We start from the raw sequence: 144,179 nt of genomic DNA, 5'->3' as shown, positions 1-144,179 counted from the left end.
AAGTAGAGGCTGCATTTAGGGTGTTTGATAACTGGGATGAAGCTGAGGATGAAAAGGAAGACAAGAGGATGAAAAGGCAAGCCGCCCTCCTAGCTGCCGGCCTCCAGTCTACTCAAGGTAACCTGAGGAAGAGAAGGAATATGCCACGGGTGAGCGACCCCAGCCCCCACTGAGGGACCAGAAGGCCACCAACAAAGTTGGGGGTTAATCGGTGTGCGTACTGCAAACAGGAAGGGCCTTGGCAGCAGGATTGTCCAAATTGTCCCCAGAGAGGGAAGAGATTGAACAAGACCAAGCTGTGGCAACTTCCCTTGGCTACAGATGAGATGTGATGGGGCTGTGAGGCTCTCCAATTGGCTCCAGGATCCCCAGATGACCTTGGCAGTAGGAAGAGAGCATGTTGAATTCTCCCTCAATAGTGGAGCCACATTCTCCACGTTGAATGCCAAAAGTAGACAAAAACCTTTCTAAAGGAAAGTGTGACATAAAAGAGGTATCAGGAAAAGAGAGACCAAAAGATTTCTGGAGTCCTTGACCCGTGAAATAGGATTGTCGACACAAATAATCCATAACCAATCTATAAATCAAAACTGGAATGAGTTTATTATGAGCCAAATGTGAGGACCATAAAGCCTGGGGCCTTTCTTCCCCCACAGAGGACGAGCACCAAAGAAGTGGGGGTGTACAGAGCAGTTATATACCCTTAAAGAGCATGTTTCACATATGATTGAAATGTCCCTTTTACAATAGTCACAAGACTGCTCTGTCAGCACAGCAATTGATGGACACAGCAGGGTAGCAGGTCTGTTGTCTCGAGCTGGGTAGTCACAGGCAAGCACAGCAACCAGTTCCTAGCCTAGGGAGAGATGCTTATCCTTAAGGAAATGCCAATGTGGGGGAAGTTGCATCTTTGTCTTGAGACCATTTGTTCTTGTCTTTGGAACATAGCAAATGCTTAAAGTAGATATACAATGCATGTTCAATGGCCATGTCAGGCCCTTTTGGAAAAACAAGCTCAAGCCAAATTAGGTTTACACCAAATGGCTTCTTCATATATGCCAATATATCCTGTTGCTTGCCATTTTTATCAGAATCAAAAATGCTGAAGCATTCTTTTCTGCATGTACCAGAATGCCCTGTTCCCCTTCTAGGGAGAGACATGCTATCTAAGTTAGGGGCCTCAATAGGCTGGGAACAAAATAAAATAGAGATCCAAGTCCCCAAAAGTCGGGGAGGGGAGCTGATGGCCCTATTACAGGATACAGCAGCACCTGAGAAGGAGGAGATTCCCCTAAACGTTTTAAGCTGAGCTAACTTGGAATTATGAGCACAAAGACTGGTGGGGCGAGCAGCTGGTGCCACACCAGTAAACATCAAATTGAAGCAGGTGGATCACTGGCCCCGTGTAAAACAATACCCCTTGAAGCCAGAAGCCATAAAGAGGAATCTTTCCTGTAATCAACAGGTTTTTAGAATAGGGGAATATAGATTTGTTCGAGACCTTAGTGCTGTCAATGCTGTAGAGTACTGGATTTGTAATAGTATCTTCATTTTGTTTCTGGCACAGAGCTCTTAAAACTCTTGTAAATTTCCCATATAAGAGCCATAGGGGCATCTTTGTTATAATAATTACTTTAGTCTTCAGTTCCTGAAATAACTCCAGAGCAATAAAGGTGAAATAGGTGTCTTTCATTATTCTTAACAAGCCGCTTTCAACCACACCTGAATTTATGTTAATAAGGTGACTTTTAGAAAGCCCCAAAGGGTGGGGGCTGGTTGCCAGGGAAACCAATTTTGTGATTTGGGGGTTGGAACTTTCAGCCCCGTCCCCCTCCACACACCTCCAGGGTGGGGAGAGGGGCTGGAGATTGAGTTCAATTGCCAAAAGCCAATGGTCTAATTAACTATGCCTGTGTAATGAAGTCTCCATTAAAACCAAAAGATTGGGATTCATAGAGCTTCTGGGTTGGTAAATACCTGGAGATTCCAGGAGAGTGGCATGCCCTGAGAGAATCTGAGAGCTCCATGTTGCTTCCACACATATCTTGCTCTATGCATCTCTTCCAGCTGGCTGTTAAGTAAAATGTTTTCCTGAGTCCTGTGAGCCACTCTATCAAATTAATCAAACCCAAGGAGGGGGTTGTGGGAGCCTCTGGTCTGCGTCTGGTTGGTCAGAAGCATACGTAACAACCTGGACCTGCAATTGAAACTACAGGGGCCAGAAATGGACCCCTTTGAATGGGATAAGCTATGTGACCAAGCTTTCAAAAAGCTTAAAGCTTGCTAATGGAAGCCCCTGCAGTGGTCTTACAAGACCTGAGCAAAATGTTTGATCTATATGTTCGCAAAAGACAGAATAGCTAGAGCAGTGCTAATCCAAATGTTGGGACCCCTAAAAGGAGTGGTAGCCTACTTCTCAAAGTAGCTAGTGTAGGGGAAAAGGCATTTCCTCTACCTTCTCTGGGTTCGTCTGGCCGGAGAACGAATTAAATTCACATGAGACAGAATAGCAGGAGAAAATTAAACAAAGCTTTATGAGGACCATGGCCCAGGACCTTTCTTCCCGAAGGAAGAAAGGGCACCGAAGAAGTGGGGTGCACAGAGTGGTTATATACCCCCAAACAGGATGTTTCACATATGATTGAAATGTCCCTCCCACAGTAGTCACAAGATTGCCCTGTCGGCACAGCGCTTGATGGACACAGCAGATAGTGCGTCTGCTATCTTGGTGGGCTTAGCAGGAGGCAAGTCTCTTGTCTCAAGCTGGGTGGTCACAGGTGAGCACAGCAATCAGTTCCTAGCCTAAGGAAAGATGCTTAATCCTTAAAGAAACGCCAACGTTGGGAGGGGGAGGGAAGTCACCTTTATCTCAAGGGCCTTTCTTCTTGCCATAGGGAATATCTAAAGCAGACATACAATGCATGCTCAACAGCCTGGGTCAGGCCCTTTTGGAAAGACAAGGTCAAGCCACATTAGGTTTACACCAAATGGCTACCTCATGTTCTCCAACACATCCCACGGCTTGCCATCTTTACCCGTCAATGCACACATGGGAGAGGCCCAGGCAAGCCGAGCAACCCACCAAAATGGCTGAAACCACCACCCCAACCATCACATCCAGCTAAAGATAAAGGAGGACGCTGGGGGTGGGGGGAACCAGCCACAGGAGGCCACCAGACAAGCACAACAAACATGCAGATTTAAGTCCTTGCCTTTGGCATTGATTAAGAGTTTCTAGAGATAAGGTCATCTCCCCTTCTTCCTGGTAGAGAAGTAGATACCTTTACAGATGGAGAGTTCCTTTACAATGTAAATGTCTCTTACAGAGGGTAAGTAAATTCAACTTTTCAGTTGCTTTCCTGTCTGCAAAGAAACCAGCCTCAAATAATCCTCATGCCGAAGAGACATATCTTGGCGTGGCCAAGACCAGTCCCCCACACTAGAGACCATGGTGAAAGGATGGCTCTCATGCTTGAGAGCTGTAGCTGCCACCTGCCTCTTAATCAAGAAAGCAGAACAACTGACTATGGGCCAACCTCTGATGGTCTGGACCCCCCAACAAGGCTCTAGCCTACTAGAAGCTAGAGGACATCTATGCCCATCCCAGAATAGAATACTACAATATCAAGCTATGCTGCTAGATTTTCCTCAGATTTCTTTAAAACTCCATCATACCTTAAACCCAGTTTCCCTCCTCCCTGATTCCAATGGGCCTGTTACCCACGCTTGCCCAGAAGTGATTGCCAGCCACAGACGTCTCCAGAAGCAAACCATTAATTCCTGTTCTACCCTTCTAAGAATTTACACTAGTCTATTCTCCTGGTGGCATAAGGGAAGCCACTACACATGGTTGCCAGTGGTCCCCAATGATGCGGGCTCAGTGAGTCGAGAGTCGAAAGAAAGATTTCTCGGACTCTCAAGGTCTGGCAGTAGTGCTCTTTTATTTAGAGAATAGCATGGAGTAGCATGGAGACAGGACCCATGGGCAGTAAGAGCTGCAGGCTTGGGGACAGGACCCATGGGCAGTAAAGAGCTGCTGGCATGGGGACAGGACCCACAGGCAGGAAGAGATGCAATGTGTTGAGGGTTAGAGCTAAATTTATAAGGCATAGATATGTGAGTTATTTCTTTACAAGACAAAGGAAAGATCATGAAAAAAATCGTTAAAATGGTAGCAGTCTAGGTGGGGGTCTGGTTATTGGGTGGTCCTACAACTTTAAATAAGAAATCAGATCGGATTAAGTCAGGGCGTCCTATGCTTCCCGGAAGATGATATTGATCAGTATGTAGGGCACGGCACCGTGGGTTTCTCTCCCTGGGGCAGCCTTGATCCTCATCACCCCCAATAGTCAAGGGCTGGATGATAAACCATCAAGGGAAGATTCAAGTCCCCAAACGAACAGCTTAGGGACTCCTTAAGAATGCTCATGCTATCTTAAAACTTGGAAAATTGGTTTGTCCCAAGATCAGCTAAATCCTATTTGGGTACGGCCGGGCTTGGTGTTACTAATCACTTACTCTTCTCTAAAATTAGAAGGAGTCACCCCTCTATGCATCACACAAGGATGAGAAAGGCTCCCACGTGTGAACAAGAGAGATCATCAAAAACAATTGGTGACTCCAAGTTTTCCTGCAAACCACTCTGATTTGAAACTCTTGTTTCGGTGACACTGTACAGATACGTAAATCCCAATGACTTGTCAACCTTTGAGTGGCTGGCTATCCACCCCAGGCTCTGCCCTGGATCCACACCAACCCCGTATCGTTTAGGCACGGTATGCTTTCAAGAAGCTTGCATTTTCCTAGGCAGCAAGACTAGATCCATCAGAGAAGGTTGGACAACCCACTATGTAGACTATAAAAAAGCTGGTGGAATCTAGAGAGAGGGGGCAAGTATGCCCAGATCCCAAACGTACTAAATGCATTGAGGCTATAAAATTACAGGCAGTTGTTACGAACAACTCAGGGCTATGCCTGAGGTGACCCACAAACCTATTTGAGATTAGCTGGAAATTCTGCTCCTCTACTGGTCCCTATGACAATACCCATGCTCAGCAGGAAGCAAGTACACAAGATGGACCTTTGACCTGTGCCCCTCGAGAATGAGGAGCAGGGCAAAAACTGGAGGAGGGATTTTGTCACTGACTAGTTACCCCAAGGAACTCAAGGGTGGTTTTGGATATTTTAACTGTTTTTCCAAATTGTTCTTTTTCCTTTTGTTATGTTAAGGAGATGCAATCACCAACCCCCCTGAAACAGACCAAGCCTCACCACAGAACTATCCCTATGACCTTGCCTTATTTTTAATGCTAGATCTCTCCAGGAGGAGCTTAGGCCTTATTACCATAACCTGCAGTGTGTGTGGATGTATGTTTTCCAACTGAGCCTGTGCAAATGAATTCCCACCTCTCCCTTTTGAATATTCATTCCCCATCCGAAATAAATGTCCCTGCTTCCCTTTGTTCAGCGACACCATGACTCTGGAAATGGTTCCTCATGGTCTCCTATCTGCTGCAAATATACCTTACTTTGTGAGACAACTACTTCTGGTGGAGAGTCTGATTTAACTCACCAGGAGGGAACCCACTTTGGTTTCGGTAACATTCTGAACCCGGTCTTATTCTGTTGGCGCGAGCAGCTCCGGGCAAATGGATCCACAAGTAGGTCACCGGTCCCTTAGGTCTCGGTAAAAGCCATGCTGCTGCACCCCCAGAAGTGGTTGGAGGAAGCCCAGAGCCACTATCCCCCCTGATCCTGCTGAAGAGATGCTGCTGCTTCCAGACCACGTCACATTATATAATGATCCTGAACAGTTAGCCATAAGGTGTCCCTTTTGGATGTAAAGACTTTAGATGCCTGAAACCATGAAAGCAGCCTCTGGACAACCCTGGGTCTATACCAGAATTTGTACAGCTACCTCCAGCACCTGTGCTCACCAGTCCCCCTCATCCAGAACTCATCTACCCACCTCCCAACCCCATTCCATGCTTACACACACATGACGTGGCACGGTGTGGGAATGCAGAGTCCCGACGAAGGAGCGTGGAACCAAACTGGGTCCATGCAGAAAGCAACAGGGAGCCAAAAGAAGACATCCCAGGACTTAGAACAACAAAGAAACACAGCAGTTTTTTGAAACCCTTAAGTTTGAACTGAGAGGAAACTACATATCAGGTGTACAACCTTGGACAATTTACTTAATCTCTCTGAGCTTCAGTCTCCTCATGGATAAATTCAGAATGTTAATAGTTAACTATTTTTTAAGCTGGTTGGAGGATTAAATGAAATAATCCTTTGAAAATACATAGAACGGTGTGATTTGCATTCAAGATATTTTTGAGTAGCTCTCAAGCAATGAGGTCAGGGGAAGAATTCTTACCTAGGGTTATTTTAACTTGTTAACTGGTTGGTTATATGAGGGTTAGATGGAAGATAGAACAAAACTTTTGAGATATGTTCACTGCCATCTGCTGGCAGAAAAAAGTTTGACCATTAACTTTAAAAGGGCCACTGTAGGCTAAACAGATGAATGGAGGCCTCAAGGACTCTGCCCCCTCCTCTTGGTTAGGGTCTTTGCTTGTTTTTTGTTTTGTTTTGTTTTTTGAGGAAGATTAGCCCTGAGCTAACTACTACCAATCCTCCTCTTTTTGCTGAGGACGCCTGGCCCTGAGCTAACATCCGTGCCCATCTTCCTCTACTTTATATGTGGGATGCCTACCATAGCATGGTGTGCCAAGCAGTGCCGTGTCCAAACGGGGGAACCGAACCGGCAAACCCTGGGCCACTGAAGCAGAACGTGAGCACTTAACCGCTGCGCCACCGGGTCGGCCCCTATGGTCTTTGTTTGAATTGACTGATTGCTTTGCTCTCTCTAGTTGGGAGTCAAGCTAAGAAGAAAGACAATAGAAAAGTGACCAGGGTGCCAAGGTGAGGCAAGACTCCTGAACCTCCTTGATGTTGGCAAAGCCTCTTGTTCTGGGTGTGGCCATGTGATTGTAAGTAGGACCAGAGTTAAAACCAGACCCTGGAATCTGGGCAGTCTCCTGCCTTTCTGCTTTGCACAGAAGACTGAGCCTGCTAGCCCCAAAATGTAGCTCAGATGGATTTCTCATTTAAGTATCTATCTCCACTTCTTCCTGAAAACCCACGGAAATGACAGGAAAAGAATAAAAGGCAAGGAATTAATAAAAGTGCTGAAACAGGATGGGAGATGTCAGAAGACTAAAACTTCTGATGAATTTCAGGAGCGGGAGGGTAGATGGAGTCATATTGACAAATAAACAGACTAAGGGGATCACAGCCCAGGGGACAGCAGAGAGAAGACTGGAATGGAATCCATCAGTTTTTCACAGCAGAGCCCACCGGGGTCAGCAGAATGGGAGCCAGGAGGGAAGAAAGGAAGAAATTGAGGTGTTACATATAAGAACTATCTGCAGAACCATGGCATGGCCTATCCACTGTATCACTGAGAGAATCTTTGAAGCGAATGTAAAATAATACCGCCCAAAGTACCCAGGAGGACACCAGGAGGAGTTGGCTTCCCAGAGTGAGGACCAGACCACCAGAGTAAATCCCCTCCCATTTTAGCTCAGAGGGGTAGGGGTTGCCCAGCCCACTAGTCTGTTCACACTCTTCAGGTACCATCTGACAATCGATGTGCCCCACCTACTGACAGACAGCCACTCAATCAGCCTTTTTCATCCAGGAGAGCATCAGGGAACCCCCCCATCCAAGTACTAATTCAATCACGCCCACTCCTTCATTTATACCTATGAATGGAAAATCTAGGATCACCTAGCAATTGAGGGAAATGAGCAATACAAATGGGAAGGAGCAAGATTGATAGAATCATTGACTTTGGAGAAAAAAGTGATTCATGTAAGAGGACAGAATTTTTAAAAAGCCAATTTATCTTTAGAGAGATTAGACAAGACATGGATCTATGAATTCAAAAACAGTTTGCTATGAAAAGAAGGCAAGGAAAAGATAAATAAGAAGTCATAGGAATTAAAAATATAATTGCCAAGTTAAAAATTCAATAGAAGACACGGGGAAAAGAAGAAAAAGTTGAGGTCTTAACGACAGGGATACATTCTGAAAAACGCGTCATTAAGCGATTTCATCATTGTGTGAACATCACAGAGTGTACTTACACAAATCTAGATGGTACAGCCTCCTACACTAGGCTATATGGGACCAATCTTATGGGATCACCGTTGTGTATGCCTTTAATTGTTGATCAAAATATCATTATGTGGCGCATGACTGTAATCGAGGAAATAACAGAAGACAATTTCCCAGAGTTGAAGAAAAATATTTGTAATGAAAAGCTGATGTTCCTGACTGTCTTTCCTTTTCTTCAAGCCTATAATTTGGATATGACGGCTAGATATTCAGCTGCCATTTTGGACCATGAATTGATCTTGAGAATGATAGAAGCCTTGATTCTTTATGGCACCCTAGAGCTCCATTTTAGCCTTGAAATGCCTACCTCCAGAGTATTTTTCTGTAAAAGAGAAATAAACTTCCATCTCAAGTAGGTCACTGTTTGCAGTTTTTCTGTTACACGCAATGAATCAAATTCTTAATTCTATGCTGTCCAATGTGGCAGTCACTAGCCACATACGGTTATTTAAGTGTAAATTTAAATTAAATTAAAAATTAAAGTCCTCAGTCACACTAGCCATATAATAAATTCTCAATTGCTACATGTAGCTAGTGGCTGCTATAGTGGACAGGGCAGATGGAGAACATTTCCATCATCATGAAAAGTTCTCTTGGACAGCACTGTCCTAAAGAGACAAAGAAAAAATGCAGACAGAGATTGTAATGTTCTGATAGAGGACATAAAAACTATCTCTGGGAGCCGGCCCGGTGGTTAAGTTTGCATGCTCCACTTTGGTGGGCAGGGTTTGCCCGTTGGGATCTCAGTGCAGACCTATGCACCACTGGTCAAACCATGCTGTGGTAGGCATCCCATGTATAAAATAGAGGAAGATGGGCATGGGTGTTAGCTCAGGGCCAGTCTTCCTCAGCAAAAAGAGGAGGATTGGGAGTGGATGTTAGCTCAGGGCTAGTCTTCCTCATAAAAAACCTCTGTCTTACCTACCTGGCAGAATGTGCACCACAGTGAGGTGTGACTGTGGAGTCACGGAGGAAGAGGCATTTGAGATGTGCTTGAAGGCTCACACAGATGTTGAGAGGTTGTTCCCAGCAGATTGAACAGCTTAAACAAAACCTGGAAGCAGAAAAGCACAAGTCGTGTTCAGAGCAGTCTCATTTTATTGATGTGTAGGATGATTGGAAGATTAGCCAATATTTTGGAGATCATTTAAGGTAAGGGTGAGGACTGGGTACCTAATGAGGCAAGCACTGGGGGCTTTTGAAGGTTTCTGAATAGTAGGAGTGACGCTAGCAAAGCAGCACTTTGGGAGGTTGTGGGGGGGTCAGCAGAGGAAGAGACTGGAAGTAGTTTAGATGTTACTCAAATTCCAAACTTAGGGGCCGGCCTGGTGGCACAGTGCTTAAGTTCACCCATTCCGCTTCTCAGCGGCCTGGGGTTCACCAGTTCGGATCCCAGGTACAGACATGCCACCGCTTGGCAAAAGCCATGCTGTGGTAGGCATCCCACGTATAAAGTAGAGGAAGGTGGGCATGGATGTTAGCTCAGGGCCAGTCTTCCTCAGCAAAAAGAGGAGGATTCACAGCAGTTAGTGCAGGGCTAATCTTCTTCAAAAAAAAAAAAAATCCAAACTTAAAGGTAACAAGACTGGCCCAGTTTGTGGCCGTGGGGATGGGAAGAGGAATTAAGGCATAAGACATTTCGGCTGCAGATCCTACAGGGTTTTCCAACTGATCCTATAGAGATGTCAAGGGAGAGAAAGGAGCCTGAGAGAATCCAAGGTCTTTGGACTTAGGGACACGGGAAATGGTTCCACCAATGTAGGGGAGGCGGGAAGAGGAGCTTATAAGGCAAAGATTAAGATTCCTAGATTCCTTGTGTGCATTTTCCTAAAACACCAAGCAGAAGCTTAGAAGAGAAGTTAAGGCTGGAGATAAAGGATGTGGGAATCGTATGCCTAGAGAGAGTCAAAATCATACAATTTGATGAGACAACTGAGAGAAAAATTACAAGATAAAAGGAAAAATTCTAAAGATACAATCTCAAGGCAAGCCTAAGTGTGGGAGATGAGAGAGATCAAAGAGCCAGAGAAGGTAAGGATGTTTGCACCAGAAAGTGGTCCAGAACAGGACAGGGAGTGTTTTGGAAGCTAAGGAAGTCTTAAGAAGCAGACAAGAATTTAAAATATTGTGGAGACAAAGAGGGTAGAGACAGAAAGGTGTTTGGAATTGGTGAATGGTAGGTCAGTAGGGTGGGGAGGGTTGATGCCACGTTGTCATGGGCCCAGTGGTCCTCGGGTAGAAAGGAACAGTAGGCAAGCAGTTTAGTGGTAAAGAGAAGGAGACAAAAATAGAGAACCAGCTTGAAAAGCTGTCAGGTTTCTGTTGGGAGATCCTAAGGATGCTTTTACACACTTCTGCTGTCATACTTCATTGCTTCTAATTACGTGATTGTGCCCCAGATTCTGCTGATTTGACTGAGGCATTCTCTAGTGTAAAGCAAGGATGCACATAAGGGGTCAAGTCTGCCTTATTTATGCATCAACTCACAAGAATCTTAATATACTCTACTTAAAATGCATATTACTGGTAAGGGCAAAAGCCAATACGTGGAAAACATGCAGTCAAGTCTTTTCTTTAGAACTAGACTTAAAAGTCTTAAAAAGTTCATTTGTTCTCCAGGTAGAGTAGTGATGAAAAAAGAAAAAAAAAGGAAGAAGGGCGGATTGAAGAAGAAGGGAGGAGACAGACACAGAGCAAGTTGTGATCTGAAAGATAACAGGAAAAGAACATAAGAATTAGCACTCAATCTAGGCCAAAAACTCTGAACGTACTCTTCTTGAACATTGAGAGAAAAACCAACATAATGTAGGAAGAGAGTAGCAGTAACTGGCAAACTAGAATCTGAGTCCCTTTTTGTAAAGCTTGGTAGTTGATTGGGTAGAGATCCTTCCTTTAGAGTGACTTCCTGTCCTCTCCACCCACTGCACACCCAGTCCAGGCCCTCAGGCCTGCACCTTGTCTGACTGCAACAGCCTGCCTCCCACCTCTCCTGGCATTAACTCAAATTTGCCATCAAACTAATGTACAGGCACAGATTTTATTGGATCATGGCCATGTATTTTAAAAGAAAGAAAAACTTCCAATGGCTCCTTAGTTCCTATAAAACAAGCATAAGATAGAGTCTTCTCCTTGGTTTTCAAGACCCATATAATCCTCTCTCTATAATTTCTGGTACACTTTAGTGATTTTCTACTCTTGCCCCAACACATACCATTGGCTCTAGTTAGGCTATTTCACCACTAATGAGCATCAGCTTTTACCCAAGTACTTTCCCATCCCATGTTCACTTTTCTTCCATAACTGTGCAAATCCAACCCATTCCTGGAGGATTTATATAACGTGCTCATGCTTTAATCTCCCTTGATTTTACTAGTTCTAATATTTCCTCTCTCAAATTTTACACAACAGTGATTCTCAATGGGGAAGAAGGAAAGAGCCAAATATATCCTAATCACCTTAGAAGCGTTTTCAAACTCATCCCCTCATCCCAAAACTCTGCTATGGCGCCCCTCAACCACCTGTGAGTATCAGTGCTACTGCCAAGGGAATGCGCCATATCCCTCATTCTGTACAGCTATAATAAGCTACATACTACTCTAATTCTGACACCAATTACTACGTGTGTGTGTTTTTCACACACTACCAACTAATTCTCTGACACCAGCTGGGTGTCCCACGATTCAACTCAATTCCGACACTGCCTACCTGGAGTTAGCATCAGATCTCACAGGGTAAGGGCTTAGTCCTACAGACTTCCCTGTCCCCATTCAGACGCCAATCACAAGTCCAGTTTCACCTGTGCTTCTGAGCCACTGGCTATAGATGAGAGGTTGCCATGACCCCTCCTTGGATTTGATTAATTGTGCCAGAAAGGCTCACAGGACTCAGAGAAACATTTTACTTACTAGATTATTGGTTTATTCTAAAAGGATATAACTCAGGAACAGCCAGATGGAAGAGATGCATATGGCAATGTATGGAGAAGGGGCATGGAGCTTCAGTGCTCTCTGAGCACACCGCTCTCCCAGAATCTCCACGTGTTCACCAACCTGGAAGCTCTCTGCAGGCTGTCCTTCTGGGCTTTTATGCAGGTTTCATTACATAGGCATAATTGATTAAATAGTTAGTCGTGAGTGATTTAACTCAACCTCCAGCCCTCTATCCTCTGTGAAGATGGGGATGGGAGGACAAGAGATGTGATGGGAAGTTCCAACCCTCTACTCATGTGGTTGGTTTCTCTGGTGACCAGCTCCCATCCTTAGGTGATTCCAAATCCTTTAGGGGCATTCTGAAAGTCACATCATTAACATAACAAAAGACACATTTATAGCTCTCATCACTTAGAAAATTCCAAGGGTTTGAGGAGCTCTGTGCCAGGAATGGGGACAAAGACCAAATATATATTTCTTATTATGCATCACAATATTACACCATGCCACACAAGTTTGTTTTTAATTACGTGGAGCGTACTTTCCCACACATACGATTATTATAATGGTTCTTGGCCTGTTAGCTCCTTGAGGACAGAGACACTGAACGGCCACACTCTTGGCATCATGCTGAGCATGCGGTAAGTGCTATTCTCCAACGTGCAGTTTGCCTCCTCCCAGGTGCATGGTAGGATTGATTCCCCAGCTCACTTTGATGTTATATCATGGAATTTATTTTGACAATGGAAATGTGAGTGGAAATAGAAACTCACATGCAAGTACATGTCAGGATGGGGCTTCCATCATCCTGGATTCTTGAGTAATTACAATATGACTCCTTGCTAATTTGTGCTGAGCATGTAACATAATGGGAAAATGAATGTTTGTTATGTTAAGTCACTGAGACTTGGGAGCTGTTTGTTTCTACAGGATAACATTGGTTTTCAAAATGCTGCCCCTGGACCATCAACATCTGGGAGCTTGTTAAAAATGCAAACTCGCAGCTCCTACTCCAGATCCAACAGATCTAAATCCACATTTTAACAAGCTCTCCTCATGTTTCCTATGGCTATTCAAGTTCGAGAAGCACTGGCCTAGATTATCCTGACGAGTACAGAAATTGTTACTTAAAAATGACTGGATCAAGGGGCTGGCCCCGTGGCCGAGTGGTTAAGTTCGTGCGCTCCGCTGCAGGCGGCCCAGAGTTTCGTTGGTTCGAATCCTGGGCGCAGACATGACACTGCTCATCAAACCACGCTGAGGCAGCGTCCCACATGCCACAACTAGAAGGACCCACAATGAAGAATATACAACTTTGTACTAGGGAGCTTTGGGGAGAAAAAGGAAAAAAAAAATAAAATCTTAAAAAAAAAAAAAATGACTGGATCAAATCCTAAAATGGGTGTACAGAGAGCAAGGAAGAATGGTAATGCTTGTTATGTGGTGGAAAAAAAGACAGCTTGACTGATGTATAATATATACAATTGTACGAGGAAAGGCTAGAAAACATGACATCAATACTCTGTGTCGGTTTCTGTTGTCTCCATTTAATGAGATACTACAAGAAAGAGATGAGCTAAGGAAAGAATTAACTGAATGCAAGCAAGAGTAAAAGGAATTCGAGGTGGTGGCCCAACGATGTGAATGCACTTAATGCCACTGAACTGGAGACTTAAAAATTGTTAAGGTGGAAAATTTTATGTTATATATATTTTACCACAATTTTATAAGTAAATAAATAAATAAATAGGATTCTTTAGTGATACATTTGAAACTACCATAAAAAAAGTTTTTTTTAAAGATTCAAGAAAATCCAGAGTCAGGGACTTCAGAGTGGGAAGAGACAGCTCTTCTCAATCCAATAAGTAAAAGACAAAATTAAGAAAGTTGAACAACATAGACCAATTAAAACTCAGATCAGACACTAGGATCAAATCAAGGGAACAGCTTTCACCACCATCAAAAATCCCCTGAGTGGATTAAGGAAGCCATCTCAGAGTAAAGTCCAATAAGGATGGATCAAAAGGATCCAGTGAATCCTTTCAACTGGACAAAATGGCTCAGAGAAAAGAAACTAAGAGCATGACTCTCCCTCAAAGCCTGATAGACTCAAAGCATACATAATTAAGATGAGAGCAAGAAAGAGTCCTTGGGGCAAAAAAGGAGGAACATGCAGCAAGCCTGGGAAATAGATCTGGATTTGCACTGTCCAATATGGTAGCAGTAGCTGGTGAGCCCTGGAACTGTAATACCATGGATCCTATTCTTCCTCTTCTGGAGTGGGAGTGTCTGTGTGTAGTCCCTTTTTCCATCATTGTCCATTGACTTGGAGGACAGTATCAGATAAGTTGTCCTTTTAGTCTATTGGTTTCCAAATCAAGAGGAGTCACATCTGGACCTGATGTAGAGACTACCTACCTTTTCAAAATTATACTCTCACCCCAAAACTCTGATACACCCTGCATCTACCAGTGAGAATTGCCACTACAACCATGGGAGAGTATCACAGCCCTCATTTTACAACACGTATAGTCTGAGCCTCAAAAATCCACATTTATTTATATGTAGCATCTTGAATTGTGGACAATGTTTCCATGTAACTTGAAACATTCAAGACTTGAAATAATTCATGCCCCACCAGTCCTTCGATAGCAGAGAGTCTCTAACAGCCACTGCTTCTTGCCCCACACTGAGTACTGATAGGTGACATCTTCAAAATGCTTACATTTTTACTAACAGACAGACTTTTGGGCAGTGTATAATGTCAAGTGTAGAATTTTATTTTATTTTCAGGAGTTAAATAATTTTGAACTGAGAAATGGCCATCCTACAGGTGATAAATACTGTCAAGGATACTTCACCATAATTGACCAATGAATATACCTTCTCATTTTGCAGCAGCTGCTGACAAATTGGTAAGAAGACCAAAAACATTCTGAATATCACACATCAGAAAAACCAGTTCATGTGGGTGGTCTGGTCCTTGCATTTTATTAATCATTTATTTGAACACATATTTTTACATCAAATAAAGTTCCTACAGAAACAGAATGAGTTAATATAAAATGCCATACAACAGTGAAATGGATATTTTGATTAGGGGACTTTGTGTTGGGATTCCAAGGGCTAGTTCATTTGCAGATATTTACCAAGTCACTATGTACATGTATTCCTTCCAAATGAAGACACATCTGAACACTTGGGTTATTTCTGCACTAATTATATGGAGATTAAAAGACATCTGAGCATTTCCTTAAAGACTTTTATAGAAAGGTCAGACCTTGTCTGAAGTCATGAAACACCCAGAGCAGAGAGTGAGCCTAATGGGAAGTGAGTTCCCAGATGGAACCAGTGTAAACCACAAGGGCCAAAATTTGATTCCACCCATAAGATCTGCACTCTGGTGAGCTCAGGTAGCACTCAGTGAGTGCTACTTGGCAATCTGTTCTTGGGCAGCAGATTAAATACACATTTGCTTAGCAACAATAACAAACATCAGCTGAGTGCCTGCTTTGTACCAGAAACTGCTGCAGGCAACAGGGCCACAGAGATAAGCAGGAAAGTCAAGCGGCTACCTTTCACAGAACCTAGGTTCCTAAGATGTCCCATGTAAAAACAGACAGCGGTTTCCCATTATCATTACATGAAGATCCCTTACATTCATGGATACACTCATGACCATTCACTAAAAGAAACAGGACCCATTTGAAGGTCTGGCTGCATCTTCTAACCTCAGTTGTCAATTTGCCATTTTCCAAAGATTTGGATGTCTTATCCACTTTCCTGCTCATGCCAGGATCATTATTTTCTGGACTCCGAACTGCCAAAGGTGAGAGGTCATGTCTATAAGTTATTTTTGTGTACTACACCCACCCAGGAAGTTCCTTTGCCCCAACAGGCTTCAACAGCTCATCATTGTGCGGCCCTAACGGTCCACTGCTTTATTCACACTTTGTCCTTCATTGGGAACAGTCTAGACATGAATATCCAAAAGAAAAGAGAAGATATTAACACCAAAAATAATCAAATGGAATATAAGAGCTGTAAGGACCAAGCCTTGCCGGCAGATAAGAACACTGGGACGGAGAGGTTAGAGACATACCAAAGGTCACACAGTTGCTGTGTGGCAAAACAGGCCTCCTGGTTTCCCAGCCACTGCTCTGATCACTGCCCTCTGCATTCTCACCTAGTATTTATCCCACTGCAACACTTCTTGAAAACAAATAGCCAATCCCTGTGGTTCTTTACAAGTTTTCAAGGTGTTCTCACATTTTCTCCTGTAGTTCTCATGACCATCCTGTGAGGTCAACACAGATGTGGAACCTGAAATGAGATGACTAAGGAGACATCACCTGTTAATGGCAGAGTCAGGACCTGAACTCAGATTTTCTCACTCCATTCTACTTTGGAGAAGGCAGCACTCCCTGGGTTAGAGAAGGCACCTGACCTTCTCTGGCTGCTGGAGTCAGACTGAGGGGCGATGTGCAAAGTATACAGCAACAGGGTTTGAGACTCCAAGACAGACTTGCCCCTGAGAAGATCAAAGATAGCTTGGTTATAGGCATGTGCTGCACACAGCACAGGGGTGCCTGGAGCCCCTGACATGCCCTCAAACGCTCATTTGGAAACCCTGGAGTGAGTCAGAATAGGACAGTAAGAAAGAGTCGAGAGTCTTTCACACCACATGAGGCAAGGTTTGGAACATGAAGGTTTATATCTGGGTAAGTGCAAAAACATGATTGACTAGAGGGTAATTAAGGAAATTCCATCCTTGGACAATTATGAACACAAGCCATAAAACTAGAAGTTCAGGAAAAGAGAGCTGTAGAGACGTCCTATAACAAATGAACAGGAAATGTCAAATAGAAAGAATTCGACCCCTCTATTCTGCCTCCCAAAGCATGCACAACTCCAGGAGCATCAAGCAAGGTTATGGCACTACTTCTGGGGAGAGAAAGCAGTCAGAAATGATGTAGATGTTCACAGACTTCTTTCCATTACTGTCAGCTCTTCATCACGCTTAGAGTTGCACCCAGGAGGTTTTACCTTCCCTGAGCACGCACTTAATAGATGGAGGATGGACAAGGCCCCCAGAAATGGGTGGGAGCAGGAGAAAAAGGAGAAGGAAAACAGGACAGCAAGAAATTGTCACAGACCATTAGCAAAATGGATAAGTGGCATGCACTTGTCTGACCCAACAACTGCCACAGGAAGGAAAAAAAGGGTGCATCTTAAGCACAAATTCGAGATGGAAAGAAGATAAGGGGAATGCACGGTTTTGATTTCTAGTTTTCCTGCTTTGCCTTGCCGTACCTGACTTTGCCATAAGGCAAAGGAAGGAGAAAAGAGAGCTGCAGGAGGAGAACTTCCTGTTTAATACCTGCTAGGGAACCTGCAGGCCATTCTGAAGCCATGGCAACAAATAAGCTCCTTAAAGGTCTTCCGCATCTCTTGGCTGCGGAAGGCATATATCAGAGGATCGATCACAGAATTACACATGATGAGTATGAGGTACATATTGAAGTGAGACATAAAGCAAGAACAGTAGAGGTTCCTAGGGCAAGAAATCATCAAAGTAAGATGGAGAAAGAATGGAGCCCAGCACACGATGAAAACACCCAGCAGCATGGTCAGGGTGACAGCACCTTTCATGCTGGTCCTTTGCTGCACAGAACTGTATCCAGACAGAGCTGCTATCCTCTTGACATGAGTCTGTGCCAGGAGGAACATGTGTATATACAGAGACACAATGAGGAACAACATGGTGAAGAACATGGAGATGAGGCAAATGACGACATAAGTGGATTCATAGTAAATGATGAAAACAATACTGCAGCCTGTGCAAAAGGTCCAGATGCACGCAATGATCACCCTGGAACGCTTCACTGTCATGATGTGGTGGTAGCGCAGGGCATAGAAGATGGTGATGTACCTGTCCACTGCAATGGCCAGCAAACTGCACATGGAGGCCACCACGGAAATGCAGATCATGGAGTCAAACACATTGTCAATGTGACGCACAAAGGTTTCTGCTATCACCAGATGCTTATTATTTATTAAGTATATGGTGATGGTCTCCCAGGCATTGGACATGCTCACCAGCATGTCAGCTACTGCTAAACTGCACACAAAGAAATACATGGGAGAGTGCAGGTTCTTGTTCTTCACTATGGCACCTATGACCAAGATGTTCTCCAAGAGGCTGATGAGACCCAGAGTCAGAAACACCTCCACAGTGATGCCCATCTCTTCACATGGCAAAAACTTGCTCTTGTCATTTGGCCCCGAAAGGTTGCCTTCTGTGGCATTCAGGTTGAGATCCAAGAAATGAAGATGAAATGAAGTATTCATTGCTCCTCTTCTGGCAGCAAATTTACTGTAAAACAGGTTTTAATTCATGACCCAGAGAGGTTAACACTCTACCGAAAAAGTACAGTAGCGTGCTAAAAGCAAGTACAGCCTAAGAACAGGGCAGCATGGACTCAATGCACAGGGCGAGGCCAGCGTGCCCCGTCTGCCTTGTATCCCTGACTCCTGGAAGAGTGTCTCTCCCACAGGCAGGCTCAGAATCTCCACCAGCCTCCTCTGCCCTCCTTCCTTTAAGCTCCATTCTTTTACATACCTCTTCACGGAGTGACCACACATCTCAGTGTGCCCAGGACAGCTTCACTTTTTATGCTTGTTGGCCTGGGGCCCAAGTTCACTCTCAAAAGTGTCCCCAACTCACAACCTACAAAATCCCTCCCAGTCTCCTGATTTTCACATTCCTAAGGCTCCTGCACTGCATTTGCTCACGTGAGCTCAGATTTCTGAAGGATATATGGGCCCATATTCTCTTAAGAGAGACAGTTGCATTCTTAACATTTGTTCTCACACTTCTAAAATCCACTAGAATTCAGTCTCTGTTTTGTAACTAAGATTGTAACCAAGTTGACCCGTTAACTTGAGCATAACCACATATAAAAGTTACTGTCTTCAATTCATAAATTTAGCTTGCACATTCATGTTAAAATTGAGCCACACAGGATGCTGTTTTCCCCTCAAGAAATGTTTTCTCTGAATTCTGCATTTGAAATTCCACAAAGTCTGACTGGTAGCTTTCTAAGTTCCACATATGTCTGGCATGAAGAAACAAGGGATTGAAATTTACCAAGTTCGAGAGCAAGATAGTCCCTCCTTTGCTGCCTAATTTTTCTCCCATGATTTATATTCAAAAAGCCTTTGCTCTCCAAACTCAGAGCACATCTAGGGAAAGAGTTAAAATTTCTGTCACCATTCTCATCATCAATAATAAGTATTTATTAAACTGTAATCATTTGTTAATTAGGTCTAGTTATCAGAGTATATCAGAGATAGCAACCAATTATATTATTATATTAAACATCATATCAAGCTGTTTAAATATTCAACTAGCTCTCTTCTACAAGTAGATTTGGCATGATTTTGCATTCCTTTCAAGGCAATTTTAAGTGAATAGAAAGTCTGGCTATTTACCAGTGCTCTCCTTCGCGCCTCTTCTCTTGCACGGCAGCCCTTGGGCCCCTGGCTTGGGACACTGGCTCAGCCTGGGCACCTGGCATCCACGGCTGTGACAGCATCAGGGGCTAAATGCCATCACCCCCGGACAGGGACTCCTCTGAACTGAGGCAAAGGCAGCTTGAGCCTCCGTGGCCACTCCCTTGCCTTTATGCTGCCTACAGGCCCGCCTCCCTGTCGCCGCCCCCTCCCACCCAGAGTCTGTCCCCCCATCCCACAGCTTGCTCTTTTCCGGGCCACCCGCCTGAGGTACCACCTAGTGGTCAGAGCCATAGAGCATGACCCTGCCGCTCCCAAGGGGTCACTGCTCTGTCAGCCTTTGGAGCTCATGGTGACACCTGCATAGAACAACATTCTTCTCCTCTTTGTGGAAAATCCTTCCCCAAAAGTGAGTTCAAATGTTTTTTTCTAGTTGGTTATTCTTTTTGACTGTTTCTTTTCTCTTCCTCTTATGCTCTGATTAAGTTAAGCCCGTGGCTGGGTCTGCCATGCAAGATCTAACACTACAAACACGCTTTGTTACTTGAGCAAAAAGACCCCTGGCCAGATATCCTGGCTGTTGGCAATAGTTTCTGGACCTCCTGTTTTTCTGATCCCTAAAACTCTGACCTGCAGTCCCCAGGGATCTTTATTACACAGCACGAGTGAGAGATGCACAGTGACTTCTGGGACAAGCCCAGGGCGGAAATGCGCAACTTTACTCTTAGAGATGGGATCGGGGCTTCACATATACCCAAACAACCCTTCCAACACGTGCAAGCATACCGGGCCACAGACAGAGTGGTCCAATGCCACGGGTGTCCTAGTGCCCTGCTGAGAGCTGCAGGATAGAATTTTGTGAAGAGATTTCTTAGGTTGAGAATACTGCTATGTGTACACAAAAGGAAAAGCTGACAAAACGTAAGAAGATTCCAACATTCCCTATTTGATTCCAGATCAGCGAAGGCTCTGCAAAAAGTCCTGGTTTCCCAATAAAGTGGTAAAAGTAGAGACTTCTGTCTGTTAAAGAGAATTGTCCAGACTACACGGCATGGCTGCCTTTGATGCTGCTCAAATGGCATGTGTCTCTAGGCCCTATTTGCAGATACTACTGTGAGTGCTGTATAAGACTGACCTTCTTAATCTTTACAGAAGCCCTAGGAAGTGGGTTCTATCATAATTCCCGTTTCACAAAGGAGGAAACCAACACTTAGAGAGGTTACATAGCAAACCCAAGGTCCCATCACTGGGAAGCATGGTTAGTGCTTGAACCCTGGCAGCCTCACTCAGAGCCCAAGCCCTTTCTGGGCACAGCGCTGCCTCTCCAAGGAGCCCTGGTGGTCATCGAACTTATTCTTTTAAAATGCTGCTGGATTTGCTTTGCAGTTTTCTTGTCTTCATACTGTCTTTAGTATTTAGGTTATCCTGGATTTGTTAAATAAATTGAGGAAAGATCTCAATTATTTTTCTGATCTGAAATGAGTTTAAGTGGGGTGGGAATTATCTGTTTCTTACAGGAAAACAATTCAGTTGAGGTCAATAGAGCTAAGAGATTATGGATGAAGCTCTTCAACTCTCCCTGCCATTGGAAATCTTCTGCCTCCTAAACACCATCTTAATAACAATGCTGAACACACATAACACCGTGGTATTCCATGAGCCGCTGAATTCCACATGGTGGATACTCCCTTCTCAGTGAAAAGGCAGAGTAGCCACACCACAAACCCTGTGTTTTACTTTGTTTTGTGCCTTAAGCAATGACAACAGAGATGATCCTAAATTCAAATGCACGGAGAAAAGACGTGCAGTCATGTCTACGATGGCTTCCAAGGGTGAATGAAATCTATTGCACACTCTGTGTCACAGGCTGGGTTCTCTGGGATGCAGACTCTGAGAGGAGTTTACTATGCAGGGTGCCATTAGGAAGCACCCTAGGGATCAGCAGCTGTGCAAGGGAGGGAGAGGGAGGCAGAGCCCTGGGTGGGCCCAACAGCCTCAGCCTCCCCTATCTGGAGCTTCGAGAGGTAAAAACAGCTTGTCAGTTGCCCCATATCAACAAGTTGTCCCACGACGGTCAAAATGGCTAGGCCTTTATACCTGCCTGGCTCAGTCACCAGAAGCAAGCTGCCTCTGGGAAGGTGTGAGGTCTGGCAGGATGCACCCAAGGCCGACCCTGAGAGAGCTGACAGCTGGAGGCTGCTGCTGACCACTGCCAGAAGCTGGGCAGCAAGTCCTTCTTTGAAAAGGCCTGGCACATCTCCACGTCCATTGCTCACAACATCAATAAACCCTTTTTTTCTTTTTCCAGTTTTATTTAAGTATGATTGACATATAACATATGTAAATTTAAGATGCGCAGTATGATTTGATACACGTATATACTGCAAAATGATTACACACTGAGATTAGTTAACACCTCCCTCCCCTCACATGATTACCTTTTTTTTATATAGTGATAACATTCAAGATCTACTCTCTTAACAACTTTCAAGTGTATAATACAGTGCTGTTAACCATAGTGACCCTGCTGTGCCTTAGAGCCCCAGAACTTACTCTTCTTATACCTAGAAGTATGTACTCTAGGACCAACATCTCTCCATATGCCCCAACCAAGCCCCGGGCAACCACCATTCTAGTCTCTGTTTCTGTGAGTTCAGCTCATTTAGCTTCCACATAGAAGTGAGATTATATAGTATTTGTCTTTGTCTTTCTGACTTATTTCACTTAGCATTATGTCCTCAGGGTCCATCCATGTTATCATAAAAGGTAGGATTTCCCTCTTTTTATGGCTGAATAATATTCCAGTGCGTGTGCATGTGTGTGTGTGTGTGTGTATCACATTTTCTTTATTCATTGATCTATCGATGGACACTTAAGTTGTGTGCACTGTCTTGGCAATTGTGAATAATACTGTAATGAACATGGGGTGCATATATCGCTTCAAGATCCTGATTTCATTTCCTTTGGATAATACCAGAAGTGAGATTGCTGGATCATATGGTAGTTCTATTTTTAATTTTTTGAGGAACTTCCATACTGTTTTTATGGTGGCTGCACCAATGGACATTCCCAGCAACAGTGCACAAGAGGTGCCTTTTCTCCACATCCTCGCCAACACCTGTTGTTGCTCATCTTTTTGATAATAGCCATTTTAACAAGTGTGAGGTGATATCTCATTGTGGTTTTGATTTTCAGCAAATTCTTTTTGAATGTCATTTCTGTGCTGAAGCCCATGTTTAATGCCATCATGGGTCCAGCCAAGAGGACTTTGAGGCCTACTGCTGAGGCAAAGCTTACCTGGATGAAACATTGAGAGAACAACACACAACTCCAAAAAGTTAGATTACAATTTTTTTTAACTCCAAGGTTTATAAAACATTTTCATATATTAACTCATTTGATCCTCATAGCAACCCTGGGAAGTATTAAAGTTATTGCCATCTTCATAGATGTGGACTTTGAGGATCAGAGAAGCTGAATGGATTCTTTTGACACCACTTGGTTAATAAGCAGTGGCATCAGCTGTTGAACCCAGATCTCATTCCCAGGCCCACGTTTATATATACACACATGCCCACGTACGTATGAACATTAGACAGTGGAGTCTTAAATACGCACCAAGTTTCCTATGAACATTTATTGAGAGCTACAATGCCTGATACTGTAGTCTCGTGTGTTCAGATTCTCAGAAAATTCTCCCAGCAACCCTATAAAGTCAATATTCTTAGCACCATCTTATGGATGAGGAAACTGAAAGTAGTCATGTGACTTCCCAACTGGTGATGAAACCAGGATCTGAATCGAGGCTTCAATCAACATCTATGCTTCATACAGAGACTAATGTATTAAATCTTGTGACTGGGTCACATTGCCATAAAGGCAGAAACTCAGGGTGCTACAGGACCCTAGAGGCTGGCAGGAGAAGAGCGGAGGGAAGACTTGAAACAAAGGGAGGGAGTCAAACAAGCAGAGAGACAAGTCGGGGGGAACATGAGGAGGGAAGCTGAGGCCTGAGGGGGTGCAGCAGGTAACCAGAGGTGGGAGCTGTGTGGGAGAGCACTCCAGCAGGGGTGCTGAGATCAGACGAGCTGGTTTCCTTGAGGAAAGGAAAGAATCCAGGGAACTGGAGCTTCCTGCAGCCTGAGGTGTCAGGGCGGGGGCAGGGCCAGATCACGCAATGCTTTGTATACTGTGGTAAAGCTTTGGGGCCTCATTCTAAGAGCAATGGGAAGGCTTGCAAGGTTTTAAGCAGAAGATCAACGCAGCCATGGCAAGGAGATGGAATCAGCAGGGCTCAAGAGTGAAGAAGATTGCAAGTCGATGGCAGTGCCTCACAATGAGACAAATAGATCCTGGGCTGAATCTCTTTATTCACCCAGTACCCAGTGATCTGGCTGATTCTTGCTCAGACCAAACTGTACCGTAGCAGCAAAATCATAAAGTAGTCCTCCCTGACACACCAGAATATCAAGACTGAAAACCAAAAATGGCCCTGAGCAAACAGGTACTAGACACTGGATAGTCTGACACTTGTCCCCACAGCAACACTGATGTCTTCCTTCCTCAAGGAGAAAAGGGACGACTTGGAGTTTGAGGGTTTGGTGTGGGGTTTTCTGGGGTTTAAATTTTTTTGTTTATTTGTTTGTTTTTAATGTTTTCAGGTTTGTTTTGTTTTGTTTTGTTTTGACCGCCAAAAAGATACGGTCTCTGTAACACCATCTGATATCCAGCTATGTAAGTCAAGATTCTGTAAATCCTTGGGGAGGTTTATTTTCAAAATCTTATGCACCTCTCATCTTTGAACAGGATTCAGTAAGCGTCCTTGGTACTTGGTACAAAGCTAAGAATCTTAGAGAAAAGGCTGAATAGAGAGTCTTTTCCTTCTAGAAGTGTATAAATCCTAATAAGCAAACTGAACTCACTGTGTTCCTTTTGAAAGGTGTTAGATCACCCACTGGAGGGCACTGTGAGATTTCTTAGCCCAACATCCCCATAATCATTGGGAAGTTAGCCACAAGATCTGGAGAGGAAGGTCTGTCAGTTTTTAAATCTTTCCTCATAGTTCTTGTGGGTACCTTGCCAATTTTTATTTCAGAAGGTTCTTCTATACTGGTTGTTACTTCAGGCTTCCCAATAAAACTGCTTTTTTATAACATGATGTTCTCTCTACCCCAATTCTTTTCTTCTCTCCTTCTCCCGTGTCCACTAAAGTCTGATTCATTCTTTTAGATGTAGGCCAGCACCCCTCGCTGGGAATCTTTGGGAGGACATCCCTACACCAGCCATGAGTGTCTGCTCCCTTCTGATCTCAGTGCATTACAATTGTCTGTCTGACACCTCCCCCAGGGGACTGTGGACTTCCTGAGCACAGGACTCACCATAGTGGCCCTGGTGACCAGCACTGGCCCGACCCTTCCCCTTCCTTTTCCCATTAAGTGTTGCCTTACTCAACCAGCGCTTCCTAGTCCATTGGTCACAAGGATTAGTTTGAGGGTGAGCATGGGATCCAATTCAGGCAAATGGGATGAAAGCAGACATTTCTCAGGGACTTCTGGGAAGAAATTTTATTTTTCTTTGGTGATCGCTACTATAAAAGGTGTGCTCTCTCTCCCCTACTAAGAGTGATTTAAGCCCTATAAACCCTATAGTCCTAGTTGCTGCCAACCATTAACTTTCACCCCAAGGACAGCCAGACTTAGGATGTACCAACACTGTGAAAATGGAGCCTAATAGTGGGAACCAAACCAGGATCTGATTGATGTTGACCCACCAGGTCCAGCCCTTCTTCAAGCCTGACCTTTTCCAGATTTTTCAGTTACATGAATTAATATATTCCCTTCATCATTTAAACAAGTTTGATTTGGCTTTCTTATATTTGCAGCTAAAAGGATCCTACAGTCCCTAAAATTCTACTGCACACTCTCTTTTCTCTTACTATCCTATCACACCTCACCCTCAAAGAACATCTGAATCCTCACATACCAGCAGGTGGATTGCGCTGTTTTGACATTTCATAAAGAGCATAAACACTCTGAGTGGTTCACCAGAAAAGTGATGCAAACTCTTTCACAGAAAAAACCTTTTCCTTACAGCAAGAAGACTTTAAGATTCCATCTAGCTCAATGACTGTGCTTTCAACTAACCCACCAGCCCACAGATGAATGCATACTCTTCCATTTTGATGAACTTCCACAAAGTCCATCTCTACATCTGCAGTCAGGGACACACTGCATTTTTTTACGATAGTCTCTGAGCATTTAACAACCTTAATAGATTTCAAGTTGAATTGCTTTCACTTCATTCTCATTTTACATTGTGACTCTACGTAAGAATACCGATTTGAATTTATTATGAACATTTATATCCAGTACCACTTTCCATTCTGTCACCACACAGTCCTTCCCCACACTTATCAACACAATTTACTCAAGACATTGGTCCTCCTTATTACAAAATTCCAGTCTGCACAAAAATAATGTTGAAAGACATTGGGAAAAAATACAAGCCACTCATTTGACTAGGAGCCAATTCCCTCTTTCTAGACCACTTAAAAATCAGTCCCCAAGAAACTCCAGAGGAGAAAAGAGCAAGAGGTATCGGCCATTCTCTCTACTTGTCCAGTAGCTCGTAGGGCTCCAAATTGGCCACCCAAGCTGGAGCCTGAATGAGCTACCATCTCCAAGTAGCACAATCAAATAATGCCTAGTTTATGAGTCAGTTATGCCTCAATAAAGCAGCATAATAAACCATGCTAAAATATGGAGGCTTAAAACAAAAATAACTTGATGCTCATTTCAACTGCAGCCCAGCTAGGCTGTGCTAGATGTCAGGCTCGAAGACTCAAGACTGGAGCTTGTTTCAGCTCTGCTCAAGTCTTGCTCCACTGGCTACCAGGGGCATCCTCCTACCTCATTCTAGGGTTCAAGATGAAGGGACAGTGGTGAGCTGGGGCATATTCTCCTACCAGACCACCGGAGCACAAGAGACAAGTCAATCCATGCAACATACTTGAGGCCTATGATTGTGACCCTTCTCCTAACATTCGATTTTCCAAAGCAAGCCTCATGGCCACGTCCAACATCACGTGGCAGGGAAGTGCTCCACCCACGATGGGGAGAAAGAAATGGAGTAAACATTTTCTGAACAATTATCCTGACTATTTCAGCTAGTCTCTGTTCTTATGAGCTCATCTGATTGGCCCAGCCCACAGATCATTGATCCAGGTATGGGTCAAGCAGCCTTGACCAGGTAGAGTTTTCCCCTGGTACAAGTTTGGCACAGGCACTCGCTCCTTCCACTACCACTGAAGAGAGTGGGCAGCACTCAGAAAAGAGGATATGCACTAGACAGTGACCAGAAAGTGTTTTGTCCACACTTCCAATCACTGGCATCTGCAAAGGAGAGAGAGGTGTGGACCTTTGAAAGTCACACACTGAAGATCCAGTGCATGTGGCAAGAATATTACTTTGGTTGTAACCTGTTTATTTCAAGAAGAGACTAAAGAGAACAGTTAAAAGAATTTTAATGTTAAAAAATGTATAAAGAATTAAAATGTTTAATTTTTAAGAAACCAATGATTTCAGGAATAAATATAAGACACATTAAACAGAATTTAACATCCAGTTTTCCTCCTTCCCAGTATGGGAAGGTGTGGAGAGGAGGTAAGTGATGAGAGAGAGAAAAATCAGTCAATCAGTATATATTTCTTATAAATATCCATGCTGGGTAAGTAAAAGTCTACAATGTAATGTCAATTACACTAAATACTTATTGAATATCTGGTAATAAAAGTGAGATATAACTATGTGGAGGTATGCTGAGACTATATTTCCTCAGTTTTCACAGCAAGGTGATCATTGTTATTCAGATTTTACCTCTTGGGGGCCGGCCCAGTGGTGCAGTGGTTAAGTGTGCACATTCTGCTTTGGCGGCCCTGGGTTCGCTGGTTCGCTGGTTTGCTGGTTCAGATCCCGGGTGCGGACACGGCACCGCTTGGCAAGCCATGCTGTGGTAGGTGTCCCACATATAAAGTAGAGGAAGATGGGCACGGATGTTAGCTCAGGGCCAGTCTTCCTCAGCAAAAAGAGGAGGATTGGCGGCAGATGTTAGCTCAAGGCTAATCTTCTTCTTCAAAAAAAAAGATCTTTACCTCTTGGTGTTTGCTTTTATTTATTTTATATTTTTTGAAACTGCTTATTAATTTGACAAGTTTTAGTCATGAGTTCTCTTACAATAGCATTCTAGATCCATTCTGTAGACCACACCTTCCATTTTTTGTTGGCATTCTTACTGGAAAAAGTTGTTAGGATCTTAGCTCTCAGACCCATGCCATCATGCATCATTTACTAAATCCTGTACTGAATATAAATTAGTTCAAGTAGAGATATATGAAACTAAGGAAGAGTTTTCATGGTCCTTTCATTTACTTCTTGATTTCATTATTATCACACACAATCTAATACACACATAAAACTGGTCCTGGTCTTTAAAAACTTACATAGCCAGGAAAATTCACTAATGTGAAAAGCCTTTTCCAAGATTGTTATTAGTTAGTTTTTTTATGAATGCTTCTTAGTCCTCAAGTCTCCACGGTTGCATATGGAATCAGATACGGAAGAGAAGGAGCTACTCTTCTACTCAAAAATACCTCTATAAAAATCAAGCACCATCTCACTTAAAATATGTTTCTTTTCTAAATTGTGCCTTCATCGAATTTAACATATTTTCTAGTAATAAAAATGAAATTGAATTAAAAAAAATACTGAGTAACAGAATCAATGCAAATCCACTCTCTAAAACTAAGGCAAGCAATTCATATTTACATTACTGCTGGAGTTTAAGTAGACCCTACTACTCCCCCGTGAGACTTTATCCAAGGATATAGTCCAAATGAGGGATAAAGCTATAATATGATAAAGATGTTCACTGCAGAATTATCCATAATAGCAAAAAAAAAAAAGTAACACTAGGGTAATGACTAATCGAATCATTGTATGTCCACTGAGAGGAATATTACTCAGTTATTAAAAATCATTAATCAACTTAAAAAGGTTTAAGATATAAAATGCAAATGTACATTATGATCGTAATCATGATAAAATATGTACACATTTGGACAAAAACTAGCAGGAAATAAAGGAAAATGAAAATAGATTGGGGTACTGGGTTCAGAGATGAATTGTTTTTCCTTATTTTCACCAACTTTGAGTTTCTTAATTTTATAATGCCTCATCTGGAGCATAACGAAGTTTGACATCAGTCAGCGCAAAGTTCCAGGATGACCCCCAGCCCCTGAAGACTGGACAGTGCACACTAAACGCTTCATGACACATCCATATGACAGGGTGCTCTGCAGACAGGTTTTTAACTGTTTTAGAAAAATTGATAATGGCGGGGAGAAATATTGATGGCATATGGTTGAATGTGTGATCCCAATTTCATTTGAGCAAAAGGATGACTGACTGATTGACAGGCAGATATGACTATTGGAACACATACAAAACTGTTCTCTCAGTAGTACAATTCCACGTGAGTTTTATTTTCTTCTGTGTGCTTTCCTCTTGTTTCCAGATTTTCTACAATGAATGTGTTTTATATTTGTAATTATAAACCATACATGCTATTTTTAAAATAAAGCTGCATCTCTCTGCAAATCATCAATATAATTAACATTTTATAACTCTCTCACCCACCCTAATCCCTCTGGCCTGACCTCTATCTCACTTAAATTCGCCAGGTTTCGCTTTGCTCACCGCTGTTTTTTGTTCTAGAAATATGAGGCCCTGCTGACGCGATTATTCCGCCAGGATTCTAGCACCATTTAACCGTAACTTTGTTGCAACACATGCGCACTGGACTCTGCTTCAACTCTAATCTCCCTCAGTTTAGGCTGGTATCAACCCAGGCTGGGATTTTCCTCTGGGTTCTGATTTTTCCTTAATTGATTCCTGCGCAGACCCAGAGCACGGAGCCCTGACTCAGATGGCTCTTTGCTGCCCTCTCCTGGTCACAGATGGCACTACCTCAGCTGCCTAGAAATTCCACCAACTCCAATATTCAGACAAAATCTGAAAACACGAGGCTCTGGCAATTGGGGAGGACAGTTCTAGAAATCCTATGCTGAGAGCCTTTTATTCTATCTTAAACAAAATAGAGGGAACTGAGCAAAGTCATGCTGCATTCCTGGCAATTTTGGGGTCTAATTTGCCATAGTAAAATTATTGTTCATCACAGCTAGGACTAGAACTTTGGGGATTATTGAAGGTGCAATTTTCAGTAGCCTGTGATCGTTCGAGAGTTAAATTTCAAAACGGAATTAGACACTGCAGTTTCTGCCTTTACATGGCAATTTGGGAATTTTGAGAGACCATGCCAACAAACTGCCAAAAACAAAGTCACAATGACACCCACTAACCATTCACAGAGACCCAAGAAAAAGTCCCAATAAGAGATGATACATTGCTACATTTCATAAATTAAAGGGAATTTGTGTTAAAAATGATGTACATATCAAAGCAGTGAGTTCTCGCTAATAGGTGCATAACAAACGATATGCAAGTGCCCAAAACATATGGATTGCTCAGATTTAACAGTCCTTCTTCTAATTTTGAAGGCTAAATACTTGAAACATTTCTGCAGATGTAAGGATGTTAAGAGCAGGTTCCATTCTAAGTGAAGCTCAGGAGCTGTTCTAATGGCTCTGAATATGTGACACCAAGAAATCTTAAGTCCTCACAGGTGCTGTCTTGTCCAGCTGTTGCCAATCCCTGAGGGACCGGTGACCCACAAGTGGGTCCTTTTGCCCAGAGCAGCTGGCACCAACAGAAGAAGACTGGGTTCACAATAACAGAGCAGAAATTGTGTTCATTGATCAACGAATGGAGGAGGCAGAGCTCGTGCTCTAAAGCACCTTCTCCCCAAAGTGAAGGTGAGCAGGGTTCTTCTTGGACATGAAGGGGTGGCGTCTCTGCATCATTGCTCAGGGAGTGGGCATTTGGGGCATGCACAGATCTTCCCTTCTTGCACATGGCACCTTTGGCACACGTTTCCTTTTGTGCATGGCACCCCATCGCCATCTTGGACCTTTCTGGTTTGGACCCAGTTCTGCAATTTGGCATCTGGCATTGCTTTGCTTTGGTTCCTATGAGCAAGCGCAACTTAAAAACAAAGGATTAGACATGGAAAATGTTTTACAGACTTCTCTGGGTGACATAGCCTTTCCAATGGTGTTCATAAAGGCTGGGGAAAAAGATAGAAATCAAATCTACTGATCCATTAGGTTTGAGATAAGAATCTTCCACAGCAGCATCTCAATTTGCCCTTTCAGGGATTTTTATAGGTTTCTCCCTTCTACAGATTTGGATTGTGTTCAGGGATTCATGCCCACCCCCCCTGCCTCCCCACACACACTGCCTACCACATACCTCAGAGCACACACTGCCCGCCACATACCTTAGAGGAAGCTGGCTTTCCCCCCACCATACCAGTTCCAAGAATATGCCTAATGGTTTTGCTAATCCTAGTCAATGAGAAGGGGGGGGGTGGGTGGAATCTGCTGAAGGGCTTCTAAGAGAGCTACAAAAAGACAGTGCTCTTCCTCCTTTGGGAGTCATCAAGGTGCATGAAACTCTGGGGCTGCTGAAGCATCTTCTTGCCAGCAGGAAGATGGGGCCATGGTTATATGTGGCAGAACAGAGAGATGGAAACAGAATGGGAATTTGATTAGCCTTTGAATCAACCAACTCTGAGGCCCACTTTACCACTGGACCACTCAGTATAGGACATAATTTCTTATCCTTAAGCTAGCCTGAGCCAGGGTTCCTTTTACTTGCAATGAAATTCATGCCAAATAGCAGAGCTCTTTTCCCAAGTTGTTGATGCTTCCATGTTCTTCAAAATAAGCGTGCATTTACCGTCAAGACGGTACATGACTACCCTGTGAATGAGCAAAGGCACTCATTCACAAAGAGGCTGCCACTCAGAATCACAAAGAGGCCTTGCAAAGGCCCCTGGGAAGAGCTGATTCCCACTACCTCAGTCAGTCATAGATTGCTAGTTTTGTTCAGTGCTTCGAAGTAGCTGCTTACCCACAAAACTAGACGAAAAGCTTCCTTTGCAGTATCTGTGGTACTGGCCATTAAGAATCCCAGAAAGCGGCTCCAACTTCTGGAATCTCCTGGAGTCTCTGAAATACAGGACCACTCCAGAGAAGAACTCCCCGAGTGCACTGTCCAGCATGGCCCACGGCACTCCCAGGTCCAAATCCATTAACAGTCTCTGTGCTGGTCACTTTCAGTACACAGATTGCTAACGTTACAGCCTCTAACAATGGGTTTCTTTTTCCTTCATCTCATTAAAGAACTTGAGGAAAGGAACTTCTTTGAGCTAGCACCTTCATAGCCCAATATTTTCAAACAAAAGCTGAAAAGATAGTGCAGTCTAATAAAAGTACACACTGAATCAAAATTTTGGAACACATTAAACAAGGTGCCAAATCAATTTCCCCATCCCTGAATATGTCACTAAATCAGAGCTAGTCTATATGATGGCTTGGTGCGAATTAGGGAAAGGGGTACCCCCTGGGCAGACAGCCCCACTGACACATAGCTTGGTGATTAAATACTGCCTTTGTGCAAATCAGAAAAAGCCACCCCTTCTTCCAGGAGGACAGCCCTCCTACTCCCACCAGGGCACACAGCTTGAGAAGCAGAGTATAGACTTCAGTTCCCATTTACTCTCTCAACTGTGGGCCTGTGCAGCATAATGTTTGTCATAGATGCACTCTAATAAGCCTCTTTTGGTCACAAGGAATTGTCTGAAGTATGCCAAGTAATTGTAGATTTTAGCACAAGGATTCAAATGCCAGGAATTCAGGAAAAGTCAAACAATTGACCTTAGGTCCTGTTAGGGCTGCTGGCTGGAAAATGGATGGGATACCCCTGGTCCAAATACTGAGCTGATGAAGTGAGTGATTATTTGGTACCAGACATAGATTCTTTGGGTTCTTTTTATTGGAAAGCCTGGAGAAAGTTTATTCCCTTTAGAGGAGCTCAAGCTGGGACAGTCACCAAGATTGATATGCCAAGCACAAATGAAAATTTTTTCTACGAATTACTCATCACACATTTTTTGACTGTCCAGATGTCCAAGACAAAGTAACAATTTCTAGACACTTGTCTAACTGCACCTGCCCCTTGATTGTGACAAAGGATACATCATTATTAAGTACTATGGGACCTAGATGGGTTCCTGCCACTGCAGTTGAAGTCCCAAGGCCTGTGTGGCCCAAGACCTGGGTTCAGAGAGCCTGTGCATCAACATCTTGCTTATCCAAGCATGTCTTTGCAGCCACAGAACCATGGATGTGCATCCTCTAAAACCAGCAGATATTTATTTACTTATTTCTTGTCAATGCCTCCTGAAAAGGGCTCACTGCAGACACAGAGGGCTTATTGGGCTCCCACCACTGCCAAACTCTTGGTGTTGTAACTCTATGAGTTTTGACAAATGTAAAATGTCATGTATCCTCCACTACAGTATCATACAAAAGAGTTTCACTGCCCTAAAAATGCCCTGTGCTCCATCTATTTATCCCTCCCCCACCCCCAAACCACTGGTAACCATTGATCTTTTTACTGTCTCTATAGTTTTGCCTTTTCCAAAATGTCATATAGTTGGACTCATACACTATATAGCCTCTTCAAATTGGTTTCTCTCATTTACTAACATGCATTTAAGTTTCTTCCATGTCTTTTCATGACTTGATAGCTCATTTCTTTTCATCACTGAATAATATTCCATTGTATGGATATACTACAGTTTTTTTTGTCCATTCACCTATTGAAGGACATCTTGGCTGCTTCCAGATTTTTAACTATGAATAAAGCTGCTGTAAACATTTCTGTGCAGGTTTTCATGTGGATATAAGTTCTCAGCTCATTTGAGTAAATACCAAAGAGTGTTATTGCTGGCTCGTGTAGCAAGAGTGTTTTTATTTTTGTAAAAACCACCAAACTGTCTTCTAAAGTGGTTGCATCATTTTGCATTTGCACCAACAATGAATGAGAGTTACTGTTGCTCCATAGCCTTGTCAGCATTTGGTGGTGTCAGTATTTTGGATTTTGGTCATTCTAATAGCTATGCATATTTTGTTAAATTTGTACTTTTTTGGGGTGCTAATGTAAATGATGTTGTGTTTTTTATTTCAAATTCCAGTTGTTCATTGCTGATATATAGGGAAGCAAATAACTTTTGTATATTATCCTTACATTACCTTACTATAACTGCTTATCAGTTCTGGGAGTATTTTTGTCAAGTCTGAGATTTTCTACACAGACAATCATTTCCTATGTGAACAAAGATAGTTTTATTTCTTCCTTCCTAATCTGTATACCTTATATGTCCTTTTCTTGTCTTATTGCATTAGCTAGGACATCCAGTATGACGTTGAATAAGAGTGGTGAGAAGGAATATCCTTATCTTGGTCCCAATCTTAGCAGAAAAGCATCTAGTTTCTCACCAGTATGTATGACGTTAGCTGTAAGCTTTTTGTAGGTGTTCTTTATCAAGTTGAGGAAGTTGCCCTCTATTCTTAGTTTTCTGAAAGTTTTTATCATAAATTCATATTGTTCAGCTTTTTTCTTGTTGTGAGGATGGGAGTGACAACTTCCAAGCTTTCACCTGTCAAAGTGGAAACTAGAAGTCAGTCCTTTCAATATTCCATTCTGTGTAATCTTGGCAAAAAGAATGTCTTACTGAGAGTCAATCAATATTTGACTATCTTCCCTGGTTGCCAACACCTCAGAGAGAACTATCAAAATGTTTTTCCAAAATTGATTTACCTACCAATCACTTGGTAGGTAGAAGAGAAATAATCAAGATGTTCTCTCTCTTTCTATGTGTGTGTTTGGGTAGGAGATGAGCAATTAGATGGAAGTACCAGGGCAATTGGGCCCCTCTAGGCGGTGGGTACTCCACGTCCCTGCTCAATCAAACATAAGAAATGAATTTTTAAAAAGCTTCATAGTAATTCCTGCCACACTGTAAGTTCTTTCTCAGAAAAGTCCAGAGTTTGAGAAAACTAGACATAACCAGATCCAATTTCAGCTGCCAATTGAAAGAAGTTAAATCTTTCTCTTCTTTAAAATCTAAACAACTGACACACCACCCTGATACTTCTTCTTTATCACCTTTCTAAACTCAAAGAAATTTAGTTTAGTATGTAAGGAGGGAAATGAAAAACATTTTATATATAAAGAAACAGTCTTAGAAATATGATGTGGTGAGGGGAGTGTGCAAGGCACCATCCATCTAAGGAAGAGCAGGTGCTGGAGATTTGGAGCTTGAGGATGGGCCAACCGTAGGTGCTGAGAGTGAATCTCCTAGTCAGTATTTCTCATTACTGGAGAACATGGGCTATACCCTTTTCTCCATCCCTGAATTGGTCTTCTGCTACCCACTGACTCCTTGGCCAGTGTTTTATTCTCACGGTGGAGAATGTGTGGAATAAGTGGATTTACACGAGTGGAGAAGAGGGGTAAGGCCCGTCTGGGGGACCAGACCTTCTTTCTCCTTATGGAGGAGGGCAGCTCATGATACAGGATGGCCCATGGATTCTCTCTCCAGGGCTTTGACTCTGACTGGAGGCCACAAGGACCTGGAGACCTAAGGTCCAGCTTCCAACCACCCTTGTACAGCCAAGAGAGTGGTGGACGTCAAGGTGGCTGGACTCAAAGCACAGCACAGGCATCATGAACAGACTACGGGAAGTACAAAACTCTTAGGGATACACTTATCAGCCACAGGACTTAGGATCTGTGGCAGCATTTCCTAAAGGGCAGCCCATGAGCCATCTGCCTCAGCTTTCCTGAGGAGCTTATTACAAATACAGATTCCAGAGCATTCTTCAGGCCTCTGAATCAGAACCTCTGCTGGTAGGAGCCTGGGATTCTGTGGTTTGAATTAGGTCCTACTCTGAAGCACACTAAAGTTTGAAAATAATTGTGCACTGAGTACATGTTATCGGCCATGTACAGAATGTATATATTTCTCACAAATATAAGGAAGGTGTCATCCCCATTTTATAGGTGTAGACACTGAGGTTCAATATGATTAAGGAATATGCCCAAGGTCACACAGCTAGGAAGTGGTGGCACTAGGATTCTACAAGCGTAAGCTCAAATTGCTTACAAAAAAGCAAATTTCTAATATAGAAAAATTTAAAGCAGATGAATGGGGACTCTAAAAGGACCTTCCTTTTTTTTCTTCGATTTTTTCCAGTTTGTGTTATTCCGAACACTCTGTTTTTAGATAGAATGTTGTGTCTCTCTGAAAGCAACAATGGCAATCACCATGCATAAATAGGTTCTAAATTCATGTGGATGAGAGTTAAGATGGCATGCCCTTCTCCAATTAAATTTATGAGACGTTTATGGACGTTGGGACAGATCAGTTAAATAACGTAGCATCTTGACATGAATTTCTATTTTCAGAAAATAGAGATCAAGAAGAGGCTATTTCCAGAGGAAAGAAGAAAGGAGTAGTATTTAGAAAATATTTCCTCATTTTAAAGCCTCTTCATCTTGGGAATAATTCCAGAATATTTGTCTCATGGCTGATCTTTAAAAAACACAGACATCTATGAGTTAAACTACTATTTCAATACCTGCCCTTTATCCATGAACGTGAAAGCTCCTGCCACGTGGCTCAGTTTCACGAGGGGCACAGAGATGAGGAAGACCCATTTCAGCCACAGGGAGTTTACAGTCAAGAGAAGTCGAAAGAGAGAAGCCCGGAAGGATGATTGCATAACCCAGGACGCAATAAAAGAGAAGTGCTGACAACTAAAGGAGCTGAAACTGGTATGTGTCTAACGGACTGGCAACATGCCAGCAGACGCCGGGGTTCTACAGACGGCTCAACTGAAGAGACACGCAGGGAGGGACTACTTACAGAGGGGGAGGCCCACGGAACTGGCAACTGCAGGAGACCATGACCCTCCTCGGCCTGCAGGGGCAGGAGGAGGTTCCCAGGGAGAGCATCTTCATCTGACCCAGCAGGAGCTGTGAGAGAGTGCTGCCAGCGTCAGAACCAAGGCTCGGGCAGGGAGGGAGCAGGCATCCACACCGACCTCTCTGTTCTTCCGCCTCTCCTCTCCTGCTGCTTCCTCCCAACTGGAGTCCGGCGGGGAGGACAGCACGTGAAGCCGACCACCCCTAGGCGTCAGCCTCCGGGAAGATGGAGCTGCGGGTGGAAGGCCAGCGAAGCCCACAAAGACGAAGGCCGCGTGGGAACTTCAGGCCGCACAAATCCCGACGCTGCCACCAGAGATGCGGAATGAAGCCGGAGTAGGGATCAGCTGGAGAAAGAAAACAGGAAAGCGAGTCTCAGGCAAAGGAAACAGCGTGAAGGAAGGCAGGACGCTGAGACGCTCCAGGTCAGAGATTCGTCTTTGGTGGAAAGTGTCTTTAATGGAGCAGAAGGGAAGGGCCCGGACCAGAGCCTTAGGGACTTCCCATACTTACCCACCATGAACTTGATCCTGAAAGACCTGGAGAGAATTTGAAGGGACTTAAGCAGGGGAATCACTTTTGAATCACTTTATACAGAGCCAGGACTAGGGGGAGACGAATGAGGGGCTTGCCCAGGGACAAAATTTTTGAGTGCCAAAACCTCAGTAATCGAGATAAGTAACATTGAAATGCAGTATTTTAAAAAATTCAAAGTAATGCAAAAAGTACCTGATGAACAAAATATCAAAATTTTGAATAAAGGCAGGATCGATTTTACTGACTTTTCCTTTGTAATGTTCATAGTTACAACAGCACAGTGAGCGCCGTGTGGAGGACACATCGGTAGCTAGAGGCAGAGAAGTCAATGGGAATGCCGTTCTGATAGTCCAGGTCTGCACTGTCCAGTACAGTAGCCAGCAGCCACATGTGGCTATTTACCACTTGAATTCTTAATTTCATTTCATCTTAATTAATTTAAATTTTTTACACTGATACTCAGTTCAGTGTTTGGAAGACTGATGTATGTTTGGATCAACTTGAACATGTGAATCTTTTTTTTTTTTTTTGGTGAGGAAGATTATTGTTCAGCTAACATCTGTGCCAGTCTTCCTCTCTTTTGTATATGGAATACCACCACAGCATGGCTTGATGAACAGTGTGTAGGTCCGCACTCTGGACCCAAACCTGTGAACCCCAGGTGCCGAAGCAGAGCGTGCAAACTTAACCACAATGCCACCAGGCCAGCCTGAATATATGAATCTTTTTACAACTGGATTTTATGAAATCTAAATAAAGATTATTTTCTTTGAAAATTTAGCATTCAAATTGCAACGTGCTATAATAATAAAACACACACTAGATTTCAAAGACAGTATAAATAAAAGGATGTGAACTACTTCATTAAATTTACATTGAATACATGTTAAAGTACTATTTTGATATATTCAGTTAGAGACAATATATAACCAAAATTAAAATCACCTGACAATCTTGGCTTTTTTAATGTGGCTGCTAGAAAATGTTAGACGCTGTATGTGGCTGACATTCTATTCCTTTTAGCAGCACTGGGCTAGGTGGAAACAAATGTGCCCTGGACTAAGACACCTGCAGAGGGATGATGGGTGCGGCAGATGGAAGAAACAAGGAAATGGAGTCTGAGATCTGATGGCTGCCTTGACTGGGCCCTTGGAAGCAGAGCTTAAGATGGGGATTCTCACGCAAGTGCTTAATTGAGGGAGTGCACTCATGAGCAAGCTGTGTGGGAGTGAGAAAAGCAGGCGAGGGCAGAAGAAGCTTGCAGGGATGTGGTTTCACTATAAATCTGGCCTCAACCTGCTCCCAGGGTAGATCTGGAGTTAAGTTGCTCCAGAGGTTGTCCTGTCCAGAGAGGAGACAGCTGGGCTGTCACACTCGCTACATCAGTCAGTATTGGCTACGGACCACCCAAGGGTGAGAACCCGTAATCCCCTCAGCATCTTGCGGTTGGGCAGCTTTCTTCAGCTAAGAGCAGTACTCCAGAAAAAGTAGAAGTCTGGGGATGGCCAGCAACCAACCTCTGCAGTAGCTGAGAGGTGGGTTCACCAGCCCCATAAAGGGGGGCACGACAGTGTCTCTTACAGTGGATGTGGGTCTGAGTGAAAGGAATGATACTCTGGTTTCCTGGCGTGGCAGTTAGGAAGAGCATGGCTCCATTCACCAAAAGAAAAGCTATGGAAACAATTGTAGGTTTAGCACGAAAGATGAGGAGCTTGCTTTGTGTATGTTACGTCTGAGGTGCCTGTGAGCCATACACGTGGGGATGCCCAGGAGCCCACTGGATGTAGAGGTCTGAGCAGAGAGATGAACGATCGAGTCATCAGCAGGAGGTGGACCCTGAAGCCAAAGGCTTGGATGAGGTGACTTGGAAGAGGTATCTGGAGAAAGAACAGAGGCCTGGGGCCAGTACCTTGAGGAATGCTGACATTTACTGTGTGCGAAGCAAACAGGAGAAAGAAGGGAGGAACATGAGGAGGAAGCTGGACCCACAGAAGCCAAGGGGGAAGGACATGTCATGGAGGAGGGAAAGTTCAACAGACAAACGCCTCCAGAAAGGTCAAGCGAGATGCAACAGAGAAGGCATGGGTGGTTTTGACAGAGCAGTTTCTATGGCGCGTGCCGTGGAAGGCAGACTGCTGCGGCTGAGAAGTGGATGGAGGCGTGGCAGACCCTGTGGGTCAAATTCCACACCCACTTCTCCTTTCTTCTTTATTAACAGAACTCCAGTTTTATTTTTGCAGCACAGCTCTAGCCAAAAATCTTGGTGACAAAGGAAAGGAAAGCAACTGAATGAGAGCAGCGTGGGTATGTGTGCCCAAGATGAATTTGCCATCGGTTGGGGATGGTGAAAAGAGGTTGTCTGTTTGGGTTCATTGTTTTGGGATCAAGAAGCCACGAGGGATGAAGGTTGACAGCATTACCTACTAAACCCTATCTGGAGAAATGATGAATACTAGGTAGGCGTTCTACCAACCCAGTGTAGACAGCTTTCTTTTCCCTGAGAATGAGATGAACTGTGCTCCCCATGAGTGAAACACCTTTTGCCACCAAGAGCTCCCTTATGGATGCAAAATTCTCTGATCATTGTTAGATAAAGAATACTTTTGCCAGCCCTTTGCTGCTCCTGTCCAGTTTCAGGGCTCCTTGGTAAATCCCCAGTGAACTCAGGAGTCCTAGGCTTGTGTGGCTCAGATCCACTTTCCCCCCTGCTTCATTAGCCCAGAGACTGAGGCCCTGAGCATTCCAGCGCCAGCCTGCCACTCAGCCTCCTCAAGAGTATGTGTGTTCTGTGACTGGAAAGGGATAAAAGCAGGAGCAGGATAAGGGGGCTAAAGAGTGGGGGCAGGGTTCCAGTTTATAAAAAATCGAATGAAAGAAGTGAGGAATGGTCGTGCAGAAGGGGAAAGGGCCCTGCAGACCAAATAGCCTTTTCACAAGAAATTCTGCGTGCATTTTGAGGAGGGTTGCAGAGCAGGGGGAAGCTTCCCCATGGTTCACAGGTTAAGAACCTCTCTGTAGGATTGACCTCAAACATTCCCTTGTACTTCATCAGTGCAAGGAACTCCTGTGTGCCATAGTTATTCTCACTCATTCATTTGCCAAGATTTATTAAATGTCAAATTAAAATGCTAGGCATTGGAGTCACACAAAATAACGTGCAGCCCCACCAACTCCCTCAAGGACCACACAGTCTAGATGAAAAAGACAAACAAGCAGACAAACAGACACATACACAAATGCATGTACAACTCCATGAGTATGAAGGTGGAGCTTAGTTCCTGAGTGGGAGATCAATGCCCTCAGGAAGAATTGACTTCTATGCTTGAAGAAAAACCAATAGGTAGTAAGTCAACAGAAGACAATACCAATTCCATGGGATTTAATAGGTGATTTTTTAAAAAAGGATTTTTCCTTCATATAATTTTCTTGTGCACAGGGTTAAACAAACTTTCCTTAATGTAAAATTTCATTTATTTTTAACATATAATGTATATATAAATGGAAAATTTAATGTATATTGCTTCCCAAACCTACTAGAGGGAGAATACTTTCTTCACAGGGCACTTGTATTTATTAAGTATTGTATTTACTTGGTAGCAAGTAACAGACAAGCGAAAAAGACATAGGTTAAAAAATAAGGGATTTGTTTTGTCACATAAAATGTGTGGGGAGAGGGGGCTGGCCCCGTGGCCGAGTGGTTAAGTTCGCGCGCTCCGCTGCAGGCGGCCCAGTGTTTCGTTGGTTCGAATCCTGGGCGCGGACATGGCACTGCTCATCAAACCACGCTGAGGCAGCGTCCCACATGCCACAACTAGAAGGACCCACAACGAAGAATATACAACTATGTACCGGGGGGCTTTGGGGAGAAAAAGGAAAAAATAAAAAAAATCTTTAAAAAAAAAAATGTGTGGGGAGAGCTCTACTTGTGTTATACCAGGCTAGAAAATTCAGAGTGCTCTCACAAAGAACTAGAAAAGCTGGACAAAATATATTTTTTTGATATCTGAAGGCATAGGAGAGTTATGGGTCCAAGATCTGAGAGAAGAAGGAAACAGAGAAGTGAACCCTGCATATGGGATAGCTCTTACCCCAGAGCTCTTGGCAATTCTGTGAGAGCCCAGTAAGAGGCTGAAAACTGAGAGAACTTTCAAAGACCTACAGAGCTTAAAAGAAACTAGAGTTTAGGGGCACTCAAAGATAGGGCTTGGGTAACCACTCTTCTTCAGTTTTGGATTAGGACCCTAAAGAGCTAAATTCTAGGAATAAGAATAAACCAGAAAGAAATAGACCCATAGGATCTTAAACTCAGGCTTGAATCACCTCAAATCCTAATTGGATTAAAATGATTTGGAATTCTTAGTTCCTCTGGCCAAACAGACTACCAGAAGCAAAAATAAATGTTCTCTGAAGGAAGATAATATCATCAGGAGCTTTGAATTATCTTGGTAATTTTTCATACACAATGTTCAACACACAACCTAAAATAACCAGCTGTCAGACAAGGGAAACAGTCCAGATGGGATCCAACAGCGGAGTTATCAGACAAAGCCTTACACAGGAAATACATTAAATATAAATAGAGCAAAGGTTCCAATTAAAGGCTAAGATTGTCAGGCAAGGGGGGCCGGCCTCGTGGCCGAGTGGTTAAGTTCGTGCACTCCGCTTTGGCTGTCCAGGGTTTTGCCAGTTCAGATCCTTGGCACGGACATGGCACCACTCATTAGACCACATTGAGGCAGCGTCCCACACACAACAACTGGAGGGACCCACAACTAAAATATACCTCTATGTACTTGGAGGATTTGGGGAGGAAAAAAAAGATTGTCAGGCAAGATTTTAAAAATATGATAGACTATTTAGAAAAGACATACCTTAAATATAAGGTCACAGGAATGTTGAAAGTCAAGGAATAGAATGTTATACCATGCAAATATGAACTAAGAAGAGATGGTATGGAGTAAACAAAGAATACTTCAAGGCAAAAAGCATTACTAGAGAACAAGAGATTTATTCTATAATTATAAATGTTCAATTCATGGGAAAGACAATTCTAAATGTGCACATACCTACACACACACACAGATACACACACACAAATTCTTCACCAGCAAATTCTATGACTCTTTTAAGGAAGATATAGCACTAATCTTTCATAAATCTTAAGTATGATATAATGCCAATCTCTCACAAACTTTTCTACCAAATAGAAAAAGACAGAAAACTTCCCTTTGAGCTTTGTAAGGCCAGTAGAACCTTGATACCAAACCTGATAGACATTACCAGAAAGGAAAATCACAAATCAATCTCATGAATGAACAAAGATGCAAAAATCCAAAGCAAAATATTAGCAAAATGAATCTAGTAATATATAAAAATTATAATACATCACACAAGTTGGGTTTATCCTAGAGTGAAAGATTCACTTAAAATACAAAAACTAATAAATGGAATTCACTATATTTACAAACTAAAGGAGGAAACTCATATGATTATCTCAGTTGATCAGAAAAGTGCACTTGATGAAATTTAACAAGCATTCATAATGAAAGCTTTTAGAAAACAAGAAATAGAAAACCTCTGTAATCTCGTAAATAGCATTTACAATATCTTATGTAATGGTGAAATGTAGAATGTTACATGCTCCTTTTCACTGATTCTATGCAGCCTCACACTGTGCACCCTAGACAGTATAATAGGGCAAGAAAAAGAAATAAAGATTAGAAAAAATAAAGGTGTCATTATCCTCAGATAGTATGATTATGTGTGTAGAAAATCCAACGAATTTACAGGTGAATTTTTAGAATTAATAAGTGAGTTCATCAAGCTTGCTTGGTGACAGGTTAAAATACAAATATCAGGTGTATTTCTATCTACCAGCAACAAATAGAATATGAAACTTTATTAAAGATATTACTTCAATAGCATCAACAAATACCAAACACTAAAGAATAAATTTAACAAAAGATCTCTATATAGAAAACTATAGAAAATGACTAAGAAAGAAAATTAAAGATTACCTAAATAAATGGAGGAATATTCATGGACTGGAAGACTCAATACTAAGAAATGTCAACTCTCCCCCAATTGACACAAAGATTCCACTGTACACCTACCAGAAGATTTAAAATGAAAAGACTGACAATACCAAATGTTGACAAGGAAGTGATCCAATGGGAACTTCCACTGCTGGTTGTGTGTAAATTCACACTATCACTAAAGTTGATTTATAATACCCAATGGTCAGGCAGTTCTATGCCAGGAGTACATCACACAGAAATACATATGTACACCAAATTATATATATATAAGAATGTTCATGGCAGCATTGCTTGCAATAACTAAGAAAATTGAAATAACCTAAATGCCTTCCGACACTAGAATAGGTAAATAAATTGTGGTATATTCATCCAATGGCATGCTATGTCAACAAAAATAAATGAAATATAACCACAACAGAGCAATATGGATGAATCCCATGGACATAATATTGAGCAAAAAACACCAAACTCAAAAAAATACGTACTGTACGGTTCCATTTACACAAAGTTCATAATCAGGAAAAACTAAGTTCTGTCATTAGAAGTCAGAATAGAATAACTTTAGGCAGAAAAGAGGATGGTGGTTGTGAGAGTGCACGAGGGGGTTTCTGGAATGTGGTAATGTTCTTCTTGACATAGGATGGTTACACGCATGTGTTCTCTTTATGGTAATTCATTTAGATATACACTACGGCATTGTAATGCATTTGATCATGCACTTGATGAAATTCCATATCCATTGACTTAGCTTTAAGCATTCATCCCTTTAGTTTTTCTTAAAAATAAAAATAAATTATGAGGAAAAAATGATAGGAATAGAGCAGTTCCAAGGTAAGTTAATTCAGCAGCACAATGACTATCAAAGATCTAGAGTCCTGTCTTCCCACTTTTCCATCCTCAAATGTTTGCAGTCTCCCATATAGTTGGAGTATGGTTCCAGCAGCTTGAGGGTTGCTTGGAACACTGTTGAGAAAGCAGCAACCTAGTGCAAGCCTTATGTTGGGCAGATGCCAAATTTCAGCCCATAGAAGCTCAAAGGCTGCCCCACAAAACACGCCAAGCTACTGCCATTGCAGAGACTAGAACCCCAATCTCATGGCTCCTAGTCCATTCTTCTTTCTTTTGCATTACAGTTCCAGCCCAATCTAGAAGCTTCACAAACAAAAGAAGCATTTTCTCTATCGAGTTATTATTTTTCCTTTTCATGGCACAAAATCATGCTTGAGGCTTCTCATTCTCTACTGAACAAATTAAATTTCCCAGTTTCTCATCTAAATAAAGACACTCGCCTGATTTATGAATGCCATGTCTAATAATAATAATCATCATCATATATTGAGTGCTTACTATGTGCCAGGCACTTCGCAGACTGCTGAACGAGCCCTGTCTCAGTTAATGCTCATGTCAGCCCCATGAGATAGGCCCACTGATTTCCTCTTCCCAGCCTCCTTTCTTTCTCATCCTATCTAGTCCCAACTGCAATTTTACGACACCAGGTTCTTTTTTGGTGATGGAAATTAGCTGATCAGCAAGATTTGTGCTCCTTTTCCACTTGCTAAAGTCACTGTAAAGTAACTGCCATATCAGGGACCACACTCCCCAAACCCTCTTCCCACCTTGTATCTGGGTGGGGCTGCATGCTCAGACCGCTTCCGGACAAAGGTGGTCAAGAGTTAATATCTGGGCCGGCCCCGTGGCTGAGTGGTTAGGTTCACATGCTCTGCTTCGGCAGCCCAGGGTTTCATGGGTTTGGATCCCGGGTGCAGACATGGCACCACTCATCGGACCATGCTGAGGCGGTGTCCCACATATTACAACTAGAAGGACCCATAACTAAAATATACAACTATGTACCCGGGGGATTTGGGGAGAAAAAGCAGGAAAAAAAAAAAAGATTGGCAACAGTTGTTAGCTGAGGTGCCAGCCTTTAAAAAAAAAAAAAAGAAAAAGAGTTGATGCCTGACACCGTGTGCTCTCTTGCCCTATCTGCTGGCTGGATGATGCTAGAACAACCTTAGAGTGATGAGATGGAGGAGCACCCAGATGGCACCAACTGGGTCTTCGTGGGGCACTTGGAAGACCCGCCCAGGAGAGCCACCAAACAGGAATGTCTGCTTGGAACTTCACATGAGCAGAAGTAAACTTACATTTTATTAACCTGGGGAGATTTGGCATTGTTACAGCAGTTAACTTAGCCTACAAATACCAAAATTGTTCTTATTGGCGCTTTCCCGGCATGATTTACAATATGCACCGTGTGAGTTAATATGCTTTCCAAAGCGAGTACAGATGAAACTAAGAAACACCAGTGATTTATTCATCAAAGTATTTCCATTTTAAATGCAACCAGAACTTTGCAGAAATGATAATTTAACTTATTACTTACAGCAGAGACTCTGCTACCCCAATTGTTAGTTTCCAATCAGAGACAGTGTGGTGGTTTAAAGTTTGGGGTTAAGAATCCAACAGACTGGGATTAGAAGTTTAGCAGTGTAATCTTGACCAGTTAGTTAGTCTCTCAAAACCTCAGTTTCTTCATCTGTAATTTGAGACAAAGGGGTTTTGAGAAAATTAAGTGAAAAACACAATGTGTGCTGGCACTCAGTAGTATGTGGAGCACATGCTAAGAGTCCAGTTTTGTTACTTTCAAAGGGAAAAATAAGAGCACTCCAGGCTCTGTGTTCTTAAGCTGGCCTCTGATGCTCTTCCATGGGAGTCTGCCTGTCGTACACGGTGTCCTGAGAGGGCCCAGCTGAGAACTAAGTGACAGAACCAAAATTCACTTGCATTTGCCTAAACATTGATGAAAGGAGGGACCTACCCAAAATAAGTGACTACTAAAATTTAAAATATCAATTAAATTACTTAGATTCAGTTCTGGAATATAGGCACTCCTGGACTCTGCTCCTCCAAGCTTCATTACTTTTGGCATCCAGCAAACAAGAGAATCGTGAGCATGCATGCTACCTGGAAAATAGGCCTTGTATTGAATTGTCTCATTCATAATATAACTGTCATGATGGTCAAATAGCAAAGAAGACTTAAATTCAGGAATAATAATGATTACTAGCATCCTCCTCCTCAACATCATTTCAACAAGAAGAAACAGTACTAGAAAAATGACTCAGACACCTTCTCTACTAAGCAAGTTATCCAATCACTCTGGTGCCCATTGTTGGAACCTGGGTTAGACATGCGAATAGACATCAAGCTTGGTCACCTTGCCCTCATCCTTCAGGGCCCCATCCTCTCATTGCTGTGCTTCCCAATGCTTCACAGAAGCCAACTCCGCCACCCAGAGTCAAATGAAACAAAATCAACACCATCTTCCCACCTGAAATGATGGTTCTAAAACAACAGATGACATGGAATTACCTGGAAATCTTGCTAAAAGTGCAGATGCAGGATCCTATGGCAACATATTTCAATTGAGGAGGATCTAGGGTTGCAGCCTAGAAAACTGTTCTAATATGCATTTCTGGTGTGGTCCTGGGACTACTCCAATAGGTTTGATCATTTTTATGAAACATATCAAATATCTTTTAAAGGCAATGAAACAATTAGATAGTTGATTGCACTGTACTATAAAACACACTCACACAAGCACAAGCACACACACACAAACCAACAGCTTAAATAAAAGAATACTCCAACTAAATAGCTAAGCATAATAGAATATTTAGATCTCTTTTTTATTGAGATATAGTTGACATAACATTATATTAGTTCTGGTACAATATAATGATAGGATATTATGAAATGATCATCACAATAAGTCTAGTTAATATCCATCACCACACATAGTTACAACTTCTTTTCTTGTGATGAGAATTCTCAGATCTACTCTCTTAGCAACTTTCAAATATGTAATACAGTATTATTTACTATGGTCACCATGCTGTACACTACATCTCCAAGGACTTATTTATTTTATAACTGGAAGTTTGTACCCTTGACCTCCTTCACTCATTTTGACCCCCTCCCCGACCTCATTAAAAAAAAATGGCATCTCATTTGTACAGTGCCCAAGGTCATTCCACATGCATTATCCCATTTGATCCTCCCAACAGTCTTTTGAGAGCAGTTATTTTCTATGTTACAAGTGAGAAAACAACGACAAAGAGGCTAAATGACTTTCTTAATATCATTTAGCTAAAAAGTGAGTGGAAATCCTGAACTTGAACCCAAATCTTCCAGCTCCAACTCCAGTGTTCTTCTCAGCACACTTTGCTTGCTTTGGCAACTAAATGTGCATGATCAAATCTGCTATATACCAGGAAGACTTTTTCTTTCCACTGGCATTAATGTCATTTTATAGCAAGTAAAAAGATGAAAAAATAACCAATTTTAGGTTCTTACGGAGCCTTCTTCCAGGAAAATAAACTGAGTTTTCTCAGGAAAAAAAAGTGAAATGTCTGCTAAGTTCCAGTAAGCAAAAGAAAAGTAAGAGTTGAGCATACTAGAAAGTATCCACTTCAATTAGCTTTATTCTGCTGGCTTTATTGTTGAAGGTCAAGAACACAAATCGTTGGAGCTGGCCTGGTGGCATAGTGGTTAAGTTCACCGGCTCCACTTCAGCAGCCTGGGGTTCTCAGGCCTAGATCCTGGGCATGGACCTAGCACTGCTCGTCAAGCCACACTGTGGCATCAGCCCACATAAAATAGAGGAAGACTGGTGCAGATGTTAGCTCAGCGACAATCTTCCTCAAGCAAAAAGAGGAAGACTGGCAACAGACGTTGAGTCAGAGCCAGTCTTCCTCACACACACACACACACACACACACAAAAGAACACAAATCTAGTCAAAAGAGGAATCAAAGGGAAGACATTTTTATTTATTATTTTTTAAGGCACTTAGTAGGCTGGCCTATTACAAATGCAAATAAACACCAGCCAGGATCCCAGGAGGGGGACTCAGCAGTTGAAATTGTCCTCCTCGTTCCATCTTTCATAAAGAAATTATAAATTCACTACCCTCCTTCTCCACGCGGTGGAGGGACACAGTATTTTGGCTTTGGAACGCAGAGTGATGGGAAGAGCCACGACGTCAGCAGGGGCGGTCCAGGAAGAAAGGCCTCCGCTTAAATACGCCTTCTCCATACTCAGCCGGGTGAGCCGCCTCCAGTTTTCACCTGGGAACCCTTGGAGGGCGTGCTCTCAGGCCCCGCCGCGGACTCCGACATGCGTGCTGCCTGGACCTCGCAGGAACCATGACTGCCACCTCCAAGCTAGTTCCCATCTGCTCTAGCGTCACCTCCTGGGCCTGGGCTCCGAAAGGAGTCCTCTTCAGCTCCCCTAAGAAAGAGCCATCAGTCTAAAGCAGGCCTCTCAGTGTAGTCTGCACACGAATCAACTGCAGATCTTGAGCAGCTCTTCTCCAGCAGATTGGGGTAGTGGGGCGGGGGTCTGGGAGTCTGCTCTTCCAACTAGCTCCTTGGAAAATGCAGACACAGGTTTTTAAGATCTGATGAAATCAAAAGTGTAGTACGAATAGAAATCAGCAGATGAAGCCGTCGGTCTGAGGACCACACTCTGAACTGCAAGATTATGACAGTCCTTCCTTTTGCCTTGGGAATAGTAGTGGGAAAGGTTCCCAAATCCTGACAGAAATCCTCAAGAACCGAACTGCCTCTCTGTGACTGAAGAATTTGCAGGCCCCTTGTCAGGTGTGTGGCTCTGTGAATCCAAAGTGAGGGGGAGGGGGCCTGTTGAGCCTCAGGTCTAAGGGGAGCCTTCTCACCACATTGCCAGCTTTTCCTTCAGGCTGGTCAAGCGGAATCTTAGGTTAGTGATTTGAGACCATTTTTTTCTTTCCCAATATAGGTTTTCATAGCTATATACTTCCCTGTAAGCACTGCTTTAGCTTCATCCCCTACATCCTGAAGTGTTTTCATTTTCATTCAGCTCAAAATATTTTCTGATTTTCCTTGTGATTTCTTCTTTGACCTATGGGTTATTAAAGTTTTTTGGTTTAATTTCCAAATGCTTGTGGATTTCCCAAATTTCCTTCTGCTGTTGATTTCCAGGTTTATTCTACTGTGGTAGGAAAAAAGACTTTGTATGACTTTAATCCTTTTAATTTTATTGATCTATCCTGGAGAATATTTCATGTATGCTTAAAAAGAATGTATACTTTGCTGTTGTTGGGTGAAGTGTTCTATAGATGACATTCACATTAAGTTGGTTGATAGGGTTGTTCAAGCTTTTATATCCTTGCTGATCAGGGTTATCTTTTACAAACATAAAACAGACGACCTCATTCATATAATCCTCTGTGGCTTTCCATCAACCTTGGAATAATATCCAGATTTCTTCCCACTCCTGCCTATTGCTATGTATTCATCATGTACCACTCTTCACTTTGCTCAATTAATTCAATGAACATGTTAAAGCTATTGTCTCCTGTTAGTGATGTCAGGATCAATTATAAAGATAATTAAGACAGTGTGGTACTGGTGCAAGAATAAACAAGCTGACCGGTGGAACAGAGTAGAGAACAGAAACAAACCCACACATACAGGATCACCTTATACATAACAAAAATGAAAAAATGTAGTATAGTGAGGAAAGATTGGTTTTTCTCAATAAATGGTACTGGGACAGCTGAAAATCCATGAGAAAACTTCTACCTTAAACCGTATATTACACTATTAACAAAAATCAATTCAGTAAGATTTCAGAGTGAAAGGTAAAAAAACAAAAATGGTTTTAGAAGAAAACATAGAAGAACATCTTTATGATCTTAGAGTAGACAAACATTTCTTAAGCAAAATATGCCAACCATGAAGCAAACAACTGGTAAATTGCATTATATTAAAATTAAGAGTTTCTTTCCATCAAATATATTCTCACAACACATACATTCAACAAAGCACTTGTATCCAGAATAGATATATTTTTAAAAACCAACAAGTCGATACACAAAGATAGTTCACTTGATAGAAAAATGGGCAAGAACTTGAACAGATATTTCATGAGAGGACAAAGGCCAATAAGCATATGAAAAGTGCTCAATCACCTTAATAATCAGTGAAATGAAAACTAAAACCCCAGTGAGATACAGCTACATGCCTGACAGAATAAAATAAAAAAGACTGACACTACTGAGTGTTGGCAAAAATGTGGGGCAACAGGAATTGTGGAAACTCTTTGGCAGTATCCAATAAAGCTGAACCTAACGTACCTACTATGACCCTGCAATTCCACTCCTGGGCAGAAATGAGTACCTATGTGCACCAAAATTCATATACTAAAATATCTGAAGCTAGAGTACTATTGATCATAGTTCCCAAACTAGGAATGAACCAAACATCCATTGGATAAATATGTGGTTTATTCACATAGTGGAATACTATATAGCCATGAGAACAAACCATGTACAATTACATGCAACAAAAATCTCACAACACAATGTTGAGTGAATATGCCAGATACAAAAGCATACTGTTTGATTCCAATAATGTCCAAAAACAGACAAAACTAATCTATGCTCTTAGAAGTCAGGATAGTGGTTACCTTTGGGGAGGTAGTAACTAGAAGGGAGCATGAGGGGAGCTTCTGGGGTACTGGTAATATTGTTTGTTGATCTGGGTGGTGATTGTATGTGTTCCATTTGTGAAAAATCACTAACTTGTTTGTATATATGTTACACTTCAACAAAATGATTTGCCTCTGCCTGGATAATCAGCTCAGACTGAAGAAATAATTCCTTCTCTCTTGGCCTCCCCCTTGGCCACTCCTAACTGATCCTTCTAAAAGGTGAGGGTGAGAGGACAACCGCCTCCCCCACTCTGCCCCCTAACATACAGACTAAACTAGATTTGCTACAGGTCTGGTTGCTGAAGGAGCAGGTCTAACAAATGTGAAATCCAAGTCTACCTTTGCCTCCTGCCTGGCGACTCTTCATTTTTTCCCCTCCTCCCCTAGTAAGCTCAGGTGCCCTCCTGCTCTGTGCCTCAAAGCCTCTTACTCACGACTAACTACTCCTTTCAGGGGACATTTAAATAAGTATCAAAGTTTTGAACCAGAAGGATGGAGCTCCAATAGTTAACACTTCAAGCTACAGGTAGTGGATGGGCGAGGAGGCACCTGAACCTTTCTAACACCCCTGGAGGTAAATAACATGCCTCTGGAGTGCAGGCCCGACTTGGGGGATAAGTAGTGTTCAAATCTTGGCTCTGCCTCGTGCAAATTTGTATCCTCTCTGTGCGTTGGTTTCCTCATCATTAAAATAGGAATACTGGTGCTTACCTTATACAGTTGTTATAAGGATCAAAATGAGTTAACACATATAAAACATTTAGAAAAGTGATTGACATATAAGGTAGCAGCTTAATAAATATTAGCTGTCAACTTGGCTTTATCAAAGGTATGTTGTCCCCAAGGAAGCATGGTGCAGGATGAGTCCAGGGACCAGAGGGCTTTGGGGCCAACCCAAAAGTCTGCCCAGGCAAACTGAGGAGAGTACTCCTGGGTAGGCACATTTGCTCGGTATTGCAGTGAGGAACAGGCACACCTGCTTCGGGGCTAAATGGAAGCTGAGGAGAAATTGAGGACAGGATAAGAGTTGGCTGTCCTCCAACCTCCATCCCCTATAAATCTGCTAAATAAACGCATCACTAAATAAAGAAGTGTAGCAGTCATTGCACTGATTGCCTTTAAACAATCAGCAACATTGCTCTGGCAGAGGATGGGAAATGAAGAAACTTCTTATCAGGTGTGTAGTATTCCAGAGAACTACAGCTAGGGAGGTGGTGACATCATACACTTATGCGTCCTATTTGACCAAAGAGCCAGTAAACGCTGCAGGCATTTGATATAACTTAAATTATAGGGCCCTGGTCCCTTGATCTGGCCTCTACTTTGAAGACCCTGAAGAGACCTTGGCAGTGACTGGCTCACGATACACACAAAGCCTGAGGTAGACAATGAAAAGTTTATCAACAATGAAAAACAATGTTCAGTAGCTAGAATATTCATACTGGCATTTTCTCCCTGTAGGCAGACCTGTACAAGAAGCCAAATCTTCATTAGAAGGATACTTGAAGACATTTCAAAGTAACATAATGCTTAGCAATAAACTAAGACAGGCTGAAGAATACATTCCCAGAAGAGTTAATGGGACTGGAGATCTGGACATCTGATAGCTGACAAAGCTTTTTCTGCCTCTCCATTGCTCATCAACAACACACCCTGCTTCTAAACCTGTCTCACTTTGTACACCTCTGCTCTGATGCCCTCTTAATGCTGTTAACACAAATTTAGACAGCAATCTAAGGTCTTCAATTTCCAAGTTTGGGGAAGGGGTAAGCTAGGAACTGTACTGACAACCCACCTTTCAGAGTCATTACACAGATTAGTTCACGGAAGTCAAAATCTCTAACCAATGCCTTCTCTCCCAGAAGGCAAATTTCTTTGGAGAGTCACATTAGAACCAAAGGCTTGGGAGCACTGAAGGAGCAGTCACTACCCACAGGCTTGCAGCAGTCTGCAGTTTAGGACAACTTCCCTTTGGAGGCAGCTGAAAATGGCCAGCTTCTCTTCCGAAACACCGCAGCTATGTGGTGCCTTTCCTTTAGTATAGTCTAGGCCCAAAGAATTCAATTTGAGCGTTCTTAGCCATACCACAATCCAGCCATGTTCCCAGATCAATCCTCCCAATCTCAGGTTGTGTCCTTTCCGCAATGGTTGATTTGATCTTTATTTCTACTCTTATCCTCAGAAGACAAACTGGATGACATGTCTGGGAGTGCCCTGCACCGTGAACTTCTTAAATCACTGACCCAACAGCGAAAAGCCATGCCCCTCTCGTAACAGTTACTAACAGTCTTGAATGGAAAATCACCAAATGTTTAGACTGCAGTGTTTGTGGGGGTAAGTCCTACCAGCTTTTACCTTGGTGATGGGAGATGGTGGGCAGGGACTATCTTTTCCTAATAGTTCTTCTTGAGTCACTGCCCAGACCTTAATTGCAGAAAGGAGACATCAGGGAGTGGCGGAAAAGCAGAGAAGGCCACAAGGCCAACAAAGCTCAAAGGAAAAGGTAACAGCCAGAACTCTGCATCCTCTGAGCATGGCTCTGTGCCTCACCTGCACACACAACAGCTTGCTCAGACCCCAGAGCCCTGCTTGCTCCATTCAGGCTCTCTATGCTCTTTTCTACCCACTGAAGGCCCTGGGGACTCCACTTTCCTTTTCTCTCTGCTTTGTATTACCACCACGTACTCCATCCTTTGGGGGAGTCTTCTCTCTCCAAAATTATTCATGGAGTAGAAGGAGCAGAAAGAGGCTAAAAATGTTTTATTACTTGCTTAGAATTAACTAAGACATTAGATGAGAATAAAGATAGGAAATAATAAAGAAGCTTTTCATACTCTACCAAACAATCAAAAATACTTTCTGGCACTTTCCCCGGAACTAAAATGAACCTGGATATGTAAGACTAAGACCTCACCCTCCCCTTCTCCCCAGGACCACTACCAAACCTTACCTAGCTAACAGCAGCCACCATATTCAGAAGTACCATTATTTATTTCCCCAAATCACTTATGGCAAACCACTACTAAGGCAAAAAAGACTAAATTTCTGTAAACTGGTAACAGTTTGGAGATTGGCAGATTGCAGAAGGAAGAGAAGTTAAGTAGCCTGTGTTCTCTTGCTAAAAGATTTACTACTCTAATACCAGGAACAATCAACATATATAAACGAATTAAGAGACTACACTTTTTAACCACTCTGGATAATTACAGAAAGCAATGTATTTTTAAATATGCTTTAAATAAATGCTTTTAAAACAATATGCAATAACTGCTCTGCTTTGCTCTTTAAGGTTTTCACTACACCTAAAAAGTGGCAAGTTTCCTAAATGGTGATGTCAAGTAAGGACGAGAGTTCACCCAGGTGTCAGTTTTGCAAGAGCAGTCAAGCAAGAAGCCAAGGCTGACAATTTTAACAGTTCCGAAATGGCAAATACAAATTCTGAAGGGTGACGAGACTCTGGACTCTAGTGTGCAAAGTATGATGCTGTACTAGAGAAAGAGGAGCTGCTGCTTTCTGGGCCGAAGAGGGTAAGGGATCTATAGCACGTAGTGCCGAGAACCTAGATAGAACACTGGGGAGAATTAATCTGAAGTCTATCAGTTTCTTTTACAGTCACATCTTCCCATTGCAGTTCCATACATAAATCTGAAGAAAATGTGCCACAGGTTTACATGGGAGAGGTTTTCATTAAATCTTAAGAAAAACAACTATAGCATTTTTGTTCAATGAAGAAAGGTAAATCTGTCTAATTACATTCTTGATACCTAGGAACATTAATTGCTATGGTAGGAAATTCTTAAGAGAAAGAGAAAACCCCCCAAATCCAAAACAATTCTATGCTGGCATCTATACTGTTTCTATTCAGCTCCAGAATTGCATCATATTAGCAAATAAAGTATTATTTATAACTGGCTAAAATTATAGGTAACTTTTATGACCATCTAAAATTTAGTTTTAAACATAACTTTAGCAATACATATTGAACACTTACATTCAATTGTACAGAACACAATCCATTTAATCTTGAAAAACACCATATAACAAAACTACAGAAATGATCACAGACACCTGCAAATCAGTATGCTCCCTCACCAATTTTATAACTGTAATAAATTTAATACTGTAAACAAACATTGAACAAACCAGAGCACTGTGGAAAGAGTTCAGCGGCTGTAACAAGTCATATTATAATTTTTATGAGCTGAGAGAGTAGAGGCAAACGGAATTCTTAGAACATTACTTAAAAATAGATTTTTAAAGACAAAGGTCCCAACTCATTCTTATATACACACACAAAAGTTCATCTGTCACAGACAGCAAATGTTCAATTTAAACACTGGAGTTTCTGGCAGCATCCTGCACATTTAGAATAATTAAAATAAACAAATAGAAAGTTGTCAAATCTCTCTAAGATGGATCATTCAAATCTGTGTAAGATGGAACATAGCTGTTCTGGTGCTACTGCGTGTGTGCTCACTGCTGCTTCTCAAATGCAAAAACCAAGTAAATACCTAAAAAGAAAATAAATAAATGTTAGAGTTTGGTAAATAAATGTTAGAGTTTGGTTTCTCATATCCTCAGAGTAAACAGAACAACAATTTCAGCCCTGTTTGTAATTTGGTGAAAATTCTTAGGTTCTCAAGCAGCTTTTGAAGAGGAAAAATTCCATTATTTCTAAGCATTCCTCAGTTATTTTAAGTCATATTTAAGCAGATATGGGATTATATGTTTACTCAAAAACATCCACTTACTATATCAGTGACATCACAGTTCTTGAGAAAACCTATTCAACAGCTAAACATCTCTGAAAAGTTTGAGGTTAGAAATTTTTTTTTTTTTTGAGGAAGATTAGCCCTGAGCTAACTACTGCTGATCCTCCTCTTTTCACTGAGGAAGACTGGCCCTGAGCTAACATCCATGCCCATCTTCTTCTTTCTGTGGGACGCCTACCACAGCATGGTGTGCCAAGCGGTGCCATGCCTGCACAGGGTATTCGAACCGGTGAACCCTGGGCCGCTGAAGTGGAACGTACACACTTAACCACTGCACCAGTGGGCTGGCCCCCATAAGCAAAGAAAATTAAAACTAAAAAAATCTTACGACTTAATTTTTACCTGGAGCGAGACCAGTACACTAAGTGCACTACTATGAGTACTACTGGCAGTGGGACTCTAAGTTTTCTATTCAGAAAAATTAAGAAGAATTATATGGAACATACAATGTGCATGGTAAAATTCATCCAATTATCCAATTGTGTTGTAGGGCCTGGTGAGGAAAGTGAGCCAAAAGCCACATGATAATCAATGCTTATAGATATTATTTATCTGGCTTCTAAAGTGATATTCCCGCACGTATCCAGCTCCAAGAGTACTCTCCCTAAAATGAAGTTTCCTGCTTTCACATGTGTTCATGCAAAGACATCTAAATGTGTCTATGGCTCCCCACACTGAATCACACTGCAGTTCAAATCTACAATACCTTCTAAGATACCAATAGATTTCATGGTAAGAAAATACTGACAAGATGACAAATCCTCAAAACATCACAAGGATGTTCAGGGCTTGCGCTAGAACATTCAACCAGTGAGTCAAGAAATAGGCCATGTAACTGTAGAGTCCCTCTTGAGTTAACTTTTGAATAGGGGACAGGTGAATGACTGCAGACCACGGAACAGCCTCCCGATCCTTCACCATTTTGCCCTTCCAACCCAACCTGTACAGGAGATCCATACCAGTCTTTCCAAAATACTACATTGGTCATGCTATTCTCTACTCCTTATCTACTAGTTCCTGATTTCTCTTAGGAGAAATGAAACATGGCTGGCAGTATAGGAAACAGATGGGCAGAAAACAGGCAGAGTGATCATCAACACTGTAGATTCTCCTAGAGGATAAGGAAGTAGACGATAAGGAAGCAAACAGTCTAAAGCATTCACAAGGTTGTTAGGAGACTTGGGAGAGGCCAGCATTACTGAGCTTGCCCTGCACTCCAAGGGAGGCTTCTGTAGTCCAGCCCTGCTGAACCCACCCCAAACACACCCATATGTCCTGCAAGCAACCTCGCAGCCTGTCCCATCTTGCCCTCATCTAGAGTCATTTAAAACCACTAAGAAGCAGTGTCTAATTTCAGGTAAGTAATTAGTAACTTTCTTTCCTTTCTAACTCAAACATTCTGAAAGTCTCACTCATTATATAAAATGTCTTCTGTGCAGGCATTTCCATTGAGATTTAAAGAAACAAATCTTGAACCACTTCTAAAAGCCAATTAGCAACAATTCCCTGTGTTCCTTTCATCTTTAAAGCATCCTCTACAGAAGCAGCAGGCTTTGGTAATAAAAGTTTAATGATTAGACCAGTAGGAGTTTAAAACATAGCTTCTTACACTTATTAGACTGTGACACCAGGCAAGATACTCTCCTGCCCATGAAGTCCTCCAGTTGAGAATAGTGTAACTTATCAAAGAGCAGACTGACCTCGAATGCTAGATCCTGACTGCAATTTGGCTGTTGCTCCTTTCCTATTGCTTTTCAAATCTCTAACCCCTCTTTTCCTCAACTGTCTGGGGCTATCTAATTCTTCACTTGCATGTAATCACTAGAGTCCACATTTAATATAAAAATACAGCTCTGAGCCACAACTAGTATCACCATCACAACCTTTGACCCAAGCTGTTTTCTACACACAGTATTCTGGGATTGGCAGGATACCTAAGATAGCTAGCCCATCTCCACTCTAGGAAAAGTAACGAAATACGTAGCTTTATGCACACACTTCTTAGTTTATGAAAGAAGATTATGTCTATAATATATCCTCTGATCCCATTTCTACTAAGGGTACCAAAATTCTCAAACAGGCTGCGAATTTTGGCCCTATTTATCTTCTTTCCTCATTGTCTCTAGCCAATTCAGCAAGTCCCAAGAAGTTTTCCTTTCACATGAGCTTCCGTGAGGCCATGGTTATGAGTATGGACCACGTGGGTTAGCTCTATGACCTTAGCCAAGTTATTTAACTGCCTTCTTACCCGTGAATAGTCTACTTAGAAAGTTGAGAGAATTAATTGAGTGACAACATATGAAAAGCTTAGAATGGCGCCTGGACACACGTTAGCCTCTCCTTCACCTATTTTTCCCGTTACAGTAACTTTAGCACTTAAAACAGTTTGCCTAGTGGTGCATTTATTTGTGTCTATTTCTTCCATTAGATTGTACACTTCTGGAAGGCAGAGATTACAACCTGTTTACTTTTTTAGCCCCCAAAGCCCTTTCACAGAACTTTATGTAAGTCAACATTCAATGTCCATCAGATGGATTGTCTTTGATTACCACTTATGCCTTCAACACAATCAACAAATATTCAAATGAACAGCGAGAACTACCTTTTAAGTCCTCAGGGCAACCATCTAAGGGTATTATCATCATCTCAATAGTGAGGCTCTGAGAGCTGAATTCCTCAACATCCACTTGCTGAAGAACCACAGGACTTCACAGATTTACCAGGCGTCTGACTTCTCTTTCAAAGACAGGAACCTCACTTCAGAACATCTTTGTATCATGCCTGTCCCCAATCCCAGACCTTTCTAAAATATCCTGCTCACTGCTGCTTCACTAAGTGTTCTACTATCCATCATGGCTTCACTGTGAACATCAGAGTGGCCAGAACAAATAAAATACATGGAAGTGTTGTCTAAGCCAGAATGTACAACAGAATCTGAGGGAAAGACGTCACGTACAGAATGGCTACGTAGTAATGGGCAGGCAAGGAAATGTTTCAGAACGCTCATGCAAGTTTATGTTAGGCAACGTTCTGCATGTATTTTCTCTTGGCACTAAAGAGCTGTGCAAGAAAGGGGAAATAAGACATATGTAGGGACTTTGTGTAAACTAAACCATACAAACAACCTAATATTTGTCAGAAAAATTCTAAAGTTTTCAGATTTTAATGATCACTTTGAAACAGTCTTTGAAAATGTCAATACATCTGCACTGATGATATACTCACTTGTAGCTTCCCATTCTGATTTACTTAAGGTTCCCTAAAATTAAAAAAAGAAAGAAAATCTTAGATTGAATATGGAAGTACATATTATGCTTATTTTTCAATAACAGACAGAAGTGCCCAAACAACCCTAACTTTGCTACTAATACATATACAATTACTGTTAATATTATTGTGATCCGAACCTATAAAATAAGTCAATAAGATTAACCTTTAATGCCATTGTCTCACCAATTCTGCCCTCCTGCAAAATTCTGTAAACTACTGATTCTCAATAAAAGGGGTAATTTGAATAAAGAGGGTATTCATGTGTGTGTAACTGGAAAAAGCATCTATCTTATATTTTTAACTTGGAAAATAAAAAAAATAAAAAAGCCTATCTTAAAACATCACATAGCTCCACAGGAGGGAATAAGATTCTTGTGTTTTTACAAATGAATCAAAATAAAGTACACATCATACAAAGGAAATAAATGATACTTAAAATAGTTATCCAAATATTAAGAAAAAATTTGTTATAGTAATGTGTGTGCTATTTTGCACATGCGTTGACTAATAAGATATAGTGGCAATTCTAGTAACTAATGTAATTTTGAGGAAGTGATGAATATAAACAATATTCTACGATGTCAGCAGAAATATGTTACACAAGTATCTGTAATTTCTATTAATGACAAAGTCACAGCTACAGGTAATACCACTGTGGTACTGTGGCATTCATAATTAAAGAAAATGTGAACTTCCACGTAGAAGTCAGTGAAAAGGAAAATGTAATTTTTTCCCATCTATGTTGATGAGCCTCTGAATTTTATCTATAGAACACTGTGAGTCAGCATGCCTAGGTTAAGATATAACGACACAGCAAGGAACTCTCAAACCAAGCCTATAACTTTTCCCCCATCCATATTGCCTCAGATCTAACACTCCACTCTCAGTTCACTGAAGTACATTTTATTCTATATTCTAGGGTTATAAAAAGTCATCACTAACTTAGGAGAAACAAACTACTGTGTATCTGATTTGCAACTCAGTGAACCCAAGAATTATAAACCAGTGAAATAATTTTCTAAGTTTCCATATACTCTATGCTTGTTTTCCCATTTTCTATTACATATGTCAAAAAACGAAAACTTACCAAAGGCAACCTTACTTGACTGTTCTTCATGTACTTTGCTGCATGTTCATAGTCATCTACCTTATCAGAGGCAAGTCTGGAATTCTCATTTGCAGGATATGGCTAGGGAAGCAAGTGAAATTCCTAGTTAAGATATTACATTGAAATTTACAATTCAGAATGAAATACACTAAATCACTGAAATAAAATAAGACAATAATCCCTAAGTATTACTTCAGGAATACAAACTACACATACTTTTGAAATATGAAAAAAAAATGAGTGGAGGGAATCCTCTCTTAACAAAGCAGCTCTTATGGTCAACCTTGATCATAATCATAGAATATTTACTATTGGACTAATCTGTACCATTTAATCACCACCAAGGACCACTTAGCAGCAAACACTTGCATCTCCCTGACTCCCAGTCAAAGGCTTTTTCTGTTACAACACAAAGCTGAAGGAAGGTATTATCAAAAGAGCTGCAAATTAATTTGAATATTATGGCAGTTTAATAGCCAAGGAAAGCATGACTAGCAATTAGAGAGAATACAAATGAAAAACTCCAGTCAAGAGGGAACCCTGCAAGTTCAAGAAGATAAGAAAAATAATCCAGCCTCCAAAATATAGGCAGTCTCCATATTTCCATAGGAATCTGAAAAAGGGCCATAAAAAAATGCTGGTTTTTTTAGGGTATGCTGGCCAAATGTTTATTCAAATTATCTCAAGCACTATTTTTAACCCCTTTTAAGTAATATCTCTTTATATTATCAAGAACAGTGCTTTGTAATACATGTAAATTTTAATAAATTACATAGACTATTTAATATAACTACCACCTACTCTACAACGGTTATATATTCTTTATACTTTTCTTTGTCTTATTACAACAAACCAGATACCAAGGAACCACTTTAAACCTAGGGCTCCCTGATGAATTTTTAAGAAAATGATCCAGAAATGTCTACTTTGCTATCTTCTTTTTTCCTTTTCTTTATAAATATCCTACAATAAGCTGAGGAATTAGAAATTTAGCTGTTTGCTGTTTAAAAAGCATTTGGCTTTTTGGACTTCCATAGTGTTACCATTAGCAACTTTACTTTTTATTGTATCTTAACACAAAGGATATAAGTAAGAAACACACTTAGTATCACTAAGCTTTTATGAACTTTCAATCCCACATCTGGTTTCTATCACATCACAAACCTTCAATACTTTAATTTGAAAGTCTGCCAAACTATTCTGTTGTAAATTTGCTCTTCACTTATCAGTGTAAGACTCCTCCACGAGATTATTTGCCTGTCCCTGGACATCTAGTTTCTCTCCCCCTATTGATCATTTTAAAAGACCAACAGGCTAGCCCGGTGGCGCAGTGATTAAGTGCGCACGTTCCGCTTTGGTGGCCCGGGGTTTGCCGGTTCGGATCCTGGGTGCGGACATGGCACCGTTTGGCAAAAGCCATGCTGTGGTAGGCATCCCACCTATAAAGCAGAGGAAGATGGGCATGGATGTTAGCTCAGGGCCAGTCTTCCTCAGCAAAAAGAGGAGGATTGGCAGCAGTTAGCTCAGGGCTAATCTTCCTCAAAAATAAATAAATAAAATAAATAAATAAATAAATAAAAGACCAACAACATATGATTATAAAGCTGCAAAACTAACTTCTTTCAAAACTTGCTAAAATGTACATCCTGTTAACTGTCTCCTCTTAAAGCAGTTACTTTTCCAGAACTGTTCCCAGGTGAGAAGAAAGAAAACAGGTGTGAGGACTTTATTAACTACAGTTCCTTGGCTTATGTCTTTTCATCTTTCCTTCCCTCTGCTATGATGCTCCAGATCAGGGCAAAACTTTACTGGTTCTATTGCTGAAACCCTGGGCCAGCTGAAGGCTGACAGCTTTAGGAAAAGACTTTTAATAGCAAACATCAGAAAATAGATGCATTTAAATCTCCAACCTGGACTAAGGCAATAGCATCCTGACTGTTCTTTCTGCTCTCGGCTTAACATCCCTCCAAAGCATCCTCCATACTGCCACCTGAGTGACGCTCTCACTCTTGTTGGGTCATGTCCCCTCCAGCTCAAAGTCCTTTACAGGCCTGTAAAAGTGACTTGGTGAAGAAGTAGGAAAAACTAAAGGACTTCTTCAAACTACACATTAATACTACTCATGTATGTCCTCAGAGAGCCACAGTGAAAGGTCACATCCTCAAGGATGGTACTAGGGAAGAAGGAAGAGTGGAGAACCACAGTGCTAAAGAAACACTGAAAGTTACCAGCACTTCCTCAAAACACTCCCTGCTCTTTCCTGGGTCTCTGCCTTTACTCTTACAGTCTACTTTCTTCCCAAAAGGCCCTTTTATACACTCACTGCACTTTAAATATTTCTTCTTTACTGCGATTCTCACATTGGACTGAATTATTTGCTTGTATGTTTATCTCCTTATAATATACCATAAGATCCTTGAAGGAAGCTGACCCATCTTCAGTATTTACTGAGCACCCACCATTGAAAGTTTCTGTACCAACTAGGTGCTACAGAGTCTAATTATAAATAATCTGTGTAATTTATATAAATACTGAGTGTCTACATGGCCTTGAAAGAAATCTCAGAAACAGCCAAACAAGTTTACCATGACCTTCCATTTTTACACCTTTTCTAAATACTTACCTCCAGGGCCTGCATTCGTTTTAACAGCATTTTATTTTCGTTGTTCTTAATCTTTTCTTCATAGAATTCCAGAAATGTTTTTTTGTAGACTAGTTTCATATTGTACTTCTTCGCCATTCTATCCAAAAAAGATTATTTAATGAAAAGGCTTCCAAAATATTTGCAATTCCTCAATAATTTACTTTCTACAAAACAGTGACATCTTCTGGGCTTAAATATAAAAGCTACCATCTCCTTTATAAATTCACAACAGGATGATGCAAAATGAACGCAGAGGGGCCGACCCCGTGGCCGAGTGGTTAAGTTCACGTGCTCTGCCTCGGCGGCCCACGGCTTTGCCGGTTCAGATCCTGCGCGTGGACATGGCACCGCTCATCAGGCCATGGTGAGGCGGCATCCCACATGCCACAACTAGAAGGACCCACAACGAAAATATGCAACTATGTACTGGGGGGATTTGGGGAGAAAAAGCAGAAAAACAAAAAGTAGATTGGCAACAGTTGTTAGCTCAGGTACCAATCTTTAAAAAAAAAAAAAGGAAGACCAACACACCAATAACCATGCCTCTAAGGAAACATGCATTCTAAAAGTAATGGGTCACAGGTAGCGCTCTCTATCAATGTACGTAATAAATAGGTCAGGAAGTAAAATGAAAAGCTGTGAGATGGGGATGAAGTGCTGTAAGAAATACTTTTCTATTGATTCCATTTTATTTAACTTGATCCCTCACAGCAGCACGGCAAATAGCTGCCAATTTCCTTCTTAAAATATTCTCTGACACGATACACTATTAATTTTTTTTTTTTAAGATTTTATTTTTCCTTTTTTCTCCCCAAAGCCCCCCGGTACATAGTTGTGTATTTTTAGTTGTGGGTCCTTCTAGTTGTGGCATGTGGGATGCCCCCTTAGCGTGGCTTGATGAGTGGTGCCACATCCTCGCTCAGGATTCGAACTGAGCCTGGGCCGCCGAAGCGGAGGGCACGAACTTAACTAGTCGGCCACGGGGCCGGCCCCCTACACTATTAATTTTTATCCTACATCTTGGACTGCTGCTTCGCAGTTTGTTTTACAGGTTTCTCTTACCCAAGTTCTAAGTTTTAAGGTTCTGAAGAGTCTGGCCCAGAGCCTTACTCATTTTCACTTCCCTGATGTTACATGGAAGGCTAACAGCTACCTGTTGCTCAACTCTCTCTTGTGTCACACTCATTTATTCCACCGCTTCCTAGATGCCTCCACCAGGATGTGTCACAGGCATTCTCTAACTTTCCACTTCCATATCCAAGGCTGAACCCCACTAGACTGTTCTTCTGCCAAGTTTTACTATTTCAGTAAATCCATCTTATGATTCCTGCCAGAAACCTCAAAGTTCTCCATGCCATCTCCCTCTCTCCTATGCCCACTGTGTTCAACATGCCACTACGTCCTCTCCATTTATCTATAAAATGTACTCCAAAGAGGTCCACTTCTTACCCATTCATTGGCCCACTGTCCTGCTTCAATCACCATCACCACTAGGCTGTGCCAGTTTGCTTGTTTCCCTGCTTCTGTTCCTACTCTCCTTTAATGAATTTTCCAACTGCAGCCAGAGTAAGCCTTTCAAAAACACATCCACGTCACTCCTCTCCTTTACACCCTTCACTGGTTCTCCAACACACTCAGAACACACTTCAAAAGCCTGTAATATGGCCTCTGAGGCCCTCATTTATAAAGAAATGCTGCCTCGACTCGAGCCACTTGGGCTCTGATTCCTTAAGACCCACTCACAGTGGCTTTCCTTTAGCTCCTTAAGTAGCCAAGCTCTTTCCCACTTCAGGGCATTCACACATATTGTCCCTTATGTCTGAACATTCTCTCTTCCAGTCTTCAACTGGCCGACTCCTAGTCATCCTTTAGATGTTGACTTAAACATCACTTCTTCACAGGTGGCTTCCTTAAATCCTCAATTACATTAGATTTGCCTGTTATACTGGGTTTTTTCCCTCACTGCATTTGTCAATGTTTATAATTATGTATCTGTAGGCAACATGAGGGAGCATGAGGGAACATGAGGCAACATGAGGGATGATTTCAGGAAGCAGATAGAGGAGGAGAGGAAGAAAGGGGAAAAAACTCTGAGAGGGAACATGAGAGGGCTTGTGAGATGACAGCTGAGGAGAGAGGGTGAAGGGAAACATTTGAGGGCCACTGGGATTTGTATGTGAGAGGCATATGTAAGGCAAGATTCCCTGTAATTTGAATTAGCCCTCTTTAGGGGCCGGCCCGGTGGCTCAGTGGTTAAGTGTACACGTTCTACTTTGGTGGCCCGGGGTTCCCCGGTTTGGATCCCGGGTGCAGACATGGCACCACTTGGCATGCCATGCTGTGGTAGGTGTCACACATATAAACTAGAGGAAGATGAGCACAGATGTCAGCTCAGGGCCAGTCTTCCTCAGCAAAAAGAGGAGGATTGGCAGCAGTTAGCTCAGGACTAATCTTCCTCAAAAAAAAAAAGAATTAGCCCTCCTTAGAAAGACAATAGGAGTAAAGATAAAAGTGTCTTCTATTCCAAGCAGTTCATTTTCTATCACAAATCTCCAAAATAAGCCCTTAGAAATGAATCTAAGTTTTACACCTAAGAAAGACCATAATTACAAAGAACAGAGACTCAATTTGATCAATTTGAATAGGTTTGCCTTATAAAAGCGAATTATAGTTTTGTTGGGTTTAATGAAATCGTAAAAGGGCATCTCAATAATCCCTATGCATTTCCAGATTCTGTTTCACCGAAGGAATACCTGTTTCAATAAATACTTTTTAAAAAAATTTAGATGTTAAAGTGATGACTCATGACTACCATCATTAGGCAGTTTAAAGTACAAAAGATTACTGCTGCTTGCTTAGCATTTAAAAAAACTTCCATTATCTTTTTGGGTATACTCAAATTACCAACTTTGACAACCAAAAACACCAAGCCAACATACTAAACATATGAAACAACATACTCAAAACGTTTATTTAATTTCTTCTTTTATAAAGTTGAAGAGCAATAACACTTCCCAAAATTTTACTAATTTTAAGGAAAAAAAAGATTTAAACTTTTCAATTTTACAGTTTATAAATAGTCCATGGTATTTTCCTCATGTTCAGTCACATGCTACTTAATTTTCTCACATTATCGTATAAAATTATGTATTTTAGAACTCCTGAAAATCCTATACTCATAATTTTACAAGCTAACAGACACACAATTCAAATAACCACCAACCAAAAATAACTAGAAACTACAGCTCTTCTTTTTCCTCAGTGAATTGAAGACTTGATTTTAAAAAGTGGGAAATCAAGTTCAGCCAACTGTGACCTGGTCTACATTTAAGTGGACTCTTCCACTCTGTTATCAGGGAAACTCCCAAGGCCAAGATGTCTCCTAAGGCCTTGAAGCCCCACCTGATGAAGCCTACCCCAACTTTCCCTGTGTCTATGGTTTGCCAGGACTCCTAGGAATTCAGGTGCATGAGTGAATACATTCCTGAACCAGGGTTTTATTATCAACACTGCCTGTGAGACACAGGCAATTTCAAAGATATAGTGAAATGTCAAACAACTTTCAATCCCTGTCAAAAGGAGGATCTGTGTTTTATGAATAAATCTGTGATTTATTCATTTTATATTACCAACGCTACTAGCAGTTACTTTAAAAAAAGAATCGCCTGTTATTTGCAATGTCAGGTACTTTCTGCCACAAGTTGAAGACAATAGGCTCCCTTTCTTACCTACAGGATAAAATAATTCCAGGAATGAAAGAAAACGAAATAAGTAAGGCTGTAAGAGACCTACGGCACCAACCCTGCCTTTGAGGTTAGTCTTCCTTTCAGAAGGCTGTACCTTTTCTTTAGGTCCCGTTTAAAATAAGGACTAAATAGAAATACTGATTTTTTTTCCTTTTCTTTCTGTCTTAAGGCAAAAAGAGAATAGTAACAGATTAATGACATTCTTACTCATTTAGCAATGGAAAATAGACCAAGAATTCAGGGACGTCCACAACACCTTCCAAGTTGAAGTCATATTTGCAGCCAAATAAAGGATAATCTCCTTTCTTCTGAAATTTCACAGTATATATTTCATTTCCAAATGATTCTGTTTCTGAAGCTTCAAGACGTCTTCTATAAAGATTATCCCCAAACCAAAATAAGTAGGTTAAAATTATTAGCTCAGACTTATTTCAATGAGATTACGCGTGTAAAAAAACTACATGATGCAATTTAAAAAAGACACTTGATTAACTTTTTAAGTGGATTTGAGCCACTTTCCAGAAGCAATATACTAAAAGATCATTAACAATCTCATTAATAAAATTAGGCTGGAAGTAGGTTTCACTATCACGACAGCTGGTTACCTCTGCCCCTGTATGTGGATCTGGAGCTTGTCTAGCACTACAACCTCCAGCTCAATGTAACATCAATCTCCAACTTACACATCAAGACGTTTTAAAGGTTCACCTGAAAAATCTGTTTTTTGAACTTAAATTCTGAATACCGATTCAAATATACTATCAATGTGCTCAGCCCTTAGAAGATCAACATAGCATGTTTTATAAAGTCTATTTCTGATAAACATTTGCTACTTTAAAATAAGCTTAATTCTGAGTACTTTATAAACCACAGAAGTACTTACATTAGTTCAAAGCTATTGGGAGTGGTGCCAATAAAATAGCCTCCAGGGCTCAGTCTCTCACAAGCATTTCTGAGCAACATGTCAGCTTGCTCATAGGACTCAAATGAGTAATGACAGACAAACTGACAACTGCAGATGTCAAAGCACATTTTTGGGTCTCGAAATTTGTCAGTCAAAAGTTCCTGAAACAAATTAAAGTGGGTCAAGATTTTGAACTAAACTGCAACACAAATACTTCTTAGTAAATTAATTTCTAGAATTAGTATCCTTAAAATAAAAGTAGACATGCCCTCCCACCAACCTATCCTTTCTCTCATTATGTATAATAAAGGTCATAAAGAAATCATTCTTTCATTCTGGTTCAACAGAATTTGATTCCCATTTTCAGAGTACTTTTAAAAAAACTAGGGATTCTGAAATCATGAGAAAAAATACATCCATCAAATATGACATTTAAAAGAGTTCATCCTTTTATTTGGCTTTACTTGAAAGCTAAACTAAAATGATATTGCACAGTAACTTGGGTTACAAGAAAACACAAAGCTGTCCTTTGGGACATTTTTTAAGAACACAATTAAGTGTTTTTAAAGGTTTCTAACTTTCTAGCAGTATACTATCACTTTTCCTTCTCTACTTTCACAACTGCAAACAAAATGTGTAGGATTAAAGGTACCTCTAATAGTTTAATGAGCTAACGAGTCAGACAAACAACATAAAGTTCAAGGTAAGACTTTCACCATTCACGTCTCTGTAGTTCTTAAACTTCACAGTTGTGAAGAGATTCAGAACAGGTGGAAGGTAGAAAACACCAGACTCTGATATGTTGGGAAACTACTCTAATAAATTATAAGGTGAACAAAACATAAGTTCAGTTCTATTTCAAAATACTGGAAAATAAATCTTGTCCAACAGAAAAGCAATAAATGATTCCAAAACTTCAAGTTATTAAAAGCAAAGAAATTCCCAGAAGTACTCAGTGGGTCATTTAAAGAAATTTATCATTAATAGATTTTCTAGTTGAAACTGAAAATACACGTCGTAAGGTTTTTAATGTTTCAAAGCACATTTTAAAAAAATGAGCTGATTTTTAAAACAAAGCATTTATCCAAATGGAAAATATAAAAAATAAATCAACAAGCTAAAAAAAATCCTGTACCTTTGAACAATCAGCAGTTATAAATTCTGCATTGAAAATATATTCATTATCACGACAACGATTTTTCATGTCCTCATACCGCTGCTGACACTGTTTGACAGAAACATCAGCGATATCTGCAAGGAGGATGCATGTTAGTAACTGTCAACAAAGACCCACAGAGATAAAACATAAATGCAAAGATGACACAAATCTAGACATTAATCGCAACTGATAAACTCTGGCATGAAATCAAGCCTTAGTACAAGCAAAAAGCTTCTATTTCCTTCAAAACAGAAGACAAAAAACTCTTTGTTCCAATGCAAATGCCTTATTATTTTTCAAAAGGAATTAAAAGCTTTCTCAATAGGTACTGATAACAGAAAAATTGTATCATGATTTTTAAATGCTTATTCAAAGTTAAAAGTAGAAAGTTTAGATTCCAATTTGAATTATAAAACCTGACACTATATGCCTACTTTTGAAAATATCACGTTTATATTTTCTTAATAAAATGTTATTTGCCTTTTTCCCTGTGTTGAGATTTGCACTGACAGTGCAAAAGCAATGCTGGGTACCATGGTGGCACCTTATCATGAGTACAAGATAGTAGCATCACATGGTACTGGTAATTCTTGCTATATTCTTCACCACTATACACTAGCATGAAAAAAAAAGCCAATTTCATTTAAGAATGTCCTTGACTGAGCAGTAAAAATTAATTTTATTACATCTTGGCTCTTGAACACATGTCTTTTTAATATTCTGTGTGATGAAATGGAAAGCAACAAAACATTTCTACATAGTAAAGTTTGAACAGGACTGGTGTGACTGGATTGTGAGCTACACTGGCCACTTTTTTCACAGAAAATTGCTTTCATTTGAAAGAACCACTGACAGACAAACTGATTATCCAGACTTATAATCTGGCAGATATTTTACTGGAAATGAACAAAGTGACCCTGTTACTTCAAGCAAAACAACAGACAGTATTTGTTACCTATGATAAAATTTGAGCTTTCAAGTGAAAATTACAATTCTGAAAAACTTGTACCTACCACCATGGCCTGGGCATCTTCTCAATACTTAAGACTTTTCTGAATGGTGGTGACATTAAACAAATGTGATTTCTTGATGTCAACATTTAGAAGATCTGCATAACTTTAGTGAGCATTATTTTCCACATATTATTAAATCTTGCAGGGCAAAAGATCCATTCAAAGTGCAAGATAGATCAATGGATTTAAATCTAACAGAACACAAAAAATTCATTGATACGGTTTCAGATTCCACATGGTAACTGACCCTTAGGGAACTATGACTTGCCAAGTTTTGATGTAGTATCAAAGATGAATATCCTCAATTATCTGAAAAGGCTATTAAAATATTCCTTCATTTTACAACTATTTATTATACAAACTACCACAACATATTGAATGCAGAATCAGTTGTGAGAATCCAGATGTCTCCTATTATTCCAGACTCTAAAGGGATTTGAAAAATATTTTTAAAATGCCAGTCGTCTCACTACATTTTATTTTTTAATGAATTCAAAATATTTTTAAAATTCTCAGTTTTAATTTCTATAATTAATAGATATAACCACATACAGAAAAGCTTTCTGGGGTCCTCGGTCATTTTTAAGAGTGTACAATGGTCTAAAATCAAAAACTTTGAGAAGTGCTAATTTAGGCAATACTTCATAGGGGGTGGTGTGCACATCCTATTATTCGTGACATTGGAAAGAACATGACATCTGCTTGTTCCACTTCAGTGTTAAGATTGACCAGTGGGTTCAGGTGCTTGATTAACTTAGTCATTAAGTTCCTATCAACATTTCACCTACTGTTTTAGCATCTTTTTATGATTGTTGCTTAGATCTATTATTTCATCAAGGGTGGAAAAATAGCAATTTTCATTATTTCTCCTGCATTTATTTATTATACTCTTTCAATAAGGAGGAATTTCCCTTTTCAACCATTTGTTTACCTTGAAATACATAGTTCATATAGGGTGGGCAAAATAAATACTCAACTCTCCTGCCCCCACTTAATTTATGAATTTCAGAATAATGAGTAAGTTTCCTAGCAACCTCCAAGGGTGAACAATGAGATTTTTGCCTTTATTTGATGTGGTTCAATCCACTGTAATCACTAGTCTTTTTTGATGATGAAATTTTCCTATCTCTGGCAAGAGGAAGCCTTTTTAAGTATGTGCTTTAGACATGACTCCAATTATTTTTCTTTGCTTCTTTCCTTTTAGGAGACAAGTTATCCCAGGCTCATTAACCATATTATAACACCATCAGTAAAGTCTCATAACTTGTTTAAAAAAATATACCCATTTTGTGTGCAGCCTCCAGATATCTTTTTGGAAGACATTTTAGTGTCATGTTGACAATGAGATCCTTCTTATTCTCCATTTACCTGACCGACCACAAATTATACTTTCCCACACCATTATTTATCTTACCAGTACAAACTAGCTTGTTAATTCTTCCCTTTTTCCACTTGAGCAAATCTCCACCTTTACCACATCCCAGGTCCAAAACAGTGATATCACATGTTTTTTTCTGTCGCACCTTTTCTAAAAATTCCCCTAAAAGAGAAATAAGTCATAACAAATTATCTCTTCTCCATTTTTCTAAAGCATAAATTGTTACCCCAATAACCTACTAACTTCTGCCTGACATATAAACTATTACCACACATTCATTTATGTAATTAATTCATAACTTTTGATAAGCTAAAATATGACTTTTTGATAAAACAGAATATGACTAACAGTTAATTAACTTGACCCTCTAGCTTTAAAGATGAAAGAGTATATGTCTGGTACTTAAGAAAGTTAAGACAGGTATTTGAAGGTCACTCTAGAATTTGATTCAACATTAAATAGCAGGCATTTTAAATTCTAATTAATACAAGAAGACAATAATTATTTGTGAAAAGAGAAAAAAATAATTATTCATGATTTTTTGTAGTTTTCTCTTTCTAAAGCTAAGTGTTCAGCTAAGTAAATCAAAATAATTATGGGATCATACAATTGCTTGATTGTCATAAAACCTGTCAGGTTTACCCCAAAAGAAATACAAGAATTAGTCAAAAAGCTATACATACCTCCTATTTTTACTATAATCAGAATTCCTAAATACTCTGAAGTAAAAATGGGATCTTTCAAAATTTTTTTTATTTTATTTTTCCTTCTTCTCCCCAAAGCACCCTAGTACATAGCTGTGTATTTTAGTCATGGGTCCTTCTAGGTGTGGCATGGGGGATATTGCCTCAGCATGGCTTGATGATGCACTCAGGATCCGAACCAGTGAACCCCTGGGCCGCTGAAGCAGAGTGTACGAACTTAACCATCCGGCCACGGGGCCAGACCCCAAAATGGAATCTTTTATCCTATCCACTTCATAGGTGGTGGTGTGTATGTCCTATTACTCATCACACTGGAAAGAACATGACTTCTGCTGGTTGGGACACTTTTACCCTAATCTATCAAATCACATTAATAGCCAATGGATAATATCAGTAGGTCCTCATACATCAATAGCCAAATGGTTCAAATATCAGTTAAAGGAATATTAATATTCTTAGACAACCAAAGTATTCAGCAATTCTAAAACTTGGTACAATACTGAATCCTAGATCTACTCTTCCTATTTTTATTACTCTGAGTTTAACTCTTTTTTACTTCATGTGTGTACTATTTTGACTGCTGGAACATTCTATATAAATACTTCTACCTTTCACTGTCTATAGGATCTTAAAGTAATTTCGACAGAAGCACAAGCATTCCGTATGTAACTTTCTGCTATGACTCTTAAGAAAACAGCATAAAAAATAATACTGAAAGAGTGAAAAACAACAATAATTATAAAATCTCTTTATTTCCACACAGTAAGACTGAGAGAGGACATCATTGTGAAATTATTCAAAGATATCTTTATCACACTTAAGAATAGTACTCAACTAGTTACTGAGCTCTAAGCACCAACAAGAAAGAGAAAATGAATGACAAAGAATGGGTATTGAGAAAAGAAAGTAAAAAGCCATACAGGGAGCTTGGCACAGACCAAACTGATTACATCAGCACCAGAAAGACAGGTGCATATAGCAAAGCACCCATTGAGAGCTGCTGGAACAGCTGAAGAAGCAAATACCATGAATATGCTCAGAGAAATTTTTGCTAAGTCTGACTTAAGACTTTTTAAAAATTACCTGTTTTCCTGATTATAAAAATAACACAACTAACAATATGGAATATATGGCTGAACTTAAAGATATTTATTCAATAAATACATGAATATGTGAATGAATAAATAAATACATCAGAAAAAATACCTAATGATAAGTTATCTGCATTATGAGGATGATGAGGAAGAGAAAAACTGGAAATTAACTAAGACTAGGGTTCCCCTTTATCACCACTCTTATTTAACATAGTTCTGGAGGTCCTGGCGAGAGCAATCAGGCAAGAAAAAGGAATAAAAGGAATCCAAATGGGGGGGAAGAAGTGAAACTCTCGCTGTTTGCAGACGACATGATCTTATATATAGAAAACCCCAAAGAATCCATTAGAAAACTTTTAGAAGTAATCAACAACTACAGCAAAGTTGCAGGGTATAAAATCAATTTACATAAATCAGTAGTATTTCTATACTCTAATAACGAACTACCAGAAAAAGAATTCAAGAACACAATACCATTCACAATCGCAACAAAAAGAATAAAATACCTCAGGGTGAATTTAACTAAGGAAGTGAAAGACCTATACAATGAAAATTACAAGGCTTTTCTGAAAGAAACAGATGATGACATAAAGAGATGGAAAGACATTCCATGCACATGGAGTGGAAGAATAAACATAGTTAAAATGTCCATTCTACCTAAAGCAATCTACAGATTCAATGCCATCCCAATCAGAATCCCAATGACATTCTTTACAGAAATAGAACAAAGAATCCTAAAATTCATATGGGGCAACAAAAGACCCCGAATTTCTAAAGCAATCCTGAGAAAAAAGAACACAGCTGGAGGCATCACTATCCCTGACTTCAAAACATACTACAAAGCTACAGTAATCAAAACAGCATAGTACTGGTACAAAAACAGGTGCACAGATCAATGGAACAGAATTGAAAGCCCAGAAATAAAACCACACATCTATGGACAGCTAATCTTCAACAAAGGAGCTGAGGGCATACAATGGAGAAAAGAGAGTCTTTTCAACAAATGGTGCTGGGAAAACTGGAAAGCCACATGTAAAAGAATGAAAATTGACCATTCTTTTTCACCATTCACCAAAATAAACTCAAAATGGATCAAAGACCTAAAGGTGAGACCTGAAACGTAAGGCTTCTAGAAGAAAATGTAGGCAGTACACTCTTTGACATCAGTATTAAAAGGATCTTTTCGGACACCATGTCTTCTCAGAGAAGGGAAACAATAGAAAGAATAAACAAATGGGACTTCATCAGATTAAAGAGCTTCTTCAAGGCAAGGGAAAACAGGATTGAAACAAAAAAAAAAGCAACTAACTGGGAAAAAATATTTGCAAGTAATACATCCAACAAAGGCTTAATATCCATAATATATAAAGAACCCACACAACTCAACAACAAAAAATTAAACAACCCGATCAAAAATGGGCAGGAGACATGAACAGACATTTCTCCAAAGAAGATATACGGATGGCCAACAGGCACATGAAAAGATGCTCATCATCGCTGATCATCAGGGAAATGCAAATCAAAACTACACTAAGATATCACCTTACACACGTTAGAATGACAAAAATAACTAAAACAAATAGTATCAAATGTTGGAGAGGTTGTGGAGAAAAAGGAACCCTCATACACTGCTGGTGGGAATGCAAACTGGTGCAGCCACTATGGAAAACAGTATGCAGATTCCTCAAAAAATTAAAAATAGAACTATCACATGATCCAGCTATTCCACTACTGGGTATCTATCCAGAGGCCTTGAAGTCAGCAATTCCAAAAGTCCTATGCACCCCAATGTTTATTGCAGCATTATTTACAATCGCCAAGATGTGGAAGCAACCTAAGTGCCCATCAACAGATGACTGGATAAAGAAGATGTGGTATATATATATACAATGGAATACTACTCAGCCGTAAAAAAGAACAAAATCGTCCCATTTGCAACAACATGGATAGACCTTGAGGGAATTATGTTAAGTGAAATAAGCCAAATAGAAAAGGACAATCTCTGTATGACTCCACTCATATGAGGACTTTAAACCTGTGGACAAAGAGAACAGATTGGTGGCTAGCAAGGGAAAGGGGGGGGTGGGCACAAAAGGTGAAGGGTTGCACCTACAACATGACCGACAGACAATAATACACAGCTGAAATTTCACAAGATTGTAACCTATCATTAACTGAATAAAAAATTTTAAAAAATTAAGACTAGGGTTCAAAGATTATCTTAAAAGTCTAGACTAAAAGTGCCATTAATAACTAACTTAAAAAAAAAAAGAAGCTGACACCCACTCAATTACCCTAGCTGACACCTGGCAAAATCAAATAAATCATACTTTTGTTAATAAAACATGAATATCGGGGCCGGCCTATGGCCGAGTGGTTGAGTTTGTGTGCTCTGCTTCAGTGGCCCAGGGTTTCGCTGGTTCGGATCCTGGGTGCAGACATGGCACCGCTCGTTAGGCCACGCTGAGGTGGCGTCCCACATGCGACAACTAGAAGGACCCACAACTAAAAAAAAATATATAAAACTATGGACTGGGGAGACTTGGAGAGAAAAAAAAAAAAAGATTGGCAACAGTTGTTAGCTCAGGTGCCAATCTTTAAAAAAATCAAAATGAATATTAAAAACAAAAGTGAGAGAGAAAATATTAAAATGTGTTTGAAATAATGAGCCTAGTTCTCACTCTTTAATACTTGTCAGAATGGATAACCTATCTTAAAAAATTAGTAAATTATCATCAAAACTAGTAGAAAGTGGGCTGGCCCTGTGGCCGAGTGGTTAAGTTCGCGCGCTCTGCTGCAGGCGGCCCAGTGTTTCGTTGGTTCGAATCCTGGGCGCAGACATGGCACTGCTCACCAAACCACGCTGAGGCAGCGTCCCACATACCACAACTAGAAGGACCCACAACGAAGAATATACAACTATGTACCAGGGGGCTTTGGGGAGAAAAAGGAAAAAAATAAAATCTTTAAAAAAAAAAAAAAAAACCTAGTAGAAAGTACCCATAATCGGCACTCGATTCTTCCCAGTGTACTCAAGAAAGCGTTCTCACTTTTCCTGAGTGAGGATGACTTTTAAAAAAACAGAAAACCTTATTGCGAAAAGCTTTAACATACACTGGCTTTTAAAAATTCTCTAAACTCATGTAGAGACTGACTACTTAATGTACTAGATATACAAAGTAATAAACATATTCCAAATCATATTTCCTCCACTGACTTCCATTTTAATTTCAAAGCTGAGTTTCCATAGATAAAATGCTGGCTCCAAAAAGTTAAATGTCTTCATCAATCCTCAAAGTAAACTTCTCTCCAGACACCATACAACAAAAAAAAAGTTCAATGGATAATCAACACACAAGACCTTTACCAACTCATTAAAGGCCTTGACATCAAAAAGCATGGCACCGCCCTTTTTCTTAATTTAATGGAACCTGAATGTTTAATCCAATAATATGTCTTTGCTCCAAAACTATTAAAGTAAAATATGATAATTACCTAATAGCACTAGGTAACCTAAATTCTAAGCATAAAAGAAGAACAGTGCCTTTTGAAAACCTTATTAACTTAACAACTTAGTATCAATTAAACATTCATTAATATATCATGTAGTCAACCAAAAGTAAATATGAAAAGAATTTACATTTTATGATTTAGTTTTAGTTCTGGCTCCAGTTTTATAAGGCCAAGGTTTGATAATTAAATGACTAGGAATTAAAGACCTAGTAGCTCACTGTATGATTAACCATTGGGGATTTAAAAATGAGATATAAGCTGAAATAAAAAATTCCAAACTACAAATCAAAAACCAATCATACCAATGAGGACACTTTTCATCCAATTATTAAAGTTTCTTAGGTAAAAAATACGACTTTGGCTACGCTTCTCCAAACCAACTTCCTGAAGCTCATTGTAGTGGGCGGCCACTGCTGAGCTGTGTCCTTCTTCCAAGCTCTGAAAATAAGAAAATGGAATAAAATCAAGGATCAGAATAGGGCAAAAATAAGTCTAAGAGTATCTGACCTATATAAGGATAAAACACTACTGAAATTGGTAAACTTCATTAAGCAACGGCATTAACCACAGAAATCTCACTAACTATAATCAGACATAAGACTTGTTTTCCCCTATTCTCTATTTTCAAAAACACTTCTTAGCTTAAAATTTTCATCTTGATCTTTCATCTATATCATTTTGGCGCCAATGTCTTATTAAAACCAGTACTCTTCCAGAGTTCTGATCTATTCAATACAATAAATGTCAGTCAGTGGATGGGGTTCCTACAAGAGAATAAAATAGGAATGTCACATGTATTATATTATTATAAAATTGTTGTGAGCATTAAATGAGATAATATACACAAAGGGATTAGAAGCCAATAGGCTATGTTCAGTGTCACTGATTTCTATTATCATTTGCTATTAACCTAATTCAACAGTTTCAATTTGTGCTCCCTACCTAAGACCCTAGGCATTCTGCAAAAATGCCATGGTAGCTAAAGGGCTTCCCATCCCCCTACTTGCCTGTTCAACCAAAGTGCTTCATCTTTTACCTATTTTACATATTAGGTTTAAGATTTTCACTTGAAAAAAGGATTCTGATGCTAGTAAAATTTTAAAATCTACATATATAATTCAAGCTCTTCTCTTCACACTCCACCAATAACAAATGCCTGGGCTATCTGCCACTTTCCTCTTCAGGGCTGATGGCAGAATTTCAGTCATTCATTGCAGTACTGTTTCCCTCCAAATCTAGATTCTGCCTCAGATTCCTTCAGGACATGATATTCTCAGATGAAAATGACTTGCTGTCACTTGTTCTATAACATCCCTGCTAAATATCAGGCTTTTGCATGTTCTTAGCTAAAACTGTAACTACCCCAAGAAGAAGCTGGGAACAAGAGTTTAAGGAATTACATTAAGAAAACAATGTAAAGCTGGGTATGATTTTTGAAATTCATCATTTTAAGTGATAATCTCAACTACTTCAGACACAAAAAAGGAGATGAACACCTAATAAAAAAGGAAAAAAGGTAAATCATCTGGACTTTATCCTCTGTCTTTTTTAAAACACTAAGAAAAAGCAAACTACAAAAACTAGCTTTCAAGTTCAACTAACAAGAGTTCCGAAAGAACATAAAAATTATCTCATTAAAAGTTTCACCCAAATAAAAATAATTACATTTCAAAAGTTTAAACTCTACTTTAAGAGATGGCATCTATTAAAAATAGAATATTCTTAAGATTATGTAAAAACCAGTATTATTTCACAGCTGCTCCACATTTCAATTTGACATATTCCACCACGAATAAAAGAAAATACATTGGACATACTTTTCGCTTTTCAGGAACATCCTCAAGTTCTATTTTTCTCTTTTTCTGAGTGCCATCTCCAATGGAAGGTCCATCTTTTGGAAAATCATCAGTGTCCATTCTTCTTTTCCTTGAAATGCCTTCATCATCACCAGAACCTTTTTCCTCTGGGACAATTTCAGCATCAAGCTTTCTTTTCTTGGACAGAGTGTCTTCCCCACAACTAGAACTTTCCTTTACAAGATCATCTTCACACTCCATTTTCCTCTTTTTTGGTGTGTCTACTTGCCCAGAAGTAGGAGCTGTTTCAGAAAGCCCAGTCCCAGGAGCGGCCATGTTTTCACTACTACTCAATGAAGACTCCGTTTCCAAATCTAGTGATGCTTTTGCCTCTTCCAGAGAGAACTTTTCACATTCCTCTGCTTTTGCAGAATTTTCCATTTTTGATTATTTAAATAGATGGTAAAACTTCATGAACACTGGAATAGCAAAAATTTGACATTACTTGCAAACACTAACACTGAGACTTAAAATAATTTTAACCAGAAACTAGCCATTTAAGTTCAGCGATCAATCAGGAGTTTAAAAAAAAATCTCATTATGGAGAGAATATTGAAAACAATGTCAATTGATATATATTACATATAAATTTCTGAAGATGCTAATGTGGAATACTACTTACAACCCCCGAACATTTCTACATCTTATCCATAAAAGTCACCATTGGCATAAGAACTGACAAATGAAGTGGGGTTATTGTACAAGTACTGGTTCCATTTCTATTTGATCCTTACTCTATAGCTTCAGTTCCCAAATTGTGTGCTGGACACTACAACAAACTTGTACAGGCAGAGCAGGATATTTTAAAATTTTAAGGGAAACACAGTGTGATCTGACATCTGGAAGATATCACAGATTCAGCTTCAAGCAGAGCACAGTTTCAACCCAGCAGACTGCACTACATTCCTTTCAATGACATCAGCACTTTGTGAAGCTGAGATGTTCGTGGTACCATAGAAAATCAATGTGAAACAGGAAATGAAATTGGCAGTGTTGAATCTGATTTCAAGGCTTGAGAAGTTGTACAGTACCCAACAGGTGTGCACATTATGCACTCGAGGTTAAGAATTAAACACAAATATTACTTTTTCTTACAATTTGTGTATTATTTTTAAAATAAAGTTGATAGGACATAAATACTTATTAAATTCTTTGGACTAAACTACTTGATAAGTGGAACTATTAGGTTCTTTTGGCTAAAGACAGTAAGGGCACCAAGAACAGGAAAAGTCTCGGAACCTACAGTTGACTTCTGAAATCCTTATTTCCTTTCAGGTGTCAGAATTACGAAGAAAGTGAAGAGAGCAGAAATGGCTTTGGACAGAAATTTCAAGACCCACTCTGCACTAAATGACCACTAAGCCTCTTTCACATGTTCCTTCACCTATGTGTAAAATGGGAGGGGGAGAGAAATAAGTAAACTATCTATTGGACAGGAATTTATTAAGTCATTCAACAAATTTACTAAACTCCTACTACAGAGGAGCTCAATGAAGCACTTTGTGAATCAGTCTTCAAAAAACTTACAGCTTATATACCACTTTTTTTTTTTTTTTGAGGAAGATTAGCCCTGAGCTAACATCTGCTGCCAATTCTCCTCTTTTTGCTGAGGAAGACTAGCCCTGAGCTAACATCCATGCACGTCTTCCTCTATTTTATACGTGGGACGCCTACCACAGCATGGCTTTTGCCAAGCGGTGCCATGTCCGCACCGGGATCTGAACCAGGGAACCCCAGGCCGCCAAAACGGAACGTGCGCGCACTTCACCTCTGCTCCACGGGGCGGGCGGCAGGCCCCCGGCTCCCTATAAACCATTATTAAAATGTTAGGCTGTGTTAGTCAAATCAAATGAAGAGGGGAGAGCAAAAGCCCAAAAATTAGTGAGATTCAGCAAATTCAGAACCTGAAAGTTATGAAGAGAGAGAAAAAGTCTTTTGAGTAAAGAAACAGAATAAGAAATAAAGTTGCTTGAGGGAATGGGTAAAAACAAGTCACCATAAACTGGGAAGGATTTCAAGGGATATCAGCTCTCACTACCCAAGGTCTGAGGTTCAAAATACCAAGACGAGCCAAAATAGGAAAAACTGGGGAGAAAACCACCCAGAAATGTAATTTTTAGAATAACTACTTAAAATGATTATCTAGTAAAACTGGCCACTGAATTATCAAATCCCTATCTTCTCCCTGCCATTTATTTCCTAATAACGAAATGGAAATTGTTTTTAAATTCAAATAAACCCATGTGATTTATCATCTTCAGCTGTAATTATCGCCTTAGTATTGCGAATAAGAGTGAATTTTATATACATGGGCAAATCTATTTCCACAGATGAGATGTCAAAATAAACGACACAAAATTCCAAACGACCGCAGAAATGGGTAATAATACTTGAAACCGAGGGTCATGTTTGAAACTGAGCGTCAAAGTGGAATAAGGAACACACTCCCAAAGCAAGAGAGGTGCCCCTCAGAATCCTCCAGGAAGGAGCTTAGAGTAAAGACTGAACTGACACAGGGACGGATACGCATTAAACGACCAGAACGGCATTTCGATCTGGCTTTCCAGTCACACCTCTCCGCCAAGCCACGTCTCCGTCATCCCAGTTTCTCAGAGAACCGGAGAGCAGGGCGCGAGGGCCGCCGGGCTTCAGCTCAAGCCGGATAAGCTCTACGCCCCGACCCGCAAGCTAGACAGGGTCAACTCGGGGGGCCCAAGAGGACGCAACAGAGGCGAGAAGGGAATTCTGCAGCCGGGCTCACCCTCTTCAGGCACTGGCGCGGCCTAGCTAGAAACTCTGGCTCAGGTTTCCGTTCCGCCGCTCAAGACATTACAGACACTTCTTCGGATCCGACGCCCCCGCCCCAGCCCGCCCCTCGGCGCAGCCCTGGGGTGCGATCTGATACAGCTCTTCGGGCTTCTCCGGACCCGGGCTCGCTCGGTCTGGAGGAGCAACAGCACCCGCCAACCCCCACAAGTATTGCCCATTCTGATGCTGGCTGAGGGCACAACAAAACTCTCGCGACGGGTACTCACTGAGGCACAGGGCTACTGCTAAGCGAGCCTATGTCAGTAGTGCCGTGCCCCTTCTACCTCGACGGCGGCGGAGGGCCTCAAGCCAAAGAAGAAAGGGAGGGCCGGAGCTCCAGGCGCCACACTCACCCATACAGCTATCCACGATTCTGTTTGCGGAAGCGGCGCGCCGCGCCACGCGTGTGTTGTTACGGCACTTCCGGGGAGTGCGTGAGTCACGTGACGCCACTCTTGGCGAAGAGTGGAGCGCTGCGCAACCTTCGTGCCGGGACTACGAGTCCCGTCGTGCCTCGCGCGATGCGTGCTGAGGGACACGCCGAGCGGACACGGGCGCTCGCGAGCACGTTGCTGGTGGGCGCGGCTGGCTGGGCCCGGAGTCGGGGAGAGAGTCAGCCTGAGCCCCGCAGGTTCCGGCTCCCTGACCCACGCTGCCCTCGGTCACTCTCCTGAGTGACACCGCCGTGGCATCTGAGGAGCTGTCGTCCGTCCTGGGCGGCTGGAAGCGGTGGCTGCCTCCACGTTTTAAGAGGTAACCTGGGCCCAAGACCTCTGGGGGGCAGCGGGAGGGGTCGAGAGGGCACCTTCAACCCTGTGCGCGTTGGGGAGCTGACCCGGGGCGCGAACCCGACAGCTGCGCGGCGCACACAGCTCATCTGGTTGTGGCGGGGGTCTACCAGTGGGGCGGGGGTCATCTACACTAGCCCGCCCCACTACCCCCGGCAGCCGAAAGAGGTCACCCCCGCCTTTCTATGTCGGGCCAGTGTCCTGGCAAATCCTGCCTTTGGGACTGTTTTTCGGTTTTCTGCTCTGTAACCCTTCACCCTGTGTTCTTCCCTCCCTCGGAATCCTGCTGAGGAGGGGCCTGGGAGCCCCGCCCTCGGAGTTTTAAAAATGAGCAACATCTTACTTCTTAGGGACTGGCAGGTCATTCCCTACCGCCATATTTGGGAAGCCATGCCATGCGTCCCTCTTTCTCATCTGTCAGATTCTGGAGAAGGGGCAGCCCATACCTATTCTTGAGAAACGTCTCAAGGTATAGTATTCTGTGTTGGCTGGACGTTGGTATGGGATGGTTGGGGGCACAACAATTTCTTTGTCCATCCCTCCAGCTTTCCACTGGAGAGTCGAAGGCACCTGCTATACTGAAACTCGAAAGCGCCATAGTTCAGGGCTTTCACCACCCCCCCCCCCCCCCCCCCCCCCCCCCCAGATGAGGGTCAAAATTGGACCTGTGGACTACGGGGATTGATGCGTCTGCATAGTATTAACGTTGTTGTGCCTCAGCACCTCCCCACCTTCAGGGTGTAAAAACGTGCTCAGATTTACAATCTATCTTGAATTATTCTTTGCCAAAATTGGTCCCTTACAAGCAGCTTTGAAAATGTGCTTTACTAGCCTGCCTTCTTGTCAGTAGGCACAGTTATATTAATGAGCACACTTTGCTTTGGGGAAGGCAACGTTTGCAGCGTGTATTTTACAATCGAGTCACTTCCAAATTGTGGATATTAACCTTTCTGAGATTGTTGACCCCTTGTAAACTTTGGACCAACGGTGAGGTCTATTTTTAGCCATATATTTAGTGAGTCGTCAATTTCAGAGGACTGTACTTGTATTTTTTATTATATGCAGTGAGCTAGATTGAAAATTAACTTCAGTTTATGAATATGGACAGCCTCAAAGGTATAGGTCGTAGAGATTGGAGAGACCATTTGCATATCCAGGCATTAGAACTAGGCAATTACACAGCTCTTATTTGCTGCTTCTAATGCTAAAGTTTCTCGAGGTAATTGCTGTTGTAATTTCAGGGAAAATGAGTCTAATTTTGACTTTTTAAGAAACTTTTTCATTAGATTAAAAGCCTGTTAAGTATGTGTTTATACAGAGTCCACCATGAATTGATAATGTGCATGAGATAGGTGGACATCTCATTTTGTAGGTTTTATGTACTTAACTGGAAGTCATGGATATTCTGTTGAGAATAGAGGAAGAATTCTTGCAGATAGTAACGGAGGGAGTAAATGGGCCAGATAAAAATGTTTTAAAAGTTAATCATTGGTGTTATTTTCCTCCATTATTGCCGGAGTAATATCTGGTTTTCTGGAAATTGAATTAAAGTAATAGCTAATGTTTGAGTATATTCTATGTGCTAGATTAAGTGCTTTACACATTTGAGCTCATTTAACTCTTACCTAATCCAGAGGGGTAGTTGTTATGATTGTTTTTGATTTTTAGGTGAGGGTTAAGTAACTAGGCCAAGGTCATGCAGCTGGAAAGTAGTGGAGCTAGGATTTGGATCCAGGCAGCCTGGCTCCAGAGACGTAGTCTATGCTAATGATGAAACGGTGCCTGCTAGAACGCCAGACTCAAAACTGGAAGTTGGCTGGCACATAGTAGGTTTTCAGAAAATGTTTTGATACTTCTTAGTGGTTGGGTTATTATGTTCAGAGAGAAAATAGCTGGATTGTGATGTTATCTTGCTAGAATGTGAGCTCCATCAAGACAGGATTATCATTTTGTTCAGGGGTTTAACCCAGGTTCCTTGAATAGTGCCCAGCACATAGTGAGTCCTTATTGAATGAATGAATCATCAAGAAAGGTTTTTAAAAATCCGTTTATTTTAAAGGACAGACAGGATTTATTTCAGCCCATTTAGAAGATTTCTTCATGTGCTGTTTTGAGTATTTGGCCCACTCACCCACTCACTTAGCCTGGTGTGGATTTCTCCTGGTTTGGATTCTACTTTGTCAGTGAGAGAAAATGAAGTAGTAACTTGTAAGTTTTCTGGTCAAAGTAAAGGCAAGCAACAAATTCAATAGATACCATCCCTTTTTTTAAGTCATTAGTTCTCAAGGTGAGAGAGCATGCTGAGGTGTAATTTTAGTGTGATTTCCGTTGTAGAGTTGAAGATCACATTTTTGAAACATAAAAAGTGTTTTTAAAATGTAGGTGCAATGTTATAACTTCCTAAGAATGGTGTTCTTCAAGGTAGGAAAGAGAGGTGGTTTATAGAAGGTTTGTTTCTCCAAACAGTCTTGGAGGAAGAACTGTTGCTCCCATCCACTCTCCAAAATGTCCCTGCTGAAATTTTACTGCCTTTTTGGAATACATAGATAGTTAACGATAAACTTTAAGAAGTTTTTCCTATAGTTGAAAGTAAGATTTGGTTGAGAAATCTGTAAGTTTATTATATGTGATGTTTAGTTTTGTGTATCACTTTGACTAGGCTTTAGTACCTGGTTATTTATTTGAACACTAATCTGGGTGTTAACTGTAATGGTATTTTGAAGATTTGTTAACATCTACAATCAATTAACTTTAAGTAAAGGAGATTACCCTCAGTAATGTGGGTGGGCCTCATCCAAACAGTTGAAGGCCTAAATTTCAAACAGAAGTGTCTCAAGAAGAAAAAGTTCTTCCTCAAGACTGCAGCATTGATTGCTGCCTGAGTTTCCAGCCTGCAGATCTGCCCTACACATTTGAGAGTTGCTAGCTTCACGAGTGCGTGAGCCAGTTCCTTAAAATAAATCTCTATATATTTAGATAAAAATAACCTAATAATAGATTTCTAATAGATAGAAATATCTTTATCTAAATATAGATAGATAAACCTAAAATTAGATAGATGTATATATTTTTTCTGTTGGTTCTATATCTCTGGAGAACCCTGTCTGATTCCGATCTTGGTACTGAGAGTGGCTCTGGAGGAATAGAATCTTAAGGATGAATTTTCTGAATTGGTTATGGCATGCTTGGAATTGGTTCCCTAATCTGATTAGTTTTAAAGGCACTAATGACTGTTTTCAGTGGTAAAAAGGACACTGATGGTCCATGGTGTCATGTGGCAATAGGGATACACAAAATATCCCCATTGGGGTTCTGGATGATTATGTATTTGATGACTTAAAATTTTTTGTCAAATTAACAAAAATAATGAGACTGTTTGCTGCTAACTGTGCTGGAGAAAGTGGGGAAAGAAAAAGATGAGCTCAGATCTTCAAATTCCCAGCTCGCGCTCTGCATAAATAACCTGAAATTTCCTTTGTCTGCCTAAAGAAACTCATATCCTGCAGATGCAGAGCTGAGATTACCGAAAAGTATCCAAGAGTCTCATCCTACAAAGTGGCTGAATCACAATGCAAAATGAATTCCCAATCTAACAGGGTGTCTGCTGTTAAAACGATGGCATTGATTGGGAAAGACTGAGATCCTCAACTGTAGAATGGGGTACTGAACCCCTAGATTTTGATCTGCTTTGCCAGTAGAAGCAGTGGTTCCACACTTGTTGAGAAGTTAACCCTGCTTTGCCTGGAGAACCTGTAGTGGCCTTCCCTGAAGTAGTTGCCTTGCAAGACCTTGCTCCTTCCCCTCAGGAACTACCCTTACCACACTTCTTTGCTTCTAGACTGTCACTAGAGTCAAGTCCCAGGGTCAGCTACAGAGTGGGACCCATGAGGAGGTGTGCTACACTCTTAAAAAATTGCATGATTTCTTTTAATTTATAAAGGTAGAAATCTGGGGGATAGGTGTGGGTAATGGTGGAAAGGACATAAAGTTTGATCAGGCCAAATTCATTGATAGAGGACCACTAAGCAGAGATTCTAGATTCACTGTTATAGCCTGAGGGATTAGAAAGGGCTCTAACAGTTTGGCTGGTTGGCTGAAGCATGGACCAAAAGGTGATCTTCGTTAAATAAGTTAAAATGCTAGACCTGCCTTGGTACACTGTAGAGGAAGGGATCCAAAGACTTAGGGAGATTGGAACGGATTTCTCATATAAGACCAGGTCACCCACTCTGCAAGGGTCCGGAGGAGATAGCTTTCACCATGACTGTGAGAAAAAAAGTTTGTGAGGAGAGCCCCAGCATCCATGGAAGAGCTCTATGATCACTCTTCTCTGTGGGTCAGAAATTACAGTGGGCCCTGCTGCTGCTGGACTGAGGATCCTTAAATGCAGTGAGGATAATTGGAAATTGGGCAGATATTACAGATACCGATTTTCTTAATGGCATATCTATGTGCCGAAGGAAAGAAGCCAGTGGAGAGGGCAGTTGAAGTACAGGAAAGAGAATAGCAGTAGAAAAATACAAGGAAAATGTGGTTGAGCAGAGTCTTGGAATAGAGAGGAAAGGATAGCTCTAGAACACACGATTGGCCTCTGAATGGAAGTTCATTTTCTGAGGAAGGAGTTAACTGATTCTGAGATGGATGTGGATGCGGGTAACTCTGGAAGAGGGAAGGCTGAAGTTGAGAAAATTCACCTGTAATAAGTTTGGTTCATTTTTAAAGGGAAGTGGGGAATGGTGCCATCTCATAGTTTATTCATTCAACAAATATTTTTTGAGTGCCTCCTTTGTGCGAGCCAGACTTTGTTTTAGGCACCTAGGATGCAGCAGTGAACAAGAAAAAAATCTCTGTCTTTGTGGGACCATAAGTGCTAAACACAGTAAGTAAATTATGTAGGATGGTAGAAGATAAGTGCTAGGAAAAAAGAAACAGCAAGATAAGGAAGATTGGGATGTTGGACTGGAAGAGAGGAGGGGAGGATTGGGAGCAATTTTAAATAGCATGGTCAAGGCAGGCCTCACGGAGCAGGTGCTGTTTGAACAGAGGCTTGTAGGAAGTAAAGGAGTTAGCCAAGTGGATAACTGGAGAAAGACTGTTCCTAGCAGAGGGAGCAGCTAATGCACAATTCTTAAAGCAGGAGCCTTTTTAGTATGTTGGAAGAGCTGTAGCAGGGCTACTGTGACTGGAGCAGAGTGAGCAAGAAGACTTGAGAGTAGGTGATGCATTCAGAGAGGGAAAGGGAGATTATGTAAGGCACTGTAAAGACTTATTGTGCTCTTACTCTAAGAGAAATTGGAGAGTTTTAAACAGAAGAGATATGATCTGATGTATATTTTATTGTCAGCTGAAAGTAAAGTATAAGAGACTTGAAGAGATTGGGAAAGGTGTGGAGTGGTCATTGAGAGGAATGGGAGAGGAAGCTGATCAGGAACCATCTTCGCTTGTCACGCAGCATCCAGAGCCTTTGTGAGATAGGGTGATGTGCCATCAATGTATGCTGGTACTAATTTACTACTTTGTGTGGTTCTTGTTAGTGCTCAGCCACTGAGATGTAGTTGTGGGAAAAACAGATGGCTGAACTGGCTCAAGATTAGATTTTGTGGGCTGGTATTGCAGGACAAAGTAGTAATTCAAGTAACGCACTGTAGAATCTAGGCCAGACTGAAACCAGGAGGAGTCGTTAGATTTGAGGGAAAAAAGGGGGTAGGGTAGGGTGGGGCAGGGCCCTAGACTGGAGACCAGAGAGAATAAGGGAGTGGAGGCTGGAAGTAGGAGAGGCCACAGAGAGCAGGAAAGGATAGTTTCAGGATTTCATTTGGAGAGCAGTATCAGATAATTTCAAGGTCAAAGTTATGGCCACTCACGTGAATTGCTAAAGAAGCTGGGATTTTGCATGGTCACCCAAATGGAATAACAAAAGTTTAGATGAAGGAAGAATATGAGCTTGGTTTGCCCAGGTCAATAGATGAGAACATGGAGGGAAACTAGAACTAATTATTGATACAGCATATAAAGTGCTGAATACTTAACATACTTTATCTCATTCAATCATCATAAATACCATATGATGAAAGAGTGCTTAGTTAATCCCATTTTGGGGATGAGGGAGAAAAGCTAAATAAAGTAATACCAGAAAGGATTGGAACTCTTATCTTTCTGATTGCAAAGCCTGCATTCTTCCCATTACAATGGCTTGTGATAACAACTGCCAGAGCCAAAAAGAAAGGGAGTGGAAGTGGAACCAGGTGGATTCTGGGCCAGCGTTACCATTACAGACCACCATGGCTTGCTTGCCTTAAGGAATTTATATCCTCTGAAAAGAGATGAAGAGATAAACATTTGTGTAAATGGATAAATTTATGTAGTTATTTTGGAAAAATCATTCATTTTCTTTATAAGTGATACATTTGACATTTAAGACTGCTCTGGAAATCAGTGAATTATTAACAAAATTCCTTGGGAGTTCACTAGGGGACATAATTTAACTTTTTCTGAAGATTAAGGATTTAACAGTGGCTCCATTATTACCAGAACTGTTTATTGGCTCGATTCTTGTATCAGAAAGCTCAAAAGCAGAACAGGATGAAGGAGATGGATTATACAATAGAAATTAAATTGAAGTATCAAATGCATTAGGGAGAAGGAAAGTAACGGCCCAGAAAGTACTACAGATAAACTTGCATGCTTTTACTTTTTCTAAGCAGCAAACTAAATTTGATTTGAAACAGCAGTCAAGATGTGATTAAGAAAGAGATTGAAATGAATAAATTAGAATGGTAATCTGAAAGAAGAAAATTTGAATTTCCTCCTATTTGGTGATAATTGAGAGTTTGTATAATTAGAGGCAGTTCTTTTCTTCAGATCCCTTTTACTGTGTTTCAACCCAGTGAATTCTACGTTTCTTTCTTTCTCATGCCTGTACTTCAGGTTAAGGCCATACTAAATATCAGTTGTGTTTGGCAAGGCCACAGTGTACTTTTTAAAGAAAATTACTTACTAGACTATTTTTTAGAGGAGTTTAGGTTTACAGAAACATGGGGCAGAGACAGTACATAGAATTCCCGTATTATCCCTTGGCCCCTCTATACACAGTTTCCTCTATTATTAACATCTAGTATCAGTGTGGTACATTTGTTAGAACTGGGGAACCGATATCTGTACATTATTACTTAGTTTACATTAGGATTCACTCTTTGTGTTGTACAGTTCTCTGGATTTTGACAAATGTGTAATGACATTTATCCAGCATTACAGTATCACGCGGAATAGTTTCACCGCCCTCAAAATGCCTTGTGCTTTACCTGTTCATCCCTTCCCTCCTCCACCCTGGAGCCCCTGGAAGCCACTGGTGTTTTTACTTACTGTCTTTATAGTGTTGCCTTCTCCAGAATGTCAAATAGTTGGAATCGTACAGCATATAGCCTTTGCAGACTGACTTCGTTTACTTAGCAAGATACATTGAAGATTCCTCCATGTCTTTTCATGACTTGATAACTCATTTCCTTTTATTACTAAGTAATATTCTATTGTAAACCTCAGTTTGCTTATCCATTCACCTATTCAGGCATTTCTTGGTTGCTTCCAGTTTTTGGCAATTGTGAATAAAGCTTCTACAAACATTTGTGTGCAGGTTTTTGTGTAGACATCACTTTTCACCTCATTTGGGTAAGTACCCAGGAGTGCTCTTGCTGGATCATATGGTAAGCCTATTTTTAGCTTTGTAAGCAACAGCCAAACTGTCTTCCAAAGTTACTGTACCATTTCGCATTCCAACTAGCAGTGAATGAGAGTTCCTGTTGCTCCACATACTCACCAATATTTGGCACTGTCGGTGTTTTGGATGTTAGTCATTCTAATAAGTGTATAGTGGTATCTCGTTGTTTTAGTTTGTAACTCTGGTAACATCTGATGTTGAGCATCGTTTCTTTTTCTTGATATATAATTGAATATAACATTATACTAGTTTCAGGTCTGCAGCATAATGATTCAGTGTTGGTACACCTTGCGAAATGATCACCACAGTAAGTCTAGTTAACGTCCATCACTACTCGTAGTCACAAATTTTTTTTTCTTGTGATGAGAACTTTTAAGATTTATTCTGTTAGCAACTTGCACATATAAGTATGGTATTATTAACTATAATCACCATGCTGTATATCACATCCCCGAGACTTTTTTTATTTTATAACTGAAAGTTTGTACCTTTCACACTCATTTTGCTGTCTTCCCCGCCCCCCACCTCTGGCAATCGCCAGTCTGTTCTCTGTACCTATGGGTTCAGCTGTGTTTTTTTTTAGATTCCATATATAAGTAGATTATACAGTATTTGTCTTTTCCTGTCTTATTTCACTTAGCATAATCCCTTCAAGATCCATTCATGTTGTTGCAAATGGCAAGATTTCTTTCTTTTTATGGCTGAGTAATATTCCATCGTGTGTGTGTAATATACCTACCCCATGTTCTTTATCCATTCATCCATTGATGGACTCATTTTCTTTATCCATTCATCCACTGATGGACACTTAGGTGACTTCTGTGTCTTGGCTATTGTAAATAATGCTGTACTGAACGTGGGGGTACATATATCTTTTTGAGTTGTTTTTTTATTTCTTTCAGATAAATACCCAGAAGTGGAATTGCTGGATTATATGGTAGTTCTATTTTTAAGTTTTTGAGGAATCTCCTGTTTTCTATAGTGGCTGCACCAATTTACATTCCCACCAACAGTGCACAAGTGTTCTCTTTTCTCCACGTCCTTACCAACACTTGTTATTTCTTGTCTTTTTGATAATAGCCACTCTAACAGGTGTGATGACTTGAGCATCTTTTCATATGCTTGTTGACTGTCTGTATATCTTCTTTAGTGAGGTGTCTGTCCAAGTCTTTAGCCCATTTTCTCCAGATCTTTAGCCCATTTTGTAATTGACTTGTGTTCTTATTGTTGAGTTTAAAGAGTTCTTCGTATACTTTAGATACAAGTCTTTTATCTAATATGTGTTGTAAAAATATTTTTCTCCCAGTGTGTGGCTTGTCTTTTCATTGTCTTAACCATGTCTTTCATAGAGTGTGAGTTTTTGATTTTAATGAAGTACACCTTACCAATATTTTCTCTTGATCATGCTGTTTGATGGTGTATCTAAAAAGTCATTGCCAAACCCAAGGTCACTTAGATTTTCTGCTAGAAATTTTATAGTTTTGTATTTTACATTTAGGCCTGTGATCCATTTTGAGGAAAATTTTGTCAAAGGTATAAGGTCTGTGTCTAAAAAAACCACAAAAACCTGAATTCATAGATACAGAGAACAGATTGGTAGTAGCCAGATGCGACGGGGAGGGGAAATGGCAAAAATGAGTGGGAAGGGTACAAACTTTCCTGTATAAAACAAGTAAGACTCATTTTTTTGCGTATGGACATCTCTGTGTTCCAGCACCATTTGTTGGAAAGACTACCCTTTCTCCATTGAATTTCTTTGCGCCTTTGCCAAGGATCAGTTCACTGTATTTGTGTGCATCTCTTTCTGGACACTATCTGTTCCATTGATCTGTCTCTTCTTTTTCCAATACTACACTGTCTTGATTATTGTAGCTTTACAGTAAGTTTTAAAGTCAGGTACTGTCAGTCCTCCAGCTTTGTCTTTAAGTATTCCATTCGCTGTTCTTGGTATTTTCCTTTCCATATAAATTTTAGAATCAGGTTGTCTATATTTACAAAATAGCTTGCTAGAATTTTGATTGGGATTGTGATGTGGAATCTGTAGATCATATTGGCAAAAATTGACATCTTAACAATATTGAGTCTTCCTAACCATGAACTTAGAATCTCTCTCCATTTATTTAGATCTTTGATTTCTTTCACCAGTGTCTTATAGTTTTTCCTCATATAGATCTTGTACCTGTTTTGTTAGATTTATACCTGGGGTCTTTTTTAGTTTGTTTTGGTTTTTCTTGGTGCTTTTATAAATGGTATTGTGTGTGGGTTTTTTTTTAATTTCAAATTACTATATTTCATTGCTGGTATTTACAAAGGTAATTGACTTGGACCTGAGCTAACATCTCTTGACAATCTTTCTCTTTTTGCTTGGGGAAGATTATCCCTGAGCTAACATCTGTGCCAGTTTTCCTCTATTTTGTATGTGGGATGCCGCCAAAACATGGCTTGATGAGTGGTGTGTAGGTCCGTGCCCAGGATTCAAACCCATGAACCCCAGGCCGCTGAAGCAGAGTGTGTGAACTTAACTACTGTGCCACCAGGCTGGCCCCAGTAATTAACTTTTATATATTGACTTGTATCCTGTAACCTTGCTAAACTTGCTTGTTAGTTCCAGAAGTCTTTTTGTGGATTCTTTGGAACATTCTACGTAGTCAGTCATGCCATCTACAAATAAGACAGTTTTATTTTTTCCTTTCCAATCTGTGTACTTTTTTGTTTTATTGCACTAGCTAGAACATGCTGTATGCTGTTGAATAGGAGAGATGAGAAAGGACATCCTTGCCTTGTTCCCAGGCTTAGGAGGAAAGTGTCCACAGTCTCTCATTGTTAAGTATCGATTAGCTGTAGATTTGTCATGGATGTTCTTCATCAGGTTGAAGAAGTTCCCCTTTACTCTTAGTTTGCTGAGAGTGTTTAAAATCATGAATGGGTGTTGGATTTTCTCAAATGCTTTTGCTGCATCAATTCATGTGATCATATGATTTTTCTTTAGCTTGTTGATATGATGGGTTACTTTCATTGATTTTCGGATGTGATCATATGATTTTTCTTTAGCTTGTTGATATGATGGGTTACTTTCATTGATTTTCGGATATTGGACTCCTCTTTGCATATCTGGATTAAATCCCATTTGGTTGGGGCATATGATTTTTTTAAACATTGTCGGATTGGATTTGCTGTTATTTTGTTGAAGGATTTTTACATCTATGTTCATGAGAGATATTGGTGTGTAGTTTTCCTTTCTTGGATATCTTTATCTGGTTTTCATGTTAGAGTAATGCTGGCCTCATAGAATGAGTTAGGAAGTCTTCCTTCTGCTTCCATTTTGTGGAAGAGATTGTGGAGTGTTGGTATTATTTCTCCCTTAAATGTTTGGTAGAATTCACTAGTGAAACATCTGTGCCTGGTGCTTTCTTTTTTTGAAAGGTTATTAATTATCATTTCAATTTTTAATAGATATAGGGCTATTCAGGTCATCTATATCTTCTTGTATGAGTTTTGGTAGTTTATGTTTTTCGAGGAGTTGGTCCTTTTCATCTGTTACCATATTTGTGGGCATAGAGTTGTTCATAGGATACTTTTATTACTTTTTTAGTGTCTTTGGGAATCAGTAGTCATGATTCTTATTTCATTTCTGATATTGGTAATATATATTTTCTCTGTTGGTTAGCCTAGCTGGAGATTTATCAATTTTACTGATATTTTTCAGAGAACCACATTTAGATTTTGTTATATTTTCTGTTGTTTTCTTTTTTGATTTCATTGATTTTTTTCCTCTGATTTTTATCTTTTTTTTCCTGCTTGCTTTAAGGTTTATATTACTCTTCTTTTTCTAGTTTCCTAAGACAGAAGCTTAGCTAATTGAGTTTAGATCATTTTTGTTCCCTAATATGTGCATTCAGTGCTGTAAATTTCCCTGTGAGCACTGCTTTGTTGCATCCCACAAGTTTTGATAAATTGTGTTTTCATTTGCTTCAAAATATTTTTTTGAACTTTTTAGACTTCTTTGACTTCTGGATTATTAGAAGCGTGTTGTTTAATTTCCATATATTTAGAGGTTTTCCTAAATAGCTTTCCTAAATATTTTTCTGTTAATGACTTCTGGTTTAATTCCATTATAATCCAAGAACACATTCTGCATGATTTCTGTTCTTTTACTTTGTTCACGTATATTTTATGGCCCAGGATGTGGTCTATTTTGTGGAAAGTTCTTTATAAGCTTGAGTAGAATGTATATTCTGCTGTTGCTGAATAGAGTATTCTATAAATGTCAATTAGATCGAGTTGATTAATAGTGTTGTTTAGTTCAACTATATCCTTACTGATTTTCTGTGTGTTGGATCTATCAGGTACTGACAGGGGTATTGAAGTCTCCAATTATAATAGTGGATATATCTGTTTCTTCCTGTCAGCTTTTGCCTTGTGTACTTTGCTCCTCTCTTGTTAGGTACATACATGTTTAGGGTTATTATGTTCTCTTTACATTATCATTACATTATTGTTATGAAATAATCCTCTTTTTCACTGATAATCAAGGAAGTTCTGAAGTCTACTTTGTCTGAAATTGGTATAGTTACTCCAGCTATTTTTTTTTTTAATTAGTATTACTGTGGTGTATCTTTCTCCATCCCTTGACTTGTAACTTATTTGAGTCTTTATATTTAAAATGGATGTTTTTTAGACAACATCTAGTTGGCCCTATTTTTTTTTAGTCCACTCTGACAATCTGTCTTTTAATTGGCATGTTTAGACAATTCACTTTTAAGGTTATTTTTACATTTTTGGATTAATATCTACCATGTTTGTAAGTGTTTTTTATTCATTGTCATTTGTCCTTTGTTTCTTTTTCCCTCTCTTTTTCAGCCTTCTCTGATTTTAATTGATCATTTTATATGATTCTATTTTATTTCCACTTTCAGTGTACCAATTGTACTTTAAAAAATAAATTTTCTAATGGCTTTCCTAGAGTTCATAATATACATTTTTATCTAATCTAAGTCCACTTTCAAATAACACTATAATACTTCATGTATTGTTGTAAGTACCTTATCAGAGTGTTCTCAGTTCCTCCCTCTCATTCTTTGTGACAGCACTGTCTTTCATTTCACTTATTCATGTGCTATTAATCATATAATACATCATCATTATTATTACTTCAGACATATACCTTTTAGATCAATTAAGAATAAAAAAGATTTTATTTTGCCTTTATTGATTCCTTCTCTGATTCTCTTCTTTTCTTTATGTAGATCTGAGTTTAATTATTTCCTTCTTGAAGGGCAAGTCTACTGACAGGCAATGAATTCCTTCAATTTTTTCTTTGTCTGACTTATCAGACTTTAGTCTTTATTTCTTTTCCACCTTTGATGGATAATTTTGCTGGATATAGAATTCTAGTTTGGTGGTTTTTCTTTAAGCACTTTAAATGTTTACTTTAGTCTCTTTTGCGTGGATTCTGATGAGAAGTTGGCTCAAACCCTTATGTGTTTTCCCTTATAAGTAAGGTATTTTTTCCCATCTAGCTTCTTTCAACATTTTGTCTTTGGTTTTCTGCAGCTTGAACATGATATGCCTGGATATGGATTTTAGATATTTATTTTGCTTAGTGTTCTCTGAGCTTCCTGGACCTGTGGTTTGGTGTTTGTTAGTAATTTTTGAAAATTCTCAAACTTTATATTACTTCAGATATTTTTTCTGCTCCTTTCTCTGTTTTTTCTCCTTTTGGCATTTCTATTATGTGTGTTACGCCTTTTGAAATTGTCCCATAGTGCTTGGATGTTTTGTTCTGTTTTTTTTTTGTTTTATTTTTTGTTGGCTCTTTCTCTGTTCCTCCCTCCCTCTGTCCTGCATTTCAGTTAGATTTGTTTCTACTGACCTCTCTTCAGGCTCACTGATTCTGTCCTTGGCTGTGTTGAGTGTGAGTCGAGTCTGGCTTGGCCACGAGCCCATTGAAGGCCTTCTTCATTTCTGTTACGGTTTTTTATTTGGTAGATTCTTTCTTAGAATTTCGATTCTGCTTACATTGCATGTTGTTTACTTTTTTCCATTTGCACTTTTAATATACTAATCATAATTATTTTAAATTCCCTTTAAAAGACAATGTTAATTTTTGTCAGTCCCCAAAACTTCGCAAACTAAAGGTACTACCTTGATTTCAGAAGTCATTTGTTAGAGATAAATTGAGTCTTTTGAAAACTGACAAATTGTTGACATTCACTGAACTGAATTTTACTGAGCACCCACTAGATGCCAGGTTTTGCACTAGTCCCTGTAACTAGCAGGTATAAAGACAAACTTCTTGCCCTCCAGAAACAGAATCCACAGAGAAAAGAAAATTCCAATATCTGATAAATTTTCAGTGGAGTTTCTTATCCAGATTGTGAGATTCAGGGACTTCAGAAGGAATTAGTGCCTGTGTTGTGACTTACAGGAAAATGGCAATTAAATGAAGTAGGACGGTCATGTACAGAGAATTTGTCTACTTTGTGATTGTGTTTTCACAGTTAGAGCTTCTGTGGGTGTGCCCTGTGGGCTGCAGGAGGTGGGAGCAAACCAGAAGGTCCATTCCTCTCAGTCTTGCTTTAACCTGAGCAATTTTGCTTTGTTTATGTTCTTTATTGGACTTCCAAATAAGATTTTGTTTAACAGAAGAGTTTTTCGAATTCACACAATTGAGAACCAAATCTTGCTATTGCCAGTTGTTGTTTCAACTCTATATAACTTTTTGGTCAATGTCTTTTCATTTTTTATAAAAGAATGTAGTATAAATTCGTTAATTCCTTGTCCACTCACTTGGACAAGCAGTATTTCTAGTGCTGCCTGAATGTCTTAGGCTTCTAGGTTGTGAGGAATGCAAATGTGTTCATATAATCTTGAGCAGCTTGGGTTTGGTAAGGATCTAGAGGGAAGAAAGGAAATCTCATGAACTAACTTATTTGGCTTTATGGAACTGGAATTTCAGGATATAGCTGCTGTAGAATCCCAACAGCACTCTAATATTTGCTTTCTCACTGGCACTTGTTCCAATCCATCCTACACTCCCCTCTGTTCCTTTAACTCAACTTCTCTTTTTTTGATTCCCACTGCGTCCTTATTGCTTTACTCTTGACCGCTGTCTTCACTCTCCTCCTCTCTGCATCGTGACTACTACATGAGAGGCTCCTAACTTTCACATATGTGTTTTACTGCTTCCTCATGCCTGGTCTTGGGCCTGTCTCTAGGACACTGGGTATTATTGGATTGATTAGCTACAATTTCATAAACTAAGCTAAACTTCATGATTTTAAAAGTTTATTATTGAAATTACTGTGTTTCATTGGAAGAAATTCAAGATTAAGTTGTTCATCACTGCAGTTCTGCATTTGTACCAGACATATTTTAGGGGTCTCTTAGTTCATAATTTCTTCATGTCCACTCATCTGTTTGTCCAGATGTAGCTGAGTTGAGCTGGGTAGGGTTTATGAGAAATGGCACCTCCATCATTGACCAATAACCAAAAACTTTTATCTTTAATTGAAAAGATGAGCAGACTAGTAAAAATCCAGAAATGGAAGCTGCCAGTGAGTTGAGACCATTATACACAAGTACTAGCCGTGAGACAAGATAATTCCTACTTTGCTTTGTTTTTTTTTGTTCCTGAAGCCTATCATTCTAGAATAGTTGTGATACTTACTGTACATCCCCTCTGCTTTTACTTGCACTCATCTGGAGTGGGTTTGTTCTTTGAAATCTAGTGAGTGTTATTGTGTATGTCATCACTATTGTGATTGATTACCTTTGGAAGTCTAGAGCTGCACTGTCAGATATTGTAGCCATTACCCACGTGTGGCCATTTAAATTTAAATTAATTTAATTTTGGTTTTCAGTTTAAAATTTAAGACTCATTTCTTGGGCTCTATGTTTCCTTAGGGAACTTTTACCATATATCTTGGTCTCCTGAAAATTGTCACTGTCTCTTTGTTCTAGAAGTGGCCTTCTAGCTTAGTGACCCAGCATGGGCCTGTGATGAAACTAGGTTTGAATCCCAGCTGCTTTGCTCAACAGTTGATTGACATTGGGCAAGTTATTTTCTCTGTCCGTGCTTTGGTGTCCTCAGATACACAATAATGACAATAGTCCCTCCTTCATAGGGTTGTTATAAGGATAATATGAGTTAATACATATAAAGTGTTTACAAAACACCTACCACATAGTGGGGGCTCAAAAACATCTTCCCATTATGATGATGGTGATGAATGATACCTTTGCCTATGCTGCCTCTGGCACTGAAGTGATTTGCTGGACCTGGAGAGATGACCCCCAAATTCATATTGTCGGATGGGACCTGGCTGCAGGAGATTCTGATTTATTAGGTCTAGGTGGACACCAGGAATCTGTATTTTCAGACCACCTCCACTCCTGTGCAGCGTCTCCAACCCCCTGTGATTCTGATACACAGCCAGGTTTGGCTGACACTAGCCCAGAGATTTCTCAGGGAATAAAGGTAAATCTTAGCTCAAGAGGTAGTACAGAGATGACCCTTGAAAAAACCTGCTAAGTCAAAGAGGCCAATCACAAAAGACCACATACTGTGATTCCATTTGTATGAAATGTCTGGAATAGACAAATATAGAGAGATAGGAAGTAGACTAGTGGTTGCCTGGGGCTGGGAGGGTGAGGAGAATGGTGAGTGACTGCTAATGGATATGGGATTTCTTTTGGGGGTAATGAAAATGTTCTAAACTTAGGTTGTGGTGATGGTTGCACAACTGTGAACATACTAAAAACCATTGAATTCTACATCTTAAATGAATTAATTGTATAGTATGTGAATTACATCTCAATAAAGATGTTTTTAGAAACAGGCAATAAGAAGTGGAGAGGATAAAGATAGTTTTTAAAAATGGGAGGGTGTAGTTGGGGAAACCAGGGGAAAGGGTGCAAACTGGAAACTTAGAAAGATACCTTTTTTTAAAAAAAAATCCTTTTTCTTTTATTCATATGCACGAACACATAATAATCCAGTGATCTGAAAGTTAGACTTATGGGAACTTCAACTTCTGGAAAACTGCCCTGTAAAGGAAGTAAGTTTGAAAGAAAAAAAGAAAGCCTTTTGCGTTCAGAAAACCCACCTGCACTAAAGCCATGGACAGGAATCATTCAAAGATAATGGTGCTAGAGAAAAGCCTCAGAATAAATCCAACCAAAGTAGAGACCAAAACTGTAAAGTAAAAGGTACAAAAGGAATTTTTTTTGTATGAAAAATGAAGCTGAACTTTATATTTGACAAATTTTAGTTTATAATTCCAACTGAGCTAATTCTTAGAATAAACAACCAATTGGTGATTTTTCCCCTTGACATACGAGTAGCATAGATTTATAGATAAAGATATAGATTGTAATAATATATCTTTTACTTAATGTCTGATTTTCACAGCAAATAGTAAGTCAGTTTTGTAAAAATAATTAAGGGCCTAATCATTTTTCTCTCTGGCCTTAGTCATTTAATATTTAAATCACTCTTTATTTGAAGCACCTGCCCGTATCCCTGTAGCTTTTCTCTTTGGTTGTTAACTGGTCTGATTTTCAGATTGTTACTTGTCATTGACTTTGCTTTTGATTATAGCAATCTCCAGTATCACTTTTAAAGGCTTCCTGGGAGCCTGTTTGTCTTGCAAGATTTGCAGTTTAAATTAACTTACTTGCATTGTGTTGTTGGATTATCTGTGAGACCCTGGTAGAAGCTGCTGTTAATTATTAATTAGGGAGGGTATGAGTCAAGGGATTAATTTTATAGGGGGACAATTCATTAGTGGATGTTTTTATATGGTGACAGTCAACTTTGTACTCAGATAATGTTCATGTAAAATGGAGTATCTGTATTTATCGGAGTGCTAATTTACTGGGGTGCTAACTCAAATCTTGTTGACTCTTATTTAGCATACAATTTAAAAAATAAGATTATTCTCAACATATTAGAAGTACTAAGAAACTGGTGCGAGGCAGGGTGGAGATTGGGGGTCAGGTGGCACTACTTGATGCCGAGAGAAGGAAACTGATTTGCTCTGTAGGAATGCATAATCTAATTGTCTTTTACCAGTAGGGAAATGTATGTCTAGAGAGGTAATTTGCTCAAAATGATACCACTTACCACTATTAACTCTAATGGTTCCATCTGATGCTTAAGTCTGTGTTCTTTTAAAATTATGTTCTACTGTCCTTCTGACAAAAAGTTTCAGATATCTGGAAAAGTCTCTCTCTCTTCTCACCAACAATAATGTGTGATTTACAGGTTTATGTAATTTAGTCTAAAGGCATTATAGAATAAATGAATACTGATATCAACTATTTATCAGACCTTAACATTTGTAATAATAACTAACACTTACAAAAGCAGGTTTACATCAGAAATTTCCTGTAATTCGTGTAACAACCCTCTGAAGTAATCCTCATTTTACTAGTGGACTTGGGCTAGGAGTCTAAAAGGGAATTGCATGGAATTGTCCCCCAAACATTAGGGCCCAGGTCTTTTGCTTCCAGATCTTATGATTTTTTCCATTATGTTACACTGTTTCTTTGTAGAGTAGCAGAAGCCCTACAGACACCCCTTTTGTAGTAATACAGTAGCCTCAAAACACTACTCTCCATGCTGTTCGCTGGACTTGTTTACTATATCCTATATTTAAATGATGTGTTTTAATGAAATTTTAAAATTGAGCTATGTTAGAACAGTATTCCTTAATATTAATTTCTGTGGATTTGGTAGTAATATCTGTCCTTTTACTTCCTAATAGTTAATGATTTATTTTTAGGGGGTTGGTTTAAAATGGAAATGTATACATAATCTAATTTTTTTTTTAAATCCAGTCTCTGTAGAAGCTGAAATCCATCGGTCACCATTCTTCAAAATGCAATGGAATGTATCAAGGACTGTACTCCAGGTGGCACATAGGACATGCACGGAACCACATAAAGCCGGTCTTTTTGGACACTGTCAAAACATAAAGGGACCATTACTTTTGTATAAAACTGAATCCAGAGTAGTTTTGGTACAGGGCCCTCAAACACAATGGCTGCACTTACCTGCTGCCCAGTGTGTTGCAAAGGAAAGGAAGCCATTTGATGCTCATCCACCTCAACCGGGGATCCTGCACCATAAACAGTGGGAACAAGATATTTTATCCAAGAGGGTTATATCATCCAATGCCACATCCCCCAAAAAGGAAGAACCTGATCCTTTACAAGACAAATCTATTAGTCTTTACCAACGATTTAAGAAAACATTTAGACAATATGGAAAAGTTTTGATTCCAGTGCACCTAATAACTTCTTGTGTTTGGTTTGGAACATTTTATTATGCAGCCATAAAGTAAGTTTTTGCTTGGTTGAGTACCTTTCCCTGTTTTACCAGAATGTTAATCTTAATTGTGCTAATGAAAGCCTTAAATAGTTTTTTAAATGCTTTGTCTTTAACTGATAGAGGGTGACTACTTTTCGTAGCTGTTTTTCATGTTACAGTAGTAATAGCTGACATACTGTGCACAGCAGGTATTATGCTAAATTTTTTAACTGTGTCTTCTCATTTGATCCTCAGCAGCCATGTGAAGCAGTAGTGCAGTCATTCCTATTTTATTGAGAAAACAGATTAAGCAAGAGTAAGTCAAAATAACTTACCTTTTCCCAAAATAACTCGGAGTTGGACTTCAAAGCCCATGCTCTTAATCACCGTGCTAATCTCCTAGCAACATTTAGGATGGCAGAGAAATAGTGTCAGATTTCAGAAACTTGACAGCACTGTGAGCTCCGTACTTACATATTTCTTAAAGTATTCACAAAAGTCAAAAGATATCTATTATTTTGCCATGTGTATGATTTTGGTGGGAAATTAGTAAGATGTTTTTCCAAAGCCTGGTTAACGTCTGTGCTAGACACAAAAATGAGCAAATGGAAGACTGTTTTAATGTTACTCACGTCTGATAAATGTCAAGGTAAGGTCTGTTGTTCTGATTAGAAGTTAATTTGTTGTACACTTAAAAATTTGTTAAGATGGTAGATCTCATGTTAGGTGTTCTTAAAACTTTTTTTAAAACGTTAATTTGGTGGGCCTAGCCTCAAGATATTGTAAAACATAGAATTTCTAAATTTCCCTTTCTTATTAAGTACTGTTGCTTTCTTTTAAGGTAAGTTATCTTATTCACATTGTTTTAGAAGCAGGAGTACACTGAGAAATAGCTGCTCTGTGATTTCTGGTTTGTTTCCACTGCTAGCAGAGCCGAGTGCGTGCCTGCGCGTGCCTGTTGCCTTGGAACTGCTGTGTGGGCTCTCCTTGTGGTGGTCTGGGCGTGACCGGCCGGGAGCTCGTTGTCCTGAGGCCATGAGAAGGCACATAGTAGACCACTTTGATGTCTTAGTAAACTCTCCCAGGGGCTTTAGAACTATTTTATACTTTCCAAAAGTTCACTGATTTTCAGTGGTTCACTTTGGGTATATTTAATGGTTTCATGTTAAGGTATTAATAAAATATGGTAGTTTCACATATAAAGCTCACTCCTTGGAAAAAGCTTATTATTTACTAAATTAAAAGATAATGGAATGGAGACTGTACTTATTCCTGGGAAATATGGGATTAGAGATGTTTCTTTACCAAGGTTCTGAAAGGATTTTTTACCTTGTGTAAATTGGTGCTGTTCTGTTTCTCTTCATATCTTTCTTTCTGTTATGTTCCTGTTATTCAGTTATATCCTCCTTCATTATGTATCATTATTTTCTTTCTCCAAGAATTGTTCCTTTCTTTGCACAAGGTCCTTGTATGTACACTTTATGGAATTATCTTTTTGTTTATTAATGATATTTTCCAGACATGTATAATATGTATAGAAGTCTTCAAAACTGTCCTTAGTTTTTTAACAGAGCATAAAATCGCATGCCATTTTGAATAAAAATCATTATAGACATTCAGTTCTTCTATTTAATTAATGACTTTCTACATATTAAATTTTCTTTTTTGAGGCATTGAGGATTTTTCTGATTCAGTATTGTGGAGGATGACATGAGTAATATTTGTTTCTTCTCCCTCCTTAGGTTGTCCTTAATAAGCATTGAACCTCCTGGCCTTAGAGGGAGAAATCTAAGTTTTTAATTCATTGAATATGAGATTCTCATTTGGACTATTAAAAAGAGTACTTTTGTTCCTTTCACTTTTTCTTGCCTTCTTTAGTAAGAGTTCTATAACTAAAAAAACAGACTCCCACATAACCTACTGATATTAATTATATTTAAGATTTTTTCAGTGCTGTCTGGTACCTAAGGCAGTTGTGGTGACATTCTGCCATACCCTTGAAATTCATCTTTTTAGTTTTATCCTTCTCGTTCTGCGGAATGCTTGTGTGTAAACATGGTGGTAAGACTACCCACTTTAAAATCATATCCCTTATCCACTGCAACTTGCCTTTTCGCTGTTTGTCAGCATGGGAATTTGGGTGCCAGACCCATCACTGCTGTCCAGCTGTCACTACTGGTCCAGTTCTGTTATGGCATCACATAGCTAATTTATATTGTGCAGGTTGTGTTGCTTCCTAGAATAATCCTTGAAAGTTCATTTGTTCTAAGTGAAGATCTTATCACAAGTAATACTTAGAAAATTAGGATTTAGGATATTTTCGTTTGGCAGTGTATCTTTTACTGTGAGGTGATTTTATTGGAAAATTGAATTGTATTAAATACAGATTTTCAATTCAACTGACAAGAAGCTGGCTTTATTTTATTTGGTTTTACCCAGAGAAAGTTCTCTCTTACTTGCTTGTTGCCTACTTACTCTTAAAAGAAAGGGGAAAAAATAGTTTGTACCTTGAAGGATAGGCACTTGCCATCACACTGCATTGCTGCCCAGTGTTTGTTTTAGTCACTCTGACAACCAGCATTACTCCCCTTCTAGGCACTGTAGAGCAAACTGCCATTCTGTATTTAGTTAACTCAGCAGTAAAGATCACACACTTTTGAAATACTTTATGTCAGGGAGATCTAAATTGTGCATGCTGATAGATTTTTATTTTAAACTAAGCTTTGTTGTCACTTCTGTCTGGCAAAAGCTTGCAGAGATCTTCTTCTAACCAGAAGTGCTCTGTTTGATCAAATGTAGCTCTGTGATGATAGTTTTTTCCCTACATTTAGCTGCCTCTTAGTTTGGGCCTCACGTTCCTAAAGTTACAGATCCACTGTGAGGCAAAATCTTGACTTATTTTTACTATACTTTATCTGGATTGTGGACATGCTTTTGCCCTTGTATGTTTCTACATCAGCTGAAACATCCACAAAGCTGGTGGTTTGTGAAGCACAGATTTCAGTCAGACTACAGGAACTTCAGAGTGAAAAGTGACAACAAGTGTCTGTTACTGTTTGAATCAGACCCTCATTAATGCTTCATATTTAGCAGTTCCAAAGAAAATGAAAGTTATTTTTATTTTTAAAAAAATCAATTCATCAAGTCAGTATTTTAGAAATAAGTGGAACCAGGTGCTTTATTTTACAAAGGGTACTTGTGCAAGTTGTCTGAGGTAATTATTGTTTGATCTTTATCATGGTTTGTTGTTGATTTTTGCTGAGGAAAATTGGCCCTGAGCTAACATCTGTTGCCAATCTTCCTCTTTATGCTTAAAGAAGATTGTCACTGAGCTAACATCTGTGGCAATCTTCCCCCATTTCGTATGTGGGATGCCGCCACAGCATGGCTTGATGAGCAGTCTGTAGATCTGCACCCAGGATCTGAACTCGCGAACCCCGGGCTGCTGAAGCAGAGCATGTGAACTTTACTAGACCACCAGGCCGGCCCATGATAGTTTTTTGAAAATCACTCAGTTTTGTCTGCCATTTGATTAAATAATTGTCTTTTTTCCCCCCTCCTGATTGCTGTTAAATATGTAGATTTTACATACTGGTCTTAGTCTGAACTAGGAAGTGATTAATGAAATAATATTGTATTGGTACTATAAAATATAATTAGCGTGTTGTGGTGGCATGTTACTGTACACGGTGACTTGATTAGATCCATAGAATAGCTAAATCTTTGCAGTACAGAGTCTTGCTTTAATAGGATTCTGTTATCTAAGAAACCAGATTGGACTTGCAGTGGATTTTTTAGTTTAACTCTTTAAAGTTTCCTTCAGTTATCTGATTTTCTCTTGTTGTAGATGGTAGATAATTTCCTTGATGATGATCAGCCATATCTATTGAGAGTAGTTCCTGATTTCTTAGTATTGTAGTGAAATCAGAGAAGGGGACAACTTTTTCCCAATTAATCAAATTATTTTTTAATATAAAAAATAAATTAGGAGTTTACAACTACCATAATAATAATGGATCCAGGCAATTCCCTTAATTAGAAAGAAAAAGAGTACCTGTACAGTGGAGCAACCTGTGGACCCTGCCTTAACCAGGAGTCACAGTTACTCACACTGATGATGGAACAAACTGACATTATGTAGCCATGATTGTGATGCACTGAGATGGAGACAGGATCAACTGTGCAGTTTTCCTGTTGAGAAATATTTAACCTGAATCTAATCATAAGGAAACAAGCAGATAAATCCAAATTGAGGGATATTCCACCATGCAACTGGCCTGGAAGCTTCAAAAGTACCAAACATCAAGAAAGACTTCTGCCTTTCTCCTCAACAGAAAGTGTTGGGGAGCAATTCTAGAGAAAAGGAGACTAGAGACATGACAAGATAGTAATGAGGGACATATTGGGACAATTCAGGACATTTTAATATTAAATAGTATATGTATTATTGTATTAACTATGTCCTGTTTATATGTTAAATTTCCTGAATGTGATTATTATATTATGTTTATGTAGGTGCAGGGCAGAACAAGAGCCTTGTTTTGATTTAGGGGTGAAGGGTCACAATATCTGAAAAACAACAGACAGTGAGAGAGCGAGAAAGCCATTGTAGCAAAATGTTGGTAATCAGGGAAACTAAAAGTAAGTTAGGGGTTAACAGCTCAGATTAGAGACATTCTCTGCCTTCTCTCCCTGCCTCTAAAAATGTGTTGCCATTTATTGTAATTGCCTCTTTACTTGCCTTTTAAGTCTGATAATAGAATAGAAGCATCCTTTTAGAAAAATTAAAGTTTTCATCAAACCCATAGAGTCATTTATTCTTTGCGTAATAACACAATAAATGATATTATAATATCACTTGCTTTAACAATAACAATGTAGTGTGACATGTAGTTTTAGAGGTAAAAATCTTAGGCCTTCAAGTTTGAGTTGGAGCATTCTAGGGAAGTGGTGTTTGGTTGAGGAAACTAAGATCAGGTAAATGATTCTCATCTTTTTTTCCTCTTAGGTTACTTAAAGCTATTAATTTTGCTCTGATAAATGATTCTGTTTTTCTAAATATGTTAATCAGGTATGTCCATGTTCAGAAGCAAAGCAGAAGTTGTAAATAGTAAGATACAGGACGATATTGATGTTTGTGTATATATTTTTCTTTAGAGTGAAATTAAAGTGCTTGATAATGAAGAATCAACTTTTAAACAAAATTTGGTCTTGGTGTTTTTAGATAATCTTTTGAAAATATTTATCCCTAAAAGTTTGTATATATATAAATTACTTTCTGTTTCTTTCTTAGGGGAGTGAATGTCGTTCCTTTTCTAGAACTTATTGGGTTACCTGACAGCATAGTAAACATTCTGAAAAATTCTCAGAGTGGAAATGCACTAACAGCATATGCCTTGTTTAAGGTAGGTACTGTTATAAATAGATTGCACCTCACACTTAACTGATGACCTGCTTAGTTCCCCATAAAACTCCCTGTTAGCTTCCAGTAGTTATCTTTTGTAACTTAAAATATTGTATTTCGTCTCTTATATGTCTCATGACTAATGTAGAGTTAAAATTCTTAAGTGTAAATAAAATGATGGTTTAGGCAGAAGTGCCTTGAAAATAGGTAGATGATTCATAATCTGCTGTGATCAAATGTGAGACTTCTGAATTTCCAGGGTAGAAGTCATCTTTTTGACATTTCTCCTCTTGATGGTATATTAATTTTCCTGTTCTGAGATCCACATGCCACCTGACTTGTTAGTGAAATTTAGCATTTATTTTACTGTTTATGATATAGTTCATCTTGTTAATTCATAAAATTGTTTTACCTGATAAACTTCAGGCTTAGTTGTTAGATGTTATGTTTCATTTTAGAAGTTCATAGTCTGTTGTCTGGCTTCAGACAGTGCCTTCTTTATAAATAGATGGTTTCTACACTTAAGGGTCTTTATTTTGGGAGAGGAGACTCATTGTAAATTGTGCTTCAGCCGTATTAATCTCATTTTTCCCAATTGATAAATAATTATGAGCTTCCATGTAGTTTCATCCTAAGGAAGAAAAAACAACTAGAAAACATTTGGAAACTAGATGTTATTTCATTTTTCTTCTGTTATATAAAAATACTTACAATTATGGTTTTATAGTAGTACTCAAAGTAACATTGTTTTCTTCTGTTGGCCTCATTAGACTCCTCTGAAATCTTGGGAGATTGCTTCCTTTATTATAATTTTGTCTAGAGGGCTAAAGCTTAATTGCTGAGTTTTTCAACATTAAAACTTATTAAATTCGTAAATTATCAAGTTTCTAGTTATTATGGGTGTAATTTAACCTTAGTAAATCAGACTATTATGGTGATGATTTCAACCATTTCCCTGTGTATAATTGCCCCATATCCCGTGCCCCCGTAACGTGTGGAGCTCTTGTAGTTCATATCACAGGGGCTGTGTTAGGTTTTTTTAATGTTTGTTTTCCTTACTCAATTATGCGCCTAGGACTTCAGAATCATGTCTTCATTTTCTTTGTATTTTCACTATGCCTGGTATTGTGCATTGTAGGCAAATCAATGCTCAGTGCATGTTTATTGCATTGGAATTGAAACAGGAAGCTTTACCTGTAGGTAGATTAGTGTCAGCAGTGTTTGTTCCCTCTCACTGTCCCCCTGTGAGGTGGGAAATGTGGAGGGGGGTCTCCTGGGTATTTTCTGTAACCTACAGTTTGTCAAGTAGAGCAACAAACACTGGGATTTATTGCTGCAATCAGGCAAAGCCCCAAAAAGAGGTGGCAAAGATGAGAGAAAAATAACCGGTGAGTATGACCTTGCGGCATTGGCTGGGGTGTGCTCGTTAACCCCCTTGCACTGTCCTTGAAAGGCGCCATTGTTGGAGTTGAAAAAAATTTGTTGAGGCCCTACTGTGTGCCAAGTGCTATTCTAGGTCTTGGGAGTACTGTAATTAAATCAAACAGTACAAAATCCTGCCCTCATGGAGCTTATATTCTAGTGGCTGGAGGCAGACAAAGACAGTAAAGTTAAAAAACAATACACACCCACACGAAGGAAAGTGCTAAGAAGAAAGAACAGACCAGTCACGGGGGTATGTTTGCATTGTTGTTTTGTTTTGTTTCAGAGGAAAGATTGCAAGCAGGTGAGAGAGTTGCTTAGGCAGCTGTGTGGGAGAAGAGCATTCCAAGCAGGAGAAACCCAAGTGCAAGGTCCTAAAGCTGTAGGATAGCTGGAGTGTTTGAGGGAACAGCGAGGAGTGAGTGTGGCTGGAGTGAGTGAGCACGCAGATAGGCAACAGAGTGGCCAGATTGGGGTGACCTTCCAGGCCATTGTGAGCATTCTGGCTTTTGTTCTGAGGAGATGGAAAGACACTGGGCAGTTCTGAGCATCTGACTTGTATTTTAACAGAATCACTTTGGCTGCTGTACTGAGAACAGTCCAGAACAGGGCAACAGTAGACGCCCAGAGACCTGGCAGGAGGTTATCGCAGTGGTCTGGGTGAGAGCCAGCAGCGACTAGGACCAAGGTGGTGGCAGGAATGGCAGGAAGAAGTAGGTGGATTCTGGATATATTTTGAAGATGGAGCTGATGAGATTTTCTAATGGATTAAATGTGAATTATGTAGGAGAAAGGAGGAGGCAAAGCTGTCTTATAGTATGGTTTTTGGCCCAAGCAACTGAGGAAGAGAGTCACCATTTTCTGAGGTGCAGACAACTTTGAGAGGAGCAGGCTTGGTGTTGGGACCATTGAACATCAAGAGGTCAGTTTGAACAAATGGCATTTTGAGATTGTATTAGACATGCAGGTGGAAATGAGTAGGTGGTTGTGTATACTGGAACTTAGGGGAAAGGCTCAGTCTGGAAATCTAAATTTAAGAATTCTCAGTGTATAGATGGCACTACAGACATGAAACTGGAGAGTACCGCCAAGGGAGTGAGGTAGGTGGAGAGGAGAAGGGGTCCAAGGGTTGAATACTGTCCCACCATCTTCGGAGGTAGCCAACCGGAGGAGGAATCAGCAAGGAGGACTGGAAAAGGGGCAGCCTGTGAGACAGAAGGAAACCAGGGAGGTGGGGTCTGGTGGCCAAGCCAAGGAAGCGCTCCCCTCCGAGGAGCAGAAAAAGCGGACTCAGATGGTTCTGTTGGCTCAGGGGCTTCCACGGCGACTGTGAGGAAAGCAGTTTTTGTGAAGAGTGGGCGGTGGGGGCGGCGTGGCGCTGCTGAAAACTTGGTTTGATAAATTCAGGAGAAAATGAGGAGGGCAATTGGAGATTGAGAGCACAGGCAGCTCTTTCAAAGGGTTTTTGGTGCATGGCACACCTACAGTTATGACTGAATTTTAAAACAAAAGCCTCAGAATGTGATGCAGCCTCTCTCTGCTTTTAGATTCTCTTTGTACCAGTTCATCTGCTATTTAGTTTGGTCCCTAAATCTCTGGTTAGAGTTAAACCTGTGCAAATCTGCAACCTTGTACAGTTTTACCACTTTTTGGCCTCATAGACATTGCTGGTTGGGATTCTGGACCCAGGGTGGATTGTAATGAGAAAGTGGCATAAAGCCTGGAAAAGACAAAGGAATGAGATTTGGAAGTGAAACTAAATTCAGTGAAGAATAACCGCTTGGCCCATGCTTGCCTCTCACCATTTGAAGTGCTTTGTTTCCAGTTCAGCTCTGAGTATACAATGGCTGCAGGTCAGCAGCGTTTTTAAGGAATGGAAACGTGTGCCTTTGTTGTTGGTAGTGGTCGTGACCCCTTGTTCCGATTTCCTGGTGAACCTGCCTCGTCAAGGTGACTAACACTTGGTTACAGACTTCAGTGCCACAACTGCAAATATTCTGTAATCCTGGGTCAGTGTCTGAGTGACAGATATTTATAAGATGAGTTCACAGAGGAAGCATCCCTTGTTAGACAGGAAAACCATATGGGATGTAACTATATTAGCCTTGTGAAGCAGTAAAGTAATTTGTACTATTTGGTTATTACCAAGAATTTTAATTTCAAATCATTTCTGCTTGAGCCAATAGTTCTTATCAGGTGTTGATCTCCCTCTGCTGTTTTCTTCAGATCGCAACCCCTGCCCGGTATACGGTGACTTTGGGAGGAACCTCCTTCACTGTGAAGTATTTGCGCAGTCGTGGCTACATGTCGACACCGCCTCCTGTTAAGGACTATCTACAGGACAGGATGGAAGAGACAAAGGAGCTTCTCACAGAGAAAATGGAAGAAACGAAGGATAGACTCACTGAAAAATTACAAGAAACCAAAGAAAAAGTTTCTTTTAAGAAAAAAGTGGAATAGGGTGCCTTGTATAACAGGTTATAGACAGTTCCTGCACTCTAACCCTTCGGAGACTGTGGACAAAGATACATGGCTCCTGATTATTTTTTGGTTAGTTGCCTAAATATACCAGTTCTCTGAGGGTTAAAGAACTAAGATACCTTTTTAACATTAAATATCACTAGAAAAATCAGTGTTTTTTGAAAAGAAAAAATGAACCCAGTATGAGAATTTCACATCAATAGCAGCATTAGGCAGTAGTTATGCTTTACGAGTCAGCGCTCTTACTCAGGGTCGGCAGAAGCAGAATCGTACTGTGCTTTGTTGCAGCTCTAATTTATGCAGATGAGGCCGTTGACACCTTGAGTAACTGAGGTGGCCCTCAGGAGGGTCTTCATCTTTACGGTATTCACTGAGGTTTTAACTATATTCAGTTCTCACTGTGCAGACAAACTGACCATCAAAACTACCTGTGAATAAGAGGATATTTAAGTCTTACGAGAAAAACAATTACGTACCAGTTAAAATAGAGACTTTATATGAAGAAAGCTGAAAAAAGTGTAAACAAGATGTATTGGTTATATGTAAATGAAAAAATTGACCCTTTAAAAATGATTTTTACCTGAAGCTTGTCATAATCAAGATTTTTAAAGCAAATATATATGGCTATAGTACCTTTTCACTTAGAATATAAAACTCTACTGTGAATCATTTATGGCCTCTTCAACTAATCTTTCAGAGGAAAAGTGAAAATCATTATACCTTAAATTTGTTGTTGAAGTCAGACATTCTTGAGCAGTGACTCAGGCTTGTGGTTCTCAAGCAGACCCAGGTTTGGGAGGATGGAAAATGGCATCAGGCTGTCAGGGAGCTGATTCCCAAGGTCTTCCTTCCACAGTTAATGTTGATTTCCTTGTGGAGTAAATTTTTAAATTGTAGCTGCTGCTTTTTCCCTTATATTGAAACATCCTTGCTTGAGTGTTTTACTTGAACTTTTTCTATAGCAAAGCTATCTTAAATTATCTGCTTGCCATGAAATTCAGCCACTGTTGGGTACGAAAGTTGCCGTGATTGTGTGGGTGTGTTAAGGATGTGTGTGCCTTGTTTCCTTTGGCTCTAATTGCTTTGACTTCAATTCTAACCCTGAATAGGTGTTCAGAAGAGACAATGGACTCTTTCTAGGTTGTCGTTCTTGCGAGTGATCTGATAAAGCAGGAGAATGTCAGAGGGTCTGCCAGCAACAGTTCTGCAGGACTTTTCTATTGAATACTTAGTTTGGTCAAATTTAGAGACTACTTTAAAGGGAAAAAATGTTTACGATTGCTACGTCTGCTACACGTCTAGTCATTACATTGTAACACTGTGGGTAGAATCTTGTCTTTTTGGATGTGGGGCAGAGCAGGGAGGTGACAGCTGCTGCTGTGCCACATGCAGTCTTTATCGGGCAGAATGGTTTGTCTCCTGATACAGAGTTGAAATCACAGTGTGATTTCAAGTTGACAGCACATTCTCAAATCTAAAACATCTTACATGTTTTAGCTTATTAAATAATTCACATTTTTGCAGATATTAAATGCCAAGATATTAATAAATTTCTTGTTAATTTCTTTTTTTTTGACCAACTTGAGAGTATGCCTGTGTTGTAAAATCTTGTGTTATGTGGAACTCTTTCTTCTAAAACAGTTTCCTTTTACTTTTCATATTGCACAGAGCATATTTTCCAATGGGGATAAATTGTGAGTTCTTAGAAGTACTAATAATCCTGAGACTAAGATTTGCTTTTCCTGAGTATCTGCCGTTTGTTCAGTCCCTTTGAGTTTTGTTGCCATTCAGTTTCATAATTGTGTTGTGTTACCAGTTATGGAAAGTGAGATGCTGATGAGTGCTTTGAAATTCTCTAGTAAAAAATTCTCTGAAGATGTGAGAAGTTTCTTTTGTCTTTATTTGGCATCAGGAACATTTCTATCATGTCAAATGCTGTTGCCTAGCGTATTGCTAACCTGGTCCTTAAGGCAAACTGCAAATAGCTTAAAAGAGGACATCTATAATATATTATTTGGAATATTAATAGCAGGCTAACAGAATATTTTAATGTGTATCAAGTTAAATTATCAAGAGATGTATATATAGTAAATACAGTTTGCTATATATAATAAACTGTTTCATTTACAGTAAACCTTATGCTTTGGATTGATTCACCCATAACTTCTGTGGGCCGTGGGGCAGGCAGCCCACGTCTCATTGCAGGTCTGCATTTCAGTAAGATGTGTTGACAGGGTGAAGGGGCAGCTGTGACTGAGATTTAACCTATATGAAATGGATGAAAAGGGTTTACTCAGGAAATTAACAATTAAAGATAGATTAGGTAAGAGACTTAGATTATTCAAGAATAATAGCAAAACCAACCTTTTTAAAAAAGTACCAAAAAATGTCTTTTACTGAAACAACCTTTTGCATACAAGAGATTGCTGTTTACAGATTTCAACAAAGGAGGAAAAGAATGCATATTTTGAGATTATCTTCCTCCCCCTAGTAAAAATAATAAAATTATGCCTTCAAATATAATCCTCAGTTTATTCGTTGTTATAGAATCTGCCCCCATTTATTTACAAATGAAAGGTAGTACTATGGTCTTTTATGCTCCAGGATGAAATGGAGCTATTGGCTATCTTATTTCAATAATTTTAGAAGATAATTCCAGAAATCTTAAAAATCTTAACAGTTTGAGTAGAAGAGGTATTTGAGGAAAAGAAACAAGTTGTGCATTACACATCTAGTTTTTCCTTTCTTCTTTGCACGGGGTTCAGTCCGTTTTCAGGATTTCTTAACCAGTTCAATCACTGTAAACAAGGCCACTGTAGAAGATGGTGATGAAGCGGACAGGAGGTTATTTTAGCAAACGATGCAGAAAATGCGTCTTTCCTAATATTTTGAAAAGATATCACTTCTATAAAATCTATTTGTGAGGTAAACATTTCTGAATTACTTAAGGATTCTTTCTGAAAAGTACTTTGCTTGGTAATGTAGACATATTTCTTCTGTTGGCTACAGTTCAGTTTTTGAAATGGAGACCTTCATTTATTTCAGATTTTCAAAATTGAGTCCCCATAAGAAAGGCCTAATCTAAAATAGAGTAAATGTTACCAAAGTTGATTTGAAGTATTTTTCAGTATTAAAAGCTTACTACGTAATTGACTGTCCATGCCGTGTGGTCTACAGGGCATCAAAGCATCCTGGCCTAGCTGCCGAAGTAGCACACGAGTGTTCAGATAGCACGGTGTGGGCCCCTCTGCCCCCTTGGAATTTAACAGCTGAACTAGAAAATCTGTAGAACCAGAGGTGGGTACTTGTAATTTTTCATTCTGCATATATGAACTTTGTTTGGTCTCTATTAGTCCATCTGTATGTTATGTAGTATCAGGTTAGTATTAAATGGGATTCCAAAAGAGTCTGCCTCATGTACCTGAAGGTACAATAGAGTCAAGACTTCATTCTTCTTCCTTAAAGACTTGAATGGTCTAGGTGACCCACTCCTCCCAGAATTTATCTTCAGCCGTGAGTTTTAGCCTTGATTCTTAGAAGATCTTTCTCCTGCACTTGGAGCTTGTAACTTGTATTTGAGAAATGCTGAGTCAGACCAATTGGATATATTTTTCCTTCTCTTTTTCCTTTGTGACTTCTGTGTCGAGTTGGTTCATGTCAGCCAGTCAAAACAACCATTTGATTGTCTTGCTTCTTCAGGGTGAGGCTTTGAAAATCAAGCTGTATTCTTCCCTGTGCATCAGTGACAGTCACCCACAGTAATAATCACAGATCATAATTATCTTGTGGCAATTATCTGGCTTTTTTAATAAGAATGATCTTCTTAGTAGAAAGAATGCATCTTGATTTCAGAAACCTTCAGGGCAGAATCTAACATTCTAACATTAAAACTATTCTTTATTCTGATGACTTAATTGGACAGTCAGCGTGGGGAAGTACACCAGCAGCCCCAGAGTCATCCTCAGAACACGGGACTTTTCTTCGCAGATCAGAGTGCTCGTGGAGAGTAAGGAGAGAGAGAAAGCAATTTCCACATTTTTGTTTTCTCTGGGACAACGTGGTCCACGAGAGCGGAACTCATAGGATAGTGAGAAGATGTTCTGCATGCAGCCATTCTTCCTGAAAGTGAGGATTGCATAGAACATTTCTTCCCTCTCCCTCCCTTTGTCCTCCTTTTTCTGTTTTGAACTTTGACCAATTTAAATGTTAGAAAACTCGCTTTCAAGTGAGAAAGGAAAAGGCATGCTTGCACATGAGCAGCCTCACCTTCCAGGGCGTGGCCTGCCAGTCCTCCGTCTCCATCTCTGGGGGCAGATCCACGTGGCCCTTGCTCAGTCAGAGTGGGACCGTCAAATACCTTTTACTCCATTGTGAGAATCCATAAAGGTTACTCTAAGCACGTGACATAGGAAATAAGGGCAATTCTGTATCTTCCCTTATGTCAATTAGTTGTTTTAACTCCTTAAATCTAAATTAGATTTTTTTTTTTAAAGAACTCATAGCATTTTCTCTATACACACAAATATTTCAGCTGTTACCTTCTATGTGCTTCTAAGTGCTAGAACTGACGGATTCTCTAATGATTGAAGCATATGTTTTATTGAATTTGAGTCAGTATTTTCTTTGGACAACTTTATATGGTGACTTAATTGTCACTGTCATTTTACTTCTCTAAGAACAGTGGCTACTTTGATCCTCTCTTATGCTAAGGGTGCCAAAAGCGAGATGTGTGAAGTCGTCACACACGCCCTGGCCGCCCTCAGCCGTGTCTGAGATAGAGTCACGGGCTCAGTCGCCATGGTCCTCCATCAGCATGCACTTTTTATTCCCCTAGTGAGGAAGATGCAGGATATGGTGGGTTGTAATTTGCATTTCTCACTTCTTTTGGTTGAGCAAAAAAAGACAAGTCTTAGTTTTCCCAAAAAGTTGGAAATATTATCACATTTGTCCACAAAAACCTCAACTTTTGTTGAGAAGTCTAAACCATTTAATAACTACATTATTTTGGAAGCATTTTAAATTAATAGTTTTCTGAGTCAAAAACCCCAGGCTTATAGAGAATTTTTATAGAATTTTGCCTTTAGTCTGTCACTTTAGAACGTTGAGGCCAATAATTTTCATTGAAGAAAGAAAGAGGCCCAGGAGAGCTGGGTCTGAAGTTGGGATCTCAGCCTCCAGGTGGGTATTGTTCCTCATGCCAGCCATTGAGATAAGGTCGGTCCATGCTTTGGGACTTTTGAAATTCCTTGCGTGTTTGAGCTAAAGCCTATTTATTAATGTTTCTACCCTCTCTTCTTCTGCTAGTGCCTTCCACCTTCTTTCAGCTTTTAATTTCATAATTTTTCTTTAATTCTTTTAGACTCTACCATTTGCATCTCTTTCTTTAGAGGGCTGGAAAGGGAGAGAGCGGCTGTTCTGTCTCTTACTGATGGTTACAGAAAGGAAACGTTCATTCGTGTCTTGTGCTCCAGCTTCGTTTTCCTCTCAGATTGTGTGATGGGGAAGGTTTGCTGCTGGCCAGTTCAGTGCTGGCATCTTGTGACTATCTAGGTTGACCTTGGCAATGCAGTTAGGAGCTATTTTCAAACACCTAAATCCACACTTGAGAGCAAGTAATCAAAACTTTGGTGATGAGATGTAGTCTTTATACATCTGTACATGTTTAATCTATCATATATCCAAAGAGGATTTGACCTCAGGAAATACCCCAGTGCCCTCTTGGTAAGAAAAAGTGAGTTTGTTTTTTCCTCTTGCCCCTGTGTGCAGGTCATGCTGGGGGGCATGATGTCTAGTCTGTGTTTGTGGCATACTTGGAGCCAGCTCAGGTTGGAATTTTCCGTTTACTTGGGGCCAATCATTGAAACATCTGAAGTGATCAGAAGCTGGCATTTGTGGAAAGTTTTAGCACTAAGAAGTTCAGTATATCCCTGATTAAGAACTATTAGGTTTCACCAAAGGACAGAGCTTGGCCTCTGAAGCCCATGAAAATGACCAGCCGTATACCTTGGCTCTTCATACCCGTGTGCGCAGCTCTGTGATCATGAAGTATTGCAGAGAAACCTGTGTTCTCAGTGTCAGCCTGCCAGGCCCTTTGCTCTGTGCAGGGAGACTGTCTCTTCTGGACCCAATAGGCTAAAACTTGCCAGCTGCATTTGCCTTGTGTCCCTCACCACTCGGTGTGGGCAGCATGCGTGCATGTGGAACAGCTGAACAGCAAGAGGGGGAGCAGCAGATTGCTGCCGTCGTGGCAGTGGCCCTCTGTCTGCGTGCAGAGGGTGCCTGGCTCGTAGCTTCCAGCCTCTCCGGGGCTCTACTTTAGCTGTGCTGAGTGGAGACACTGAGAGGGAAGCCACGCAGATGGTGAAAGATGTGTCAGAGTGAGCCGGAGAACACTTGCTTTCCTCTGAGGTTTAAAGAAGGTTGATGGGAAGGTGAAAGGCTGAGTGCTTGTGGGTAGTATTCCAGAAGGCAGCAAGGCGCCCATGTCAGCAAAGAGAAACGAGGAACATGGCCTGGGCTCTGGATGCCAAAAGGCAGAGGTGCCTAAGTGCAGAGCCCGGCCCCTCGAGCCTGAGGCCCATCCCAGGTCTACTTCAGGCCTAACCTGGGAAGTGGAGGGGAGCTGATGACAGTGCTCAGGGCAGCGTTAGCTACCCCCCAACCCCTTCACGGAAGGAAAGCCAGAGAAGGGAAAAAATGGGTGGGAGAGGTGACAAGCAGGGAAATTTTTTTTTAACTATTTTCCCTTTGGATTTTCACATTTTATTACTGAGGCCATAAGACTCGTCCTCCCCCACAGTGTGGTTCATTAGCCAAAAATACCTGTATCCCTCTAGAATGATGGGGAAAGAAACAGACGTCGTTTACTTAAAGCCTGTGGGGAGGAGGTGTCATCTGTCCCTGGCGTTGACTGCTCCCCGATGTGGTCTGATTGCTGGAGCACCATGTCAGTGCTGTGTCCTTCGCTGGCACGACCCTGCAGCAGCTGGTGCAGACAGCATTCCAGGGCAGAGTGCTGTGTACAAATCTGTAGTAATTGGGCAAAATGTTTTTAAAATTAAATCTAGAAGATGAAAGTCACAGTAGTCGCAGCTCCCTTTGTTGAGGGCCCTGCGTGGCGAGCACACTCTCTCCCTCAGTGTTCCCATCTGTGTTCCTGCTGTACAGGTGACACTGAGAGACAACCACTCAGGCCTGTAGGCTCGAAAGCCTGTGCTGCCCTTTAAGGTAAGTCGGGAATCTCAGAGACGCGGGGCAAAGGCCAAATCACCTGAGTCCCAGGCCAAAGTCGGGAGTGACAGACAGAGCCACCACTTAGGCAGCAGCTCAGGTTGGAGAAGAGGTGAGGGGTGGGGTCGCCTGCCGGCCGCCACGGGAGAGAAGGATGCGTGTGCTTTGGCTTCAGAGCTTGCGTCCTCTGTTGGCTAGTGCGGGTGGTAACACATTTTGTGCTTACAGATGCCTGGTGACAGTAGCAACAGTACAACTCTAGGAATGCAAATAGCTTTGTAAACAGGTCAAGTTACACAGAAGCTACTATATACAACTGTTTGTAAATATACATAAATGCTTACTGGGGACGCTGTTTGAAAGTCTGCACTTTAGTCACAACCATGCTATGTTCACATGATTAAAACTGTAGCTTTTGCACTTCTAATTTTTTTAAAAAGTGAGAGTGTAAAGTGGGTGAATGAGGTTTGCATTATTAGGGCAAAAGCCAAAGTCTAGACAGAAACATGGCATTAAAACAAAGAACTTTGCAAATGCAAAGTTTTTACTTTATGGCTGCTGTTTCAAAATGTGCATTTTAATTACAATCCATTTAAAGCAAACAGATCAAAACAGCATAATGAAAGAAATCTAATTATGATGTTCTGAGTAACAGACTCATTATAAGCTGTTGTATGCAAGTATCATCACAGAGAGTCAGAAATACAGTCTTTTGTTCCAGCGCTCACTGTATGGGATCTCTGGAAGATTCTGGAGCAACTTTGAAGCCTGCCCTGCGTTTCTGAATGTTCCCCTGAGGGTGCAGGGAGACGGCATTGATGCGGGCGATTCCTAGTTGATGAGCTTAGCAGGTGGCAGCTCTGCTCTTTCACAAACAAGCTGGTTGACAGAAAAAGTTGGTCAAAGAAAGCCAGAGGCTGGAGGGTTTGGGGTGCAGAGCGGCCTGTTTCGGCAGCACTGCAGTGCAGCGCAGGATTGCTGCAGCCCCAGGCTGGGGCGTAAGGAGGCCCGGGCAGAATCGGGGACCGTTGTCCAGGAGAGAGGTGCTAGGCTCCTTTTCTTACCGGGACTGAGCATAAGCCCATCTGGGAAAACAGTGGGTCCAGAGCTCGGCATCCCTCTGCCTGGCTCTCCTGGCTGACAGTGCCTGGCACTTTCCAGGATGCTCTTGAGTGTGGTGTGCACTTTTGCAGAGGCGTGGGAGCGCCACTCTGATGCTTTTTGGCCACCATCATTTCAGCTCCAGCTGGGATGGACAGTTCCTGTGTGCATCAGCAGCTTCCAGGCATTGGTTGTCTGTGTTTTTCTGCCTCAGGGCTTCTGAAGTCTTCAGAGCTTGCTCAGTCCACAGTCAGAGCGGCTCTGGGAAGATAATCCCAAAGGTCAACGCTCAACAGTGGAGATGGGTATCCCTGCCTCTGTCCTTTAAAGGTGCAGCCTGTGTGGTTTCTGAGCCCCTTTTGCTTAGAGTGGAAACCATTGCGAGCAATTCACTGTCTCCTCTCCCCCCTCCCTCATTCACCTGCTTCCACCTCTGGGAACAGCTCCCAGATAAGCTACCTGCATCTGGATCCTTGACTCCGCCTTTACTTCCAGGGGACCCCATACGAGCAGCTACCAGATGACACTTGGTATAGACTCCTGGCAGAGGGGGAGGGAGGGGCGCTGTTGCTCTGTTGGGACAAGCTGACCCTAGGGTTTCCTGAATCTGATCATCAGGTAGGAATCTCAAGCCTTGAGTCCCCTGTTGGTTGCTGTGCAGAACTTTCTCTGTGATTTCAATTTACACTAGTCTTAGCTTTACTCAGGGATAGCCAGTTTGGAGAATATTCTTTAATATTTCTCTGCTGAATATGAGATTAGAGTCTTTATTCCTGAGCATGGTGTGGTTTATCAGTGACTATTTGCTGTTTTAAAGGAAAGACATCCTTTTCTTATAGCTGTTTTACTCCTTATAGCTTTCTAATCCCCTTCCCAAAATAATCTTAAAGAAATTAATTCAGAATTTAAAATGGCTGTTATAATTATAGTTGTGGTCCCATACAATTATTTAAATGGTATTTTTAAGATTTCAGTTTCTAATTTCCAAAGTTGATTACTAACATATAGAAAATGCAAAAATAGATTGTATTTCCTGCAACCAAGCTAAACTTACTCTGGTAGTTTGGTAGATTGCCTAAGGTTGTGTACCTACACAATCCTGTCCTCTGTGAACCCACATGCTTATTTAGAGCTTAGAGATGGCATTATTCTAATCTCTCAGTGAAGGAAGTTGAGTCCTTTTGCTATGTTATCATGTACTGAAAACTTCTGGTCCGAGGGCCTTGCCTCTGAGGGCCTCTGTCTGATGCTGAATCGCCTGTTAGAAATCTTGGTCATGTTTTGGCTGAGTCAGCTTCGGTTCTTCTGTGACAGCCACCCAGAAACTTAAAGAGGATAACAGACTCCTCCGGCGCCTCTGCTCAGGTGAGGCAGTCTTCAGGGCTGCTCCCGGGCTGAGGGCTGAGGCCGGCCCTGTGTGTTCTCTGTGGGATGCAGAGTGGAGAAAAGATGTATGATAGGATCTGACCAAGAGTTGTTTATAGCAGAATGTAATGATTTTTGAAAAATCAGAGTGAATAAAAGCTGAATGGAAAGGTTAGTTAGGGAAACAAAAGAACCATTTCTTTGAGATGAATTTTAAAACCTGCAGTTTTTTTCCCACATACGTGCTTTGTTTTTGAAAGGGTTAAAAAAAACACACACACACACCAGGAGACACATGTCTATCACTGATTATTTTTAATGATTTTTATGCTATGGTTTGACCACAGCATTAAGAACAAGCAGAAAAAGCTGATTTCATCACTAACAAACAGCACTTAGAGCGACATCTTCCTTTAAAAGTATTGCAGTTAGGACCGTAGGTCTAAGCACTACACCACCATTGCTCAGTAAGAGAGGCAGGTGCACAACAGTTGGAAACCTTTTCTGTATATAACTGGGAATTTTATGTTGAAAAGTAAGCACAAATGCCTGTTAAAAAAAGACTTACATGACTTGTGATTATTGTAGCTCAGAAACAGCTATTGAAAAGTTCAAATACAGTTGTACTGTAGTAGGCTGCTTTATAATAAAATTTAGATGAACTAATGCTGTGAATAGTATTGTACATATTTTAAAACAGCTCTAAACTAGACAAGTATACAATTAGAAAATGTGATTTTTGAAAGCCATAAAATGAAAAGTAGCAATATACCAACAAAGCACATTAAAATGAACCAGTATCATTAACAGTAAAGTCTAAGCCTCAATTAGTTCTATAGAAAGGAAGCAATGGTGTGGTAACAAATTTTAGTATCTCTGAGTCTAGAACATTCTCTGATGACCCTCATGCTCAATAGTTCTCCCAAGAGATTGAACCTGGAGGGGTGGGAGTGTTGTTTCTGACAGTAAGGAGCCTTGGTTCTTAATGCTGAGTCTCGAGGGAGCCCCTGCAGTGGACAGCGCAGCAGACAGTGCGGGCGGGGCGGGACAGAGAACACAAAAGATAATTATCTTTTCATGGCCCTTTCAAAACAGATGATAAAAGAAGGGCTGACTTTTAGTTAATTCAGCATTAAGAGTTGCACTGTAGAGGTGTTTTCAGTTTAAGGATAATGGTAATTTGTTTTCTGGAGGATAAGGGTATGATTCTGTTGCGATTTTCAAAATCAGAACACACCACAAAGCAATAAAAAACATGAAATCTATTAGAATATCCTCTGGTGACAGAATAAACTGGAAATATGGATCAGGCAAACTTTCACTGATTGAGGCCCACACCCGTGATTCAACAACGGTCTTAGTGAACACATTGTTTTGGGTTTTCTTTTTTAATATTAGAATATTTGAAGATAAATGCAGAAGTCAGAATCAGACACTAAAAACTGAGCTGGAAACAGATGAGTAAGAGAGGTGTGACATGATGTGCAATTAAAGACGTAATCCTTAAGTGACAGCAAAACCTAGTTTTTTGGGGGGTCGAGATCACTGAGACACCAAGAGGAACGGATGTAAGATTCTCCCCTTGACTGATAGCCAGTTCTCTGCTAATTGTAACCCATAACGAAACGTCTTTTCTAAGAATGGAGTCTCGGTGGGTGCGTTCTTCCTGAGGTATTCTCTCCCTGGAAACTACTGTTAGTTCATTGGCGCCACAGCTTCCATTTGTCAAAGAAAAAAGGACCCAGATGGTCATAAACGAGTCTGTTCATGATGCAGATGGTCACGAACAGAGGCCTCTGCTGCGGGCCGATTCACTTACTCGGACATAATTTTTGCAATTTTAACAAAATGTTCACTTTTCACTGGGCGCTGACTTCATTATTCTACAATGAGATAATGTCTTTTCATAAAGCAATTTGAAAACTCAACATTTTTTTCTGACTATAACACTGATCCAACTGAGCAGTCCTAAACAGATTAAAATAAGAAGCATCTAGTGGCAACCAAAAAGCTGTGGGATTTTTTAAACTACTTTTTAAAAATGTTTTCACAGCAAAGATGTAACTCTCAATTGCTATACAGACGCTGGTCATAAACTGTGGCTTGCTTGTTCAGACTTCTTTGCTTTGTGTTATAATATTGATATTTAATAGGAAAATAAACTACATAGACTTTTATCTGTATGCATCCATTTGCAAATTTCCTTACAAAAGAGGACAGAGCACATAGGCATTCACAAATTCTATGCCATTTCTGTTAAAATTGGTATCTATACATTATACTACAGTATTAACAATTTTTTGTTCTACCCATTGGGTAGGATATGTGCATTATATATTCAAGTTATATACAGCACCTTACAAATAAAAACATAAGAGAAGACAGATAACTGAAAAAGCACCATTGTAAGTGAGGCACAACAAAGGTGGGGGCACAGAGTGTGGCAGTGGGGGGACTTGGTGCCTCTATCTGCTGAAAGAATATGCGACACCTTGGTTGCTTAACTACTACTGACATGCAGAACTCTTTGAAATGATACGGCTCTATGTGATATGTGTGTAAAGTGTGTGATAATCTCTCTATAGCTTTACCCCCACCACATTGCACATAAACAAGCACGGAAACCACATGTGAGGAAGGAAAGAAAAGGATGAGAGGGAGACAGCACTTTCTTAGCCAGGCATTCCTACTCACACACACTGGCTTTCTAAGGCAGCCAACCTGGAAAGCAGCAGCAGCAGCAGCAGCAGCGAGCAACTGACGATCTAACCCTGGTAGTAAATTATAAACTTAAACCATGGAAGAGATGCAGGACTTTGGGTATTAAAATAGCTTAAGCTGAAATCTTGATTCCTAGAAAATGTAGGATATTGCACGGCAGGAGAGTACTTTCCTCTGATCCCTAGATGGGTTCTGGCAGCTGGCCACAGGGCCTTGTTGGAATACATGAGTTAAGTGAGCCACGAAGCTGCTGAGACCAACATTTGTGGTCTGAGGTGACAGCCAAACTCCTTAATCTGTGACTCTGGGGTGCCCCTGGTAGAGACAGTGCTCCTCACACTAAGGAGGGGAGACTTGCCAACTTGTCACCCAATTGTGTTATTTTATCTAAATTTGCCACGGCCGTGGGAATCTAGGTGAACGTAAGCAGAATGGGAGCCTGCATCCCTGCTCTTCAGCTAAGACTGGGGATGGGACACTGGTAGGGAGAGAGGAGGTGGGCTTGGGGGATTATGTCACCAACTAAGGCTCGGTGCCAAGCACTGGTGTATTTCTAGTTTTAGTTACATAGACAAAATCAAAAAGTTAACAAAAACCAAGTATTCTTGCTAGCTTCTTTTCCTTCATACGTTGCTGAGCTTTGACAATTTTAAGAAAAAAAAAATGAATGGCATATCAGTTAACAGCAGTTAATGTTGCCCTTCCAAGTAGCAAATGTGAAGGAGTGAGCACCAGCACAGCAAACACAAGAGGTGAGGCGCTGACCAGCGGAACTGCAGGGGTGAGCAGCCTCACAGCTCCGCTGCATTGCGGCTCAGAAAGACGCAGGAGCCTCCAGTGGCCAACAGCATGCTTTTCAGGGGCGGGGCAGGGCCTGGTGAGTCTCTGTGCTAAGGACCAGCATCTGAAGGGCACCACACCAGGACTCTTCCTAAAGACTTCCTAGCGGGAAGAGCAATTGGATGGAAGATGCAGGATCACCCATCAGGATGCAACTACCAGTTCTGAGAGGAAGGCAGGGGTTTGAATGGACTCTTCTAGATCAGAAGTTTCTAAAAGTGCTTGCCTTATGAGTGCTTCTCATTCCCATGAAACTAAAAGTGAAGAAGATCAACTGGAGATATTTAGAAACTCTCATCTGTGTACCACATTTCTATGCCAGTGTTAGAAGGCCTCCCAGTTTACTACTGGCCTGTATTTGCTCCCATAAGTTTGAGCTAAAATTAGTGGATTTAAGTATAGTCCTCATGACAAATCTTTGTAAATTTCAAATATTCTCCTCTGCCATCTTGAAATGTCTTGTGCATTATGTGTCCATGTGTATATGTGGTGGACGGATAGAGGCTATACTTGTCAAGCTTTCTTAATACTAAGTTTTGGTCAGAGATAGAAAGAAAAGATGAACTTTTGAAATGTGTAATTTGTTTAGCAAAATCTCCTTTGTACTAAGGACTGCTTCAGTGTCTGAAGAAACTAACTTTCTGAAAAAGCAAACAGATGCCTGCAGACTGTTCCTATAAAGGGGACTCAGTATGCCTTGGATTTCACACTCCTGGAAGGTCCTGGAACAATGGACAAAAGTCACAATAGGATGCCCAGGAGTATCAGTTCCCACCAACTATTCTTTCAAACAATGCAATCCTTTACCACTACTGAAATAATAAACCTATCATCATTGATGGCCTAAATCACTGGTTTCTAAAATGGACCCTCAGGTTCCATAAGCATATAATGGCTTTTTGAACATTAGGCTCCACGGCACAAGTTGCATCTTCACAGTCATTCCTCTTTCTTTCCACTCCAGGCCAGCATGGGACACAGTATGAATAGGGTAACTACAACCTTCAAAAGACCTACTGATCTAAATCAGCCTTTCTCTGCGTTGAAGGGGAACTGACTATCAATTCAATTTATGACCTTGGCTGGATAAACTAATTCATTACAAAGGCCGAGCCTCAAAGACCATTCAAGTCATGGTTTGATATGTCTGTGTCTTTAAACAACTATTTAACCTAAAGGGCAATTCTCTAGGGTGGCTGAATGGAAGAACCTCTCTTTTGAAGGAAGATTAAAGTTAGCTGAATTAAATAATTATTTTGCCAGTACTGTGAACATCTGCAAATGTCCATATACTTGCAAAGTGACTAAGGAACGTACAAGTTTCTGACCACAGCTATTCTTGCAGCAGGTAGAAAAGTAAGGACTACTGTAAAGCCATTTTGAGCTGGAGTCATAGGATGGGTTCACACACTACCAAAACTGCAGGCAAGATTTGGAATGATGACACCAGTAGCTAACTTCATTTTGCGTCTGAGGGGACACTGACCACCAGTGGGGTCCTGACTGGGACAAGCGCTTCCTAATCTTCACCTGACAGGGTGAGGTGAGGCTTCACACCCTGGAGATTCCCAGCTTCCCTCAAGCACAGGCTTGTGATCTAGGTGACCAGCTACCTGTCAGGAGGCTCGAGGGTGGTGGGAAAGGAAATCTCTGGTCCCGAGTCGAGGCGCCCAGGGCTCGGCCCAGTCTCGGAATTCCCACTGCGACCCTCAGCGTACACACTTCCAAACAGGTCTGAAATATGGGTGACAACTGTCGCCCACATTTTTTCTCTCTCCTTTTGAGAGTTTGACTATTTCTGTGGATGTTACTATGTGAAATGGATGAATCTAATGGAGATTCCGATCCTCAAAACAAAAACCAGCAACCTACTGACCAAGAAAAGCAGCAGAAAGCAGCAGAGGACAGTGGACAGGATTTGTAGTTCAGAATGGTCTCTCCAGCTCTCAGCCAACAGCACAAAGTCACCCACAGAGAAACCGCCTCGGAGACCCACAGACAGGAACACATTCGGCATTAACCGCGGAGACCAGAGTCCCTGAGTCATCACTCCAGTCCACTCTGGCACGCAGAGGCCGAAGGGACCTCACTGCACACAACAGGCCGGTGCTACCCTGTTAAGATAGGCCTGCCATGGGTGGTACTGGTCGAACTTGCTGCTGCTGCTGCTACTTATAAAGGCCAGATGCTTGCTTCTGCAGAAGAAAGTTATTTTACATAAGAATGAATGTTGGTATATATCAGGAATATTAAGACTAACAATATTTAAAATTAGTTTCCTAGTTGCATTTTAACTGCATGTTGTGCTTTTTATCCTGTGCTCCCTGCACTGAGTTATAACTGACCGTCAGTTCTGGCCACCATCACAAAGGCTGAGTGGACTCCCGCAGCAGTTTGGGCGAGTGCTGAGGACTGCCTTCCTCCAAGAACACCGTGCCAGCGCTAGTCAAGCTCAGGGGCTTGTTAAGCTCAGCAACTTCGTCTCCTTCAATTCCAGGGCCTTCCTATGTGTGAAGTAACCCACTGCCGGTGCCACTCACACACCTGGGCGGGCGGGCTGCACGGGGAACGACTGCTGAGAGCCGCCCGTGCGCTGACCAGCCGTCCAGACCGAACTGCACTATCTGGGGAAGGAGAGACAGCGAGGATGCACTGAGCAGTCACGTATTTCAACAGGATTCAAAATAACCACCGTGCATGTTAAACAATTTATTGCATAAAATAATGTATGCATCTAGGTATATTTCATGCTACAGTGAAAAAACCTAAATTACTGAAGAAACTGCACTGCTGGAGGATGAGGGCAGTACTGCATGATACTGGATACATAAATGCATGTGTTGGGTTCATTTTTAGTAAAGTATGCAGCCTAAGACTAGCAGAGTGACTCAACAAGTCAGAAAGGCTGAAATTTAGTCTTTCCTCTCTTCCATCCAAAAGCCTCCCAGTGCTTCAGTGATGCACCGACATTTGACTCTCGCAACGCCGATGACTCTCCTGATTTACATAAGTAAGCATATGTTAGGTTACACCCCCAAACACCTTTTCTCGCATGATTGTGGACAACACTCCGGGATATTCCTTGGGCCTGATAATCCACAGGTGAGAAGACAACATACAGAACTTCACATAAAACAGTTCCCTCATATATATTTTAAACATTAAGATAGTGCAACTTTTAAAAACACATCGTCACAACACAAATTAACTCCTTGCATTCATCTAACTTCTCCACTTTATACCTTGGCACACAAAACAGGAAATGTGAATCATATTTTTAAAACAAAATAAAAGTTCCACACCTTGGGAGAAAAAGCAAACTGGCCACTTCTTCCCCATGATAATATATAATAACGGTTCCTTCTTTATTCAGTTAATTATAAAACGGGCCATTCTGGCCTCTTTCTCTTCAAAGTCTCCTTTCACAATTAAATAAATCAAATACCTCTGTGGGTTTTATTTCATGGTATCTTCAAATCCCTTTCTCTGTGTTCCCCTGCCCACCCTTTGCCAAAACCACCCCCCGTCCCAAGGCCTGCTCCCAAAAAAACACTGTTTGCGATCAGACCAAACGGAAGTTTGTATTATTTCAGTCTAGTTTGCATGCAATTCCCTTGAAAGGAATCAGAAACAAAGATCACGTTTGCACATTTGGTTTTACTTAGTTGTAGCATGTAAAACTGAACAATGTTGTGCTCGGGAGCGGAGGGGCAGGGCAGCCCTTCTCCCTCCTCAGTTTCTTTCTCCTCAACTCGAACACACGTCGGAGGGTCAGACGAGGTTCCCAGGCTTCCTGTCTTTGCCCTGGATGGGCACCACTGTGCTCCCCGGGCTGTCCTGCTGAAACGGCAGTCTGCTCCCTCTGTGTGCGTTGCTGTGCTGGTGATGGAAGAAAGAGGCGCCTGGGTAGTGGCCCATCACCTCACTGTATGTGGGCGGTGGCCCCTCCATCCTCCCGTTACTGCTACAGGTGCTGGCACTTATGCCCGAATTGCTGCTGGGCGGGCATGGGCCCCCATTGTACACAGAAATGTCTATCAAATCGCTGTCAAATATGGTTCGGTTGGGTGGGGCCCTCACAGATTCTCGGTTGAGTTCCATCTGCTGTTCGGGGTCCCGGAGCTGCAGGGTACAGGGCCCCTGGTAAGGAGGTGGCTCCTCCCCGTCTGACAGGGAGATGGTAGGAGGAAGGTCAATTTCATGCTGCACGTAGGGGTAAGTGGGCTGGAAGCGGCTGAACCGATCCCTCTGGATAAAGGATGGGGCAGTAAACCTGTCCCTGGATCGCGGGGCATACATGATCTGCAAGGAAAAGAAGGAAGGCTTGAAGACATTCTTGGCACGATAATAACCATGAACATGATGGTATCAAGGAAATTCATGCTTGGTCTGTGTTCTCACTCATCTGAAAAATTTTTCCCAGACAAAACAGGAAAAGGCTATTCTGGTAAAGAAATGTAGTTTTCTTATTCCTCATGACTTACACCACTCATCTTGCCAAACTAGGGTTTATCCAGGATGGTTCAACAATGGAGAATTATGGTTAACTGAAAATCTGGGTTTCATAGAAGTTAGTGCATATGCTATGTATACAATTTCCACCAGTTCAAATAGAATACAACAATAATTCCTAGAGTGCAGTAAATAGTAACTAGTGGAGGGGCATTGTGCAGGCAGGACTCTGGTCCTGTCTACCACGTGACCTGGTCCAGACCTCCGCTCCACCAGAAAGTAAGAGGACTGGCCTGCCTGCCTACTTTCTCAGATCCCTTCCAGATCTCACAACCATGACTCAGAAAAGTGGGGAGCAGCTCAGAGTTTTCGTTATCAATGTAAGTTATAACTTCACACAAGAGTACTTGGAGCAGGTACGAGGTATTGGATCAGTTTATGAATTGGGCCATTTATGGGTCAATTATGAATTTAGGAGCTTGTTGCTCTATCAATTACTTAAAAAAATATATGGAACAAGTGACTTCTTTTTCTTTCTGGTTTCTAGACTTTTCCAGTTATTTCTTTCTGGATAAAACTTTCCTGTAGTTATTTTTCGTAACTGACATGAAAAATGTTTTCTATTCCAAAGTAAATATGATTATAGATTTTTTTTTTCCCCAAAATGAATCCAGGTACTATATTTCTTACATAATCCTCTCATCTAGTCTACCATCTAAGTTTCTTCTAGAGGAAAGATATTTTATATGTATACACATATATACGTATGTGTATATACATACAGATGTATCCATTGACTCCTCTCATACCATATTTTTAATTTAAGGCAAAAAACTATGTTATTTTAAAAATCATACTATTAAACTCGGAGATGTGGGAATGAATCATGCTAAGGTATTTATAAACTATGCCAACATCTGCCAGACCTCATTGCTAGCAGCTTATGGGATCCTGTGAAGATCAGTGATTCTCAATCTCTTTCTGGAAGGAGCTTTAGACTAGCACAAATAATCCCTAGGAGTTCTGGGAAAAAACCCCTCCCCACCTTTTGAACCAAAGTTACAGGCATATGCCTTAATTTAAACCTGTTATTTCTTAATCTATGCTGTAATACATTCAGCCTTTCCACGAATTTTGCTGTAATGGTTTATTTCCCTCCTCCCCTCCCCTCCTGCTACCCACACTGCACCCTTGTCAACTCCCTTACCTCCGAGGCGCCTGGCCGAGGTCCAGAGCTGTCTGAAGGCCACAGGCGCCCTTCCTGGCCGTAGAGGGGGGGATAAGAAACATCATAAGAAAATCATTAGTTTCACACAGCAGCACCCAAAATTATGGGATCACATTCCTCTTTGACAGTAGCAGAACTGCTTAAAACCCTGGACAACAAAGAACTGGTCCCTTATTAACCTACCACCTAACTGGAGAACTGTGACCGAAAGGACAAGTTAGAAACTTTAGGTCACAGCCATAGTGAATTTGAAATAGATTGTATTTGAAATAGATTTAAAGTCAGACATCTTTCAATCTATACACTTGTATGTTTGAAATACATTCAAAATGGCAACAAACCGTATTCAGTCAGTCCCTGGACTTGGGTCGGGCCTGGGTGAATTAAGCTTTCGTGCAGAGGCCTACCCCACACAAAGGTGTGTCACCACAGCCGGCTAAGCGCCAGCCAAGGCCCTTCTGAATTGCAACTCAGCTCTGAGTTAAGCAGCAGCAGAAGAAAGGGATTGCCCAGCCACACAGGATGGCTTTCAAACTGAAAACTGAGTTTCCAAAGCTTCAATGCCCTTCAGGCATCTTCTAGTGAATTTATTCTTCAGTCTGTATATTCATAAGGTAGATGTAACTTGACATCTAGTTGCTTATCTTTTTGCAAAAATGTTTGGCCAGACTGACAAGGTGACAAACAAATAACAAGCATTATTAAGGGTCATTTATTACACCTAAACCTGTCTGCACAGCATTTCAGTATCTTATCCCTTTTGAACCCAAATTGTTGGCTATTAACAAGGATCTCTTGGGCTGCTGGCTAAAGACCTGTTACTGTAATAAAGAAAATACGAACTATTGGGGGGAAGCAGATGCCTGTATTTTTGGACACCCAGGAACATGCATAAATGACCTTGTGCAATCACCGAGCCTCCCAAGAGCCCACAAGCACCCCAGTGGACCTGGGAGAGGAACACCCCTCCGTCTGCAGACCCTAAGGCCCATTCTCTTGCTTTCTCATAGGCCAGCAGTCTAATACAAATATGCCCTTCCCTGCTAAACAGCGTGTTTGCTCAGTATTTACAATCTGTTACTAAGATAGCCACAGGACATTGTTCCTGGAATCAGCAGCAAGAATATGAACGGACCCAAATGCATTTAGAGGAAGCTTGGACTATCAGATTATGTAATGGGCCAGCATGGTGACAGGTGACAGACCAAAGGCGAATCTAATGAAGTGGCTGAGGGCAGCCTTCACCGGGCAAAGGCAGCTCGTACAGCGCTTTAGAGCGGGTTATTCCTTCGGGTCAAAGTGAAGCAATCCTATAGTTCTTGGCTGCTGCAGTGACTTTCATATTGGGAATAGTACAGAAACTCATCCTCCCATGTTTCTCAGAGTCCTAATTCCATCCTAGCTCTTCTTCCTGTCCTTCAAACTGCAGCTTGGTGCCACTCCTGCCCACCAGGCACTCACTGATGTCCACTTCTAACTTCCATCCTGAGAACTGTCAGCAGGCCACAGTGCGCAGCATAAGGGCCAGAGAGAATACCACCAAATGAAGTGGGAGGGCAGTGACCCAGAAGGGGGGGTTGCACATTTTCTGAAAATGGCAATAACCATCCTCGGTGGCTTTATTTTCCTAAAACTTAGCAACACTGGAAAAATGCTTCAGAGCCCCACATCCAGCCTTGGGCACACTCATTCTTGTATTTCACCAAATTCACATCAACCTCCTTGTCACTAAATCCACTCAGTGCTTTTTGGCCCTCCTCTCGCCTGGCCTCCCAGCAGCACTAGACCTTCTCACTGACCCAGCAACATCACCGGCTCCTAGTTCACAGCCTGACTTCTCTGGCCACTCTGCCTGCTCCTCGAGGCGTCTCTGGTTCTGCACCTAGGTTAAATGTCAGAGTTCCTCAGAGCCCTGCCCTGGGCCCCTCGCCTCTCACTGCAATCTCCCTGGGCACCTCATTCCCTCCGCAGCTTAAAGGGCCATCCTCAAAGTGACGGGCCTGTCTCTGGCCCCACCTTCTCCCACAAGCTCCAGATGTGGCTAACCACTGGGGACTCCAGGATTCTAACAGACTTCTAAAACTAAGCATGTCCAAAGTGGAACTCACTGACTTCTCCCCCAAACCTCTCATTCCTCTGTACCGGCGTGGCTTCACCAACTAACCATTCTCCCCCACCCTCACTCCACTTCCCTCTATTGCCGCCATCACTATTTTAATAATGATATAATTTATTTAGCTTTTCACTGACAACTGCCCCACCCATCTTATTTTTCAGGCCTTTCACCCATGTGGTACATAGGAGATGTTAAAACTACAAAACCTACAAGATGCTGTGGTGAGATTGGTTAAGGCCAACAGCCCAGAAAGCTGTCATTCCAATTCTGTGCCCAGTGCTGATATGTAGAGAATACAGACCTGGAAGATGACCAGAGTTCTAGAAAGACTGGATCCCAGCAGTCCTAATAGTTAGGGACCTGTCTAGCACTAGATTCATGCCACAACCTGCTCTGGCCACTCATCTCTGGGCTATCCCACACTGCCCATCGCCAGATCACCCTCATTAGCATTGAACTTCTCAGGCTGCTGGTGGAGCCCATGGATTCTTGTTCTCCTTGGTGAGTGAAGTCCTCTATGATCTAACGCCGTGACCAGCATTCTCTAAGGGCCCTGTATCATCTGAGAGACTACAGATAGCTAAACTCAAAGATAGGGGCTCTCTTGTCTAGACTCCTCAGTTTCTTCGTCTCCAAATGCTAGTGATGCCATTTTCAGGGAGAAGGGGACTTGTCATACAGCTAGCATCTACTCAAATAGCAGCATTTCCGGATCCTCGTTACAAAACCAATTTTTATCTCACAACGAAGCCTCTAATGTTCTTGGAAAATGCTTTTGTTACATTGTATTATACTTGGAACAAGCTATGAAATAAGATAATAAAGTAGTTCACAGAATTTTGAGTAATAGGAACAAAATATCGCCAGTATTTTTACACAGGCTTAAATGCATTCCCTCTCTTATGGCTGTTTCTTTCTAAGAATACCAACCAAAAGGAAGTGAAGCATCCACCCGTCTTCATTACTTCATTACACATCTGCTGAATGCCTCCTAGCAGCAGGTCTTGATCCCTTTCCATTGCAACACATGGGATGATGTGCACAAATAACCCGACAGGTACTGTGCCGCGCCTCCCATGGGGCAGGTTCGGGGGGACGTGGAACAGGGGTCCGTGCAATCCCGAGGATTAAGATGTCACCCTGACCCCTTTCTTCTACTTAAGAAAACATTCTGGAATGCAAGTGAGCATGACAGTACTCTAGGGATCACTTCAAATCAATTCTAGTTTATTTTTTAAGGTATATTATTCTCAAGTCACTCATGTTTTATCTATTATTAGTACGAGTTACTTGAGACACATGAAAACTGAGCAGGACATATGGGGGACTGTCACACCTGCTCCAGGAAGCTTACAAGAAGGGCATCCAATCTCAGGGGTGAAGGAAGCAGGCCTCAGAGCCCTCTCTGTACGTGCAGTGCCTTGCATGCATGTTTCTTATTCTCTAGTTTTTCTCCCTGGCACAAAGGCCCTGTAACAAGAAAGGTAATGAGCAATTATCTGATGACAATTTAATATTACCTGGATGGATGACACAGCTATCGACACAGATAGGGATCTGTAAGGGCAAGTTGACTCTGAGCTGGGAAAGCCCTAGACCAGAATCCTGGCACTGTCACTCTTCAATCTGTGCCCTCAGGCAGCTTACTTAGTTTTTCTAAGCCTCGTTTTCCTTCTTTGTAAAAGGAGGTGGTTGTGAGGCTCAAATACATCAATGAATGTAAATTCCTTCACAGTGCCCTGCACGTGAGCATTCAATAAATAGCAGCTCTTAACATTACAGATAATGGTTACCTGCTGTTATACACAACTAAAGTGGGGATAATTTTCAGTTATCTCTTTCAAAATAATGAATTCACTGAAATTTCCTTGTTTGTTTGTTTATTTACTAGATCTATTCCAAAGGTGGCATTTTGAATGGAAAGGCTGGAAGCATGCGGGAGGCTTAAGCAAAGGTGCATTTATCTCAGATTTTTTCAGGACCTTTCTCAGTTGGGAGCTGATTCCTAAAACCAGCATAACTCACAAGACTCCTCACACAAGTTCTTCTCCACAGCTGCCCACTGCTTGATTTCAGCAGGAACCCAGGTGCTACACAGAACAAAGGCCCACAGTTGCATAATGACTGTGTGTGCTCTTCAGTCATTAGCTCAGCCTGCAACTGACTGTCCCCTGAGGAAACCACCATGAGCACAAACTCTGGCCGAGATTAAAAGGCCACACCTTGTCCTTCTGATGCCATGAGGTGAAAGCAGGAAGATAGCAGGCAGGTTAAAAGAAACAACTTTATAGCATTCAATTTTGTGCCAAACTTTTACTCTCTCTTGGATCTTCTTTTATTTGCTAAAATGAAATCTTTATTGTGAATGAATATGTTGTTATTTGTCATCTTCCTGCTAATGTAGTCACTGTCAGGAGATCACTCATGTTTGACCATCTCTGAGTAGGGTGACAACACTTTTCTTCTGAATCTGCAAGGCTGTGGGCAGAGCCTGGACCACAGCAAACATGCTGAGGGCTTTCCCGTGTGACAGTGTCCCTCAGCCTACATCCACAAAAACCACAATCACACATGAACATATACATGAGTGCATGTGTGTAGTTTGTCTCCCATGCTAAGTATACTTTGAATCATAAAGTTTGGTGCCCTGGCCTCCCTGGCTTGGCCCTGGAACTTGCTTCCATGGGTGCACCGGTGAGCACAGACACTAGGACCCAGGCCTATGAATCCCTTTGACCACTATGAGGAGCTGGTTGGTCATCAAGGGGCCCTACTCAATCTAATCTTGTGGAAAAGGGACACAGGAGAGCTCCAAATTTTGCAGGCTTGAAGACATGCATTTTTAGACTCCTTTACACTTGAGGAATCTGCTTTTTATTTTCCCATTTCTGAATGGTCAGTGGACAGCCATATTTACGGAAAGATTTCCCATAAATTGAATCTGCTTGACGCTAAGACGTCTGCATTAAAGATTAAAAAATCACCTGATCTTTCAAATGACTGTATGATGCCAGCAGCCAAGATGTGTTATTTGCAGACCTGAAACACAATAATTGGATTTTTTCCCTTTAAATCTGACTGTTTGGCACCTTTTGGGGGGTAGGAGGGGGTGGGAAATAAAAATCGACTTGTCTTCTTTTTTTATTGTTGTAAAATATACATAACATAAAATTTACCATTTTAGTCATTTAAAAGTATACAGTTCTGTGGCATTAAATACATTCACATTGTCGTGCAACTATCACCACCATCCATCTCCAGAACTTTTTCATCTTCCCAAACTGAAATGTTATACCCACTAAACACTAACTTCCCATTCCTTTCTCCTCTCAGGCCCTCCTAAGCACCATTCTATTCTCTATCTCTATGAATTCAACTATTCGAGGTATCTGGTCTAAGTGGAATCATATAATATTTGTCCTTTTGTGGACACATACTATTGTATCCTCCTTTCACTCAGCATAATGTCTTTAAGTTTCATCCATGTTGTAGCATGTGTCAGCATTTCATTCCTTTTTTGGGCTGAGTAATATTCCATTGTAGGTATATACCATATTTTGCCTATTCATTCATCTATTGATGGATGTTTGGGTTGTTTCCCGCTTTGGGCTACTGAGGAATAATGCTGCTATGAACAGGGGTGTACAAACATCTATTTGAATCTGTGCTTTTAAGTCTTTTGGGTATACAGCCAGAAGTGGAATTGCTGGGTCACATGGTATTTCTATGTTTAATTTTTTGAGAAATCACCATACTGTTTTCCACAGCAGTGGCGCCATTTTACATTTCCAACAGCAATGCACAGGGTTCCGATCTCTTCACATCTTCACCAGTACTTGTTGTTTTTTGATAATAGCCATCCCAATGAGAAAGAGAAAGAGAGAGAGAGAGAGAGAGAATTTGCCCTTCCTCCACCTTTTTGTTCTATTCGGGCCTCAATGGATTGAATGATGCCTGCCCACATTGGTGAGGGCAGGTTTTCTTTACTCAGTCTACTGAGTCAAACGTTAATCTCTTCTGGAATTGCTCTCCCAGACACATCCAGAAGTAATGTTTTATCAGGTATCTGGGCATCACTTAGCCCAGTCAAGTTGACACATAAAATTAACAAATACAATTAATGATACTGAGTTCCCATGTGCTTATTGGCCATTTGTATGTCTTCTTTGGAGAAATGTCTATTCAAGTCCTTTGCCTATTTTTAAATTGGGTTGTCTGTTATTTTGTTGTTGAGTTGTAGGAGTTCTTTATACATTCTGGATATCAATCCTTTATCAGACATATGATTTGCAAATATTTTCTCCTGTTCTGTGAGTTGCCTCTTCACTCTCTTGATAGCGTCCTTTGAAAAACAAAAGTTTTTAATTTTTGAAATCCAATTTATCTATTTTTTCTTTTGTTGCCCGTGCTTTTGGTGTCACATGCAAGAAATCATTGCCAAATACAATGTCATGAAGCTTTTTCCCCATTGTTTTAAGAGTTTTATGGTGCTAGCTCTTACATTTTAGGTTTCTGATCCATTTTGAGTTAATTTTTGTATATGGTATAAGGGTTCAATGTCATTATTTTGCACGTGGATATGCAGTTTTCCCAGCACCATTTTTGAAAAGACTGTCGTTTCTTCTCAAATGTTCTTGGCACCCTTGTCGAAAATCATTTGACCCTATATGGAAAAGTTTATCTCTGGGCTCTCTATTCTATTCCATTGGTCTATGTGTCTGTCTTTATGCCAGTATCACACTGTTTTGTCACTGTAGCTTTGTAGTAAGTTTTGAAATCAAGAAGTGTGAGACTTCCAACTTTGTTATTCTTTTTCAATATTACTTTGACTATGGGGGGGGAGGGTGGTCCCTTGAGATAGCACATGAATTTTAGGATGGACTTTTCTATTTCTGCCAAAAATATGTTGGGATTTTGATAGGGTTTGCACTGAATCTGTAGATTATTTTGGGTAATACCAACATCTTAACAATGTCAAGTCTTCCAATCCATGAACGTGAGTTATCTTCCCATTTATTTGCGTCTAATTTGTTTCAGCAACACTGTATAGTTTTCAGTGTACAAATTTGTCACCTCCTTGGTTAAGTTTATTCCTAAGCATTGTATTCTTTTTGATGCTTTTTATTGTAAATTGAATTGTTTTCTTAATTTCCTTTTTGGATTGTTCATTGTTAATGTTAAGAAATGCAACCGATTTTGTAGCCTGCAACTTTGTTGAATTTATTTGTTCTATTAGATTTTTTTTGTTTGTTGGAATTTTTAGAGTTTTTTTACATATAAGATCATATCATCTGCAAACAGAGATAATTTTACTTTTCCTTTCCAATTGGAATGTCTTTTATTTCTTTTTCTTGTCTAATTGCTCTGGCGAAAACTTCTAATAAACACTATGTTGAAAAAGTGGTGAAAACATGCATCCTTGTCTTGTTCCTGATCTTAAGAGGAAAAGCTTTCAGTCCTCCACCACTGAGTATGATGCTAGCTGTGGGCTTTTCATAAATGCTCTTTATTAGGTTGAGATACTTTCCTTCTATCCTAGTTTGTTGAATGTTTTTATTATGAAAAAGTACTGAATTATGTCAGGTACTTTTTCTACATCAATGAGATGGTTCATGTAGTTTTTTCCCTTCATTTTGTTATTGTGGTGTTTTACATTGATTGATTTTTCATGTGGAACCATCCTTGAAGTACAGGAATAAACCCCCTTGGGTTATGGTGTACAACTTTTTAGTATGCTGCCGAATTCAGTTTGCTAGTATTTTGTTAAGGATTTTTGCATTAATAGTCATAGGGGCAATTGGTCTTTGGTTTTCTTTTTCCGTCATTTCTTTGACTGACTTTGATATCAGGGTAGTGCTGGCCTCAGAGAATGAGTTAGAAAGTGTTCCCTCTTCAATTTTTGGAAGAGTTTGAGAAGGACTGGTGTTAATTCTTCTTTAAATGTTTGGTAGAATTCACCAGTGAAGCCATCTGGTCTAGGGATTTTCTTTGTTGAGAGGTTTTCAATCATTGATTCAATTTCCTTACTAGTTACAGATCTATTCAGATCTTCTATTCTTTATGATTCAGGCTTAGTAGGGTGTGTTTCTAGGAATTTGGCCACTTCATCTAGGTTATTCAATTTGTTGATATACAATTGTTCACAGTACTCTCTTATAATCTTTTTTATTTCTCTATCTCTTAGATCTTTTTCCACCCAAAGCATACAACTACAGCATTAAAAGGGAGTCATATGTGACCATGACTTACTGGGGCTTCCACTGCAAGCTGCAGCTGAAGCTTGCGGCCTTGGGTCCATGTGAGACCACTCCCATGCCCCAAAACTTCTTGGTTTTATGCTCTCAGCTAAACTCTCCTTTCTACACACAGAGGACCATAGGAATCATCAGATTTGGGGACTGGAAACAACCAGCTCTCTGTGGGAATGGAAACATCTAATACAGTGATTTTTAAACTGAGCTGCAAACTCTTAGACAGCTAGACAATCAATTTAAGTGGGTCACAGCCAGCATTCCAAAAAATGAGACAGAATAGAAAATATCTGAGTATGTTGTCTCTAAGTATAGTTTGGTGAAACTTCTGCCTTAGTTGTGTATATGAGTATTGTGGATTGTGATGTAAAATGTGTTTCTTACTGTTCTTCATGGTCAAAAACAATCTGAAGGTCTCTGATCCAAGCCAATTATCCCTCATTTTAGATGGGAGGAAACTGAGGCCCAAAGAGGGTACACTACTCACTGGAGATGACACAGTCAGTTTGTTGCAAAGCAATGCCATTGCTGGATATTTTGGCTTTTACCCAAGACTTCCTCCCAGTGAATGAATGTATTATATAGCCTCAAATTTGAAAATCTATTTTTTTTCCCTGTCCCAGGGTGAGAATTTCAAAGCATAGGTAAAATTGATCTTTGGATATTCAGCAACACCTTTACCTTTGGATAAAATCAATTTTCTTACATTTCTTCCCTTTTTCCATGCAACCTCTCCACCATCCAGATACTTTAGTATTACTGTCTTTTCCACCCTAGATGGCAGTAACAGCTTAGATGTAAAGGCAGTACCTCTAGATGTCAATGACTGTGTTCTCTTCAGCATTTCCCCCTTTATTTCCTTCTGGGAATCCATCATCAGACTTCTCAAGACTCAATATTTCCCTCCCGACTCTACTCAATCTAGGGCACTTCCCTTAAGAGAAAAACAAGTCATCTAGGAAGGTCTGTTGGGAAGAAAAGAAAGGGAATCCTTTACACTTCCAGAACACGGTGGATGAGGGGGATGTATAGGCCCTGAGGAGCCAGCAGAAAACGAGCTGCGCGGGGCCTCTCCTGGGCTTGGTGCTGGGACAGAGTGAGCAAGTAGACTTCACGAGAAACCAGCCTGGGAATTAGAAAGCTCAGGGCAACAGGGAAATGTGGAACCGTACACTATCAGCCTAGGCGGGCGCAATCACCTCCTTTAATTTGTGAGAGGAAGCTGAGGCACAGGGACAAATGGTTTCCCCAGGTCAGAGAGCTAGCAGGGGATTCACACAGAGCCAGAACCCATCTTCCTCCCATGGCTGTCTTTTGACAGCCTTGGGAGCCTCCCCAACAAGGACCGCTCAGAATTAGAATAATTTAGAGAACTTTTTCCCCCCAGAACAAACCATATCAACTTTCAAGGACTAAGTAAAAACAAACAAACTTTGCCAATAGATTATTAACGCTAATGCCTATTTAGAAAGTTATTAAAATTTGTTTGTAAAATTTTTATTAATTTTATTTAAAAATCTGATTTTAGCATACTTCTGTCACAATACAAACCATATTCAAATGAGTTACCTTGGAAGTTTATACATGATCAGAACATGATTGGAATTGTCTTCAGCATCAGTTGATGTGAGCAGAGGATGTTTTTTAATTGCAAAAGTAATACACAAATAGATTCTTACCATAAAGATTTAAGAATACAGAACAAGGCTCCTTTGCCCACCTCCTCCCACCTCTGCTCCTCCCTGGAGGAAGCCATCAGTTTGCTATGGGTCCTTCCTGACTTTTCTCTACAGGATCAGTTTATAACTCAGACAACATCAGTGGTACTAATTGAGTCACACTTGGCTTTGAACCAAAACTGTATTCATGTCCTTCATATGACTTAAATCTAAATGGATTTTAGCTGGTACCAAAAATGAAATCCATCTTCAGAGAATAAATAAGAAAAAGGAAGACTTGCCATCATTGAGAAATTTTTTTTAAAAAAAACTGTCCTTGAAAAATTTCCAAAAACTGACCTACAAACTCTGAAGGTAATTTCAAAACTGTTCTGTGCAACAACAACATCAGTTGAAGGACTATTTGAGCTCTTGATATTGCTTTAAAAACAAATCTTCGGAGGCTGGCCCGGTGGCGCAGCGGTTAAGTTCGCACGTTCTGCTTCTCAGATGCCCGGGGTTCACTGGTTTGGATCCCGGGTGCAGACATGGCACCACTTGGCAAAAAGCCATGCTGTGGTAGGCATCCCACATACAAAGCAGAAGAAGATGGGCATGGATGTTAGCTCAGGGCCGGTCTTCCTCAACAAAAAGAGGAGAATTGGTGGTGGTTAGCTCAGGGCTGATCTTCCTCAAAAACAAAAAACCCCCAAATCTTGTCTATTAAAAAGGTCTGTCTACTTTTGTTCAGGTAAGAATCTGCTGTGTAATAGCTATGACCTAGCATTCTTATCCAATTTTTCGAGCAACCTGGCCTCCTGTTTCTCTTACTTGAAGGGAAACATTCTCATTTTGAAGTTGTTAAAATTATCTATTTTCTAATGCTTCAATTAGAAACACCACAGGGTAAAACCTTTTAAATGGTCATTCTGGCAGCTTGACTATATGAATGCCCTCACTCATTTAGAGAGAGAGACAGCATGGCTGATGGTAAGAAACCTGTGCTTGGAGTTTACAGGAGGTGCTGACCTGCCCTTGCATTCCCCTCGACACTTGGAAATGCACTTTCAGCAGCTCCTGAAATAATGGAGAACTGTTATTGGGCAAAGTTGACAACAGAGAGCCCTGGTCTTATGGTGCAGTAAGAATTTGCCTCACCCACAGGAAAGCTGTCCCCTGACATCTTTCATCCTAGTCCCATGCTAAATGAAGCCTGTGCCTCTCTTTAGTCTGAAGTGTCAGAGATGTGCCTATTATAACTGCATCATCGAGCCCTTTAGTTCATTTTTTTTGCACCTTACTGAAAATAGCTCATTTCTATCGTTTTAGAAATGCTTTTCTAAACACAGGCTGAAGTAGGGAGAAATGAGAACAGGCAGGTGCATGCAGTCCAGCTCTTCAGTCATGGCAGGAATGAACTGTGTGTGGTAATTACCACACCTCCTTCACTGGACCCCAGGACACAGCCCGTTGGCTTCTCAAGCACCATAAGCTCTGAGTCCAGTGCAGTGGGTTCCTGAGAAGCTTCTCAGAAGTGCCCATTCTCTGGCCATCCTTGCTCCCAAGACCAACAGAGAGGAGCCCACAGCCACCTTTGCCCTCCTGGCCACAGACTCCAACCACAGAGAGATGGGCCCTGCCCCAGGAGATGACTGGACAGCACAGGCCAGGAATAAACATGTCAGACTGGGCATAGGAAACACTGTACTCTGTTGGTGCAGACTCACTTGGCTGAACAACTCATCTTTTAAGAATGCTCTTTACTTCCACAAGGAAGTTCTTTTCCATTTTTCTGGAAACCAGTGGCCCTCTTGGTTTATCTTTGTTTTCACTCTTGTGGTAGAGGCATGAGTGCAGAAGAATATTTCCTCTAAAAAACAATCACCACTGTGTAAACCAACAAATGGCAATGGCACCCTGCCCACTGCTGAAGGTTCCACATAGAGAGATGGGACCACAGCCAAAAGGTGAGCACTAGGCTATCTTAACTAGTGGCTGCTTTGCAGCCCCAGCCTGGGGGGTGCCAGACAGCAATAGAGGCCAGTGTGGCCTGATATGCTCATTTTTCGAGAAAAGATGTAACTTTCAGTTTTTAAGTGAAATCTCCAAATTTTTACAAGTTTGATCAAGTTTTGTCAAAATACTCTTTGGGGCAAACCACATACACTGGCCATACCCCAGGCCAAGTCTACAACTTCTGCAGAGAGGGTCTTTGGGTGTGGACTTCCACCATCCCAGAGCACTTTGGATAAGAAGAACCCAAGTTTCCACACCAACACAGCTGGTGACCACAGTCCGCATCCTCCTTCCCAAAGCTGGGGGACAAAACAAGTGGTCCCCTTCCCCACACCCCCCACGGAGCTGGTGTAGAACCGGCTGCGCTGGTGCTGGCCTGGCCCTGCGCTGTCTCCCCAGGGGCCCAGGCGCCGCTATTTTCACAATCATTTACTCCCTGCAGCAGTTGGTAATAAAGAAATGCCTGATGTGACTCCTTTTGTTAATTTTTTAATTGAAATTGCTGTTTTTATAGGTCAGATTGGCTGAATATCCACAATTTCATATGGTTAAAACTAAGTAAAATGTTCCTGTCCCTCTGCTGTTCCTCAGTAGATGGCCAGCTACTTGGCCTTGCCTATTGTCCACTGTCCACCGTGCTCTGGGCTGTCCCGACAGGTTCAACTAGCCCCGCCGGGCTGGACTACAGCCTGTCAGAAAAAGTCACTCAGGCCTCCCCCAGTTCTGGCAAGAAAGGCTCCAGTCACTTGTGCAAACATCTCTCATGGCTATGTCCAGAATATTTATGCCCCTTTATTGTTTTCCTATTACTTGGCAGTCTAAGATAAAGAAAAGAAATCTAGACAGTCTCAAAGCTTTGAAATCACATAAACCAGGCTCTAAAACATAAGCCAAGCCTACCTCAGAAAGAACACATACGGGTTTGTATCAAAAACCCACCCACTGCTGCTTGCCATTATTTACACATTTACTTTTCTTGTAATTTAATTTAAGCCTGGGTTGCTCTTTTTCATTTTCATCCAGAAATGGCTGCTTCCACCAAATTCAAGGCTGTCCCATCCCCTGGGCTCCCTGAGAATGGTGTCTCAGAGGAACTGTAGCGATGAAGGATGACTGGCCTTGGCCAATGCAGACTCCATTCATTCCTCTCTTCGCCAAGAGGGGAGCTGGCGCACAAACTGTGTGCTTTCAACAGGCACTGTTGGAGCCAGCAAGGGCGGAGCCCAGGGGAGGGGGTACTGTGTGAGGACGAAGGGGCGTGGTGGAATCAGAGGTGCTGGCACTGCCCTCGCTGAGGAAGGTGCCTTTGATTGCACAAAGCAAACCTTCTGGAATTAGGACGAGCCCAGCACTTGGTCCAAAGGGGCAACTTGTCCAACCCACCATTTTCCAGAAGAAGACCTTTCCTCAGAACCAGGGAAATTCAGAGCTACTAAGATCCTATCTTATTAACCTCAGTCTTGCATTTCCCTTTAGGTTGAAGTGGAAAGCTCATTAGTGAGGAGAGCGGCAGCTCACACCAGGGTAGTGAAGTTTCCTCAACCAAATCAGAACATCTACATGTTTAGCCTCTTCCTCGAAAACAAAACCTAACTATTTTGTCCTTAATTTTTCCATCTTGACTATCAAGTCTTCCAGTAAAATATATAAAAATAAATTTAACCAAAAATGTTAAGTGCCCAGCCCTTCTCACATCAGTTTAAAATAAATACACCCTTCACTGACATGCTCATGGAGCCCTCACACAGTTCCAGAAAAAATGGGCCAAAAGCTCCCTAGAAGGGAGGCAGGGGATGGTGTCCTAGCACTGCACAAGCTCAGAACCATGAGACGCTCACCCACAATGAGGCTAGCAGGGGGCATCCCACACCCACAAGCTGCCAACTAGCTGGGCGCTGCAGCCTCCTGCACTCAGGCCTCCTGGAAAGAGGGGATTTAGATGCTGACAAAGTGAAAGGCACTTCAGAAGCTCTCGGGTGCTCTGACAGACATGAAACCACATGGAAAGCAGCAGCCGCAAATACTCATCCATCTTCACCAGTCACCTTTCCCACAAGGAGCGCAAATTCACAAAACACCATGAGGAGCCCAGGAGGCCGTCAGTGATGTGCTCTGTGTCAGTAAGAGCAGGGCCTTTCCCATCACACTGAGACTGTCCAGCCATGTGCCTGCCCTTCTAAGCCCCTCAGCAGAGGAGGCTGGTTGGAACAGGTGGCCATCTTGGGATTCTGAGGGAGGGCCACCTGGAAGGGCAACTTGATACTGCCCCATGCTGAATCCTCATGCCCCATTCCAAACCTGTCCTACAGTTTACAGCCACCTGATACACACCCCACTCCACATACACAAATGGCCACTAGAGACCCCCAGCCCTCCCAATAAGATTGAGAAATGCCAATTAGCCTTAGCCAGGTGGGTGCTGCTGATGGTGGGGAGGAAGGTCGGGGAAGACCGTGGCAAGGACACATTGCATTGTTTCTTCATTATCTGGCTCAGTGTCTGGTTCATGTCCAGTGAATGACTGAATGAACAAAGGCAGGCAGAAATCGCTGGGGGAGACTGTTCCCAAGGCAGAGTCCCAGAGCAGGACCCTTTGATCACGGAAGTTTCCTGTGGACCCCCAACTCTTTCCACCGTGCTGCTGGGAAGTGTGCTCTTCACCCTGTTGAAGCCTCAGAGCCAGCCAGGAGAGACCCACTTATCTTAACAGGGATTCTCTTCTACCAGCAAAGTACCTCTGGGAAGCGTGGCATTCAGCACCTGGCGAGATCAGGAGTTCTGCATTTTGGCAACACTGACATTTGGGGTCAGATATTCTTTGTTGTTGGGCTGTGCACTGCAGATGTTTAGAGCATCCCCTCCCCAAGCTGTGACAATCAAAAACACCTCCCAACATTGTTAAATATCCCCAAGGGAGCAAAATCACCCCTGGCTGGGAACCATGAGTGTAAATAAGATTGCTCTCCCAATACTATATTAAGAGAAGTGGCATTTTTTAAATGGAGTTAGGGAGGAGAAGTAGGTAATTAGGAGACAAGATGCCTGCGGGGGGGTGGGGAGGGTGCACATTCCTGGACAGAGAAGAGGACTGCAAGTGAACGTGTGGCTGCACTCACAGTGTCACCCTGATTTGTATCTGTGTTAGGAGAGAAGTAAGGTTTCTTCCTCACCCTTGCTCTTCCCTCTTTGGACTATAAGCTAGGCGAATAGTCTGGGTCATGAAATGAAGCTACAGTCTGGGCCTGAATTGTCTCTGGTTACTGTGTAAAAATGCATCTTGAGTTTGTAAAATGTTGAACAGAGCCCACTGCTAAGCTGTGCAATATCTATCTACATTCCCATTTTATTGAGGAGAGAA

General features: G+C 40.9%; 4 protein-coding genes across 22 annotated transcripts in view; 1 reads left to right on the top strand and 3 right to left on the bottom strand.

Moving 5' to 3' along the window:
* Positions 1 to 14,964: 14,964 nt before the first annotated feature.
* MC5R (melanocortin 5 receptor) lies at positions 14,965 to 19,748 on the bottom strand. Its single transcript, XM_046671762.1, has 2 exons — positions 19,608 to 19,748; positions 14,965 to 18,489 (listed from the first exon to the last, which is right to left on the bottom strand). The coding sequence occupies exons 1-2, from the start codon at positions 19,709 to 19,711 to the stop codon at positions 17,487 to 17,489; spliced, it is 1,107 nt and encodes a 368-aa protein (XP_046527718.1). The 5' UTR covers positions 19,712 to 19,748; the 3' UTR covers positions 14,965 to 17,486.
* A 30,779-nt stretch (positions 19,749 to 50,527) lies between these two features.
* On the bottom strand, positions 50,528 to 81,147 carry RNMT (RNA guanine-7 methyltransferase). 2 transcript variants are annotated; one of them, XM_046671564.1, is made up of 11 exons: positions 81,074 to 81,147; positions 77,874 to 78,331; positions 76,359 to 76,494; positions 70,782 to 70,907; positions 68,331 to 68,446; positions 67,175 to 67,356; positions 66,499 to 66,663; positions 62,525 to 62,642; positions 59,881 to 59,982; positions 58,749 to 58,782; positions 50,528 to 55,262 (listed from the first exon to the last, which is right to left on the bottom strand). In XM_046671564.1, the coding sequence occupies exons 2-11, from the start codon at positions 78,291 to 78,293 to the stop codon at positions 55,225 to 55,227; spliced, it is 1,437 nt and encodes a 478-aa protein (XP_046527520.1). In that variant the 5' UTR covers positions 78,294 to 78,331; positions 81,074 to 81,147; the 3' UTR covers positions 50,528 to 55,224. The 2 variants fall into 2 exon arrangements, with proteins under 2 accessions (XP_046527520.1, XP_046527519.1); XM_046671563.1 differs by lacking the exon at positions 81,074 to 81,147 and adding an exon at positions 80,948 to 81,067.
* A 98-nt stretch (positions 81,148 to 81,245) lies between these two features.
* On the top strand, positions 81,246 to 111,725 carry FAM210A (family with sequence similarity 210 member A). Of its 3 annotated transcripts, none has more exons than XM_046670907.1 (5): positions 81,246 to 81,473; positions 98,223 to 98,281; positions 100,065 to 100,566; positions 105,830 to 105,941; positions 109,589 to 111,725. In XM_046670907.1, the coding sequence occupies exons 2-5, from the start codon at positions 98,242 to 98,244 to the stop codon at positions 109,820 to 109,822; spliced, it is 888 nt and encodes a 295-aa protein (XP_046526863.1). In that variant the 5' UTR covers positions 81,246 to 81,473; positions 98,223 to 98,241; the 3' UTR covers positions 109,823 to 111,725. The 3 variants fall into 3 exon arrangements, with proteins under 3 accessions (XP_046526863.1, XP_046526864.1, XP_046526862.1); XM_046670906.1 differs by lacking the exon at positions 81,246 to 81,473 and adding an exon at positions 81,889 to 81,977; XM_046670908.1 differs by lacking the exon at positions 98,223 to 98,281 and having other exon boundaries at positions 81,248 to 81,473.
* Positions 111,726 to 119,837: 8,112 nt separating this feature from the next.
* LDLRAD4 (low density lipoprotein receptor class A domain containing 4) overlaps positions 119,838 to 144,179 on the bottom strand; it is a 430,085-nt gene continuing 405,743 nt past the window's right edge. For all 16 annotated transcript variants that reach the window (XM_046670900.1, XM_046670889.1, XM_046670902.1 and 13 more), the window contains 2 exons: positions 128,760 to 128,813; positions 119,838 to 127,402 (listed from right to left, as the gene is read on the bottom strand). In XM_046670900.1, the coding sequence (XP_046526856.1) occupies positions 126,872 to 127,402; positions 128,760 to 128,813 (585 nt within the window). In that variant the 3' untranslated portion in view covers positions 119,838 to 126,871. The remainder of the gene's footprint in view (positions 127,403 to 128,759; positions 128,814 to 144,179) is intronic.

Source organism: Equus quagga, chromosome 9 (genome assembly GCF_021613505.1).
Source record: "Equus quagga isolate Etosha38 chromosome 9, UCLA_HA_Equagga_1.0, whole genome shotgun sequence".
Taxonomy (NCBI): Eukaryota; Metazoa; Chordata; class Mammalia; order Perissodactyla; family Equidae; genus Equus; species Equus quagga.
This window is presented reverse-complemented; position numbering and strand designations above follow the sequence as displayed.

What these genes read in the sequence shown, in the direction of transcription:
- MC5R (XM_046671762.1), bottom strand. Translation starts at nt 19,711, where the DNA reads ATGCTGTCACAGCCGTGGATGCCAGGTGCCCAGGCTGAGCCAGTGTCC. An exon ending in AGGCGCGAAGGAGAGCACTG is followed by an intron (nt 18,490 to 19,607) that starts GTAAATAGCCAG and finishes CCTGTTTTACAG; the next exon opens with TAAATTTGCTGCCAGAAGAG.
- RNMT (XM_046671564.1), bottom strand. Translation starts at nt 78,293, where the DNA reads ATGGAAAATTCTGCAAAAGCAGAGGAATGTGAAAAGTTCTCTCTGGAA. An exon ending in TAACTGCTGATTGTTCAAAG is followed by an intron (nt 67,357 to 68,330) that starts GTACAGGATTTT and finishes AATTTGTTTCAG; the next exon opens with GAACTTTTGACTGACAAATT. An exon ending in AACGAATGCAGGCCCTGGAG is followed by an intron (nt 59,983 to 62,524) that starts GTAAGTATTTAG and finishes TTGCTTCCCTAG; the next exon opens with CCATATCCTGCAAATGAGAA.
- FAM210A (XM_046670906.1), top strand. Translation starts at nt 81,904, where the DNA reads ATGCGTCCCTCTTTCTCATCTGTCAGATTCTGGAGAAGGGGCAGCCCA. An exon ending in TTCTTGAGAAACGTCTCAAG is followed by an intron (nt 81,978 to 98,222) that starts GTATAGTATTCT and finishes ATAATAATCCAG; the next exon opens with TGATCTGAAAGTTAGACTTA. An exon ending in AAAACTGCCCTGTAAAGGAA is followed by an intron (nt 98,282 to 100,064) that starts GTAAGTTTGAAA and finishes TTTTAAATCCAG; the next exon opens with TCTCTGTAGAAGCTGAAATC.